This window comes from Oryctolagus cuniculus, unplaced genomic scaffold (genome assembly GCF_964237555.1).
Source record: "Oryctolagus cuniculus unplaced genomic scaffold, mOryCun1.1 SCAFFOLD_98, whole genome shotgun sequence".
NCBI lineage: Eukaryota > Metazoa > Chordata > Mammalia > Lagomorpha > Leporidae > Oryctolagus > Oryctolagus cuniculus.
Genome location: NW_027208267.1, coordinates 153,830 through 298,008, shown reverse-complemented (window position 1 = coordinate 298,008; position 144,179 = coordinate 153,830). Strand labels below are relative to the sequence as shown.

General features: G+C 40.1%; 1 pseudogene; it reads right to left on the bottom strand.

Annotated features, from left to right (window-relative positions):
* Positions 1 to 26,038: 26,038 nt before the first annotated feature.
* On the bottom strand, positions 26,039 to 26,106 carry LOC138848105 (U6 spliceosomal RNA; annotated as a pseudogene).
* Between the last annotated feature and the right edge of the window lie 118,073 nt (positions 26,107 to 144,179).

The window sequence follows — 144,179 nt, the reverse complement described above, 5'->3', positions numbered from 1 at the left end:
CTAAATGTTTTCTGGGTCCGAGTTGGTTTTGCCTTCTTCCTTCCCAAATGTTGTATTCTGACGCAATACAAACAAGAGTTTGGACAGAGTAGCCATTATGAAATAAAAATAACACTACAAATAGGCGTTTGAAGATTATATTCTACAGGTAACACGACCGAGGTGAGTTTTTGTGTTTTGCAAAATAAAATGAAACAGTTTGGCTGAGGTGAAAGATATTAATTGCCTCCAAACTGAGTTTCCCTGCGATTTTCAGGTTAATTCAGTCAGAATTCCACAGGCAGTCAGCTGGAGCAGTGGATGAATCTGGGAACAGCCGGTTTCCTTGCGACTATATCAACTCCGATATCATTATGGATTTTTGCATTTCTTTGGCTTTTTTCTCCTTTTTCTTATTTATCATGGTTTGTAATGAATTTTCTGATGTGAGCTTTGGTTTTGAGGCTGGCAAATTGAGTTCAGGGCACGAGAGGAATGGTCTTTTTCAATCAGGGCACAGCTGTTGGCTTGCTCCAATTCTGGCTTGCTGTCCTTGTTTTGGGTGCCTCAGCCGATTTGTGGTTTCTTGAGCCTCAATTTCCTAAATGTTTTCTGGGTCTGAGTTGCTTTTCCCTTCTTCCTTCCCAAATTTTGTATTCTGACGCCATACAAACAAGACTGTGGGCAGAGTAGCCATTATGAAATAAAACACAAAACAAATAGGCATTTGAAGCTTAGAAATCTACAGGAAACACGACCAAGGTGAGGTTTTGAGTTTTGGAAAATCAAATGGAACACTTTGGCTGAGGTGACAGATGTTAATTGCCTCCAAACTGAGTTTCCCTGCGATTTTCAGGTTAATTCAGTCAGAAATCCACAGGCAGTCAGCTGGAGGGCTGGATGAATCCGGGAACAGCCGGTTTCCTTGCGACTAAATCAAGCCCAATATCATTATGGTTTCTTGTATTTCTTTGGCTTTTTTCTCTTTTCTCTAATTTATCATGGTTTGTAATGAATTTTCTGATGTGAGCTTTGGTTTTGAGGCTGCAATATGGAGTTCAGGGCACAAGAGGAAGGTTCTTTTTCAAAAAGGGTAAAGCTGTTGGCTTGCTCCAATTCTGGCTTGCTGTCATTGTTTTCGGTGCCTCAGCCGATTTGTATTTCTTGAGCGGCAATTTCCTAAATGTTTTCTGGGTCTGAGTTGGTTTTGCCTTCTTCCTTCCCAAATGTTGTATTCTGACGCAATACAAACAAGAGTTTGGACAGAGTAGCCATTATGAATTAAAAAAGACAACAAATAGGCGTTTGAACCTTAGAAATCTACAGGTAACACGACCAAGGTGAGGTTTTGTGTTTTGGAAAATCAAATGGAACACGTTGGCTGAAGTGACAGATATTAATTGCCTCCAAACTGAGTTTCACTGCGATTTTCAGGTTAATTCAGTCAGAATTCCACAGGCAGTCAGCTGGAGGGGTGGATGAACCCGGGAACAGCTGGTTTCCTTGCAACTGAATCAAGAACAATATCATTATGGATTCTTGCATTTTTTTTGGTTTTTTCTCCTTTTTCTTATTTATCATGGTTTGTAATGAATTTTCTGTTGTAAGCTTTGGTTTTGAGGCTGGTATATGGAGTTCAGGGCACAAGAGGAAGGTTCTTTTTCAATCAGGGCACAGCTGTTGGCTTGCTCAAATTCTGGCTTGCTGTCGTAATTTTGAGTTCCTCAGCCGATTTGTGGTTTCTTGAGCGGCAATTTCGTAAATGTTTTCTGGGTCTGAGTTTGTTTTGCCTTCTTCCTTCCCAAATGTTGTATTCTGACGCAATACAAACAAGAGTTTGGACAGAGTAGCCATTATGAAATAAAAATAACACTACAAATAGGCGTTTGAAGATTATATTCTACAGGTAACACGACCGAGGTGAGTTTTTGTGTTTTGCAAAATAAAATGAAACAGTTTGGCTGAGGTGAAAGATATTAATTGCCTCCAAACTGAGTTTCCCTGCGATTTTCAGGTTAATTCAGTCAGAATTCCACAGGCAGTCAGCTGGAGCAGTGGATGAATCTGGGAACAGCCGGTTTCCTTGCGACTATATCAACTCCGATATCATTATGGATTCTTGCATTTCTTTGGCTTTTTTCTCCTTTTTCTTATTTATCATGGTTTGTAATGAATTTTCTGATGTGGGCTTTGGTTTTGAGGCTGGCAAATTGAGTTCAGGGCACGAGAGGAATGGTCTTTTTCAATCAGGGCACAGCTGTTGGCTTGCTCCAATTCTGGCTTGCTGTCCTTGTTTTGGGTGCCTCGGCCATTAGGAAAGAAAAAAAAAAAAACACAGAAAATTGCCCTTTCGTGAGTAGAAATCTACAGGCAGCACGACCAATATGAGTTTCTGTGTTTGGGAAATGACATGGAACCCTTTTCCTGAGGGGACAGATTCTAACTCCCTAAAAAGGGGGTGTGAGTGCGATTTTGTGGTCAATTCACTCAGAATTCCAAAGTCAGTCTGTGGAAGGGGGCAATGAATCTGGAACCAGCCAGTTTCCTTGTGTCTAAATCCAGCCAAATATCACAAAGGACTCTTGCATTTCTTTGGCTTTTTCACATTTCCCTTATTTATCATGGTTTGTAATGAATTTTCTAATGTGAGCTTTGGTTTTGAGGTGGCAATATTGAGTTCAGGGCACAAGAGGAATGGTCTTTTTCAAACAGGGCACAGCTGTTGGCTTGCTCCAATTCTGGCTTCCTGTCATTGTTTTGGGTGCCTCAGCCGATTTGTGGTTTCTTGAGTGGCAATTTCCTACATATTTTCTGGGTCTGAGTCGGTTTTGCCTTCTTATTCCCAAATTTTGTATTCTGATGCAATAGAAGCAAGATTTTGGACAGAGTAGACATTATGAAAGCAAAAAAAAAAAAACACAGCGCATTGTCCTTTTTGGATTAGAAATCTACAGGCAACACGACCAAGATGAGTTTCTGTGTTTTGGAAAATGATATGGAACCCTTCTGCTGAGGGGACAGATACTAATACCCTCCAAATTGAGTGTGAGTGCGATTTTGAGATGAATTCAATCAGATTCCAAAGTCAGTCTGTGGAAGGGGGACGAATCTGGAAACAGCCAGTTTCCTTGTGTCTAAATCCAGTCCAATATTACAAAGGACTCTTGCATTTCTTTGGTTTTTCCACATTTCCCTTATTTATCATGGTTTGTAATGAATTTTCTGATATGAGCTTTGGTTTTGAGGCGGCAATATGGAGTTCAGGGCACAAGAGGAATGGTCTTTTTCAAACAGGGCACAGCTGTTGGCTTGCTCCAATTCTGGCTTGCTGTCATTGTTTTGGGTGCCTCAGCTGACTTTTGGTTTCTTGAGCGGCAATTTCCTAAATGTTTTCTGGGTCTGAGTTGGTTTTGCCTTCTTCCTTCCCAAATTTTGTATTCTGACACCATACAAACAAGAGTTTGGACAGAGTAGCCATTATGAATTAAAAAAGACAACTAATAGGTGTTTGAAGCTTAGAAATTTACAGGCAACATGACCAAGGTGAGTTTTTGTGTTTTGGAAAATCAAATGGAACACTTTGGCTGAGGTGACAGATATTAATTGCCTCCAAACTGAGTTTCACTGTGATTTTCAGGTTAATTCAGTCAGAATTCCACAAGCAGTCAGCTGGAGGGGTGAATGAATCCGGGAACGGCCGGTTTCCCTGCGACTAATTCAAGCCCAATATCATTATGGATTTTTGCATTTCTTTGGCTTTTTTCTCTTTTTTCTTATTTATCATGGTTTGTAATGAATTTTCTGATGTGAGCTTTTGTTTTGAGCCGGCAATATTGAGTTCAGGGCACAAGAGGAATGGTCTTTTTCAATCAGGGCACAGCTGTTGGCTTGCTCCAATTCTGGCTTGCTGTCCTTGTTTTGGGTGCCTCAGCTGACTTTTGGTTTCTTGAGTGGCAGTTTCCTACATGTTTTCTGGGTCTGAGTCAGTTTTGCCTTCTTCCTTCCCAAATTTTGTATTCTGATGCAATACAAGCAAGATTTTGGACAGAGTTAGCTCTCTGTCCATTCTTCTGTCTCTTTACTAGATGAATAAAAAGACAGTGTAAAATGATTTGTAAAGAACTATAAGGGGTCAGCGCTGTGCTGCTGCTGCCAATTGAGGAGTGAAGCAGGAGATGGAAAACACCTCTCTCTCTCTCTCTCTCTCTCTCTGTGCCTCTCCTTCTCTGTTACTCTGACTTCTAAATAAAAAAATGAATCTTAAAAGAAGTATAAACATCAATAAAACACAAATGAAAATTGTATTCTCAAAACTGGATATTAAACCATGCCTTCTACACCTCTGTTAAAAGTTACATTCTATCATAGTCATTTATGATTTCTAGGGCCAAAGTAGTAAATAAGATTTTTCTGGAAGAGACAGAGGTTATGAGGGAGCCAGGATTTGGGGTCAGTTAGCAGAAGTGAGTGTCACTCTTTCAGATTTGATGCAGGAAAGGAACAGCAACTGATCCCTGAGATTTTGGTGTGGGAAGGAAAGGAAGGAGGGACTTAACAAAAGCAAATGCCCTCTGGTTGTGGGCACCCACCCCTGACTGCAGCTTTTCGGAGGAACAGCTGGTGTCTCTAGGGATGCTGCAGCCTGGACTCCATTTCCCAGAGTTCCCAGTAGCTCCGAGGTATTCTGCTTTCCAAATACCTGTGGGCATGCACCTGCCACTGCCAGTCCCTGGGGCTCAGAGTTGGACCAGGGGAGTTCATTCCTTGATCAGTGTCAACCCTGGGGGCTATGCTGCTCCTTCTCTGGCATTTACTGCAACTCCTGCTCTGCACGTGCGATCCCAGGCAGTTTCCGAGTGCTCACCCTGAGCCTGCCTCCTGCTGCTTCTTCCCTCTTCATCCACCAACTGTGGGTCCCACATGCCAGGGACTCTCTTCTCCACACTCCCAATTTCACTCCCCGTGTATCTGGAAGAAAGGGTACCTGCTCCAGGGACTTTCTGCTGCAGGTTTGGCATGCAGGAAGGGGCGGAGACACATGTGGGAGAAGTGTGCCAGCGATCCTGGCAGCTTCTCCCGAGGTCAGGGCTGGGACCCGGGCTGCTCTGTCTCCCACCTCTATTTCCCAGGCTCAAAGTGCCCGGACTCTCTCCTGCAGTACCTCACCTAAACTGTCCCTAATGTGCTTTATTTAGTGGTTACAGGAGAGAGGGGGCAGCGTTCTGGGAACCTGCACTCACAGGGAAGGAAGGCAGAAAGACTCCTGATCTCCACAGTTAAATAAGCCGGGTTCCCACTGTGGGTGGTCTCAGAATGCAGTCTGGCCTGGTCTCTTGATGTTTCCTGGGCTGGTTCCTGCAGGGTGGGGCTGGATGGCCCTCAGGAGGGAGCCTGGGGCAGCAGAGGGGTGGGCAGGAGGATCTGTCTAGGATCTGCCCCACTGCTCTCATCCTGCACCTCATCTTCCTGGTGGGGAGCAGTGTGAAGCGTGAATAGCTGCTTTGTGTGTTGATCCCTCTCAAGTATTAATTATCAAATTTTTCCAATGTGGAATTTGAAGCTGTTCCAGAAACATGGGGTGGGAAATCTCCCTTCTTTCAAACAGGCACAGAGACAGTGGAGGATCCAAGGAGTTTCTATTAATGGCCCTAGGCTCAGCTGGAATGATTTCCTGAGAATTGAGCATCAAATTCAAGTTTCTTAGCTGTTACAGCATTGGTGGGTTTAAATGGCAGCCTACATGATTAGAACCACATTTCCAATGGTCAGTGGGTCCAGTATGTTTGTAAAAGAGATGCCAGGGACAGATTTATTAGGACAGATTTATGACTGGAGTTTACAAAAGCAGAACTTAGGACATCTTCCCTCCCTAGACAAGATTTCAGTGGGCAGCTGTTTCACTCATTAATTGTGAGCATCCACTTTTAAAGGTTTGTGTTGGATGGGGTCCACTTCTCTTTCTTTGATGATGTATTTGGCTGCTTTTCATTTTCTGTCTTCAGCTATCTCTTCTCCTGTTAGCAAGGCTGTCAACTGTTTTGACCTGCCACTGATCCCTTTGCAAAGTGAGAAGGGAACCAAAATTAATGCAAGTCTACTGTGTTGTCAATAACTGGAGCTACTTTTTTAAAGATTTATTTATTCATTTGAAAGAGTTACACAGAGAGGAGAGAGAGAAAGAGAGAAAGAGAGAGAGGTCTTCCATCCGATGGTTCATTCCCCAATTGGCAGCAATAGCTGAAGGTATGCCAATTTGGAGCCAGTAGCCAGGAGCTCCTTCTGAGATGAAGCTGTTTTTTTAAATAATTATTTATTTATTTGAAAGGCAGAACTTTGTCCAGGTCTCATAGGTGGGTGCAGGAGATGAGGGGTTTGGGCCAACTTCTACTGTTTTCCCAGTCCACAGCAGAGAGCTGGATGGGAAGTGCAGCAGCCAGGATCCCAACCGGCACCCATATAGGATGCTGACAAGGCAGCAGTAGCTTTACCCACTATGCAACAGTGCTGCCCACTAACGGGAGCTCTTTTAATCTGAGTTTGCATAAAGAGGAGAATTACAGCATCATAAATACAGATAAGTAACAGTTTTTCTCTGCCCAGCACTTTATATTACCCAGTGCTCCACTGAGAATCTTACATTCCACACTGTGTAATTAAGAAGGCCAGTTACTTATCTTATTTTGGGTTCTGTGTTTAAACCCATGACACTTTTGACATGGGAGGATATTAGTTCTACAATTTCATAGAGACTGGTCTTTGGAAGCATCGATAGAAGTTATAACTGTGAGAGTGGTAAGAAAGAAGAGGGGAAGAAATAAGTGCCCCTTACCTCCCTCAGAGATGTCCACAAGTGCAGTAGACGATATGCCCTTATGGTTGACTTTCTGGGACAAACTGTGTTTGAGTGCTTCACATGTTCTGATAGAAAGGTGTTGCCACCAGGTTTTTAGTATATTTTGTTAGTTTTTAAAGATTTATTTATTTATTTGAAAATCAGAGTTACACAGAGAGAGAAGGAGAGGCAGAGAGAGAGAGAGAGAGAGAGAGAGGTCTTCCATCAGGTTCATTTCCCCAATGGCTTCATCATTGTGAACTTTGCTCAGTTCCTGACCTATACCTTTCCTTTAACCTAGTACTTTGCCATGTAGTAGCCCATGAAAACTGCAGACTGCATAAATTAATGAATACTTGGAGGGTTGTGATTTCTTAGAGGAACATCATGAGATAGGAGGAATAAAACAAAACAAAAGTATCCTCCGTATATAGAAGGTACACTGTTTTTGCAAGCCACAGCGAAGAGGAAGAAGCAGGAAAGTAGTGAGACTGGAAAGTTTGCGGCAAAGGTAATAGGCACTGGTCAAGAATTTAACAAGCCCATTAGGAAAACATTAAGGTTTCCTTACTTCCATGTAGACTCTGCCCTTTTATGGTGAACAGGGTCCTCTAAACCCACTTGTTGCACAAATGAAAACCCAAGCATTGTCTTCTCCCACAGATGGAGTCTGCTATTGGTTTTGATTTACATTTCCCTAATGGCTAGTGATATTGGGCATGTTCATCTATGTCTTGACCATTGAGATTTCTTCTTCTGAGAAACATCTGTTTTGATCCTTGCCCATTTCTTAGCTGTACATTTTGCTTCTTATTTGGAGATTTTCCCAGTTCTATATATGTATGTTCTGGCTATCAATCTTTTGTCATAATCAGAGTTTTCAATGTTTCCTGCCATTCTGTCCATTGTATGTTCACTCTGTTGATTACTTTGTTGTGAAGATGTATCTTAATATGATATGCTCAAATTTCTATATTTTATTTTTGTTACTTGTGCTTTTGGAATCTTACCCAAAACTGTTATCTATGCTTATGTTTTATAGTTTCTCATATGTTTACTTAGTTTCTGGTTTTATATTTAGACTTTTAATTCACCTTGAGTTGCTTTTACATAGTGTATGAGGTTTTGGGTATATTTTCAGGCTTCTACATATGGATAATCACTTTCCTTTAAACCATATGCTAAAGGGGTTCTTCTTTCTCCTGTTTGTTTTCTTTCCTTTGTTAAATAGGAGTTGCCTGTAGAAAAGTCGGTTTATTTCAGCTGCCTATACTTTTACACTGAACTATGAGTCTGTTTTCCAACAGTGCTAACACTGTTTCTATATTTTTAAGATTTATTTATTTATTGGAAAGGCCAGATGCTTCTTCCAAGTCTCTCATGTGGGTGCCAGCACCGTAGAACACGGTCCATCTTCCACCAATTTCCCAGGTGCATTAGTAGGGAGCTGGATTGGAAGTGGAGCACCTGGTCTCCTAGCAGCAACATATGGGATGCATGCACAGCAGGTCAAGGCTTTAATCCACTACACCACAGCACCAAACCCTTCCTTATTTACTTCTGCTGTGATCTTTCATTATTCACTTTTTTCTACTGCCCTGCAACTTGACTCCTTCCTGTTTTTTTTCTGGGTCCTGGACGATGGTAGTAGGTGGCTTCTGGGATCTTTTTGTGTTAGTAGATACTTGGTAATCTAAAATCACAGTTTTTAGTTTCTATATTTCTCTGCTAATCACTAGGACCTTCTGGATGACAATAGAAAATGCTGGCAGAAATGAGGATATATTAATTTGCTAAGAAAATACCACAGAGAATATGATTTAAATCATGGAATTTTACTTCTCAGAGTTGTAGAGCTTGAAAATATCAGATCAAGGTGCTTAAATAGGCTCGATTTTTCCAGAAGCCTTTCTCCGATGTGACAGACACATCTACCATTTGATCTGCTTAAAAGCACTTTCTTCAGGTAGAGTCATGTTGCTGGTTAGCACTTCCGTGTTAGAGTTTTAGGGAGGCACATTTCAGTCCATAACAGCAAAAGGGGCCCTGTGGTCTACTTCAATGACAGCCATCTCTGCGGAGGACAGAAAGTTTGGAATCAGCGTTAGGATTTCTCACAGTATTACTGTCAGTGCTATCTCCATCAAATGTGCATTCATGTACACACAAATCTACCTGTACTCATAAACACATTCAACAGTGGAAATGCCTGATGGTTGTGTATGGGTAACATCAATATAATAATCCATAAGATGGCCTATTAGCAGACATTAAAAAGAGAATTAGAAAGAATGACAACAAAATCTTCAGTTACCTATATTTATGTCTATATGTATGATATTCAGTATTTATAGTTGCTAAAAGATGAATACTGATGTGTGGGAATAAAAGCTAAACCTTACCTTGCTATATTGCAGCCTAGTCTACATGAAAGATGTCTTCCTAAAACCATTCACTGGGCCCACTCTGTGGCATAGTAGATTAAGCATCCACCTGCAGCACCAGCATCCCACATGGGCACCAGTTTGAGTCCCTGCTCCTGCACTTCCAATCCAGCTCTTTACTAATGGCCTAGGAAAGCAGTGCAATATGCCCTGAGTTCTTGGGCCCCTGCACCCATGTGAGAGACCTGGAGGAAGCTGCTGACTCCTGGCTTCTGGCACCTGGCTTCAGATCGGCCCAGCTCCAGCCATTCTGGCCATTTAGGGGTGAACCAGTCGATAGAAGACCTCTCTTTCTCTTCCTCTCTATATCTGTAACTCTGCCTCACAATAAAGAAATACATTTTTTAAAAACCTTTCACATGTTAAATTTCTTAATTGTTTTAAAGATTTATTTATTTATGTACAAGTCGAGTTACAGACAGAGAGGAGAGACAGAGAGAAAGAGAGAGGTCTTCCATCTGGTGTTCACTCCCTAATTGATTGCAACTTCCAGAGCTGTGCTGATCTGAAGCCAGGAGCCAGGAGCTAGTTCCCGGTCTCCCAGATGGGTACAGGGGCCCAAAGACTTGGGCCATCTTCTACTACTTTGCCAGGCCATAGCAGAGAGCAGGATCAGAAGTGGAGCAGCTGAGTATTGAACCGGCCCCCATATGGGATGCTGGCGCTTCAGACCAGGGTGTTAACCTGCTCCACCACAGCACCGGTCCAACATTTTAAATTTCTGATACTCTAAAGTAGTACAGGACTGCATTACATCTAGGAAAGATGCATTTAAAAATTATAAATCAAGTGCATTTTAGCAGAAGTTTTAACAAATACTTCTGATTTTCTCAGCATTATATATAAATAAATGACATAATGAGTCATTGTCAGATTTTTAGCTTTTGACAGCCACTTATAATATTTCACAGCTTTTTGAAATGTATTGCTAGTGTGTTTTTCTCAACACATGCACTGGATTTTACCAGTTTAGTGCACATGGAGTTGCCTCTTATAGGATTTGCATTTTAATGGGTTTTCATGGCACATGTAATCAACATCTGCAAAGCCTCTAAAACACATAAATAATAACATGAATCAGGCTTTTTTCTTAAATATTAATTTATTTATTTGAAAGAGTTGCACAAATAGAGAAGAGGTAGAGAGAGAGAGACAGACAGACAGAGACAGAGAGGTCTTCCATCGGCTGGTTTACTCCCAGTTGGCCGCAATGACTGGTCTGTGTCAATCTGAAGCCAGGAGCTTCTTCAGGGTCTTTCACATGTGTGCAAGGCCCCAAGGACTTGGGCCACCTTCTAATGCTTTCCCAGGACATAGCAGAGAGCTGGTTCAGAAGTGGAGCAGCCGCGACTTGAACTGGCACCCATATGGCTTGCCAACACTGCAGGCAACAACTTTATCTGCTATGCCACAGCGCCAGCCCCACATTGCATCTTTTTAAGATGATATGGATTTAAGTTCATGAGAAATTATTAGCATAGTGGGAACTGATAGATATGCATGAAGCAGGATGGACTTGTTAGGAATGGTGATGTTAATTTTCTTATAAAATAAATAAATAAGAAATTAAATATGGTCAGACATAAATGAAGACTAAATTTTATTAGTGGTAATCCAGAAAGCACTGATCTCAGGTCTTTTTCTTCCAGTGTTAAGTTTATATTTTTAAATGCATATTAAGTGAACAAATTTCATGTAATTTATATATACAGATTGAAGAGCAAACTGATAACATCCTATCCTATCTTCCCTTGTTCTCATATTTCCAACTCCCTCCTTCTTGTTTTATTTTCTTTTAATTTTGACAGCTGCATGCTTTGATTTTATTTTAGAATCACAAGCTTTAACCCTCTACAAAATAAAGAATTCAGCAAGTAGTAGCAGAAATATCAATGAGTATATGTTGTGTACTCTATCAAAGAGTACAGAAAAGTGCTATGAACAATACTCAAATCTCAAAATGTCAATTTAACTCATATGCTGCTTTTTGTTGTCTATATATTAATTACCACCAGTCAGAGAAAACATATGGTATTTGTCTTTTGGGGACTGGCTTCTTTCATGAAGCATACTTGTTTCCAGTTCATCCATTTAGTTACAGAAGATGGGATTTCATTCTCAATTATGGTTGAATAGTATTTTACACTGTATATATAGCTCATATTTTTGTTCCAGTCACCAGTTGATGGACATCTGGGTTGATTCCATGTTAGCTATTGTGAATTGAGCTGTAATAAACATGAGGGTACAGATAACTCATGCCTGTGCATATTCTATTTCATTTCATGCGGATAAATTCCCAGTAGTCAGATGGCAGGATCACATGGTATGTTTGTTTTCAGATTTCTGAGGAACTTTGATACTGCCTTCCATAATGGTTGCACTAGCTTCATTCCCACCAACAGTGGATTAGGGTACCTTTTTCTCTCCCTCTCCACCAGCCTTTATTGTTTGTTGACCTTTTCAAAAGAATTATTTATTTGAAAGATTGAGTTACAGAGATGGAGAGGCAGAGGCAGAGAGACAGAAGTATTTTATCTGCTTGTTTATGCTCCATATGGCCCAACAGGTAGTGCTGGTCCAATCGGAAGCCAGAGTCAGGAGCATCTCCCTGGTCACCCATGCGGGTGCAGGGACCCAGGCACTTGGGCCATCCTCCACTGCCCTCCCAGTCCAGTGCAGAAAGCTGGACTGGAATAGCAGCAACCGGGACCAGAACTGGCACCCATATGGGATGCCGTCTCCACGGGTGGAGGATCAACCCAGTGTGCTATGGCACTGGCCCCCATCAGGGATATTTTTCTATAGTACTCTCTCTCCACTGTATCTTTTTCTAGTTGAAGAATTAAGGTGATGCAGGATTAATAGAAGGAGTTTGAGAGGATTGTCTCTCTTTCAATTGTGTTGAATAGTTTGAGAAGCATTCGTTCTTTAAAAGTCCTGTAGAATTCAATAGTGAGGCTGTCTGATCCTGGACTTTTGCTTGTTGGGAGGGTCTTTATTACTCATCCAATCTCTGTCTTGGTTTTTGATTTGTTTAGCTTTTCTATGTGTCTTCATGACTCAATTTTGGTATATTGTGTATGTCCAGGAATCTGTTGATTTTTACTCTAGGATTTCCAATTTGTTAGCAGTCACAACAGATGCCCACATCCTATATTGCAGTGCTAATCTGAGTTTTGGGTACTACACTTCCTAATCAGCTTCATGTTAATATCCCTGGGAAGCAATGTATAATAGCTCAAATTCTTTCATTCCTGTCGTCAAATTGGAGAACTGTAACCTCAATGGGGACTTGAGAACCTGGTCTTGCACAGTGGTAGCCATATAGAAAGTGAACCAGCAGATGGGAGATCTCTCTGCTTCTCTTTCCTTCTCTCTTTGTCTCTGTGTGTCTCTGCCTTTTTTATCATGTTAAAATATTTAATTACTTACTTGAAAGAGTTACAGAGAGAGGGAGAGACAGAAATCTTCCACCACCTAATTCATTTTTGAGATGACTTTAATAGCCAGAGTGTGGCCAGGTTGAAGCCAGGAGCTTTCCCTCCGATGTGCATGGCAGCAAGGAGCTTTTCCTGCAATGTGCGTGGCAGCATCCCAGGCACTTGGGCCATCTTTCCCTGCTTTTTCAGTCCATTGGTAAGGAGCTGGATCAGAAATGGAATAGCTGGTACTTAAACTGGTGCACATACAGGATGCCAATGTAACAGATAGCAGCTTTGTCCACTGCACCACAACCACCAGCTCCTCTATCTGCCTTTCCAATAAATAAATCTTTTGAAAAAGAACTGAAGGTAGTAAAAGTCATCATGACTGAGCAATGGCAAATTTATTGAAGTGATCTATTTTCTTAAAGATCCTTTTATGAATTTGAAAGGCAGCACTAGATGGAGAGAATGGGAGAGATGAGGTTTCACCTCACCCCAGTTAGAATGGCTCACATGCAGAAATCTACCAACAACAGATGCTGGCGAGGATGTGGGGAAAAAGGGACACTAACCCACTGTTGGTGGGAATGCAAACTGGTCAAGCCACTATGGAAGTCAGTCTGGAGATTCCTCAGAAACCTGAAGATAACCCTACCGTTCGACCCAGCCATCCCACTCCTTGGAATTTACCCAAAGGAATTTAAATTGGCAAACAAAAAGAGGTCTGCACCCTAATGTTTATTGCAGCTCAATTCACAATAGCTAAGACCTGGAACCAACCTAAATGCCCATCAACGATAGACTGGATAAAGAAATTATGGGATATGTACTCTTTAGAATACTATACCGCAGTAAGAAACAACGAAATCCAGTCATTTGCAACAAAATGGAGGAATCTGGAACACATCATGCTGAGTGAAATAAGCCAGTCCCAAAGGGACAAATACCATATGTTCTCCCTGATCGGTGACGACTGACTGAACACCGAGAGGAAAACCTGTTGGAGTGAGGTGGACACTTTGGGAAATGGTGGCTTGATCAGCATAGCCCTGACTGTTAATGAACAACTAAATACATTATCCCTCTTAGTAGTTTTTTTATCTGATCTACTTAATATGACTGGTTTAGATCTGTAATTGATGCACAGTTATTCTTAAGTGTTGAAAATTAACTGAAATGTGATCCCTGTTGAACATGGTGGTGGGAATGGGAGAGGGAAGAGATGTATAATTTGGGACATGCTCAGGCTGACTTGCCCCAAGTGGTGGAGTTGGAAGCATACCAGGGGATTCCAATTCAATCCCATCGAGGTGGCATGTACCAATGCCATCTCACTGTTCCAAGTGATCAGTTTCAGTTCACAGTTGGTCATGGTGAAGGGACTGGGAGGCAAAGGGAGCACATAGACAAGTCTAGTACCTGCTAACGCTAACTGATGGAGTAAATAAAGGGGAGAGTGATCCAACATGGGAAGTGAGATACTCAGCAGACTCATAGAATGGCAGATGTCCTAAATAGCACTCTGGCCTCAGAATCAGCCCTAAAGGCATTCGGAGCTGGCTGAAAAGCTCATGAGAGTATTTCAGGCATGGAAAGCCAAGACACTCTGGCAAAAGATCTCTGCGAGTGAGATGCCAGTGGAAAGAACAGGTCATCAAAGAAGGAGGTACCTTTCTCTGAAGGGAGGAGAGAACCTCCACTTTGACTATGACCTTGTCTAAACAAGATAAGAGTCGGAGAACTCAGAGGGCTTCCATAGCCTTGGAAACTCATGACTGGAGCATAGGGAGATTACTGATGCCATAGACAGGAGTGTCAATTGGTAAAGTCAACAACAGGAGTCACTGTGCACTTACTCCTCATGTAGGATCTCTATCCTTAATGTGCTGTACATTGAGATTTAATGCTATAACGAGTACTCAAACAATATATTTCACTTTGTGTTTCTATGGGGGTGCAAACTGTTGAAATCCTTACTGAATGCATACTAAACTGATCCTCTGTAAAAAAAAAAAAAAAGAAATTATCAATTCCCAACTTGACTCTCACTGGGATTAAACATGACAATAGGTCTGCTCTGATTTCATCATCATGTAAAAAAATCATCTATTATTTTTCACTTTATGTTTCTGTGTGGGAGCAAACTGTTGAAATCCATACTTAATGTATACTAAGCTGATCTTCTGTATATTAAGATAATCGAAAATGAATCTTGATGTGAATGGAAGGGGAGAGGGAGTGGGAAAGGGGAGGGTTGTGGGTGGGAGGGACGGTATGGGGGGGAAGCCATTGTAACCCATGAGTCGTACTTTGGAAATTTATATGCATTAAATAAAAGTTAAAAAAAAAAAAAGAAAAAAAAAAAAAAGAATGGGAGAGATTGATCTTCCTCCTGGTTTGTTCACTCCTCAAATGGCTGCAATGACTGCGGCTAGGCCAGACTGATATCAGGAGCCAGGGGCTTCTTCCAGGTCTCTCACAAGGGTGCAGGAGCCCCAATATTTGAGTCACCCTGTGCTGCTTTTCCAGACACATTAGCAGAGAACTGGATCCGTTTGGAGCATTAATGTCTATGATACTCTCCTTGCAGTTGAAGGATTTAGAATCCATTTTGATTATGGGTGGGCCAAGTACAATGTCTTCCAATTGTCCAAGGTTTGGATTAGATGGGTTCTGAGAAATTTTGTTAAAATAGTTATTAATCTTGTTTAGACAAGGTCATAGTCAAAGTGGAGGTTCTCTCCTCCCTTCAGAGAAAGGTACCTCCTTCTTTGATGACCTGTTCTTTCCACTGGCATCTCACTCGCAGAGATCTTTTGCCAGAGTGTCTTGGCTTTCCATGCCTGAAATACTCTCATGAGCTTTTCAGCCAGCTCCGAATGCCTTTAGGGCTGATTCTGAGGCCAGAGTGCTATTTAGGACATCTGCCATTCTATGAGTCTGCTGAGTATCTCACTTCCCATGTTGGATCACTCTCCCCTTTATTTACTCCATCGGTTAGCGTTAGCAGGTACTAGACTTGTCTATGTGCTCCCTTTGACTCCCAGTCCCTCCACCATGACCAACTGTGAACTGAAACTGATCACCTGGAACAGTGAGATGGCATTGGTACATGCCACCTCAATGGGATTGAATTGGAATCCCCTGGTATGCTTCCAACTCCACCACTTGGGGCAAGTCAGCCTGAGCATGTCCCAAATTATACATCTCTTCCCTCTCCCATTCCCACCACCATGTTCAACAGGGATCACATTTCAGTTAATTTTCAACACTTAAGAATAACTGTGCATCAATTACAGATCTAAACCAGTCATATTAAGTAGAACAGATAAAAAAAACTACTAAGAGGGATAATGTATTAAGTTGTTCATTAACAGTCAGGGCTATGCTGATCAAGCCACCGTTTCCCATAGTGTCCACCTCACTCCAACAGGTTTCCCTCTTGGTGTTCAGTCAGTCGTCACTGATCAGGGAGAACATATGGTATTTGTCCCTTTGGGACTGGCTTATTTCACTCAGCATGATGTGTTCCAGATTCCTCCATTTTGTTGCAAATGACTGGATTTCGTTGTTTCTTACTGCGGTATAGTATTCTAAAGAGTACATATCCCATAATTTCTTTATCCAGTCTATCGTTGATGGGCATTTAGGTTGGTTCCAGGTCTTAGCTATTGTGAATTGTGCTGCAATAAACATTAGGGTGCAGACCTCTTTTTTGTTTGCCAATTTAAATTCCTTTGGGTAAATTCCAAGGAGTGGGATGGCTGGGTCGAACCGTAGGTTATCTACGACCTTGTCTAAACAAGATAAGAGTCGGAGAACTCAGAGGGCTTCCATAGCCTTGGAAACTCATGACTGGAGCATAGGGAGATTACTGATGCCATAGACAGGAGTGTCAATTGGTAAAGTCAACAACAGGAGTCACTGTGCACTTACTCCTCATGTAGGATCTCTATCCTTAATGTGCTGTACATTGAGATTTAATGCTATAACGAGTACTCAAACAATATATTTCACTTTGTGTTTCTATGGGGGTGCAAACTGTTGAAATCCTTACTGAATGCATACTAAACTGATCCTCTGTTAAAAAAAAAAAGAAATTATCAATTCCCAACTTGACTCTCACTGGGATTAAACATGACAATAGGTCTGCTCTGATTTCATCATCATTTAAAAAAAATCATCTATTATTTTTCACTTTATGTTTCTGTGTGGGAGCAAACTGTTGAAATCCATACTTGATGTATACTAAGCTGATCTTCTGTATATTAAGATAATCAAAAATGAATCTTGATGTGAATGGAAGGGGAGAGGGAGTGGGAAAGGGGAGGGTTGTGGGTGGGAGGGACGGTATGGGGGGGAAGCCATTGTAATCCATAAGTCGTACTTTGGAAATTTATATGCATTAAATAAAAATTAAAAAAATAGTTATTAATCATAACTCTCAGTTTAAGCTTTTCTTACCAAATTTTCATGTTTGCTGATGTTTATATCTATGGGAAAATTGGGTCTCTGGATTGCAACCAATGAAAGCATCCAGACTAACAGTAATAAGGTCAACAGTCAGCAGAATGATGTCCAGCTGAACTGAAATAGCTTTTCTTATTTGGTAGAGGGGTTACCTCCTACATTATGCTGACATACTGACATAGACAGTAGATATTGGAGCCTGTCCCTTCTGCCAAATGGAGAATACCATATTTTGGTCCATCATATATATATTTATATATTATAATATATATTATATATTATACTATATATTTCTATACATAATATAGAATTGCATATAATTATTATAAATATATAATTGTATATAATTATTATATATGAATTTGTTATTTATATATAAATAATTATTTCTGATCCAGCTCCTTACCAATGGATTGAAAAAGCAGTGAAAGATGCTCCAAGTACCTGGGTTCCTGGGACACACATCAGAGGAAAAGCTCCTGGTTTCAACCTGGCCACACTCTGGCTATTGAAGTCATCTCAATAATATATATATATATATATAAAATACATATAATAAATTATATAATATTATCTGTTTATAATTATATATTATATAATATATTGTATGATAAATTATAATATATTTTATATATGAATATATTTATATACATAAATATATAAATAAATGTAAATATATATATAAGGAATTTATTTATGTAGTTGACAGGTTTACTTACAGAGAGTGAGAAGAAGAGACACAGAAAGGTCTTCCATATGCTCATTTACTCCCCTAATGACTGCAATGTCTGCAGCTGGGCCAATCTGAGCTAGGAGCTTCCAGGTCTCCCATATTTTGGCAGGGACCAAAGCACTTGGAACAGCTTCTACTGCTTTCCCAGGCTATTGCAGAGAGCTGGATGGGAAAAGGAGAAATGGGGACTAGAACTGGTGCTCATATGGGGTGCCAGCATTGCAGGTAAAGGATTACACCACTGCACCACAGTGCTGGCCCCAGTCTATCCTTTATTAAGGAGATCTCAGTAATCATGTTCAGGTATTGCTGTCCTATATTCATGGCCAAAGTCCTAGCAGGCAACATGGTTTGGAGAATCATAAGCACAAGGTGTGTAGGAGACTTCATTTCTCATACAGCACAGTTAATAACAAGGTTCCAAGAGGGGAAATTACTTGCATCATAGTCTTTGAGAACTAATGGACATCACAGGTGATCTAAAGAATTTAGAAGGTTTGTGAGCCCCTAGAGTGAAAAAGTCACTGGGAGCACAAGGACAGTGCCTAGAGTTTATTTTGATGGATTTTAGCCCCTTTCATTGGAGGGAGGCCCGAAGAAGCTGGACTGATTAGTAAACCTCAGAAGTGTCTTTTCAAGGTGAAGGCAAACTGAGACTGAGGGGTTTTTGGAAAAACGTTGAACAAAAGACATTTCCCACACGTGGTTAAGACACATCATTTATCTACTGATTTTCATCAGATCTGTTAACATTAGGTATAAGGTACAGTGGACATGGTGGATGGCATATAGCAATATGATTTTAGTAATATATCATGAGGTGCTTTTTTTAAATGGATTTAGCAGGTAAAATTGGGCTACCTAATGGGATGTAGCTGGAATAATCACCTTTTTGTTAAATAAATCTGAGGTAATAAATGTTAGTGTATGAAGACATTGAGTTTTCTTTTATTGGGCCTTCTTGGTTATTTTAATCTGGGATCTGCGAATTCTCATTTTCTTTATTTTATTCCTCATCATGTCGGACCAACTCTGCTGCTTTGGGGATTTTTTTAGTACATCTGACATTTGGAAATTTAGACAATAGTATAGTTAAAATGAGATGTACCAAGTAAAGTATTTATTTTTATTCTGATACATATTTTGGAATTCTTCTAAAATTCCTATTGAGTATCCTTGTTAAATTTACTTGCATCCCAGGTTAAGACTTATTGGAGGCAGGCTCCATGGCTCAATAAGCTAATCCTCCACCTGCGGTGCAGGCACACCAAGTTCTAGTCCTGCTGGGAGAGCCAGATTCTGTCCCAGTTGCTCCACTTCCAGTCCAGCTCTCTGCTATGGCCCAGGAGTGCAATGGAGGATGGCCAAAGTGCTTGGGCCCCGTACCTGCATGGGAGACCAGGAGGAAGCACTTGGCTCCTGGCTTTGGATCAGCGCCATGTGCCAGCCGCAGCACACTGGCGGCAGCGGTCACTAGGGGGTAAACCAACAGAAAAAGGAAGACCTTTCTCTCTGTCTCTCTCACTGTCCACTCTGCCTGTCAAAATAAAAAATAATTTTTATAAAAAGACTTATTGGAGCCACTTTAGTGATTATACCCATGAAACTTTGTTAATAAATGCAAATAGAACCTGGGAAAATTGATGTATATCTTATGCTGTAGAGACTTAAGATTGAACATCTTTTTTTAATCTTTTTTAATTATATAATTTAAAAACAAATTTTAGATTTTTTTTTTTTACTTTACTAAGTCACAGCTCTGGCCCCATTAATATGACTTAACAATGTTTTTTCCTCTCAGAATTATCTCTATTGTTTCAGTTAACTGCATGCCTTTTCTTTACATTCAGATTCCCTCAGCTGTCAAAGCTTATCCATCTTAATTCTGTTGTTCCTATTTCCCTCCCTTTTATTCTGTCCCTAGGCTAATTGAGATCATGATTCTCCATTCCTTCTGTGTGGTGTCACAGTAGGCTTGAAGTGTTCTTTTTCTCTTCTGATTTCTAAAGAAAGAAATTATGTATTCCCCCAGTTTAGATATTTTAATAATGCACTCTAAAACAAAGGTTAAATGTTCTTAATTTGACAAGAATTTTCGGGGCCAGTGGTGTGGCATAGTGGGTAGAGCCACCACTTGCAGTGCTGGCAGCTCATATGGATCCAGATCTCTGCTATAGCCTGGGAAAGCAGTAGAAGATGGCCCAAGTCCTGGGCCCCTGCACCCATGTGGGAGACCTGGAAGAAGCTCCTTGCTCCTGGCTTTGGATTGGCACAACTCTGGCCATTGCAGCCAACTGGGGAGAGAACCAGTGGATGGAAGACCCCTCTCTCTTCTCTGCCTCTCTCTGTGCAACTCTGACTTTAAAATAAATAAATAAATCTTTAAAAAAAGATTTCTTTCTAATTTTAGATTTGTTCTACTTCATTGCCACTTCAGGGTGTGTGTAAGGAGTGCATATCCAGTTTTTCTATTTTGGAATTTGGGGATTTTGTATTAGCTCTGCTGTGTATTCATTTTTCTTGAGCATTGGTGATATCTTCTCCTTAGTTGTATTAAGAGAGAGAGCAATAGCCCTCATGTCTTTTTAGGTAAGTAAGACATATTAAAAACAGAGCATTCAGTATACATTCATAGTATTTTGACTTGTTCAATTGATTTTCCTGACCTCCCTTGGATATTCTTGGTCTTTGCTGTACAACTTTCTATACTCATTAATTCTTTGATATTCCCAAATCCAGAAAATGAATGACTCAACAGCTGTGTTCCTGTATTTGCTGGGACTCAGGGTAAGAAGCAAAGTGGAGGTGTTCAGGAATCTAAAGTTACATGCTACATAGCAAAGCACATCATTTCCTATACAAAGTGACTGGGAAATCCAGAATCTTTTGCACACATATTGGATCCTGAACTATTACTGGACTATTCAGTAAGATTTTAATGTATTTATTTTCTGTGTGTGTGTTTGTATTTCTAAATAAACTCTGCTGGGCTACTTAACATTAACATGTATTGCAGAATTCTTTCATCAGTTTTTACTTTTAAAAAGTTTCTCTTTCAGTTTTATGGGAGAGGGTAGAAGTTTCCTGCTATGTAACTGAAAGTTCATTCATTCATTAAAGTTAAAAATATTTGTTGCAAATTGGTAGAATACTATTAATTCTCATGTGATTTACATGAAACTAAATACATTCTCTATTTTGTTTTGCTTAAAATTTCTGCATGTGTGGACTTCTTTTTTCCTTCTTGCCCCAAATCCCTTTGTGTATTGGGATGGCAAATGGGTTTTACACTGGAGAAAACATGTTATTTTGGCAAAGAAGTACTTAGCCTTCCTGCTTCAAGTATTCAAATATTGCATTGGAAATCAGTATATTTGTTTACTGTACAAATGTCCTTCATACAATTTTGTAATCTTCTGGGATGGGAGAGGGAGCAGGAAATAGGAGGATTATGGGTGGGAGGGATGTTTTGGGGGAGGGGAAGCCACTGTAATCCAAAAGCTGTACTTTGGAAATTTATATTTATTAAAAAAATTAAACAATTTTGTAATCTTCATCTTCCTTTTTATTTCATCCTTTTTAAAAAATTCATTTATTTTACTTGAAAATCAGAGTTACACAGAGAAGGAGAGAGAGAGAGAGAGAGAGCAGTCTTCCAACCGCTGGTTCACTCCCCATTTGGCCACAATGGCTGGAGCTCTGCCAATCCAAAGCCAGGAGCCAGCAGCTTCTTTTGGGTCTCCTATGCAGGTGCAGGAGCCCAAGGGCCTGGGCCATCCTCTACTGCTGGATAGTAAGTCTTACTTGCCTAAAAAGATGGATAGTAATTTGAGTAGCCAGGACTTGAACTGGCACCCAATTGGAATGTCAGCACTGCAAGCCACAGCTCTACTTGCTACTCCACAGCATCGGCCCCCTAAATTCTTATGAGTATTGCTACACGATTGGAATTTATAATAGATAATGCTGAACAATTGAAACTGTCTTATTTACAATTGTAGGACTGGATATGGCAGTTCTACTTGAAGTAAAGTATGTAGCCTGCTTATTGTATGATTTTCGGAAAAGCATGTATTTATATATAACAGCAGATCTGTTAATCATTTAAAAGTGAATTGTCATGATTACCCAGATGTAAAGAATGCAATATGTGCTAATGAGTTAGCAGTCACAGACATTTAGAATTAGAGGGATTTTAGAACTTTTTCAATACTGCATTTTTTATGAAAAACTAATATTTTTTTTTATTTGACAGGTAGAGTTATATACAGTGAGAAATCAGAAAGGCCTTCCTTCCATTGGTTCAGTCCCCAGATGGCTGCCACAGTTGGAGCTGTGCCCATCCAAAGCCAGGAGTCAGGTGCTTTCTCCTGGTCTCCCATCCGGGTGCAGGGCCCAAGCACTTGGGCCATCCTCTACTGCCTTCCCGGGCCATAGCAGAAAGCTGGACTGAAAGAGGAGCAACCAGGACTAGAACACTTTGCCCATAAGGGATACCAGCACCACAGGTGGAGAATTAACCAAGTGAGCCACGGCGCTGGCCCCCGATAAATTTACTCTTAACAAAATATCAAAATATCTTATTTAGTATAAAGTTAGTAGTGAAAAGAGACTACCTTGTTGAACACAGAAATTTGAGATTATATTTCTTGGTATTAATTTGCATCTTAAGGCTTATTGCCTAGTTTATTTCAATATTTCAATCTAATATTACTAATAATATCTTGTACTTAGTGGTTCACTGTGTGCCAGACAATATTCTTTTGATTTTTTAAAAGATTTATTTATTTATTTATTTGGAAGTCAGAGTTACACAGATAGTGAACAAGAGGAAGAGAGAGAGAGAGAGAGGTCCTCCATCTGCTGGTTCACTCCCCAGATGGCCTAAAAGGTCAGAGATATGCCAATCTGAAACCAGGAGCCAGGACCTCTTCAGGGTCTCCCATGCAGATTCAGGGGCCCAAGGACTTGGGCCAACTTCCTACTGCTCTCCCAGGCTATAGCAGACAGCTGAATGGAAAGTGGAGCAGCCTGGACTTGAACCGGCCTCCATATGGGATGCCCCCACTGCATGCAGTGGCTTTACTAGCTACACCACAGCACTGGCCTCAAGACAATGCTCTAAAATGATGCATTAATTATTCCCAAATATTGAAAAGTGGCATGGTACACATTTGAATGTGTTGTTTTGTACTAGTTGTAGAAACAGTTTAAAATATATTTATATTTAAAAATGTAAGCTTTGATCTAAATGTTTACTTTCCCTTAAGGTGCCTGTTTGGAAACTGAGAGATCATTGAAGTCTCAAGATAGAGTACAACTGATCTTATCCAAGCCTCCTTTATCACATGAGGATGCTAAATGCCAAGCCCAGAGAAGTAAAGTGAATTGTTCAAGGTCACATAGGTAAGTTGTGGCAGGGATAATTCTGTATTAGCATTAGGTATCCTGATATATAGGCCACTGTTCTGTCAATTTTGTACTCCTTCTGGAGTTAAAGATTCTAAGTTGTGGAAAATTGAATTTGGAAATTTAGTGGTTGCTATGTTGTTATGGTGAGAAATTTCTGTGTATAGCTATGAGTTGCTTAAATTTTATTCAATATATTTTTCTAGTATGTTTGCTATTTATTTGAAATGTATAACAAGTAGCTTCATCTATTTGCCAAAAGAATTTTTAAAGATTTATTTATATTATTTGAAAGTCAGAATTACACAGAGAGAGAAGGACAGGCAGAGAGAGTGGTCTTCCATTCACTGGTTCACTCCACAGTTGGCCTCCATGGCTGGAGCTGTGCTGACTGGAAGGCAGGAGCCAGGAGCCTCTTCCTGGTCTCCTATGCAGGTGCAGGGGCCCAAGGACTTGCACCATTTTATAGTGTTTCCCAGGCCATAGCAGAGAGCTGGATAGGAAGTGGAGCAGCCAGGTCTTGAACTGATGCCCCTATGGAATACCAGCACTGCAGGTGGCAGCCTCACCCACTATGCCACAGTGCCAGCCCTTGCCAAAAGAATTTATAGAAGCTATTCCATATATACACTTAACAATTATTTAGTTACTTGACATGAACTATCCCTGCATATTTGAAAATTTTGAATGGTATCACTTGGGTTTTAAGAATGTTATATTTTAGGTCTCTTAATATTTTTAGTGATGATGTTTTAAAGGCCCTTTCTGTTTTATGAAAAATGATAAGGATTTTGTTTTACAATGGCCATAGTATTACTACTTAAAGCAATAGATTAAATAAAACTTTTAAACAAAGTCATTTAATACTGAATTCTAACACACTGGTATATTTTAAAGTGAGAAGCCGGATTTCTTTCAGATATTCTAAAGAAGAATGATAATCAAAATTGAAGACATCTACAGTTTTTAATCACTTGTTTTAAGTATTGGTCATAATGGTCCAATTTTGAGTTTAATTTTAATTAGCTTTTAAATGATTCAATATGTTTTATAGAAAAAATTCGGAGAACATAATTATATACTCAACCTCCCTCCCTTCTTTTTCCTTCTTTGTCATTTTTTTTAGCTTATGAAATGACATTTTCAGTTTACATTACATTAAAAAGGGTTCTTGAATCAAGGGACAAGTTTAACAGGCAAAAAGCAAAAAGATCGTAATTTAGAGGGAATATAGACAATGGCTCTAAACAATATTTGAATATCACATCTAAACAATATTTGAATAAATTGATAAATATTTTAATTTCTCCTACTAAAATGCTCAAAGTCTTTAATTATTTATCAAATATTAGTGCAAAATTATGGATTTAAATGATCCCAAAAAGTGATGAATTTTTGTGTAATAAAGTCCAATTTTTGTCAAGGCTTTTTGACAGTCTCACAGAAAACTTATGTTTGTGAATGGGAAGAATAATACCAAAATATCCATACTACCAAAAGCAATTTGCAAATTCAATGTAATCCCAATCAACATACCAACGATGTTCTCAGAGCTAGAAAAAATGATGCTAAAATTCACATAGAAACATGAGAGATGCTTAACATCTAAAGCAATATTATAAAGCAAAAAAAAGCTGGAGACATCACACCATATTTTAAGACATATTACAGGGGTCAGCACTATGACAAAGCAGGTAAAGTCACCGTCTGCAGTGCCGGCATCTCATATGGGTGCCAGTATGTTTCCCAGCTGCTCCACTTCTTATACCCCTCTCTGGTATAGCCTGAGAAAAAAGTAGAAAATGGCCAAAGTCTTTGGGCCCCTGCACCTGCATAGAGACCTGGAAGAAGCTCCTGACACTTGGATTCAGATCAACAGAGCTCCGGCCATTGTGACCATTTGGGGAGTAAACCAGTGGATGGAAGACCTCTCTCTCTCTCTGCCTCTACCTCTCTGTAACTCTGCCTTTCAAATAAATATACTGCAAAAAAAAAAGAAGAAGTGTTAGCACTGATATAATAACAGACACATAGTTCAATGGAAAAGACTTGGTAGCATAGAAATAAACCCAAATTTCTACCAGCAACTCATATTTAACAAAGGAACTAAAATGAACTGGAGAAAGAAGAATCTCTTTCACAAGTGGTGCAGAGGAACTTGATGATCCATATGTAGAAGCCTGAAAAGAGACTCCAACATCTCTTACACTATGTGAAAGTGAACTCACAGTGAATTAAAATGTAATCATAAGACCCAAACCCAAGTAAACATAGGGAAACTCTAAATATTGTCAACACACAATAGCTTTTGGGTAAGATTCCAATAGCAATAGTCACAAAAATAAAAACAGAGACATTTGAGTATATCCAACTAAGATACTTCTTCACAACAAAGTAAACATCAGAGTGTAGATACAATGAACAGATGGCAGGAAAAATTAAAACTCTGAATGTTTACAGATTTCCAGAACATTTACATGAATTGGAAAAACTCCAAAAAATACAGTGAAGAAACAGGCAAGGATCTGAATAGACATTTCTCAGAAGAAATGTACATGGTCAAAACATGTGAATATGCCCGATGTCACTAGCCATTATGTAAATATAAATCAGAACACCATATCAGTCTCCAACACCTGTGGGAGAATACAACACTCAGGTGTTTGTGTGTGCAGCAAGTGGGTTTAGAGGACCCTGTTCACCTCTGGAGAGCAGAGCCTACAGGGAGGTAAAGAAACCTTACTGCGCAGGGGCATGCTAATCTTCTCTGTATCATTCCAATTTTAGTATATGTGCTGCCGAAGCGAGCACATGTGCTGCCGAAGCGAGAAAGAGATGAAAAGAATTTATCTCAGCTAGCCACTAATATTCAAGAAACAAGGTCTTCAGGAAAGCCAACTCAACTGACATTTTCATGTCATTGTTAAATAAAGGAAAAATTATCTAGGTTCAGCAATACGTAGTTTATAAGAGAAAGACTACAGAGTAATTTCCTTGGCATAGAAATAACTTTGTCTTTTTTTTTTTTTTTTTTTTTATCCATGAGGGCTTGCTATCACCACCACACACCCACATCCCATATACAAATGCCTGGCTTGAGTGGTAGCTTCTCTGCTTTGAGGCAAGTTTCTGCTAGTGTGCACCCTGGGAGGAGACGGAGGATGGCAGAAGTGCTTGGGTCCCTGCACCCAAATGGGACATCCAGAATGAATTCCCAGTTCCTGGTTTTGGCTTGGTCAAGCTTTGGCTATTGCAAGTGTCTGGGGAGTGAAGCAGTGGTTCCCTCTTCCTGTCACTCTGCCTTTCAAATCAATAACTGTTGTTGGTAATGACTAATAATGATATTCACTGATTGTCAAATTTTGAATCTATTAATTATAGACAATTTCTCTTTGTATTTTTAAACTTTCATAATGTTCTGTAGCCAATTTCATCACTAGAAATAAAAACTTTTCCTCAAAAAAAAAAAAGAAACCTTACTGCTTTCCTAATGTGCTTATTAAGTTCTTGACCAGCGCCTGTTAGTCTTGCCACAAACTTTCTAGTCTTACTACTTTCCTTCTTCTTCTTCTTCTCTGTGACTTGTAAAATAGTATACATTCTATATACTGTGGATACTTTTGATTTATTTTATTCCTTCGGTCTCCTATGAAGTTCCTCCACAAAAGCACAGCCCTCAAAATATTCATTCATTTATGCAGTCTGCAGATTTCATGAGCTACTAAATTCCAAGTAGTATGTTAAAGGCAAGATCTGGGCCTAAGAGAAAAGTGGTCTAAATTCTGTGCCTAGAAGAGGATTTGGGACATAGTAGAACTTCAGTGAAGTGCTATGTGAATGACATGCACTCATTAAATGAGTAATCTAAAGCATACACTTCATTTAAGCAACACAGCAGCCCTACTCACCTCAGGTAGAGCAATTGAGAGGAATAATGTGAACAAAAATAAGACATCAATAAGTTGAATAATAACAGAGAAAAAACAAAATGAGATAGATGCCAACATTACTGAGCTATTTTTGAGGAATTAAATTGATAGAGGGGCTGGCATTGTGGCCAAGTGGGGAAAGCTGCAATCTGTGAGGCCAGCATAACATCTGAGTTCCACTTTGAGTTTAGGAATCTCCACTTCCAATTTAGCTCACTGCTAAACACCTGGGAAACCAGCAGAAGATGGACGAAGGACTCAGGTCCTTGCCACTCATGTGGGAGACTTGGATGAAGCTCCTGACTCCAGCATGCCCCAGGCTCAACTGTTGAAACTCTCTGGGGTGTGAGCCAGCAGATGAAAGCTATCTATGTCTTTCCCTCTCTCTCTAAATCCACCTTTCAAATAATAAAGATTTAATAAACAAATTAACTGATTTCAAAATACACAAAAACATGAACAATACTATATCATTTTTATGCCAAACTGATAAAAAATAACAAATGCTAGAGAGCACATGGGAAAAGAAAACCACCATATATGGTAGGTGAAAACACAAGTTAGTACAGATGTTATGCAGAACAGTATGGTCATTCCTTAAAAAGGATAAAAATTGGGGCTGGCGCTGTTGTGCAGTGAGTTAAAGCCCTGGCCTGAAGGGCCAGCATCCCATTTGGGTGCCAGTTCTAGTTCCAGCTGCTCTTCTTCCAATACTGCTCTCTGCTATCTCCTGGGGTAGCAGTAGAAGATGGCCCAAGTCCTTGGGCCCATGCACCCATGAGGGAGACCCAGAGGAAGCTCCTGTCTCCAGGTTTCAGAATGGCATAACTCTGGCCTTTGTAGTCATCTGTAGAGCGAACCAGCTAATGGAGGACCTCTCTGTGTCTCTACCTCTATTGTAACTCTTTCAAATAAATAACAAAAATTAAACTAAGATAAAAATTGACCTACCATGTGAGAGTTATCTTGCTCTTGGCTATATAGAATAAGGAAATTTTATTAGAAGGAAAGGAGGAGAGCATATCAAAGATACAGCAATTTTCCCATAACACAGCCACTATAACACAGTTCACTGCAGCCAGGATGTGAAACCAATCTAGCTGTCCATCAGTGAAAAACAATGGACAGGGCAACCTCTTTTAGATACAAAAAAAGAACAAAATATTATTAAATTAATTGAAATAAGCCAGAAGCAGGAACACAAATGTCACCTGGTCCTTGTCGCATGTGGAAGTGAAAGAAAATAATGGATCTGAACACAGAACTGTGATTACTAGAGGCTGAGAAGGGAAGCAGCTAGGGATAGAGGGGAATTGGATAATAGGTATCAAAAATCAAAGAGGCAGAAAGAACTTCTGGTGTTCCATAATATAATGAGATGACTACATTCAACCATATTAGGTTCTGTGTAAAGAACTGAAGGAGAGGAGCTGGTAGTCTCAAATCATGGAGAAGAATTAGAAACTGTAGTTGCTTGGGGGCCAGCATTGTGGCACAGTGGGCTAACACCCTGGCCTGAAGCACCAGCATCCCATGTGGGTACCAGTTCTAGTCCTGGCTGCTCCTCTTCTGATCCAACTCTCTGCTATGGCCTGGGAAAGCAGTAGAAGATGGCCCAAGTCCTTGGGCCCATGCACCCATGAGGGAGACCCAGAGGAAGCTCCTGTCTCCAGGTTTCAGAATGGCATAACTCTGGCCTTTGTAGTCATCTGTAGAGCGAACCAGCTAATGGAGGACCTCTCTGTGTCTCTACCTCTATTGTAACTCTTTCAAATAAATAACAAAAATTAAACTAAGATAAAAATTGACCTACCATGTGAGAGTTATCTTGCTCTTGGCTATATAGAATAAGGAAATTTTATTAGAAGGAAAGGAGGAGAGCATATCAAAGATACAGCAATTTTCCCATAACACAGCCACTATAACACAGTTCACTGCAGCCAGGATGTGAAACCAATCTAGCTGTCCATCAATGAAAAACAATGGACAGGGCAACCTCTTTTAGATACAAAAAAAGAACAAAATATTATTAAATTAATTGAAATAAGCCAGAAGCAGGAACACAAATGTCACCTGGTCCTTGTCGCATGTGGAAGTGAAAGAAAATAATGGATCTGAACACAGAACTGTGATTACTAGAGGCTGAGAAGGGAAGCAGCTAGGGATAGAGGGGGATTGGATAATAGGTATCAAAAATCAAAGAGGCAGAAAGAACTTCTGGTGTTCCATAATATAATGAGATGACTACATTCAACCATATTAGGTTCTGTGTAAAGAACTGAAGGAGAGGAGCTGGTAGTCTCAAATCATGGAGAAGAATTAGAAACTGTAGTTGCTTGGGGGCCAGCATTGTGGCACAGTGGGCTAACACCCTGGCCTGAAACACCAGCATCCCCTGTGGGTACCAGTTCTAGTCCTGGCTGCTCCTCTTCTGATCCAACTCTCTGCTATGGCCTGGGAAAGCAGTAGAAGATGGCCCAAGTCCTTGGGTCCCTGCACCCAAGTGGGAGATCTGGAAGAAGCTCCTGGTTCCTGGAATCAGATTGGCAGAGCTCCGGCCATTGTGGCCATCTGGGGAGTGAACCGGCAGAGGAAGACCTCTCTCTCTCTCTGCTGCTACTTCTCTCTGTAACTCTGTCTTTCAAATAAATAACTCTTTAAAAACTTAATAAAACTGTAGTTGCTTAGCTTGATCACTTTTTACTGCATAAATGTGTGCAAATATTGCACTACACCCTGTAATAATGCATGACTAGGACACATTAATCACAAATTATTTCAATGAAATTTTAAAAATTAGAAGCATTTCTTTATATTAACAATGAACTATTTGAAAATGAAATTAGAGAAACATTTCCATGCATAGCAGCATAAGAACCAGGAACCAATGTCTTCAATGTTATCAGTGATGAATCAGATTCACAGCCCCCAGCACTCAGTTTTTGCCATATACTTTACCATGGCAATTGTGGGCATATAGTAGTAAATCAATGGACAGGAATCCTTTGTCTCTAAATCTGCTAAATAAATAAACAAGGAATTCATCAAAGAAAAAGAGATATCAATTTGGATGCCAGGCACAAAAACACATGCACTTGAGCTATCCTCCAGTTTGTGATGCCAACAAATCTTTCAGACATGTTACATTTTCAGAGACTTTTCTGTAATCTTGCTAAGCTTTCTGGAAATCGGCCTTATAGCAAAGGGTTTCCCAATTCCATTACACTCATGATTTTTCTTTTGTGTGATATATTAGTTTACCATCTAGAGATAATTTATGGTACAAAACTTTTCTATGCATGCATGTTTTCTCATTTGTGAGTCTATTCATGGGAATTGAAGACTGATTTATAACAGAAATACATTTTCCAAATTCATTGCATAGACTTTTGTTCCTTATGAATTCTCTGAAGTCTGTTGATGTCTAATTTCTGGCTAAAGGTTTTATTGTATTTACAGCATGCAAAGACTATCACCTTTTGTGAATTCTGTGTCTATACAAGCCTGAAATAAAGAAAATGTTTTTGCACAATCAGTATACGCCTAAGAAACCACCTGTGTCAATTCTCTGATGTACCATTGACTTCTGACTCTAATAATATTTATAAGCTTTCTCCTTTACATGAGTCTCTGTTGGATAGGATGTGATTTCCAGCAAAAGGTTTTGTCACAATACTTACATGAATTTTGGAGAAAAGCTCTTCCACATTCATTATATTGTTAAGGTCTCTCCCTTGTTCAAATTCCATGATGGATTATGAGGCATTACCTATGTGAAATGACTTTCTCACATTTATTTCATTCATTAGATATATATGTTGTGCATTCTGATATAAGGAGAGATTTGGGCAGAGCTTTCCAACACTCATTACACCCATAAGGTTTCTCTCCCACGTGAATTCCCTGTTGTCTTATGAGGTATGGCTTCTAATTAAAGGGATTTTACTTTCAAAGGAGTTTTTCCCTATATGAATTTGATGATGTACAATGAGGGCTGAATTATGGTAAAAGGCTCTGAGTCATTACATTCATAAAATTGCTCCCCATGAGAATTCTTTTATGTTTGATGAGGTCTGATTTGCACCACAAAGGCTATTCACATGTATTATATTCATGCATTTCTCCCCTTGGTGAATTCTCTAATATTTCATGAGATATAACTTGCACAAAAAGGTCAAGTAGAAAATTCCCTGTGTGGATACTCTGATATCTTATGAGTTATGAAGTACAGCAAAGAGGCTTTCCACCATCCTTCCATCCATAAAACCTACCTAAATTGAGCAACAAAGATATAGAAAACCTAAACACACACATAACCAGATGGAAATGATACCAGTAATAAAGACCATCACTACCAAGAAAACCCCAAAACTGGAAGGCTTCACTGCTGAATTCTAACAGACATTTAAAGCACTAACTGCAATTCTTCTCAAGTTATTCAAAACAATTGAGAGAGAGGTGATTCTCCCAAATTCTTTCTATGAAGCCAACATCACCTTCATTCCTAAACTTGAAAAAAGTGCAACAAAGAAAGTAATTATAGACCAATTTCCCTGATGAACATACATGCAAAGATCTGCAACAGAATTCTGGCCAATTGAATCCAACAATGCATCAGAAAGATCATCCACCCAGACCAAGTGGGATTTATCCTTGGTATGCAAGGATGGGACCAAAGGCTTTTCCACAGTCATTTCATTTATAATCTTTCTCCATGGTGTGAAGGCTCTGATACTTTCTGAGGTTTGACTTCTCAGCAAAGGTTTTTCCACAGTCATTGCAATCATAAGGTTTCCCCCAGTACAAATTGTCTGATGCTTTGTGAGCTTTGATTTCTCAGCAAAGGCTTTTCCACAATGATTGCATTCATAAGGTTTCTCCCCTCTGTGAATTCTCTGATGATTTATGAGGTTTGCCTTCTGGCCAAAGGATTTTCCATAGTAATTGCATTCATAAGGTTTCTCACCTGTGTGAATTCTCTGATGATTTATGAGGTTTGCCTTCTGGCCAAAGGATTTTCCACAGTCATTACATTCAAAAGGTTTCTCACCTGTGTGAATTCTCTGATGATTTATGAGGTGTTTCTTCTGGCCAAAGAACTTCCCACAGTCATTAGATTTGTAAGATTTCAACCCTGTGTGAATTCTCTGATGTCTAATGAGATCTGACTTCTGGTGAGTGGTTTCCACACAATCATTACACACATGAGGGTTTTCCACAATATGAGTGCTGTGATGGAGGGTATTTAATACTGAATGAATTCCCACAAGGTTTACATGCATAGGATTTCTTCCCTATATTTGGTCTATGATTCAGTCTAACATGTGATTGGTAAATGACAGGTTCCACAGTCCCAATATACTTATAAATGTTCTCTCTTTTCAGGTGAATACAATCAGAATTCCACAGTCAGTCAGCTGGGAGGGGTGGATGAATCCGGAAACAGCTGGTTTCCTTGTACTAAAACAAGCGCCATATCACGAAGGACTCTTGCATTTCTTTTTCTTTTTTGCATTTTTCACATTTTCTTATTTATCATGGTTTGTAATAAATTTTCTGATGTGGGTTGTGGTTTTGAGGCTGGCTTAAGGAGTTCAGGGAACCAGAGGAATGGTCTTTTTCAATTAGGGCACAGCTGTTGTTTCTCTCCAATTCTGGCTTTCTGTAATTGCTTTGGGTGCCTCAGGCAATTTTTCATTTTGAGCGACTTTTTCCTAAATGCTTTGTTGGTCTGAGTTGGTTTTGCCTTTTTCCTTTTCAAATTGTGTATTCTGATGCAATACAAACAAGGGTTTAGAACGAGGATCCATCAGGAAATTGAAAAACAGAACATATTGGGTTTTCATGATTAGAAATCATAGGCAACATGACCAAGATGAGTTTTTGGGTTTTGGAAAATGACATAGAACCCTTCCACTGAGGGGCAGATATTAATTTCCTCCAAATCGAGAGTGAGTGCGATTTTCAGGTGAATTCAATCAGAATTCCACAGCCAGTCAGCTAGGAGGGGTGGATGAATCCGGGAACAGCTGGTTTCCTTGCAACTAAATCAAGCCCAATATCACAAAGGACTCTTGCATTTCTTTGGCTTCTTTCTCTTTTTTCTTTTTATCATGGTTTGTAATGAATTTTCTGATGTGAGCTTTGGTTTTGAGGCTGCAATATAGAGTTCAGTGCACAGGAGGAATGGTCTTTTTCAAACAGGGCATAGCTGTTGGCCTGATTCAATTCTGGCTTGCTGTCATTGTTTTGGGTGCCTCAGCCAATTTGTGGTTTCTTGTGTGGCAATTTCCTAAATGTTTTCGGGGTCTGAGTTGGCTTTGCCTTCTTCATTCCCAAATTCTGTATTCTGAGGCAACACAAACAAGAGTTTGGACAGAGTAGCCATTATGAAATAAAAAACATTACAAATGGGCATTTGAAGAATATAAATCTACAGGTAACACGACCAAGGTGAGTTTTTGTGTTTTGGAAAATCAAATGGAACACTTTGGCTGAGGTGACAGATATTAATTGCCTGCAAAATGAGTTTCACTGTGATTTTCAGGTTAAATCAGACAGAATTCCACAGGCATCAGCTGGAGGTGTGGATGAATCTGGGAACATTCGGTTTTCTTGAGACTAAATCAAGTCCAATATCATCATGGATTCTTGCATTTTTTTGGCTTTTTTCTCATTTTTCTTATTTATCATGGTTTGTAATGAATTTTCTGATGTGAGCTTTGGTTTTGAGGCTGGCATATTGAGTTCAGGGCACAAGAGGAAGGTTCTTTTTCAACCAGGGCACAGCTGTTGGCTTGCTCCAATTCTGGCTTGCTGTCATTGTTTTGGGTGCCTCAGCCGATTTGTGGTTTCTTGAGTGCCAATTTCCTAAATGTTTTCTGGGTCTGAGTCGGTTTTGCCTTCCTATTCCCAAATTTTGTATTCTGATGCAATACAAGCATGTTTTGGAGAGTAGCCATTATGAAAGAAAAAAAAAAAAAAAACACAGCGCATTCCCCTTTCAGGATTAGAAATCTACAGGCAACGCAACCAAGATGAGTTTCTGTGTTTTCGAAAATGACATAGAACGCTTCTGCTGAGGGGACAGATTCTAATTCCCTCCAAAATGAGTGTGAGAGCGATTTTGAGGTGAATTCAATCAGAATTCCAAAGTCAGTCTGTGGAAGGGGGGGATGAATCTGGAAACAGCCAGTTTCTTTGTGTCTAAATCCAGCCAAATATCACAAAGGACTCTTGCATTTCTTTGGCTTTTTCACATTTCCCTTATTTATCATGGTTTGTAATGAATTTTCTGATGTGAGCTTTGGTTTTGAGGCTGCAATATAGAGTTCAGGGCACCTGAGGAATGGTCTTTTTCAAACAGGGCACAGCTGTTGGTGTGCTCCAATTCTGGCTATTGTCTTTGTTTTGGGTGCCTCAGCTGAAATTTAGTTTCTTGAGTTTCACTGGGATTGTCAGGTTAATTCAGTCAGAATTCCACAGGCAGTCAGCTTTAGTGGTGGATAAATCTGGGAACAGCCGGTTTCCTTGCAACTAAATCAAACCCAATATCATTATGGATTCTTGCATTTCTTTGGCTTTTTCACTTTTTTCTTATTTATCATGGTTTGTAATGAATTTTCTGATGTGAGCTTTGGTTGAGGCTGCAATATGGAGTTCAGGGCACAAGAGGATGGTTCTTTTTCAATCAGGGCACAGCTGTTGGCTTGCTCCACTTCTGGCTTGCTGTCATTGTTTTGAGTGCCTCAGCCGATTTGTGGTTTCTTGTGTGGCAATTTCCCAAATGTTTTCAGGGTCTGAGTTGGCTTTGCCTTCTTCCTTTCCAAATTTTGTATTCTGATGCAATTTAAAGAAGACTTTGTACAGAATAGCCATTATGAAAGAAAAAACACAACAAATAGGCATTTGAAGCTTAGAAATCTACAGGTAACATGACCAAGGTGAGTTTTTGTGTTTATGAAAATAAAATGGAACACTTTGGCTGAGGTGACAGATATTAATTGCCTCCAAACTGAGTTTCACTGTGATTTTCAGGTAAATTCAGTCAGAATTCCACAGGCAGTCAGCTGGAGGGGTGGATGAATCCGGGAACAGCCGGTTTCCTAGTGACTAAATCAAGCCCTATATCATTATGGATTCTTGCATTTTTTTGGCTTTTTTCTCTTTTTTCTTATTTATCATGGTTTGTAATGAATTTTCTGATGTGAGCTTTGGTTTTGAGGCTGGCATATTGAGTTCAGGGCACAAGAGGAAGGTTCTTTTTCAATCAGGGCACAGCTGTTGGCTTGCTCCACTTCTGGCTTGCTGTCATTGTTTTGGGTGCCTCAGCCGATTTCTGGTTTCTTGAGTGGCAATTTCCTAAATGTTTTCTGGGTCTGAGTCGGCTTTGCCTTCTTATTCCCAAATTTTGTATTCTGATGCAATTCAAAGAAGAGTTTGTAAAGAATAGCCATTATGAAATAAAAAACACAAAAAATAGGTGTTTGAAGCTTAGAAATCTACAGGTAACATGACCAAGGTGAGTTTTTGTGTTTATGAAAATAAAATGGAAGACTTTGGCTGAGGTGACAGATATTAATTGCCTCCAAACTGAGTTTCACTGTGATTTTCAGGTTAATTCAGTCAGAATTCCACAGGCAGTCAGCTGGAGGGGTGGATGAATCCGGGAACAGCCGGTTTCCTAGCGACTAAATCAAGCCCTATATCATTATGGATTCTTGCATTTTTTTGGCTTTTTTCTCTTTTTTCTTATTTATCATGGTTTGTAATGAATTTTCTGATGTGAGCTTTGGTTTTGAGGCTGGCATATTGAGTTCAGGGCACAAGAGGAAGGTTCTTTTTCAATCAGGGCACAGCTGTTGGCTTGCTCCACTTCTGGCTTGCTGTCATTGTTTTGGGTGCCTCAGCTGATTTGTGGTTTCTTGTGTGGCAATTTCCTAAATGTTTTCGGGGTCTGAGTTGGTTTTGCCTTCTTATTCCCAAATTTTGTATTCTGATGCAATACAAGCAAGCTTTTGGACAGAGTAGCCATTATGAAAGAAAAAAAAAAAACACAGCAAATTGACCTTTCAGGATTAGAAATCCATAGGCAACACAACCAAGATGAGATTCTGTGTTTTGGAAAATGCCATGGAACGCTTCTGCTGAGGGGACGGATTCTAATTCCCTCCAAATGGAGTGTGAGTGCGATTTTGAGGTGAATTCAATCAGAATTCCAGAGTCAGTCTGTGGAAGGGGGGGATGAATCTGGAAACAGCCAGTTTCTTTGTGTCTAAATCCTGCCAAATATCACAAAGGACTCTTGCATTTCTTTGGCTTTTTCACATTTCCCTTATTTATCATGGTTTGTAATGAATTTTCTGATGTGAGCTTTGGTTTTGAGGCTGGCATATTGAGTTCAGGGCACAAGAGGAAGGTTCTTTTTCAAACAGGGCACAGCTGTTGGCTTGCTCCACTTCTGGCTTGCTGTCATTGTTTTGGGTGCCTCAGCCGATTTGTGGTTTCTTGAGTGGCAATTTCCTAAATGTTTTCTGGGTCTGAGTCGGTTTTGCCTTCTTATTCCCAAATTTTGTATTCTGATGCAATACAAGCAAGATTTTGGAGAGTAGCCATTATGAAAGAAAAAAAAAAAAAAAAAAAAAAAACACAGCGCATTGCCCTTTCAGGATTAGAAATCTACAGGCAACTCGACCAAGATGAGTTTCTGTGTTTTGGAAAATGACATGGAACGCTTCTGCTGTGGGGACAGATTCTAATTCCCTCCAAATGGAGTGTGAGAGCGATTTTGAGGTGAATTCAATCAGAATTCCAAAGTCAGTCTGTGGAAGGGGGGGATGAATCTGGGAACAGCCAGTTTCTTTGTGTCTAAATCCAGCCAAATATCACAAAGGACTGTTGCATTTGTTTGGCTTTTTCACATTTCCCTTATTTATCATGGTTTGTAATGAATTTTCTGATGTGAGCTTTGGTTTTGAGGCTGCAATATAGAGTTCAGGGCACCGGAGGAATGGTCTTTTTCAAACAGGGCACAGCTGTTGGTGTGCTCCAATTCTGGCTATTGTCTTTGTTTTGGGTGCCTCAGCTGAAATTTGGTTTCTTGAGTTTCACTGGGATTGTCAGGTTAATTCAGTCAGAATTCCACAGGCAGTCAGCTTTAGTGGTGGATGAATCTGGGAATAGCCGGTTTCCTTGCAACTAAATCAAATCAATATCATTATGGATTCTTAGATTTCTTTGGCTTTTTTCTCTTTTTTCTTATTTATCATGGTTTGTGATGAATTTTCTGATGTGAGCTTTGGTTGAGGCTGCAATATGGAGTTCAGGGCACAAGAGGATGGTTCTTTTTCAATCAGGGCACAGCTGTTGGCTTGCTCCACTTCTGGCTTGCTGTCATTGTTTTGAGTGCCTCAGCCGATTTGTGGTTTCTTGTGTGGCAATTTCCCAAATGTTTTCAGGGTCTGAGTTGGCTTTGCCTTCTTCCTTCCCAAATTTTGTATTCTGATGCAATTTAAAGAAGACTTTGTACAGAATAGCCATTATGAAAGAAAAAACACAGCAAATAGGCGTTTGAAGCTTAGAAATCTACAGGTAACATGACCAAGGTGAGTTTTTGTGTTTATGAAAATAAAATGGAACACTTTGGCTGAGGTGACAGATATTAATTGCCTCCAAACTGAGTTTCACTGTGATTTTCAGGTTAATTCAGTCAGAATTCCACAGGCTGTCAGCTGGAGGGGTGGATGTATCTGGGAACAGCCGGTTTCCTAGCGACTAAATCAAGCCCTGTATCATTATGAATTCTTGCATTTTTTTGGCTTTTTTCTCTTTTTTCTTATTTATCATGGTTTGTAATGAATTTTCTGATGTGAGCTTTGGTTTTGAGACTGCAATATAGAGTTCAGGGCATTGGAGGAATGGTCTTTTTCAAACAGGGCACAGCTGTTGGTGTGCTCCAATTCTGGCTATTGTCTTTGTTTTGGGTGCCTCAGATGAAATTTGGTTTCTTGAGTTTCACTGGGATTGTCAGGTTAATTCAGTCAGAATTCCACAGGCAGTCAGCTTTAGTGGTGGATGAATCTGGGAACAGCCGGTTTCCTTGCAACTAAATCAAACCCAATATCATTATGGATTCTTGCATTTCTTTGGCTTTTTTCTCTTTTTTCTTATTTATCATGGTTTGTAATGAATTTTCTGATGTGAGCTTTGGTTTTGAGGCTGGCATATTGAGTTCAGGGCACAAGAGGATGGTTCTTTTTCAATCAGGGCACAGCTGTTGGCTTGCTCCAATTCTGGCTTGCTGTCATTGTTTTGAGTGCCTCAGCCGATTTGTGGTTTCTTGTGTGGCAATTTCCCAAATGTTTTCAGGTCTGTGTTGGCTTTGCCTTCTTCCTTCCTAAATTTTGTATTCTGATGCAATGCAAAGAAGAGTTTGTACAGAATAGCCATTATGAAATAAAAAAAACACAACAAATAGGCGTTTGAAACTTAGAAATCTACAGGTAACATGACCAAGGTGAGTTTTTGTGTTTATGAAAATAAAATGGAACACTTTGGCTGAGGTGACAGATATTAATTGCCTCCAAACTGAGTTTCACTGTGATTTTCAGGTAAATTCAGTCAGAATTCCACAGGCAGTCAGCTGGAGGGGTGGATGAATCCGGGAACAGCCGGTTTCCTAGTGACTAAATCAAGCCCTATATCATTATGGATTCTTGCATTTTTTTGGCTTTTTTCTCTTTTTTCTTATTTATCATGGTTTGTAATGAATTTTCTGATGTGAGCTTTGGTTTTGAGGCTGGCATATTGAGTTCAGGGCACAAGAGGAAGGTTCTTTTTCAATCAGGGCACAGCTGTTGGCTTGCTCCACTTCTGGCTTGCTGTCATTGTTTTGGGTGCCTCAGCCGATTTCTGGTTTCTTGAGTGGCAATTTCCTAAATGTTTTCTGGGTCTGAGTCGGCTTTGCCTTCTTATTCCCAAATTTTGTATTCTGATGCAATTCAAAGAAGAGTTTGTAAAGAATAGCCATTATGAAATAAAAAACACAAAAAATAGGTGTTTGAAGCTTAGAAATCTACAGGTAACATGACCAAGGTGAGTTTTTGTGTTTATGAAAATAAAATGGAAGACTTTGGCTGAGGTGACAGATATTAATTGCCTCCAAACTGAGTTTCACTGTGATTTTCAGGTTAATTCAGTCAGAATTCCACAGGCAGTCAGCTGGAGGGGTGGATGAATCCGGGAACAGCCGGTTTCCTAGCGACTAAATCAAGCCCTATATCATTATGGATTCTTGCATTTTTTTGGCTTTTTTCTCTTTTTTCTTATTTATCATGGTTTGTAATGAATTTTCTGATGTGAGCTTTGGTTTTGAGGCTGGCATATTGAGTTCAGGGCACAAGAGGAAGGTTCTTTTTCAATCAGGGCACAGCTGTTGGCTTGCTCCACTTCTGGCTTGCTGTCATTGTTTTGGGTGCCTCAGCTGATTTGTGGTTTCTTGTGTGGCAATTTCCTAAATGTTTTCGGGGTCTGAGTTGGTTTTGCCTTCTTATTCCCAAATTTTGTATTCTGATGCAATACAAGCAAGCTTTTGGACAGAGTAGCCATTATGAAAGAAAAAAAAAAAAACACAGCAAATTGACCTTTCAGGATTAGAAATCCATAGGCAACACAACCAAGATGAGATTCTGTGTTTTGGAAAATGCCATGGAACGCTTCTGCTGAGGGGACGGATTCTAATTCCCTCCAAATGGAGTGTGAGTGCGATTTTGAGGTGAATTCAATCAGAATTCCAGAGTCAGTCTGTGGAAGGGGGGGATGAATCTGGAAACAGCCAGTTTCTTTGTGTCTAAATCCTGCCAAATATCACAAAGGACTCTTGCATTTCTTTGGCTTTTTCACATTTCCCTTATTTATCATGGTTTGTAATGAATTTTCTGATGTGAGCTTTGGTTTTGAGGCTGGCATATTGAGTTCAGGGCACAAGAGGAAGGTTCTTTTTCAAACAGGGCACAGCTGTTGGCTTGCTCCACTTCTGGCTTGCTGTCATTGTTTTGGGTGCCTCAGCCGATTTGTGGTTTCTTGAGTGGCAATTTCCTAAATGTTTTCTGGGTCTGAGTCGGTTTTGCCTTCTTATTCCCAAATTTTGTATTCTGATGCAATACAAGCAAGATTTTGGAGAGTAGCCATTATGAAAGAAAAAAAAAAAAAAAAAAAAACACAGCGCATTGCCCTTTCAGGATTAGAAATCTACAGGCAACTCGACCAAGATGAGTTTCTGTGTTTTGGAAAATGACATGGAACGCTTCTGCTGTGGGGACAGATTCTAATTCCCTCCAAATGGAGTGTGAGAGCGATTTTGAGGTGAATTCAATCAGAATTCCAAAGTCAGTCTGTGGAAGGGGGGGATGAATCTGGGAACAGCCAGTTTCTTTGTGTCTAAATCCAGCCAAATATCACAAAGGACTGTTGCATTTCTTTGGCTTTTTCACATTTCCCTTATTTATCATGGTTTGTAATGAATTTTCTGATGTGACCTTTGGTTTTGAGGCTGCAATATAGAGTTCAGGGCACCGGAGGAATGGTCTTTTTCAAACAGGGCACAGCTGTTGGTGTGCTCCAATTCTGGCTATTGTCTTTGTTTTGGGTGCCTCAGCTGAAATTTGGTTTCTTGAGTTTCACTGGGATTGTCAGGTTAATTCAGTCAGAATTCCACAGGCAGTCAGCTTTAGTGGTGGATGAATCTGGGAACAGCCGGTTTCCTTGCAACTAAATCAAATCAATATCATTATGGATTCTTGCATTTCTTTGGCTTTTTTCTCTTTTTTCTTATTTATCATGGTTTGTGATGAATTTTCTGATGTGAGCTTTGGTTGAGGCTGCAATATGGAGTTCAGGGCACAAGAGGATGGTTCTTTTTCAATCAGGGCACAGCTGTTGGCTTGCTCCACTTCTGGCTTGCTGTCATTGTTTTGGGTGCCTCAGCCGATTTGTGGTTTCTTGTGTGGCAATTTCCCAAATGCTTTCAGGGTCTGAGTTGGCTTTGCCTTCTTCCTTCCCAAATTTTGTATTCTGATGCAATTTAAAGAAGACTTTGTACAGAATAGCCATTATGAAAGAAAAAACACAGCAAATAGGCGTTTGAAGCTTAGAAATCTACAGGTAACATGACCAAGGTGAGTTTTTGTGTTTATGAAAATAAAATGGAACACTTTGGCTGAGGTGACAGATATTAATTGCCTCCAAACTGAGTTTCACTGTGATTTTCAGGTTAATTCAGTCAGAATTCCACAGGCTGTCAGCTGGAGGGGTGGATGTATCTGGGAACAGCCGGTTTCCTAGCGACTAAATCAAGCCCTATATCATTATGAATTCTTGCATTTTTTTGGCTTTTTTCTCTTTTTTCTTATTTATCATGGTTTGTAATGAATTTTCTGATGTGAGCTTTGGTTTTGAGACTGCAATATAGAGTTCAGGGCATTGGAGGAATGGTCTTTTTCAAACAGGGCACAGCTGTTGGTGTGCTCCAATTCTGGCTATTGTCTTTGTTTTGGGTGCCTCAGATGAAATTTGGTTTCTTGAGTTTCACTGGGATTGTCAGGTTAATTCAGTCAGAATTCCACAGGCAGTCAGCTTTAGTGGTGGATGAATCTGGGAACAGCCGGTTTCCTTGCAACTAAATCAAACCCAATATCATTATGGATTCTTGCATTTCTTTGGCTTTTTTCTCTTTTTTCTTATTTATCATGGTTTGTAATGAATTTTCTGATGTGAGCTTTGGTTTTGAGGCTGGCATATTGAGTTCAGGGCACAAGAGGATGGTTCTTTTTCAATCAGGGCACAGCTGTTGGCTTGCTCCAATTCTGGCTTGCTGTCATTGTTTTGAGTGCCTCAGCCGATTTGTGGTTTCTTGTGTGGCAATTTCCCAAATGTTTTCAGGTCTGTGTTGGCTTTGCCTTCTTCCTTCCTAAATTTTGTATTCTGATGCAATGCAAAGAAGAGTTTGTACAGAATAGCCATTATGAAATAAAAAAAACACAACAAATAGGCGTTTGAAACTTAGAAATCTACAGGTAACATGACCAAGGTGAGTTTTTGTGTTTATGAAAATAAAATGGAACACTTTGGCTGAGGTGACAGATATTAATTGCCTCCAAACTGAGTTTCACTGTGATTTTCAGGTAAATTCAGTCAGAATTCCACAGGCAGTCAGCTGGAGGGGTGGATGAATCCGGGAACAGCCGGTTTCCTAGTGACTAAATCAAGCCCTATATCATTATGGATTCTTGCATTTTTTTGGCTTTTTTCTCTTTTTTCTTATTTATCATGGTTTGTAATGAATTTTCTGATGTGAGCTTTGGTTTTGAGGCTGGCATATTGAGTTCAGGGCACAAGAGGAAGGTTCTTTTTCAATCAGGGCACAGCTGTTGGCTTGCTCCACTTCTGGCTTGCTGTCATTGTTTTGGGTGCCTCAGCCGATTTCTGGTTTCTTGAGTGGCAATTTCCTAAATGTTTTCTGGGTCTGAGTCGGCTTTGCCTTCTTATTCCCAAATTTTGTATTCTGATGCAATTCAAAGAAGAGTTTGTAAAGAATAGCCATTATGAAATAAAAAACACAAAAAATAGGTGTTTGAAGCTTAGAAATCTACAGGTAACATGACCAAGGTGAGTTTTTGTGTTTATGAAAATAAAATGGAAGACTTTGGCTGAGGTGACAGATATTAATTGCCTCCAAACTGAGTTTCACTGTGATTTTCAGGTTAATTCAGTCAGAATTCCACAGGCAGTCAGCTGGAGGGGTGGATGAATCCGGGAACAGCCGGTTTCCTAGCGACTAAATCAAGCCCTATATATTATGGATTCTTGCATTTTTTTGGCTTTTTTCTCTTTTTTCTTATTTATCATGGTTTGTAATGAATTTTCTGATGTGAGCTTTGGTTTTGAGGCTGGCATATTGAGTTCAGGGCACAAGAGGAAGGTTCTTTTTCAATCAGGGCACAGCTGTTGGCTTGCTCCACTTCTGGCTTGCTGTCATTGTTTTGGGTGCCTCAGCTGATTTGTGGTTTCTTGTGTGGCAATTTCCTAAATGTTTTCGGGGTCTGAGTTGGTTTTGCCTTCTTATTCCCAAATTTTGTATTCTGATGCAATACAAGCAAGCTTTTGGACAGAGTAGCCATTATGAAAGAAAAAAAAAAAACACAGCAAATTGACCTTTCAGGATTAGAAATCCATAGGCAACACAACCAAGATGAGATTCTGTGTTTTGGAAAATGCCATGGAACGCTTCTGCTGAGGGGACGGATTCTAATTCCCTCCAAATGGAGTGTGAGTGCGATTTTGAGGTGAATTCAATCAGAATTCCAGAGTCAGTCTGTGGAAGGGGGGGATGAATCTGGAAACAGCCAGTTTCTTTGTATCTAAATCCTGCCAAATATCACAAAGGACTCTTGCATTTCTTTGGCTTTTTCACATTTCCCTTATTTATCATGGTTTGTAATGAATTTTCTGATGTGAGCTTTGGTTTTGAGGCTGGCATATTGAGTTCAGGGCACAAGAGGAAGGTTCTTTTTCAAACAGGGCACAGCTGTTGGCTTGCTCCACTTCTGGCTTGCTGTCATTGTTTTGGGTGCCTCAGCCGATTTGTGGTTTCTTGAGTGGCAATTTCCTAAATGTTTTCTGGGTCTGAGTCGGTTTTGCCTTCTTATTCCCAAATTTTGTATTCTGATGCAATACAAGCAAGATTTTGGAGAGTAGCCATTATGAAAGAAAAAAAAAAAAAAACACAGCGCATTGCCCTTTCAGGATTAGAAATCTACAGGCAACTCGAGCAAGATGAGTTTCTGTGTTTTGGAAAATGACATGGAACGCTTCTGCTGTGGGGACAGATTCTAATTCCCTCCAAATGGAGTGTGAGAGCGATTTTGAGGTGAATTCAATCAGAATTCCAGAGTCAGTCTGTGGAAGGGGGGGATGAATCTGGAAACAGCCAGTTTCTTTGTGTCTAAATCCTGCCAAATATCACAAAGGACTCTTGCATTTCTTTGGCTTTTTCACATTTCCCTTATTTATCATGGTTTGTAATGAATTTTCTGATGTGAGCTTTGGTTTTGAGTCTGGCATATTGAGTTCAGGGCACAAGAGGAAGGTTCTTTTTCAATGAGGGCACAGCTGTTGGCTTGCTCCAATTCTGGCTTGCTGTCATTGTTTTGGATGCCTCAGCCGATTTCTGGTTTCTTGAGTGGAAATTTCCTAAATGTTTTCTGGGTCTGAGTCGGTTTTGCCTTCTTATTCCCAAATTTTGTATTCTGATGCAATGCAAAGAAGAGTTTGTAAAGAATAGCCATTATGAAATCAAAAAACACAAAAAATAGGTGTTTGAAGCTTAGAAATCTACAGGTAACATGACCAAGGTGAGTTTTTGTGTTTATGAAAATAAAATGGAATACTTTGGCTGAGGTGACAGATATTAATTGCCTGCAAACTGAGTTTCACTGTGATTTTCAGGTTAATTCAGTCAGAATTCCACAGGCAGTCAGCTGGAGGGGTGGATGAATCCGGGAACAGCCGGTTTCCTAGCGACTAAATCAAGCCCTATATCATTATGGATTCTTGCATTTTTTTGGCTTTTTTCTCTTTTTTCTTATTTATCATGGTTTGTAATGAATTTTCTGATGTGAGCTTTGGTTTTGAGGCTGGCATATTGAGTTCAGGGCACAAGAGGAATGTTCTTTTTCAATCAGGGCACAGCTGTTGGCTTGCTCCAATTCTGGCTTGCTGTCATTGTTTTGGGTGCCTCAGCTGATTTGTGGTTTCTTGTGTGGCAATTTCCTAAATGTTTTCAGGGTCTGAGTTGGTTTTGCCTTCTTCCTTCCCAAATTTTGTATTCTGATGCAATACAAGCAAGATTTTGGACAGAGTAGCCATTATGAAAGAAAAAAAAAAAAAAACACAGCAAATTGACCTTTCAGGATTAGAAATCCATAGGCAACACAACCAAGATGAGATTCTGTGTTTTGGAAAATGACATGGAACGCTTCTGCTGAGGGGACAGATTCTAATTCCCTCCAAATGGAGTGTGAGAGCGATTTTGAGGTGAATTCAATCAGAATTCCAGAGTCAGTCTGTGGAAGGGGGGGATGAATCTGGAAACAGCCAGTTTCTTTGTGTCTAAATCCTGCCAAATATCACAAAGGACTCTTGCATTTCTTTGGCATTTTCACATTTCCCTTATTTATCATGGTTTGTAATGAATTTTCTGATGTGAGCTTTGGTTTTGAGGCTGGCATATTGAGTTCAGGGCACAAGAGGAAGGTTCTTTTTCAATCAGGGCACAGCTGTTGGCTTGCTCCAATTCTGGCTTGCTGTCATTGTTTTGGATGCCTCAGCCGATTTCTGGTTTCTTGAGTGGAAATTTCCTAAATGTTTTCTGGGTCTGAGTCGGTTTTGCCTTCTTATTCCCAAATTTTGTATTCTGATGCAATGCAAAGAAGAGTTTGTAAAGAATAGCCATTATGAAATAAAAAACACAAAAAATAGGTGTTTGAAGCTTAGAAATCTACAGGTAACATGACCAAGGTGAGTTTTTGTGTTTATGAAAATAAAATGGAATACTTTGGCTGAGGTGACAGATATTAATTGCCTGCAAACTGAGTTTCACTGTGATTTTCAGGTTAATTCAGTCAGAATTCCACAGGCAGTCAGCTGGAGGGGTGGATGAATCCGGGAACAGCCGGTTTCCTAGCGACTAAATCAAGCCCTATATCATTATGGATTCTTGCATTTTTTTGGCTTTTTTCTCTTTTTTCTTATTTATCATGGTTTGTAATGAATTTTCTGATGTGAGCTTTGGTTTTGAGGCTGGCATATTGAGTTCAGGGCACAAGAGGAAGGTTCTTTTTCAATCAGGGCACAGCTGTTGGCTTGCTCCACTTCTGGCTTGCTGTCATTGTTTTGGGTGCCTCAGCTGATTTGTGGTTTCTTGAGTGCCAATTTCCTAAATGTTTTCTGGGTCTGAGTCGGTTTTGCCTTCTTATTCCCAAATTTTGTATTCTGATGCAATACAAGCAAGATTTTGGAGAGTAGCCATTATGAAAGAAAAAAAAAAAAACGCATTGCCCTTTCAGGATTAGAAATCTACAGGCAACACAACCAAGATGAGTTTCTGTGTTTTGGAAAATAACATAGAACGCTTCTGCTGAGGGGACAGATTCTAATTCCCTCCCAAATGAGTGTGAGAGCGATTTTGAGGTGAATTCAATCAGAATTCCAAAGTCAGTCTGTGGAAGGGGGGGATGAATCTGGAAACAGCCAGTTTCTTTGTGTCTAAATCCAGCCAAATATCACAAAGGACTCTTGCATTTCTTTGGCTTTTTCACATTTCCCTTATTTATCATGGTTTGTAATGAATTTTCTGATGTGACCTTTGGTTTTGAGGCTGCAATATAGAGTTCAGGGCACCTGAGGAATGGTCTTTTTGAAACAGGGCACAGCTGTTGGCGTGCTCCAATTCTGGCTATTGTCTTTGTTTTGGGTGCCTCAGCTGAAATTTGGTTTCTTGAGTTTCACTGTGATTGTCAGGTTAATTCAGTCAGAATTCCACAGGCAGTCAGCTTTAGTGGTGGATGAATCTGGGAACAGCCGGTTTCCTTGCAACTAAATCAAACCCAATATCATTATGGATTCTTGCATTTCTTTGGCTTTTTTCTCTTTTTTCTTATTTATCATGGTTTGTAATGAATTTTCTGATGTGAGCTTTGGTTTTGAGGCTGGCATATTGAGTTCAGGGCACAAGAGGATGGTTCTTTTTCAATCAGGGCACAGCTGTTGGCTTGCTCCACTTCTGGCTTGCTGTCATTGTTTTGGATGCCTCAGCCAATTTCTGGTTTCTTGAGTGGAAATTTCCCAAATGTTTTCAGGTCTGTGTTGGCTTTGCCTTCTTCCTTCCCAAATTTTGTATTCTGATGCAATGCAAAGAAGAGTTTGTACAGAATAGCCATTATGAAATAAAAAAAACACAACAAATAGGCGTTTGAAACTTAGAAATCTACAGGTAACATGACCAAGGTGAGTTTTTGTGTTTATGAAAATAAAATGGAACACTTTGGCTGAGGTGACAGATATTAATTGCCTCCAAACTGAGTTTCACTGTGATTTTCAGGTTAATTCAGTCAGAATTCCACAGGCAGTCAGCTGGAGGGGTGGATGAATCCGGGAACAGCCGGTTTCCTAGCGACTAAATCAAGCCCTATATCATTATGGATTCTTGCATTTTTTGGCTTTTTTCCATTTTTCTTATTTATCATGGTTTGTAATGAATTTTCTGATGTGAGCTTTGGTTTTGAGGCTGGCATATTGAGTTCAGGGCACAAGAGGAAGGTTCTTTTTCAATCAGGGCACAGCTGTTGGCTTGCTCCAATTCTGGCTTGCTGTCATTGTTTTGGGTGCCTCAGCTGATTTGTGGTTTCTTGTGTGGCAGTTTCCTAAATGTTTTCGGGGTCTGAGTTGGTTTTGTCTTCTTCCTTCCCAAATTTTGTATTCGGATGCAATACAACCAAGATTTTGGACAGAGTAGCCATTATGAAAGAAAAAAAAAAACACAGCAAATTGACCTTTCAGGATTAGAAATCCATAGGCAACACAACCAAGATGAGATTCTGTGTTTTGGAAAATGACATGGAACGCTTCTGCTGAGGTGACAGATTCTAATTCCCTCCAAATGGAGTGTGAGAGCGATTTTGAGGTGAATTCAATCAGAATTCCAAAGTCAGTCTGTGGAAGGGGGGGATGAATCTGGAAACAGCCAGTTTCTTTGTGTCTAAATCCTGCCAAATATCACAAAGGACTCTTGCATTTCTTTGGCTTTTTCACATTTCCCTTATTTATCATGGTTTGTAATGAATTTTCTGATGTGAGCTTTGGTTTTGAGGCTGCAATATAGAGTTCAGGGCACCTGAGGAATGGTCTTTTTCAAACAGGGCACAGCTGTTGGCGTGCTCCAATTCTGGCTATTGTCTTTGTTTTGGGTGCCTCAGCTGAAATTTGGTTTCTTGAGTTTCACTGTGATTGTCAGGTTAATTCAGTCAGAATTCCACAGGCAGTCAGCTTTAGTGGTGGATGAATCTGGGAACAGCCGGTTTCCTTGCAACTAAATCAAGCCCTATATCATTATGGATTCTTGCATTTTTTTGGCTTTTTTCTCTTTTTTCTTATTTATCATGGTTTGTAATGAATTTTCTGATGTGAGCTTTGGTTTTGAGGCTGGCATATTGAGTTCAGGGCACAAGAGGATGGTTCTTTTTAATCAGGGCACAGCTGTTGGCTTGCTCCACTTCTGGCTTGCTGTCATTGTTTTGAGTGCCTCAGCCGATTTGTGGTTTCTTGTGTGGCAATTTCCCAAATGTTTTCAGGGTCTGAGTTGGCTTTGCCTTCTTCCTTCCCAAATTTTGTATTCTGATGCAATGCAAAGAAGAGTTTGTAAAGAATAGCCATTATGAAATAAAAAACACAACAAATAGGCGTTTGAAGCTTAGAAATCTACAGGTAACATGACCAAGGTGAGTTTTTGTGTTTATGAAAATAAGATGGAACACTTTGGCTGAGGTGACAGATATTAATTGCCTGCAAACTGAGTTTCACTGTGATTTTCAGGTTAATTCAGTCAGAATTCCACAGGCAGTCAGCTGGAGGGGTGGATGAATCCGGGAACAGCCGGTTTCCTAGCGACTAAATCAAGCCCTATATCATTATGGATTCTTGCATTTTTTTGGCTTTTTTCTCTTTTTTCTTATTTATCATGGTTTGTAATGAATTTTCTGATGTGAGCTTTGGTTTTGAGGCTGGCATATTGAGTTCAGGGCACAAGAGGAAGGTTCTTTTTCAATCAGGGCACAGCTGTTGGCTTGCTCCACTTCTGGCTTGCTGTCATTGTTTTGGGTGCCTCAGCTGATTTGTGGTTTCTTGTGTGGCAATTTCCTAAATGTTTTCGGGGTCTGAGTTGGTTTTGCCTTCTGCCTTCCCAAATTTTGTATTCTGATGCAATACAAGCAAGATTTTGGACAGAGTAGCCATTATGAAAGAAAAAAAAAAAACACAGCATATTGACCTTTCAGGATTAGAAATCCATAGGCAACACAACCAAGATGAGATTCTGTGTTTTGGAAAATGACATGGAACGCTTCTGCTGAGGGGACAGATTCTAATGCCCTCCAAATGGAGTGTGAGAGCGATCTTGAGGTGAATTCAATCAGAATTCCAGAGTCAGTCTGTGGAAGGGGGGGATGAATCTGGAAACAGCCAGTTTCTTTGTGTCTAAATCCTGCCAAATATCACAAAGGACTCTTGCATTTCTTTGGCTTTTTCACATTTCCCTTATTTATCATGGTTTGTAATGAATTTTCTGATGTGAGCTTTGGTTTTGAGGCTGGCATATTGAGTTCAGGGCACAAGAGGAAGGTTCTTTTTCAATCAGGGCACAGCTGTTGGCTTGCTCCACTTCTGGCTTGCTGTCATTGTTTTGGGTGCCTCAGCCGATTTGTGGTTTCTTGAGTGGCAATTTCCTAAATGCTTTCTGGGTCTGAGTCGGTTTTGCCTTCTTATTCCCAAATTTTGTATTCTGATGCAATACAAGCAAGATTTTGGAGAGTAGCCATTATGAAAGAAAAAAAAAAAAAAACACAGCGCATTGCCCTTTCAGGATTAGAAAACTACAGGCAACACAACCGAGATGAGTTTCTGTGTTTTGGAAAATGACATAGAATGCTTCTGCTGAGGGGACAGATTCTAATTCCCTCCCAAATGAGTGTGAGTGCGATTTTGAGGTGAATTCAATCAGAATTCCAAAGTCAGTCTGTGGAAGGGGGGGATGTATCTGGAAACAGCCAGTTTCTTTGTGTCTAAATCCAGCCAAATATCACAAAGGACTCTTGCATTTCTTTGGCTTTTTCACATTTCCCTTATTTATCATGGTTTGTAATGAATTTTCTGATGTGAGCTTTGGTTTTGAGGCTGCAATATAGAGTTCAGGGCACCTGAGGAATGGTCTTTTTCAAACAGGGCACAGCTGTTGGCGTGCTCCAATTCTGGCTATTGTCTTTGTTTTGGGTGCCTCAGCTGAAATTTGGTTTCTTGAGTTTCACTGTGATTGTCAGGTTAATTCAGTCAGAATTCCACAGGCAGTCAGCTTTAGTGGTGGATGAATCTGGGAACAGCCGGTTTCCTTGCAACTAAATCAAGCCCTATATCATTATGGATTCTTGCATTTTTTTGGCTTTTTTCTCTTTTTTCTTATTTATCATGGTTTGTAATGAATTTTCTGATGTGAGCTTTGGTTTTGAGGCTGGCATATTGAGTTCAGGGCACAAGAGGATGGTTCTTTTTAATCAGGGCACAGCTGTTGGCTTGCTCCACTTCTGGCTTGCTGTCATTGTTTTGAGTGCCTCAGCCTATTTGTGGTTTCTTGTGTGGCAATTTCCCAAATGTTTTCAGGGTCTGAGTTGGCTTTGCCTTCTTCCTTCCCAAATTTTGTATTCTGATGCAATACAAGCAAGATATTGGACAGAGTAGCCATTATGAAAAAAAAAAAAAACACAGCACATTTACCATTCAGGATTAGAAATCCATAGGCAACACAACCAAGACGAGATTCTGTGTTTTGGAAAATGACATGGAACGCTTCTGCTGAGGTGACAGATTCTAACTCCCTCCAAATGGAGTGTGAGAGCGATCTTGTGGTGAATTCAATCAGAATTCCAAAGTCAGTCTGTGGAAGGGGGGGATGAATCTGGAAACAGCCAGTTTCTTTGTGTCTAAATCCTGCCAAATATCACAAAGGACTCTTGCATTTCTTTGGCTTTTTCACATTTCCCTTATTTATCATGGTTTGTAATGAATTTTCTGATGTGAGCTTTGGTTTTGAGGCTGGCATATTGAGTTCAGGGCACAAGAGGAAGGTTCTTTTTCAATCAGGGCACAGCTGTTGGCTTGCTCCACTTCTGGCTTGCTGTCATTGTTTTGGGTGCCTCAGCCGATTTGTGGTTTCTTGAGTGCCAATTTCCTAAATGTTTTCTGGGTCTGAGTCGGTTTTGCCTTCTTATTCCCAAATTTTGTATTCTGATGCAATACAAGCAAGATTTTGGAGAGTAGAGATTATGAAAGAAAGAAAAAAAAAAAAAAAAGCTCAGCGCATTGCCCTTTCCGGATTAGAAATCTACAGGCAACACGACCAAGATGAGTTTCTGTGTTTTGGAAAATGACATAGAACGCTTCTGCTGAGGGGACAGATTCTAATTCCCTCCCAAATGAGTGTGAGTGCGATTTTGAGGTGAATTCAATCAGAATTCCAAAGTCAGTCTGTGGAAGGGGGGGATGAATCTGGAAACAGCCAGTTTCTTTGTGTCTAAATCCAGCCAAATATCACAAAGGACTCTTGCATTTCTTTGGCTTTTTCACATTTCCCTAATTTATCATGGTTTGTAATGAATTTTCTGATGTGAGCTTTGGTTTTGAGGCTGCAATATAGAGTTCAGGGCACCTGAGGAATGGTCTTTTTCAAACAGGGCACAGCTGTTGGTGTGCTCCAATTCTGGCTATTGTCTTTGTTTTGGGTGCCTCAGCTGAAATTTGTTTTTTTTGCCTTTTTTCTCTTTTTTCTTATTTATCATGGTTTGTAATGAATTTTCTGATGTGAGCTTTGGTTTTGAGGCTGGCATATTGAGTTCAGGGCACCGGAGGAATGGTCTTTTTCAAACAGGGCACAGCTGTTGGCCTGCTCCAATTCTGGCTATTGTCTTTGTTTTGGGTGCCTCAGCTGATATTTGGTTTCTTGAGTTTCACTGACATTGTCAGGTTAATTCAGTCAGAATTCCACAGGCAGTCAGCTTTAGTGGTGGATGAATCTGGGAACAGCCGGTTTCCTTGCAACTAAATGAAACCCAATATCATTATGGATTCTTGCATTTCTTTGGCTTTTTTCTCTTTTTTCTTATTTATCATGGTTTGTAATGAATTTTCTGATGTGAGCTTTGGTTTTGAGTCTGCAATATGGAGTTCAGGGCACCGGAGGAATGGCCATATTCAATCAGGGCACAGCTGTTGGCTTGCTCCACTTCTGGCTTGCTGTCATTGTTTTGGGTGCCTCAGCCGATTTGTGGTTTCTTGTGTGGCAATTTCCCAAATGCTTTCAGGGTCTGAGTTGGCTTTGCCTTCTTCCTTCCCAAATTTAGTATTCTGATGCAATGCAAAGAAGAGTTTGTACATAATAGCCATTACGAAAGAAAAAACACAACTAATAGGCGTTTGAAGCTTAGAAATCTACAAGTAACACTACCAAGGTGAGTTTTTGTGTTTTGGAAAATCAAATGGAACACTTTGGCTGAGGTGACAGATATTAATTGCCTCCAAACTGAGTTTCACTGTGATTTTCAGGTTAATTCAGTCAGAATTCCACAGGCAGTCAGCTGGAGGGGTAGATGAATCCAGGAACAGCCGGTTTCCTAGCGACTAAATCAAGCCCTATATCATTATGGATTCTTGCATTTCTTTGGCTTTTTTCTCTTTTTTCTTATTTATCATGGCTTGTAATGAATTTTCTGATGTGAGCTTTGGTTTTGAGGCTGGCATATTGAGTTCAGGGCACAAGAGGAAGGTTCTTTTTCAATCAGGGCACAGCTGTTGGCTTGCTCCACTTCTGGCTTGCTGTCATTGTTTTGTTTGCCTCAGTGACTTTTGGCTTCTTGAGCGGCAATTTCCTAAATGTTTTCTGGGTCTGAGTTGGCTTTGCCTTCTTCCTTCCCAAATTTTGTATTCTGATGCAATACAAACAAGAGTTTGGACAGAGTAGCCATTATGAAATAAAACACACAAGAAATAGGATGTTGAAACTTAGACATCTACAGGTAAAACAACCAAGGTGAGTTTTTCTGTTTATGAAAATCAAATGGAACACTTTGGCTGAGGTGACAGATTTAATTGCCTCCAAACTGAGTTTCACTGCGATTTTCAGGTTAATTCAGTCAGAATTCCACAGGCCGTCAGCTTGAGGGGCGAATGAATCCGGGAACAGCCGGTTTCCTTGCAACTAAATCAAGCCCAATATAATTAGGGATTCTTGCATTTCTTTGGCTTTTTTCTCATTTTTCTTATGTATCATGGTTTTTAATGAATTTCCTGATGTCAGCTTTGGTTTTGAGGCTGGCATATTGAGTTCAGGGCACAAGAGGAAGGTTCTTTTTCAATCAGGGCACAGCTGTTGGCATGCTCCAATTCTGGCTTGCTGTCATTGTTTTGGGTGCCTCAGCTGACTTTTGGTTTCTTGAGTGAAAATTTCCTAAATGTTTTCTGGGTCAGAGTTGCTTTTGCCTTCTCCCTTTTGAAATTTTGCATTCTGACACAATACAAACAAGAGTTTGGGCACAGTAGCCATTATGAAATAAACAACACAACAAATTGTGTTTGAAGCTGAGAAATCTGCAGGTAGCATGACCAAGGTGAGTTTTTGTGTATTGGAAAGTAAAGTGGAACACTTTGGCTGAGGTGACAGATACTAATTGCCTCCAAACCGAGTTTCACTGCGATTTTCATGTTAATTCAGTCAGAAACCACAGACACTCAGCTGGGAGTTGTTGATGAATCTGCAACCAGCCAGCAATAAGAGAATAAATCAAGCCCAATATCACTAAGAACTCCTGCATTTCTTTGGCTTTTTTCTGATTTTTCTTATTTATCATGGTTTGTAATGAATTTTCTGATGTGAGCTTTGGTTTTGAGGCTGGCATATTGAGTTCAGGGCACAAGAGGAAGGTTCTTTTTCAATCAGGGCACAGCTGTTGGCGTGTTCTAATTCTGGCATCCTGACATTTTTTTGGGTGCCTCAGCTGATTTGTGATTTCTTGAGCGGCAATTTCCTAAATGTTTTCTGTGTCTGAGTTGGTTTTGCCTTCTTCCTTCCCAAATTTTGTATTCTGACACAATACAAACAAGAGTTTGGCCAGTGCAGCCATTATGAAATAAAAAACACTACACATAGGTTTTTGAAGCTTAGAAATCTACAGATAACACACCAAGGTGAGTTTTTGTGTTATGGAAAATAAAATGGAACACTTTGGCTGAGGTGACAGATATTAATTGCCTCCAAACTGAGTTTCACTGCGATTTTCAGGTTAATTCAGTCAGAATTCCACAGGCAGTCAGCTGGAGGGGTGGATGAATCCGGGAACAGCCCGTTTCCTTGCGACTAAATCCAGCTCAATATCATTATGGATTCTTGCATTTCTTGGCTTTTTTCTCATTTTTCTTATGTATCATGGTTTGTAATGAATTTCCTGATGTCAGCTTTGGTTTTGAGGCTGGAATATGGAGTTCAGGGTCCCGGAAGAATGGCCTTTTTCAATCAGGACTCAGCTGATTGCCTCCTCCAATTCTGGCTTGCTGTCATGGTTTTGGGTGCCTCAGCTGACTTTTGGTTTCTTGAGTGGCAATTTCCTAAATGTTTTCTGTGTCTGAGTTGGCTTTGCCTTTTTCCTTCCCAAATTTTGTATGTGATGCAATACAAGGAAGATTTTGGACAGAGTAGCCATTATGCAATAAAAAACACAACAAATAGGCGTTTGAAGCTTGGAAATCTATAGGTAACATGACCAAAGTGAGTTTTTTTGTTTTGGAAAATAAAATGGAACACTTTGGCTGAGGTGACAGATATTAATTGTCTCCAAACCGAATTTCACTGCCATTTTGAGGTGAATTCAGTCAGAATCCCTATTCACTCAGCTGGGAGTTGTGGATGAATCTGGAAACAGCTGTTTACTTAGGAATAAATCAAGCCCAATATCACTAAGAAAACTTGCATTTCTTTGGCTTTTTTCTGATTTTTCCTATTTATCATGGTTTGAAAAGAATTTTTTGATGTGAGCTTTGGTTTTGTGGCTGGCATATTGAGTTTAGGGCACAAGAGGAAGGTTCTTTTTCAATCAGGGCACAGCTGTTGGCGTGCTCCCATTCTGCTTGCTGTCATTGTTTTGGGTGCCTCAGCTGATATGTGGATTCTTTTTCTGCAGTTTCCTAAATGTTTTCTGGTTCTGATCGGATTTGCCTTCTTATTCCCAAATTTTGTATTCTGACGCAATACAAGCAAGATTTTGGACAGAGTAGCCATTATGAAAGAAAAAAAAAACACAGTAAATTGCCCTTTCAGGATTAGAAATCTACAGGCAACACGACCAAGATGAGTTTCTGTGTCTTGGAAATTCACATGGAACACTTCTGCTGAGGGGACGGATTCTAATTCCCTCCAAATTGAGTGTGAGTGCGATTTTGAGGTGAATTCAATCAGAATTCCAAAGTCTGTCTGTGGAAGGGGGTATGAATCTAGGAACAGCCAGTTTCCTTGTGTCTGAATCCAGCCAAATATCACAAAGGACTCCTGCATTTCTTTGGCTTTTTCACATTTCCCTTATTTATCATGGTTTGTAATGAATTTTCTGCTGTGAGCTTTGGTTTTGAGGCTGGAATATGGAGTTCAGGGCACAGGAGGAATGGTCTTTTTCAAACAGGGCACAGTTGTCGCCTTGCTCCCATTTTGCCTTGCTGTCATTGTTTTGGGTGCCTCAGCTGACTTTTGGTTTCTTGAGCGGCAATTTCCTAAATGTTTTATGGGTCTGAGTTGGTTTTGGCTTCTTCCTTCCCAAATTTTGTATTCTGCCACAATACAAACAAGAGTTTGGGCACGGTAGCCATTATGAAATAAAAAACACAACAAATAGGTGTTTGAAGCTTAGAAATCTACAGGTAACACGACCAAGGTGAGTTTTTGTGTTTTGGAAAATAAAATGGAAACTTTGGCTGAGGTGACAGATATTAATTGCCTCCAAACTGAGTTTCACTGTGATTTTCAGGTGAATTCAGTCAGAATTCCACAGGCAGTCAGCTGGAGGGGTGGATGAATCCGGGAACAGCCGGTTTCCTTGAAACTAAATCAAGCCCAATATCACAAAGGACTCTTGCATTTCTTTGGCTTTTTTCTCATTTTTCTTATTTATCATGGTTTGTAATGAATTTTCTGATGTGAGCTTTGGTTTTGAGGCTGCAATATGGAGTTCAGGCACTGGATTAATGGTCTTTTTCAATCAGGGCACAGCTGTTGGCTTGCTCAAGTTCTGGATTGCTGTCATTTTTTTGGTGCCTCAGCTGACTTTAGGTTTCTTGAGCGGCAATTTCCTAAATGTTTTCTGAGTCTCAGTTGGATTTGCATTCTTCCTTCCCAAATTTTGTATTCTGACGCAATATAAACAAGAGTTTGGACAGAGTAGCCATTATGAAATAAACAACACAACAAATATGCATTTGAAGCTTAGAAATCTACAGGTAACACGACCAAGGTGAGTTTTTGTGTTTTGGAAAATCAAATGGAACACTTTGGCTGAGGTGACAGATAGTAATTGCCTCCAAACCGAGTTTCACTGCGATTTTCATGTTAATTCAGTCAGAAACCACAGACACTCAGCTGGGAGGTATGGATGAATCTGGAAACAGCCATTAACAAGGGAATGATTCAAGCCCAATATCACTAAGAACTCCTGAATTTCTTTGGAATTTTTAGGATTTTTCTTATTTTTCATGGTTTGTAATGAATTTTCTGATGTGAGCTTTGGTTTTGAACCTGCAAGATGGAGTTCAGGGCACCGGAGGAATGGTCTTTTTCAATCAGGTAACAGCTGTTGGCTTACTCCAATTCTGTCTTCCTTTCAAGGTTTTGGGTGCCTCAGTGTCCTTCAGTTTCTTGAGTGGCAATTTCCTAAATGTTTTCTGAATCTCAGTTGGTTTTGCCTTCTTCCTTCCCAAATTTTGTATTCTGACGCAATACAAACAAGATTTTGGGGAGAGCAGCCATTATGAAATAAAAAACACAACAAATAGGCTTGTGAAGCTTAGAAATCTACAGGTAACATGACCAAGGTGAGGTTTTGTGTTTTGCAAAATACAATGGAACACTTTGGCTGAGGTGACAAATATTAATTGCCTCCAAACTGAGTTTCACTGCGATTTTCAGGATAATACAGTCAGAATTCCACAGGCAGTCAGCTGAGGGTTGATGAATCCGGAAACAGCCGGTTTCCTTGCGACTCAATGAAGCCCAATATCATTATGGATTCTTGCATTTCTTTGGCTTTTTTCTCATTTTCCTTATTTTTCATGGTTTGTAATGAATTTTCTGATGTGAGCTTTGGTTTTGAGGCTGGCATATTGAGTTCAGGGCACAAGAGGAAGGTTCTTTTTCAATCAGGGTACAGCTGTTGGCTTGCTCCAATTCTGGCTTGCTGTCATTGTTTTGGATGCCTCAGCTGACTTTTGCTTTTTGAGCCTCAATTTCCTAAAAGTTTTCTGGGTCTGAGTTGGTTTTGCCTTCTTCCTTCCCAAATTTTGTATTCTGACACAATACAAACAAGATTTTGGGGAGAGCAGCCATTATGAAATAAAAAACACAACAAATAGGCTTGTGAAGCTTAGAAATCTACAGGTAACAAGAGCAAGGTGAGGTTTTGTGTTTTGGAAAATCAAATGGAACACTTTGGCTGAGGTGACAGATATTAATTGCCTCCAAACTGAGTTTCACTGCGATTTTCAGGTTAGTTAGGTCAGAATTCCACAGGCCATCACCTGGAGGGGTGGATGCATCTGGGAACAGCCGGTTTCCTTGCGACTAAATCCAGCCAAATACCACAAAGCTTCTTGTATTTCTTCGGCTTTTTTCTCATTTTTCTTATTTATCAAGGTTTGTAAGATTTTGGATAGAGTAGCCATTATGAAAGAAAAAAAAAAAAACACAGCAAATTGCCCTTTCAGGATTAGAAATCTACAGGCAACATGATCAAGATGAGTTTCTTTGTTTTGGAAAGTGACATGGAACCCTTCTGCTGAGGCGACAGATTCTAATTCCCTCCAAATTGAGTGTGAGTGCGATTTTGAGGTAAATTCAATCAGAATTCCAAAGTCAGTCTGTGGAAGGGGGGGACAAATCTGGAAACAGTCAGTTTCCTTGTGTCTAATCCAGCCAAATATCACAAAGAACTCTTGCATTTCTTTGGCTTTTTCACATTTCCCTTATTTATCATGGTTTGTAATGAATTTTCTGATGTGAGCTTTAGTTTTGAGGCTGCAATATGGAGTTCAGGGCACAAGAGGAAGGTTCTTTTTCAATCAGGGCACAGCTGTTGGCTTGCTCCAATTTTGGCTTGCTGTCATTGCTTTGGGTGCCTCAGCTGACTTTTGGTTTCTTAAGCGGCAATTTCATAAATGTTTTCTGGGTCTGAGTTGGTTTTGTCTTCTTCCTTTCCACATTTTGTATTCTGACACAATGCAAACAAGAGTTTGGGCACAGTAGCCAGTATGAAATAAAAAACACAACAAAAACAAACGGTTTCTTTGCGACTAAATCAAGCCCAATATCATTATGGATTCTTGCATTTCTTGGCTTTTTTTGCATTTTTCTTATTTATCATGGTTTGTAATGAGTTTTCTGATGTGAGCTTTGGTTTTGAGGCTGGCATGTTGAGTTCAGGGCACTGGATTAATGGTCTTTTTCAAACATGGCACAGCTGTTGGCTAGCTCCAATTCTATCTTTCTTTCATGGTTTTGGGTGCCTCAGCAGATGTGTGGTTTATTGAGCGGAAATTTCCTAAATGTTTTCTGGGTCTGAGTTGGTTTTGCCTTCTTCCTTCCCAAATTTTGTATTCTGAGGTAATACAAACAAGAGTTTGGACAGAGTAGCCATCATGAAATAAAAAAGAAAACAAATAGGCATTTGAAGCTAAGAAATCTACAGGTAACACGAGCAAGGTGAGTTTTTGTGTTTGGGAAAATCAAATGGAACACTTTGGCTGAGGTGACAGATTTCAATAGACTCTAAACTGAGTTTCACTGCGAATATCAGGTTAATTCAGTCAGAATTCCACAGGCAGTCACCTGGAGGGTTCGATGAATCCGGGAACAGCCGGTTTCCTTGTTACTAAATCCTACCCAATATCACTAAGAACTGGCGCATTTCTTTGCTCATTTCTCATTTTTCTTATTTATCCTGGTTTGTAATGAATTTTCTGATGTGAGCATCGATTTTGAGGCTGGCATATTGAGTTCAGGACACAAGAGGAAGGTTCTTTTTCAAACAGGGCACAGCTGTTGGCTTGCTCCAATTCTTTCTTGCTATCATTGTTTTGGGTGCCTCAGCCAATTTGTGGTTTCTTGAGTGGCAATTTCCTAAATGTTTTCTGGGTCTGAGTTGCTTTTGCCGTCTTCCTTCCCAAATTTTGTATTCTGACGCAATACGAACAAGAGTTTGGACAGAGTAGCCATTATGAAAAAAAAAAAAAAAACAGCATATTGCCCTTTCAGGATTAGAATTCTACAGGCAACACGACCAATATGAGTTTCTGTGTTTTGGAAAATGACATGGAACCGTTCTGCTGACGTGACAGATTCTAATTCCCTCCAAATACAGTGTGAGTGAGATTTTGAGGTGAATTCAATCAGAATTCCAAAGTCAGTCTATGGAAGGGGGGATGAATGTTGAAACAGGCAGTTTCCTTTTCTCTAAATCCAGCCAAATATCACAAAGGACTCTTGCATTTCCTTGGCTCTTTCACATTTCCCTTATTTATCAAGGTTTGAAATGAAATTTCTGATGTGAGCTTTGGTTTTAAGGCTGCAATATGGAGTTCAGGGCACCGGAGGAATGGTCTTTTTCAAACAGTATACAGCTGTTGGCTTGCTCCAATTCTGGCTTGCTGTCATTGTTTTGGGTGCCTCAGCTGACTTCAGGTTTCCTGAGTGGCAATTTCCTAAATGTTTTCTGGGTCTGAATTGGTTTTGCCTTCTTCCTTCCCAAATTTTGCATTCTGACACAATGCAAACAAGAGTTTCGACAGAGTAGCCATTATGAAATAAAAAACACAACAAAAGGTGTTCGAAGCATATAAATCTACAGATAACACGACCAAGGTGAGTTTTTGTGTTTTGGAAAATCAAATGGATCACTTTGGCTGAGGTGACAGGTATTAATTGCCTCCAAACTGAGTTTCACTGCGATTTTCGGGTTAATTCACTCAGAATTCCACAGGCAGTCAGCTGGAGGGGTGGATGCATCTGGGAACAGCCGGTTTCCTTGTGACTGAATCAAGCCCAATATCATTATGGATTCTTGCATTTCTTTGGCTTTTTTCTGATTTTCCTTATTTATCATGGTTTGTAATGAATTTTCTGATGTGAGCTGTGGTTTTGAGGCTGGCATATTGAGTTCAGGGCACAAGAGGATGTTCTTTTTCAATCAGGGCACAGCTGTTGGCTTGCTCCAATTCTGACTTGCTATCATTGGTTTTGTTGCCTCAGCCAATTTGTGGTTTCTTGTGTGGCAATTTCCTAAATGTTTTCTGGGTCTGAGTTGGTTTTGCCTTCTTCCTTCCCAAATTTTGTATTCTGCCACAATACAAACAAGAGTTTAGGCACAGTAGCCATTATGAAATAAAAAACACAACAGATAGGTGTTTGTAGCTTAGAAATCTACAGGTAACACGACCAAGGTGAGTTTTTCTGTTTTGGAAAATACAATGGAAACTTTGGCTGAGGTGACAGATATTAATTGCCTCCAAACTGAGTTTCACTGCGATTTTCAGGATAATTCAGTCAGAACTCCACAGGCAGTCAGCTGGAGGGGTGGATGAATCCGAGAACAGCCGGTTGCCTTGCGACTAAATCCAGCACAATATCACTAAAAACTCGTGCATTTCTTTGGCTTTTTTTCTCATTTTTCTTATTAATTATGGTTTGTAATGAATTTTCAGATGTGAGCTTTGGTTTTCAGGCTGGCATATTGAGTTCAGGGTGCAAGAGGACAGTTCTTTTTTAATCAGGGAACAGCTGTTGCCTTGCTCCAATTCTGGCCTTCTGTCATTGGTTTGGGTGCCTCAGCCGATTTCTGGTTTCTTCAGTGGCAAGTTCCTAAATGTTTACTGGTTCAGAGTTGGTTTTGCCTTCTTATTCCCAAATTTTTTATTCTGACACAATGCAAACAATAGTTTGGAAGAGTAGCCATAATGAAATAAAAAAGAAAACAAATAGGCATTTGAAGCTACAGGTAACATGACCAAGTTGAGTTTTAGTGTTTTGGAAAATCAAATGGAACACTTTGGCTGAGGTGATAGATATTAATAGTCTCCAAACTGAGTTTCACTGCGATTTTCAGGATAATTCAGTCAGAAGTCCACAGGCAGTCAGCTGGAGGGGTGGATGAATCCGGGAACAGCCGGTTTCCTTGCGACTAAATGAAGTCCAATATCATTATGGATTCTTGCATTTCTTTGGCTTTTTTCTGATTTTTCTTATTTATCATAGTTTGTAATGAATTTTCTGATGTGACCTTTGGTTTTGAGGCTGGCATGTTGATGTCAAGGCACCAGAGGAATGGTATTTTTCAATGAGGGCACAGCTGTTGGTTTACTTCAATTCTGCTTTGCTGTCATTTTTTTGTGTCCCTCTGGCGATTTGTGGATTCTTGTGTGGTAATTTCCTAAATGTTTTCTGGGTCTCAGTTGGTTTTGCCTTCTTATTCCCTAATTTTGTATTCTGATGCAATTCAAGCAGATTTTGGACAGAGTAGCCATTATGAAAGAAAAAAAAAACACAGCAAATTACCCTTTCAGGATTAGAAATCTACAGGCAACATGAGCAAGATGAGTTTCTGTGTTTTGGAAAATGACATGGAACCCTTCTGCTGAGGGGACAGATTCTAATTCCCTCCAAATTGAGTGTGAGTGCGATTTTGAGGTGAATTCAATCAGAATTGCAAAGTCAGTCTGTGGAAGGGGGGGATGAATCTGGAAATAGCCAGTTTTCTATTGTGTAATTCCAGATAATTATCACAAAGGACTCTTGCATTTCTTTGGCTTTTTCACATTTCCCTGATTTATCATGGTTTGTAATGAATTTTCTGGTTTGAGCTTTGGTTTTGAGGCTGGCATATTGAGTTCAGGGCACAAGAGGAAGGTTCTTTTTCAATCAGGGCACAGCTGTTGGCTTGCTCCACTTCTGGCTTGCTGTCATTGTTTTGGGTGCCTCAGCCGATTTGTGGTTTCTTGTGTAGCAATTTCCTAAATGTTTTCTGATTCTCAGTTGGTTTTTCCTTCTTCCTTCCCAAATTTTGTATTCTTACGCAATAGAAACAAGAGTTTGGGCACAGTAGCCATTATGAAGTAAAAAACACAACAAATATGTGTTTGAAGCTTAGAAATCTACAGGTAACATGACCAAGGTGAGTTTTTGTGTTTTGGAAAATCAAATGAAACACTTTGGCTGAGGTGACAGATATTAATTGCCTCCAAACTGAGTTTCACTGCGATTTTCAGGTTAATTCAGTCAGAATTCCACAGGCAGTCAGCTGGAGTGGTGGATGAATCCGGGAACAGCCGGTTTCCTTGTGTCTAAATCCAGCCAAATATCACAAAGGACTCTTGCATTTCTTTGTTTTTTTTCAAATTTCCCTTATTTATCCTGGTTTGTAATGAATTTTCTGATGTGAGCTTTGCTTTTGAGGCGGCAATATGGAGTTCAGGGCACCGGAGGAATGGTCTTTTTCAAACAGGGCAGAGCTGTTGGCTTGCTCCACTTCTGGCTTGCTGTCATTGTTTTGGGTGTCTCAGCTGACTTTTGGTTTCTTGAACGGCATTTTCCTAAATGATTACTGGGTCTGAGTTGATTTTGCCTTCTTTCTTCCCAAATTTTGTATTCTCACGCAATACAAACAAGGGTTTGTTTACAGTAGCATTATGAAATAAGCAACAAAACAAATAGGCGTTTGAAGCTTATACATCTACAGGTAACACGACCAAGGTGAGTTTTTGTGTTTTGGAAAATACAATGGAACACTTTGGCTGAGGTGACAGGTATTAATTGCCTCCAAACTGAGTTTCACTGTGATTTTCAGGTTAATTCAGTCAGAAATCCACAGGCAGTCAGCTGGAGGGGTGGATGAATCCGGGAACAGCCGGTTTCCTTACGACTAAATCAAGCCCAATATCATTATGGATTTTTGCAATTCTTTGGCTTTTTTCTCATTTTTCTTATTTATCATGGTTTGTAATGAATTTTCTGATGTGAGCTTTGGTTTTGAGACTGCAATATGGAGTTCAGGGCACTGGATTAATGGTCTTTTTCAATCAGGGCACAGCTGTTGGCTTGCTCAAGTTCTGGCTTGCTTTCATTGTTTTCGGTGCCTCAGCTGACTTTTGGTTTCTTGAGCGGCAATTTCCTAAATGTTTTCTGAGTCTCAGTTGGTTTTGCCTGCTTTCTTCCCAAATTTTGTATTCTGACACAATATAAGCAAGAGTTTGGACAGAGTAGCCATTATGAAATAAAAAACACAACAAATAGGCGTTTGAAGCTTAGAAATCTACAGGCAACATGACCAAGGTGAGATTTTGTGTTTTGGAAAATAAAATGGAACACTTTGGCTGTGGTGACAGATATTAACTGCCTCCATTCAGCTTAATTCAGTCAGAATTCCACAGTCAGTCAGCTGGATGGGTGGATGAATCCGGTAATAGCCGGTTTCCTTGTGACTAAATGAAGTCCAATATCATTATGGATTCTTGCATTTCTTTGGCTTTTTTCTCATTTTTCTTATCTATCATGGTTTGTAATGAATTTTCTGATGTGAGCTTTGGTTTTGAGGCTGCAATATGGAGTTGAGGTCACAAAAGGAAGGAACTTTTTCAATCAGGGCACAGCTGTTGGGTTGCTCCAATTCTGGCTTGCTGTCATTGTTTTGGGTGCCTCAGCCGATTTGTGGTTTCTTGAGCGGCAATTTCCTAAATGTTTTCTGGGTCTCAGTTGGTTTTGCCTTCTTCCTTCCCAAATTTTGTATTCTGACGCAATACAAACAAGAATTTGGACAGAGTAGCCATTATGAAATAAAAAACACAACAAATAGGCATTTGAAGCTACAGGTAACACGACCAAGGTGAGATTTTGTGTTTTGGAAAATCAAATGGAACACTTTGGCTGAGGTGACAGATAGTAATTGCCTCCAAACTGAGTTTCACTGTGATTTTCAGGTTAATTCAGTCAGAAATCCACAGGCAGTCAGCTGGCGGGGTGGATGCATCCGGGAACATCTGGTTTCCTTGTGACTAAATCAAGCCCAATATCATTATGGATTCTTGCATTGCTTTGGATTTTTCTCATTTTTCTTTTGTATCATGGTTTGTAATGAATTTTCTGATGTGAGCTTTGGTTTTGAGGCTGGCATATTGAGTTCAGGGCACAAGAGGATGGTTCTATTTCAATCAGGGCACAGCTGTTGGCTTGCTCCAATTCTGGCTTGCTGTCATTGTTTTGGGTGCCTCAGCTGATTTTGGTTTCTTGAGCGGCAATTTCCTAAATGTTTTATGGGTCTGAGTTGGTTTTGCCTTCTTCCTTCCCAAATTTTGTATTCTGACACAATACAAACAAGAGTTTTGACATAGTAGCCATTATGAAATAAAAAACACAACAAATAGGCGTTTGAAGCTTATACATCTACAGGTAACAAAACCAAGTGAGTTTTTGTGTTTTGGAAAATAAAGTGGAACACTTTGGCTGAGGTGACAGATAGTAATTGCCTCCAAACTGATTGTCACTGCGATTTTAGGGTAATTCAGTCAGAATTCCACAGGCAGTCAGCTGGAGGGGGGGATGAATCTTGGACGAGCCGATTTCCTTGTGACTAAATCAAGCCCAATATCATTATGGATTCTTGCATTTCTTTGGCTTTTTCTCATTTTTCTTATTTATCATGGTTTGTAATGAATTTTCTGATGTGAGCTTTGGTTTTAAGCTGGCATATTGAGTTCAGGGCACAAGAGGAGGGTTGTTTTTCAATCAGGGCACAGCTGTTGGGTTGCTCCAATTCTGGCTTGCTGTCATTGTTTTGGGTGCCTCAGCTGATTTGTGGATTCTTGAGTGGCAATATCCTAAATGTTTTCTGGGTCTGAGTTACTTTTGCCTTCTTATTCCCAAATTTTGTATTCTGATGCAATACAAGCAAGATTTTTACAGAGTAGCCATTATGAAAGAAAAAAAAAAAACACAGCAAATTGGCCTTTCAGGATTAGAACTGTACAGGCAAGACAATCAAGATGAGTTTCTGTGTTTTGGAAAATGACTTGGACTCCTTCTGCCGAGGGGACAGATACTAATTTCCTCCAAATTGAGTGTGAGTGCAATTTTGAGGTGAATTCAATCAGAATTCCAAAGTCAGTCTGTTTAAGGGTGGGATGAATCCTGAAACAGCCAGTTTCCTTGTGTCTAAATCCAGCCAAATACCACAAAGGACTCTTGAATTTCTTTGGCTTTCTCAGATTTCCCTTATTTATCGTGGTTTGTAATGAATTTTCTGATGTGAGCTTTGGTTTTGAGGCTGGCATATTGAGTTCAGTGCACAAGAGGAAGGTTCTTTTTCAATCAGGGCACAGCTGTTGGCTTGCTCCAATTCTGTCTTGCTGTCATTGTTCTGCATGCCTCAGCTTACTTTTGGTTTCTTGAGCAGTAATTTCCTAAATATTTTCTGGGTCTGAGTTGGTTTTGCCTTCTTCCTTCCCAAATTTTGTATTCTGATGCAATACAAACAAGAGTTTGGACAGAGTAGCTATTATGAAATAAAACGTACAACAAATAGGCGTTTGAAGCTCAGAAATCTACAGGTAACACGACCAAGGTGAGTTTTTGTGGTTTGGAAAAGAAAATGGAACACTTTGGCTGAGGTGACAGATATTAATTGCCTCCAAACTGAGTTTCCCTGCGATTTTCAGGTTAATTCCATCAGAATTCCACAGGCATTCAGCTGCAGGGGTGGATGAATCCAGGAACAGCCGGTTTCCTTGCGACTAAATCAAGCCCAATATCATTATGGATTCTTGCATTTCTTTGGCTTTTTCTCATTTCTCTTATGTATCATGGTTTGTAATAAATTTTCTGATGTGAGCTCTGGTTTTAAGGCTGGCATATTGGGTTCAGGGAACAAGAGGATGGTTCTTTTCAATCAGGGCACAGCTGTTGGCCTCCTCCAATTCTGGCTTGCTGTCAGTGTTTTGAGTGCTTCAGCAAATTGTGGATTCTAGTGTGTCAATTTACTAGATGTTTTTTGGGTCTGTGTTGGTTTTGCCTTCTTCCTTCCCAAAGTTTGTATTCTGATGCAATACAAACAAGAGTTTGGACAGAGTAGGTATTATGAAATAAAAAACACAACAAATAGCCGTTTGAAGCTTAGAAATCTACAGGTAACACGACCAAGGTGAGTTTTTGTGTTTTGGAAAATCAAATGGAACACTTTGGCTGAGGTGACAGATAATAATTGCCTCCAAACTGAGTTTCACTGTGATTTTCAGGTTAATTCAGTCAGAATACCACAGGCAGTCAGCTGCAGGGGTGGATGAATCCTGGAACAGCCTGTTTCCTTCGAGTGAATCAAGCCCAATATCATAATGGATTCTTGCATTTCTTTGGCCTTTTTCTTATTTTTCTTATTTATCATGGTTTGTAATGAATTTTCTGAGGTGAGCTTTGGTTTTGAAGCTGCAATATGGAGTTCAGGATCTGGGGGAATGGTCTTTTTCCTTTTTTTTTTTTTCTTGACAGGCAGAGTGGACAGTGAGAGAGAGAGACAGGGAGAAATTTCTTCCTTTGCCGTTGGTTCACCCTCCAATGGCCGCCGCGGCCAGTGTGCTGCGGCGGGCGCATCGCGCTGATCCGATTGCAGGAACCAGGAGCCAGGTGCTTTTCCTGGTCTCCCATGGGGTGCAGTGCCCCAGCACTTGGGCCATCCTCCACTGCACTCCCTGGCCACAGCAGAGGGCTGGCCTGGAAGAGGGGCAACCGGGACAGAATCCGCACCCAGACCGGGACTAGAACCTAGTGTGCTGGGGCCGCTAGGTGGAGGATTAGCTTAATGAGCCGCGGAGCCGGCTGGGAATGGTCTTTTTCAAACAGGGCACAGCTCTTGGCCTGCTCCAATTCTGGCTTGCTGTCATTGTTTTGGGAGCCTCAGACGATTTGTGGTTTCTTGAGCGGCGATATCTTAATGTTTTCTGCGTCTGAGTTGGTTTTGCCTTCTTCCTTCCCAAATTTTGTATTCTGCCACAATACAAACAAGAGTTTGGGCAGAGTAGTCATTTTGTAATGAAAAAGACAGCAAATAGGCGTTTGAAGCTTAGAAATCTACAGGTAACACGACCAAGGTGAGTTTTTGTGTTTTGGAAAATCAAATGGAACATTTTGCCTGAGGAGACAGATATTAATTGCCTCCAAACTGAGTTTCACTGCGATTTTCCGGTGAATTCAGTCAGAATTCCACAGGCAATCAGCAGGAGCGGTGGATGAATCTGGGAATAGCCGGTTTCCTGGCGACTAAATCCAGCCCAATATCATTATGGATTCTTGCATTTCTTTCGCTTTTTTCTCATTTTTCTTATTTATCATGGTTTTTAATGAATTTTTTGATGTGAGCTTTGGTTTTGAGGCTGGCATATTGAGTTCAGGTCACCAGAGGAAGGTTCTTTTTCAATCAGGGCACAGCTGTTGGCATGCTCCAATTCTGGCTTGCTGTCATTGTTTTGGGTGCCTCAGCTGACTTTTGGTTTCTTGAGTGGCAATTTACTAAATGTTTTCTGGATCTTAGTTGGTTTTCCCTTCTTCCTTCCCAAATATTGTATTCTGACACGATACAACCAATAGTTTGGACAGAGTTGCCATTATGAATTAAAAAACACTACAAATAGGCCTTTGAAGCTTAGAAATCTACAGGTAACATAACCAAGGTGAGTTTTTATGTTTTGGAAAATCAAATGGAATACTTTGGCTGAGGTCACAGATATATATTGCCTCCAAAGTGAGTTTCACTGCGATTTTCAGGTGAATTCAGTCAGAATTCCACAGGCAGTCAGCAGGAGTGGTGGATGAATCTGGGAACAGCCGGTTTCCTTGTGACTCAATCAAGCCCAATATCATTATGGATTCTTGCATTTCTTTGGCTTTTTTCTCATTTTACTTATTTATCATGGTTTGTAATGAATTTTCTGATGTGAGCTTTGGTTTTGAGGCTGGCATATGGAGTTCAGGGTACCGGAGGAATACTCTTTTTCAAACAGGGCATAGCTGTTGGCCTGCTCCAAATCTGGCTTGCTGTCATTTCTTTGGGTGCCTCAGCTGACTTTTGGTTTCTTGAGCGGCAATTTCCTAAATGTTTGCTGGGTCTGAGTTGGTTTTGCCTTCTTCCTTCCCAAATTTTCTTTTCTGATGGCATGCAAACAAGAGTTTGGGCAGAGTAGCAATTATGAAATAAAAAACACTACAAATATGCGTTTAAAGCTTAGAAATCTACAGGTAATACGACCAAGGTGAGTTTTTGTGTTTTAGAAAATCAAATGGAACACTTTGGCTGAGGTGACAGATAGTAATTGCCTCCAAACTGAGTTTCACTGCGATTTTCAGGTGAATTCCGTCAGAATTCCACAGGCAGTCCGCTGGAGGGGTGGATGAATCCGGGAACAGCCGGTTTCCTTGTGACGAAATCAAGCTGAATATCATTATGGATTCTTGCATTTCTTTGGCTTTTTTCTCCTTTTTCTTATTTATCATGGTTCGTGATGAATTTTCTGATGTGAGCTTTGGTTTTGAGGCTGGCATATGGAGTTCAGGGCACAAGAGGAATGGTCTTTTTCAAACAGGGCACAGCTGTTGGCCTGCTCCAGTTCTTGCTTCCCGTCATTGTTTTGGGTGCCGCGGCTGACTTCAGGTGAATTCAGTCACAATTCCACAGGCAGTCAGCTGTAGGGGTGGATGAATCTGGGCACAGCCGGTATCCTTGCGAATAAATCCAGCCCAATATCATTATGGGTTTTCTGGGTCTGAGTTGGTTTTGCTGTCTGCCTTCCCAAATTATCTTTTCTGATGCCATACAAACAAGAGTTTGGGCAGAGTAGCCATTATGAAATAAAAACCACAAGAAATAGGATTTTGAAGCTTAGAAATCTACAGGTAGCACGACCATGGTGAGTTTTTGTGTTTTGGAACATAAAATGGAACGCTTTGGCTAGGTGACAGATATTAATTGCCTCCAAACTGAGTTTCACTGCGATTTTCAGGTTAATTCAGTCAGAATTCCACAGGCAGTCAGCTGGAGGGGTGGATGAATCTGGGAACAGCCGGTTTCCATGCGAATAAAACAAGCCTAATATCATTATGGATTCTTGCATTTCTTTGGCTTTTTTCTCATTTTTTATTTATCAAGGTTTGTAATGAATTTTCTGATGTGAGAATAGGTTTTGAGGCTGCAATATGCAGTTCAGGGAACCGGAGGAATGGCCTTTTTCAAACAGGGCACAGCTGTTGGCCTGCTTCAATTCTGGCTTGCTGTCATTGTTTTGATTGCCTCAGCTGACTTTTGGTTTCTTGAGCAGCAATTTCCTGCATGTTTTCAGGGTCTGAGTTGGTTTTGCCTTCTTACTTCCCAAATTTTGTATTCTGACGCCATACAAACAAGAGTTTGGGCAGAGCAGCCATTTTGTAATGAAAAACACAGCAAATAGGCATTTGAAGCTTAGAAATCTACAGGTAACATGACCAAGTTGAGGTTTTGTGTTTTGGAAAATCAAATGGAACACGTTGGCTGAGGTGACAGATATAAATTGCCTCCAAACTGAGTTTCACTGCGATTTTCAGGTGAATTCAGTCACAATTCCACAGGCAGTCAGCTGGAGGGGTGGATGAACTGTGAACAGCCGGTATCCTTGCGAATAAATCCAGCCCAATATCATTATGGATTCTTGCATTTCTTTGTCTTTTTTCTCATTTGTCTTATTTATCATGGTTTGTAATGAATTTTCTGATGTCAGCTTTGGTTTTGAAGCTGCAATATGGAGTTCAGGGCACCGGAGGAATGGCCTTTTTCCATCAGGGCACAGCTGTTGGCTTGCTCCAATTCTGGCTTGCTGTCATTATTTTGGGAGCCTCAGCTGACTTTTGGTTTCTTGAGTGGAAATTTCCTAAATGTTTTCTGGGTCTGAGTTGGTTTTGCCTTCTTCCTTCCCAAATTTTGTATTCTGACGGCATACAAACAAGAGTTTGGACAGAGTAGCCATTATGGAATGAAAAACACAACCAATAGGCGTTTGAAGCTTAGAAATCTACAGGTAACACGACCAAGGTGAGTTTTTGTGTTTTGGAAAGTCAAATGGAACACTTTGGCTAGGTGACAGATATTAATTGCCTCCAAACTGAGTTTCACTGCGATATTCAGGTTAATTCAGTCAGAATTCCACAGGCAGTCACCTGGAGGGGTAGATGAATCCGGGAACAGCCGGTTTCCTTGCGACTAAATCAAGCCCAATATCATTATGGATTCTTGCATTTCTTTGGCTCTTATTTTTCTTATTTATCATGGTTTGTAATGAATTTTCTGATGTGCGCTTTGGTTTTTAGGCTGGCATATGGAGTTCAGGGCACAAGAGGAATGGTCATTTTCAATCAGGGCATAGCTGTTGGCTTGCTCCAATTCTGGCTTGCTGTCATTGTTTTGGGTGCCTCAGCCGATTTGTGGTTTCTTGAGCGGCATTTTCCTAAATGTTTTCTGGGTCTGAGTTGGTTTTTCCTTCTTCCTTCCCAAATTTTGTATTCTGATGCAATACAAACAAGAGTTTCGGCAGAGTAGCCATTATGAAATAAAAAACACAACAAACAAGCATTTCAAGGTTATACATGTATAGAAAACACGACCAAGGTGAGTTTTTGTGTTTTGGAAAATCTAATGGAACACTTTGACTGAGGTGACAGATATTAATTGCCTCCAAAGTGAGTTTCACTGCGATTTTCAGGTTAATTCAGTCAGAATTCCACAGGCAGTCAGCTGGAGGGGTGGATGAATCTGGGAACAGCCGGTTTCCTTGCGACTGAATCAAGCCCAATATCATTATGGATTCTTGCATTTCTTTGGCTTTTTTCTCATTTTTCTTATTTATGATGGTTTGTAATGAATTTTCTGATGTGAGCTTTGGTTTTGAGTCTGCAAGATGGAGTTCAGGGCACCGGAGGAATGGCCATATTCAATCAGGGCACAGACCTTTGCTTGCTCCAATTCTGGCTTACTGTCATTGGTTTGGGGGCCTCAGCTGAGTTTGCTTTCTTGAGCGGCAAGTTCCTAAATGTTTTCTGGGTCTGAGTTGGTTTTGCCTTCTTCCTTCAAATGTTGCTTCTGACGCAATACAAACAAGAGTTTAGACAGAGTAGCCACTATGAAATAAAAAACACAACAAATAGGCGTTTGAAGCTTAGACATCTACTGGTAACATGACCAAGGTGAGTTTTTGTGTTTTGGAATATAAAATGGAACACTTTGGCTGTGGTGACAGATATTAATTGCCTCCAAACTGAGTTTCACTGTGATTTTCAGGTTAATTCAGTCAGAATTCCACAGGCAGTCAGCTGGAGGGGTGGATGAATCTGGGAACAACCGGTTTCCTTGCGACTAAATCAAACCTAATATCATTATGGAATCTTGCATTTCTTTGGATTTATTCTCATTTTTCTTATTTATCATGGTTTGTAATGAATTTTCTGATGTGAGCTTTGGTTTTGAGTTGGAAGATGGAGTTCAGGGCAGAAGAGGATGGTTCTTTTTCAATCAGGGCACAGCTCTTTGCTTGCTCCAATTCTGGTTTAATGTAATTGGTTTGGGTACCTCTGCTGAATTTTGGTTTATTGAGCGGCAATTTCCTAAATGTTTTCTGGGTCTGAGTTGGTTTTGCCTTCTTCCTTGTCAAATTCTGTATTCTGACGCAATACAAAAAAGAGTTTGGTTAAAGTAGCCATTATGAAATAAAAACCACAACAAATATGCTTTTGAAGCTTAGAAATCTACAGGTAACTCGACCATGGTGAGTTTTTGTGTTTTGGAAAATCAAATGGAACACTTTGGCTGAGGTGACAGATATTAATTGCTTCCAAACTGAGTTTCACTGTGATTTTCAGGTTAATTCAGTCAGAATTCCACAGGTAGTCAGCTGGAGGGGGGGATGAATCTGGGAAGAGCTGATTTCCTTGAGACTAAATCAAGCCCAATATCATTATGGATTCTTGCATTTCTTTGGCTTTTTTCTCATTTTTCTTATGTATCATGGTTTGTAGTGAATTTTCTGATGTGAGCTTTGGTTTTGAGTCTGCAATATGGAGTTCAGGGCACAAGAGGAAGGTTCTTTTTCAAACAGGGCACAGCCATTTGCTTGCTCCAGTTCTGGCTTGCTGTCATTGTTTTGGGTGCCTCAGCTGATTTTTGGTGTGTTGAGTGGCAATTTCCTAAATGTTTTCTGGGTCTGAGTTGGTTTTGCCTTCTTCCTTCCCAAATTTTGTATTCTGAAGCCATACAAACAAGAGGTTGGACAGAGTAGCCATTATGAAATAAAAAAAAACACAAGAAATAGGAGTTTGAAGCTTAGAAATCTACAGGTAACACGACCAAGGTGAGATTTTGTGTTTTGGAAAATCAAATGGAACACTTTGGCTGAGGTGACACATATTAATTGCCTCCAAACTGAGTTTCACTGCGATTTTCAGGTTAATTCAGTCAGAATTCCACAGGCAGTCAGCTGGAGGGGTGGATGAATCCGGGAAAGATGGTTTCCTTGCGACTAAATCAAGCCCAATATCATTGTGGATTCTTGCATTTCTTTGGCTTTTTTCTCATCTTTCTTATTTATCATGGTTTGTAATGAATTTTCGGATGTGAGCTTTGGTTTTGAGGCTGGCATTTTGAGTTCAGGGCACCGGAGGAATGTTCCTTTTCAAACAGGGCACAGCTGTTGGCCTGCTCCAATTCTGGCTTGCTGTCATTTTATTTTGGGTGCCTCAGCTTATTTGTGGTTTCTTGAGCGGCAATTTCCTACATGTTTTCTGGGTCTGAGTTGCTTTTTCCTTCTTCCTTGTCAAATTTTGTATTCTGACGCAATACAAACAAGAGTTTCAGCAGAGTAGCCATTATGAAATAAAAAACATAACAAATAGGCATTTGAAGCTTAGAAATCTACAGGTAACACGACCAAGGTGAGTTTTTGTGTTTTGGAAAATCAAATGGAACACTTTGGCTGAGGTGACAGATATTAATTGCCTCCAAAAAGAGTTTCAATGCGATTTTCAGGTTAATTCAGTCAGAATTCCACAGGCTGTCAGCTGGAGGGGTGGATGAATCCGGGAACAACCAGTTTCTTTGCGACTCAATCAAGCCCAATAGCATTATGGATTCTTGCATTTCTTTGGCTTTTTTCTTCGTTTTCATATTTATCATCGTTTCTAATGAATTTTCTGATGTGAGTTTTGGTTTTGAGGCTGCAATATGGAGTTCAGAGTAACGGAGGAGTGGTCTTTTTCAAACAGGGCACAGCTGTTGGCCTGCTCCAATTCTGGTTTGCTGTCATTGTTTTGAGTGCCTCAGCCGATTTGTGGATTCTTGAGCGGCAATTTCCTACATGTTTTCTGGGTCTGAGTTGGTTTTGCCCCCTTCCTTCCCAAATTTTGTATTCTGACGCCACAGAAAGAAGAGTTTGGGTAGAGTAGCCATTATGAAATAAAAAACACAACACATAGGCGTTTGAAGCTTAGAAATCTACAGGTAACACGACCAAGGTGAGTTTTTGTGTTTTGGAAAATCAAATGGAACACTTTGGCTGAGGTGACAGATATTAATTGCCTCCAAACTGAGTTTCACTGCGATTTTCAGGTTAATTCAGTCAGAATTGCACAGGCAGTCAGCTGGAGGGGTGGATGAATCCGGGAACAGCCGGTTTCCTTGCGACTGAATCAAGCCCAATATCATTATGAATTCTTGCATTTCTTTGGCTTTTTTCTCATCTTTCTTATTTATCATGGTTTAAATGAATTTTCTGATGTGAGCTTCGGTTTTGAGGCTGCAGTATGGAGTTCACGGCACTGGAAGTATGGTCATTTTAAACAGGGTACAGCTGTTAGTCTGCTCTAATTCTGGCTTGCTGTCATTGCTTTGGATTCTTGCATTTCTTTGGATTTTTCGCATTTTTCTTATTTATCATGGTTTGTAATGAATTTTGTGATGTCAGCTTTGGTTATGAGGCTGCAATATGGAGTTCAGGGCACCGGGGGAATGGTCTTTTTCAATCAGGGCACAGCTGTTAGTCTGCTCTAATTCTGGCTTGCTGTCATTGTTTTGAGTGCCTCAGCCGATTAGTGGTTTCTTGAGCGGCAATTTCCTACATGTTTTCTGGGTCTGAGTTGATTTTGCCTTCTTCCTTCCCAAAGTTTGTATTCTGACGCAATACAAACAAGAGTTTTTGCAGAGTAGCCATTTTGTAATGAAAAACATAGCATATAGGCATTTGAAGCTTTGAAATCTACAGGTAACACGACCAAGGTGAGGTTATGTGTTTTGGATAATAAAATGGTCTGAGGTGACAGATATTAATTGCCTCCAAACTGAGTTTCACTGCGATTTTCAGGTGAATTCAGTCAGAATTCCACAGGCAGTCAGCTGCAGTGGTCGATGAATCCAGGAACAGCCGGTTTCCTTGAGACTAAATCAAGCCCAATATCATTATGCATTCTTGGAATTCTTTGGCTTTTTTCTCATTTTCCTTATTTTTCATGGTTTGTAATGAATTTTCTGATGTGAGCTTTGGTTTTGAAGCTGCAATATGGAGTTCAGGGCACCGGAGGAATGGTCTTTTTCAAACACGGCACAGCTGTTGGCCTGCTCCAATTCTGCCTTGCTGTCATTGTTTTGAGTGCCTCAGCCAATTTGTGGTTTTTTGAGCGGCAATTTCTTAAATGTTTTCTGGGTCTGAGTTGGTTTTGCCTTCTTCCTTCCCAAATTTTGTATTCTGACGCAATACAAACAAGAGTTTGTTTAAAGTAGCCATTATGAAATAAAAAACACTACAAATAGGCGTTTTAAGCTTAGAAATCTACAGGTAACACGACCAAGGGGAGTTTTTGTGTTTTGGAAAATACAATGGAACACTTTGGCTAGGTGACAGATATTAATTGCCTCCAAACTGAGTTTCACTGCGATATTCAGGTTAATTCAGTCAGAATTCCACAGGCAGTCCGCTGAAGGGGTGGATGAATCCGGGAACAGCCGGTTTCCTTGCGACTAACTCAAGCCCAATATCATTATGGATTCTTGCATTTCTTTGGCTTTTTTCTCATTTTTCTTATTTATCATGGTTTGTAATGAATTTTCTGATGTGAGCTTTGGTTTTGAGGCTGCAATATGGAGTTCAGGGCACCGGAGGAATGGTCTTTTTCAAAAAGGGCACAGCTGTTGGCCTGCTCCAATTCTGGCTTGCTGTCATTGTTTTAAGTACCTCAGCCGATTTGTGGCTTCTTGAGCGGAAATTTTAAATGTTTTCTGGACAGAGTAGCCATTATGAAATAAAAAATACAACTAATAGGTGTTTGAATCTTAGAAATCTACAGGTAACACGAGCAAGGTGAGTTTTTGTGTTTTGGATAATAAAATGGTCTGAGGTGACAGATATTAATTGCCCCCAAACTGAGTTTCACTGCGATTTTCAGGTTAATTCAGTCAGAATTCCACAGGCAGTCAGCTGGAGGGGTGGATGAATCCAGGAACAGCCGGTTTCCTTGCGACTAAATCAAGCCAAATATCATTATGGATTCTTGCATTTCTTTGGCTTTTTTCTCATTTTTCTTATTTATCATGGTTTGTAATGAATTTTCTGATGTGAGCTTTGGTTTTGAGGCTGCAATATGGAGTTCAGGGCACCGGGGCAATGGTCTTTTTCAAACACGGCACAGCTGTCGGCCTGCTCCAATTCTGGCTTGCTGTCATCGTTTTGAGTGCCTCAGCCGATTAGTGGTTTCTTGAGCGGCAATTTCCAAAATGTTTTAAGGGTCTGAGTTGGTTTTGCCTTCTTCCTTCCCAAATGTTGTATTCTGACAAAATACAAACAAGAGTTTGGGCAGAGTAGCTATTATGAAATAAAAAACACAACCAGTAGGCTTTTGAAGCTTAGAAATCTACAGGTAACACGACCAAGGGGAGTTTTTGTGTTTTGGAAAATACAATGGAACACTTTGGCTAGGTGACAGATAGTAATTGCCTCCAAACTGAGTTTCACTGCGATATTCAGGTTAATTCAGTCAGAATTCCACAGGCAGTCCGCTGAAGGGGTGGATGAATCCGGGAACAGCCGGTTTCCTTGCGACTAACTCAAGCCCAATATCATTATGGATTCTTGCATTATTTGGCTTTTTTCTCTGTTTTCTTATTTATCATGGTTTGTAATGAATTTTCTGATGTGAGCTTTGGTTTTGAGGCTGGCATATTGAGTTCAGGGCACCAGAGGAATGGTCTTTTTCAAACAGGGCACAGCTGTTGGCCTGCTCCAATTCTGGCTTGCTGTCATTGTTTTAAGTACCTCAGCCGATTTGTAGCTTCTTGAGCGGAAATTTTAAATGTTTTCTGGACAGAGTAGCCATTATGAAATAAAAAATACAACTAATAGGCGTTTGAATCTTAGAAATCTACAGGTAACACGAGCAAGGTGAGTTTTTGTGTTTTGGATAATAAAATGGTCTGAGGTGACAGATATTAATTGCCCCCAAACTGAGTTTCACTGCGATATTCAGGTTAATTCAGTCAGAATTCCACAGGCAGTCAGCTGGAGGGGTGGATGAATCCAGGAACAGCCGGTTTCCTTGCGACTAAATCAAGCCCAATATCATTATGGATTCTTGCATTTGTTTGGCTTTTTTCTCATTTTTCTTATTTATCATGGTTTGTAATGCATTTTCTGATGTCAGCTTTGGTTTTCAGGCTGCAATATGGAGTTCATGGCACCGGGGCAATGGTCTTTTTCAAACATGGCACAGCTGTTGGCCTGCTCCAATTCTGGCTTGCTGTCATTGTTTTGAGTGCCTCAGCCGATTAGTGGTTTCTTGAGCGGCAATTTCCAAAATGTTTTCTGGGTCTGAGATGGTTTTGCCTTCTTCCTTCCCAAATGTTGTATTCTGACACAATACAAACAAGAGTTTGGGCAGAGTAGCTATTATGAAATAAAAAACACAACAAATAGGCTTTTGAAGCTTAGAAATCTACAGGTAACACGACCAAGGGGAGTTTTTGTGTTTTGGAAAATCAAATGGAACACTTTGGCTGAGGTGACAGTTATTTACTGCCTCCAAATGGAGTTTCACTGCGATATTCAGGTGAATTCAGTCAGAATTCCACAGGCAGTCAGCTGGAGGGGTGGATGAATCCGGGAACAGCCGGTTTCCTTTGCGACTGAACCAAGCCCAATATCATTATGGATTCTTGCATTTCTTTGGCTTTTTTCTCATTTTTCTTATTTATCCTGGTTTGTAATGAATTTTCTGATGTCAGCTTTGGTTTTGAGGCTGCAATATGGAGTTCAGGGCACCGGAGGAATAGTCTTTTTCAAACAGGGCACAGCTGTTGGCCTGCTCCAATTCTGGCTTGCTGTCATTGTTTTGAGTGCCTCAGCCGATTTGTGGTTTCTTGAGCGGCGATTTCTTAAATGTTTTCTGGGTCTGAGTTGGTTTTGCCTTCTTCCTTCCCAAATTTTGTATTCTGACGCAATACAAACAAGAGTTTGGGCAGAGTAGCCATTATGAAATAAAAAACACTACAAATAGGCGTTCGAAGCTCAGAAATCTACAGGTAACAGGACAAGATGAGGTTTTGTGTTTTGGCAAATAAAATGGAACACTTTGGCTGAGGTGACAGATATTAATGGCCTCCAAACCGAGTTTCACTGCGATTTTCAGGTTAATTCAGTCAGAATTGCACAGGCAGTCAGCTGGAGGTGTGGATGAATCTGGGTACAGCCAATTTCCTTGCGACTAAATCAAGCCCAATATCATTATGGATTCTAGCATTTCTTTGGCTTTTTTCTCATTTTTCTTATTTATCATGGTGTGTAATGAATTTTCTGATGTCAGCTTTGGTTTTGAGGCTGCAATATGGAGTTCAGGGCACAAGAGGAAGGTTATTTTTCAAAAAGGGCACAGCTGTTGACTTGCTCCAATTCTGCCTTGCTGTCATTGTTTTGGGTGCCTTAGCTGACTTTTGTTTTCTTGAGCGGCAATTTCGTAAATGTTTTCTGTGTCTGAGAGGTTTTTGCCTTCTTCCTTCCCAAATTTTGTATTCTGACGCCATACAAACAAGAGTTTGGGCAGAGCAGCCATTTTGTAATGAAAAACACAGCAAATAGGCATTTGAAGCTTAGAAATCTACAGGTAACATGACCAAGGTGAGGTTTTGTGTTTTGGAAAATCAAATGGAACACGTTGGCTGAGGTGACAGATATAAATTGCCTCCAAACTGAGTTTCACTGCGATTTTCAGGTGAATTCAGTCACAATTCCACAGGCAGTCAGCTGGAGGGGTGGATGAACTGGGAACAGCCGGTATCCTTGCGAATAAATCCAGCCCAATATCATTATGGATTCTTGCATTTCTTTGTCTTTTTTCTCATTTGTCTTATTTATCATGGTTTGTAATGAATTTTCTGATGTCAGCTTTGGTTTTGAAGCTGCAATATTGAGTTCAGGGCACCAGAGGAATGGCCTTTTTCCATCAGGGCACAGCTGTTGGCTTGCTCCAATTCTGGCTTGCTGTCATGGTTTTGGGAGCCTCAGCTGACTTTTGGTTTCTTGAGCGGCAATTTCCTAAACGTTTTCTGAGTCTCATTTGGTTTTGCCTTCTACCTTCCGAAATTTTGTATGTTGATGCAATACAAGCAAGATTTTGGACAGAGTAGCCATTATGAAATAAAAAACACAACAAATAGGCATTTGACGCTTTGAAATCTATAGGAAACATGACCAAAGTGAGTTTTTTTGTTTTGGAAAATAAAATGGAACACTTTGGCTGAGGTGACAGATATTAATTGTCTCCAAACCGAATTTCACTGCCATTTTGAGGTTAATTCAGTTAGAATCCCTATTCACTCAGCTGGGAGTTGTGGATGAATCTGGAAACAGCTGTTTACTTAGGAATAAATCAAGCCCAATATCACTAAGAAAACTTGCATTTCTTTGGCTTTTTTCTGATTTTTCCTATTTATCATGGTTTGAAATGAATTTTCTGATGTGAACTTTGGTTTTGTGCCTGGCATATTGAGTTTAGGGCACAAGAGGAAGGTTCTTTTTCAATCAGGGCACAGCTGTTGGCGTGCTCCAGTTCTGCTTGCTGTCATTGTTTTGGATTTCTTAGCTGATTTGTGGATTCTTTTTCTGCAGTTTCCTAAATGTTTTCTGGTTCTGATCGGATTTGCCTTCTTATTCCCAAATTTTGTATTCTGACGCAATACAAGCAAGATTTTGGACAGAGTAGCCATTATGAAAGAAAAAAAAAAAAACACAGTAAATTGCCCTTTCAGGATTAGAAGTCTACAGGCAACACGACTAAGATGAGTGTTTGTGTTTTGGAAAATGACATGGAACACTTCTGCTGAGGGGACAGATACTAATTCCCTCCAAATTGAGTGTGAGTGCGATTTTGAGGTGAATTGAGTCAGAATTCCAAAGTCTGTCTGTGGAAGGGGGGGATGAATCCGGAAACAGCCAGTTTCCTTCTGTCTAAATCCAGCCAAATACCACAAAGGACTCTTGAATTACTTTGGCTTTCTCAGATTTCCCTTATTTATCATTGTTTGTAATGATTTTTTTTTTGTGAGCTTTGGTTTTGAGGCTGGAATATGGAGTTCAGGGCACTGGATTAATGGTCTAGTTCAATCAGGGCACAGCTGTTGGCTTGCTCCAATTCTGGCTTGCTTTCAAGGTTTTGGGTGCCTCAGCCGATTTGTGGTTTCTTGAGTGGCAATTTCCTACATGTTTTCTGGCTCTGAGTAGGTTTTGCCTTCTTCCTTCCCAAATTTTGTATTCTGGCGTAATACAAACAAGAGTTTGGACAGAGTAGCCATTATGAAATAAAAAACACAACAAATATGCGTTTGAAGCTTATATAAGTACTGGTCACAAGACCAAGGTATGATTTTTTGTTTTCGAAATTAAAATTGAACACTCTGGCTGAGGTGACAGATATTAATTGCCTCCAAAACCGAGTTTCACTGCGATTTTCAGATTAATTCAGTTAATTCAGTTAGGATTTCACAGGCTTGCATTTCTTTGGCTTTTTCTCATTTCCCTTATTTATCATGGTTTGTAATGAATTTTCTGATGTGAGCTTTGGTTTTGAGGCTGGAATATGGACTTCAGGGTACTGGAGGGATTGTCTTTTTCAAACAGGGCACAGCTGTTGGCTTGCTCCAATTCTGGCTTGCTGTCATTGTTTTGGGTGCCTCAGCTCAATTTTGGTTTGTTGAGTGGCAATTTCCTAAATGTTTTCTTGGTCTGATTTGGTTTTGCCTTCCTCCTTCCCAAATTTTGTATTCTGACGCCATACAAACATGAGTTTGGGCAGAGTACCGATTATGAAATACAAAACACAACAAATGGGCATTTGAAGCTTAAAAATCTACAGGTTACATGACCAAGGTGAGTTTTTGTGTTTTGGAAAAAAAAATGTTACACTTTGGCTGAGGTCACAGATATTAATTGACTCCAAACTGAGTTTCACTGCGATTTTCAGGGTAATTCAGTCAGAATTCCACAGGCAGACAGCTGGAGGTATGGATGAATCTGGGGACAGCCGGTTTCCTTGTGACTAAATCAAGCCCAATATCATTAAGGATTCTTGCATTTCTTTGGCTTTTTTCTCATTTTTCTTCTTTATCATGGTTTGTAATGAATTTTCTGATGTGAGCTTTGGTTTTGAGGCTGGTATATTGAGCTCAGGGCACAAGAGGAAGGTTCTTTTTCAATCAGGGCACAGCTGTTGGCTTGCTCCACTTCTGGCTTGCTGTCATTGTTTTGGGTGCCTCAGCCGATTTGTGGTTTCTTGAGCGGCAATTTCCTAAATGTTTTCTGGGTCTGAGTCGGTTTGGCCTTCTTATTCCCAAATTTTGTATTCTGAATCAATACAAGCAAGATTTTGGCAGAGTAGCCATTACGAAAGAAAAAAAAATACACAGGAAATTGCCCTTTCAGGATTAGAAATCTACAGGCAACTCGACCAAGATGAGTTTCTGTGTTTTGGAAAATGACATGGAACCCTTCTGCTGAGGGGACAGATTCTAATTCCCTCCAAATTGAGTGTGAGTGCGATTTTGAGGTGAATTCAATCAGAATTCCAAGGTCTGTCTGTGGAAGGGGGGGATGAATCTGGAAACAGCCAGTTTCCTTCTGTCTAAATCCAGCCAAATACCACAAAGGACTCTTGAATTTCTTTGGCTTTCTCAGATTTCCCTTATTTATCGTGGTTTGTAATGAATTTTCTGATGGGAGCTTTGGTTTTTAGGCTGCAATATGGAGTTCAGGGCACCGCAGGAATGGTCTTTTTAAAACAGGGCACAGCTGTTGGCTTGCTCCAATTCTGTCTTGCTTTCAAGGTTTTGGGTGCCTCAGCTGATTTGTGGTTTCTTGAGCGGCAATTTCCTAAATGTTTTCTGGGTCTGAGTTGGTTTTGCCTTGTTCCTTTCCAAATTTTGTATTCTGACGTAATACAAACAAGAGTTTGGACAGAGTAGCCATTATGAAATAAAAAACACAACAAATATGCGTTTGAAGCTTATATATGTATAGGTAACACGAGCAAGGTAAGTTTTTGTGTTTTCGAAAGTAAAATTGAACACTCTGGCTGAGGTGACAGATATTAATTGCCTCCAAAACCGAGTTTCACTGCGATTTTTTTGTTAATTCATTCAGAAACGAAAGACACTCAGTTGGGAGGTGTGGATGAATCTGGAAACAGCCGTTTACATGGCCATAATTCATGCCCAATATCCCTAAGAACTCCTGCATTTCTTTGGCTTTTTTCTCATTTTTCTTCTTTATCATGGTTTGTAATGAATTTTCTGATGTGAGCTTTGGTTTTGAGGCTGGTATATTGAGTTCAGGGCACAAGAGGAAGGTTCTTTTTCAATCAGGGCACAGCTGTTGGCTTTCTCCAATTCTGGCTTGCTGTCATTGTTGTGGGTTCTTCAGCTGACTTTTGGTTTCTGGAGTGGCAATTTCCTAAATGTTTTCTGAGTCTGAGTTGGTTTTGCCTTCTTCCTTCCCAAATTTTGTATTCTGACGCAATACAAACAAGAGTTTGGACAGAGTAGCAATTATGAAAAAAAAAAAACAAAACAAATAGGCATTTGAAGTTTTGAAATCTACAGGTAAGAAGACTAAGGTGAGTTTTTGAGTTTTGGAAGATAAAATGGAACACTTTGGCTGAGGTGACAGATATTAATTGCCTCCAAACCGAGTTTCACTGCGATTTTCAGGTTAATTCAGTCAGAAACCACAGACATTCAGCTGGGAGGTGTGGATGAATCTGGAAACAGCCGTTTACATGGCCATAATTCAAGCCCAATATCCCTAAGAACTCCTGCATTTCTTTGGCTTTTTTCTCATTTTTCTTCTTTATCATGGTTTGTAATGAATTTTCTGATGTGAGCTTTGGTTTTGAGGCTGGTATATTGAGTTCAGGGCACAAGAGGAAGGTTCTTTTTCAATCAGGGCACAGCTGTTGGCTTGCTCCAATTCTGGCTTGCTGTCATTGTTTTGGGTGCCTCAGCCGATTTGTGGTTTCTTGAGTGGCAATTTCCTAAATGTTTTCTGGGTCTGAGTCGGTTTTGCCTTCTTATTCCCAAATTTTGTATTCTGATGCAATACAAGCAAGATTTTGGCAGAGTAGCCATTATAAAAGAAAAAAAAAAACACAGCAAATTGCCCTTTCAGGATTAGAAATCTACAGGCAACGCAACCAAGATGAGTTTCTGTGTTTTGGAAAATGACATGGAACACTTCTGCTGAGGGGACAGATTCTAATTCCCTCCAAATTGAGTGTGAGTGCGATTTTGAGGTGAAATCAATCAGAATTCCAAGGTCTGTCTGTGGAAGGGGGGGATGAATCTGGAAACAGCCAGTTTCCTTCTGTCTAAATCCAGCCAAATACCACAAAGGACTCTTGAATTTCTTTGGCTTTTGTCTCATTTTTCTGATTTATCATGGTTTGTAATGAATTTTCTGATGGGAGCTTTGGTTTTGAGGCTGCAATATGGAGTTCTGGGCACTGGATTAATGGTCTTGTTCAATCAGGGCATAGCTGTTGGCTTGCTCCAATTCTGTCTTGCTTTCAAGGTTTTGGGTGCCTCAGCTGATTTGTGGTTTCTTGAGCGGCAATTTCCTAAATGTTTTCTGGTTCTGAGTTGGTTTTGCCTTCTTCCTTCCCAAATTTAGTATTCTGATGCAATGCAAAGAAGAGTTTGTACAGAGTAGCCATTATGAAATAAACAACACAACAAATAGGCGTTTCAAGATTTTAAATCTGCAGGAAACACGACCAAAGTGAGTTTTTTTGTTTTGGAAAATAAAATGGAAAACTTTGGCTGAGGTGACAGATATTAATTGCCTGCAAACGGAGTTTCACTGTGATTTTCGGGTTCATTCTGTGAGAATTCCACAGGCAGTCAGCTTTAGGCGTGGATGAATCTGGGAACTGCTGGCTTCCTTGCGACTAAATCAAGCCCAATATCATTATGGATTCTTGCATTTCTTTGGCTTTTTTTCTGATTTTTCTTATTTATCATTGTTTGTAATGAATTTTCTGATGTGAGCTTTGGTTTTGAGGCTGCAATATGGAGTTCAGGGCACAAGAGGAAGGTTCTTTTTCAATCAGGGCACAGCTGTTGTCTTGCTGCAATTCTGCTTGCTGTCATTGTTTTGGGTGCCTCAGCTGATTTGTGGATTCTTGTGTTGCAGTTTCCTAAATGTTTTCTGGGTCTGAGTCGGATTTGCCTTCTTATTCCCAAATTTTGTATTCTGATGCAACATAAGCAAGATTTTGGACAGGGTAGCCATTATGAAAGAAAAAAAAAAAAACAGCAAATTGCCCTTTCAGGATTAGAAATCTATAGGCAACACGACCAAGATGAGTTTCTGTGTTTTGGAAAATGACATGGAACCCTTCTGCTTAGGGGACAGATTCTAATTCCCTCCAAATTGAGTGTGAGTGCGATTTTTAGGTGAAATCAATCAGAATTCCAAGGTCTGTCTGTGGAAGGGGGGGGATGAATCCGGAAACAGCCAGTTTCCTTCTGTCTAAATCCAGCCAAATACCACAAAGGACTCTTGAATTTCTTTGGCTTTCTCAGATTTCCCTTATTTATCATGGTTTCTAATGAATTTTCTGATATGAGCTTTGGTTTTGAGGATGGAATATGGAGTTCAGGGCACTGGATTAATGGTCTTGTTCAATCAGGGCACAGCTGTTGGCTTGCTCCAATTCTGTCTTGCTTTCCAGGTTTTGGGTGCCTCAGCCGATTTGTGGTTTCTTGAGCGGCAATTTCCTAAATGTTTTCTGGGTCTGAGTTGGTTTTCCCTTCTTCCTTCCCACATTTTGTATTCTGACGCAATACAAACAAGAGTTTTGACAGAGTAGCCATTATGAAATAAAAAAAAAAAATTAGCGTTTGAAGCTTATAAATCTAAGGGTAACATGACCAAGGTGAGTTTTTGTGATTTGGAAAATAAAATGGAACACTTTGGCTGAGGTGACTGATATTATTGCCTCCAAACTGAGTCTTACTGTGATTTTCAGGTTAATTCAGTCGGAATTCCACAGGCAGTCAGCTGGAACTGTGGATGAATCTGGGAACAGCCGGTTTCCTTGCAACTAAATCAAGCCCACTATCATATGGATTCTTGCATTTCTTTGGCTTTTTCTCCGTTTTCTTATTTATCATGGTTTGTAATGAATTTTCTGATGTGAGCTTTGGTTTGGAGACTGCAATATTGAGTTCAGGGCACAAGAGGGAGGTTCTTTTTCAATCAGGGCACAGCTGTTGGCTTGCTCCAATTCTGGCTTGCTGTCATTTTTTTGGGTGCCTCAGCCGATTTGTGGTTTCTTGAGCGGCAATTTCCTTAATGTTTTCTGGGTCTGAGTCGGTTTTGCCTTCTTATTCCCATATTTTGTATTCTGATGCAATACAAGCAAGATTTGGACAGAGTAGCCATTATGAAAGAAAAAAAAAACACAGAAATTGCCCTTTCAGGATTAGAAATCTGCTGGCAACATGATCAAGATTAGTTTCTGTGTTTTGGAAAATGACATGGAACCCTTCTGCTGAGGGGACAGATTCTAATTCCCCCCAAATTGAGTGTGAGTGCAATTTTGAGGTGAAATCAATCAGAATTCCAAAGTCAGTCAGTGGAAGGGGGGGATGAATCTTTAAACAGCCAGTTTCCTTGTGTCTAAATCCAGCCAAATATCACTAAGAACTCGTGCATTTCTTTGGCTTTTGTCTCATTTTTCTGATTTATCATGGTTTGTAATGAATTTTCTGATGTGAGCTTTGGTTTTGAGGCTGGCATATTGAGTTCAGGGCACCGGATCAATGGTCTTTTTCAAACAGGACACAGCTGTTGGCTTGTTGCAATTCTGGCTTGCTGTCATTGTTTTGCGTGCCTCAGCTGTTTTTGGTTTCTTTAGTGGCAATTTCCGACATGTTTTCTGGGTCTGAGTTGGTTTTGCCTTGTTCCTTTCCAAATTTTCTATTCTGACGTAATACAAACAAGAGTTTGGACAGAGTAGCCATTATGAAATAAAAAACACAACAAATAGGCATTTGAAGCTTATATATGTACAGGTAACACGAGCAAGGTAAGTTTTTGTGTTTTCGAAAGTAAAATTGAACACTCTGGCTGAGGTGACAGATATTAATTGCCTCCAAAACCGAGTTTCACTGCGATTTTTTTGTTAATTCATTCAGAAACCAAAGACACTCAGTTGGGAGGTGTGGATGAATCTGGAAACAGCCGTTTACATGGCCATAATTCAAGCCCAATATCCCTAAGAACTCCTGCATTTCTTTGGCTTTTTTCTCATTTTTCTTATTTATCATGGTTTGTAATGAATTTTCTGATGTGAGCTTTGGTTTTGAGGCTGGCATATGGAGTTCAGGGCACAAGAGGAAGGTTCTTTTTCAATCAGGGCACAGCTGTTGGCTTTCTCCAATTCTGGCTTGCTGTCATTGTTGTGGGTTCCTCAGCTGACTTTTGGTTTCTTGAGTGGCAATTTCCTAAATGTTTTCTGGGTCTGACACGGTTTTTCCTTCTTAATCCCAAATTTTCTATTCTGACGCAATACAAACAAGAGTTTGGACAGAGTAGCAATGATGAAATAAAAAACACAACAAATAGGCATTTGAAGCTTAGAAATCTACAGGTAAGAAGACTAAGGTGAGTTTTTGAGTTTTGGAAAATAAAATGGAACACTTTGGCTGAGGTGACAGATATTAATTGCCTCCAAACCGAGTTTCACTGCGATTTTCAGGTTAATTCAGTCAGAAACCACAGACACTCAGCTGGGAGGTGTGGATGAATCTGGAAACAGCCGTTTACATGGCAATAAATCAAGCCCAATATTACTAAGAACTCCTGCATTTCTTTGGCTTTTTTCTCATTTTTCTTCTTTATCATGGTTTGTAATGAATTTTCTGATGTGAGCTTTGGTTTTGAGGCTGGTATATTGAGCTCAGGTCACAAGAGGAAGGTTCTTTTTCAATCAGGGCACAGCTGTTGGCTTGCTCCAATTCTGGCTTGCTGCCATTGTTGTAGGTTCCTCAGCTGACTTTTGGATTCTTGAGTGGCAATTTCCTAAATGTTTTCTGGGTCTCAGTTGGTTTTGCCTTCTTCCTTGCCAAATTTTGTATTCTGACGCAATACAAACAAGAGCTTGGGCAGAGTAGCCATTATGAAATAAAAAACAAAGCAAATAGGCATTTGAAGTTTTGAAATCTACAGGTAAGAAGACTAAGGTGAGTTTTTGAGTTTTGGAAGATAAAATGGAACACTTTGGCTGAGGTGACAGATATTAATTGCCTCCAAACCGAGTTTCACTGCGATATTCAGGTTAATTCAGTCAGAAACCACAGATACTCAGCTGGGAGGTGTGGATGAATCTGGAAACAGCCGTTTACATGGCAATAAATCAAGCCCAATATTACTAAGAACTCCTGCATTTCTTTGGCTTTTTTCTCATTTTTCTTATTTATCATGGTTTGTAATGAATTTTCTGATGTGAGCTTTGGTTTTGAGGCTGGTATATTGAGCTCAGGGCACAAGAGGAAGGTTCTTTTTCAATCAGGGCACAGATGTTGGCTTGCTGCAATTCTGGCTTGCTGTCATTGTTTTGGGTGCCTCAGCCGATTTGTGGTTTCTTGAGCGGCAATTTCCTAAATGTTTTCTGGGTCTGAGTCGGTTTTGCCTTCTTCCTTCCCAAATTTTGTATTCTGATGCAATACAAGCAAGATTTTGGCAGAGTAGCCATTTTGAAAGAAAAAAAAAAAAACACAGCAAATTGCCCTTTCAGGATTAGAAATCTACAGGCAACTCGACCAAGATGAGTTTCTGTGTTTTATAAAATGACATGGAACACTTCTGCTGAGGGGACAGATTCTAATTCCCTCCAAATTGAGTGTGAATGCGATTTTGAGGTGAATTCAATCAGAATTCCAAAGTCTGTCTGTGGAAGGGGGGGATGAATCCGGAAACAGCCAGTTTCTTTGTGTCTAAATCCAGCCAAATACCACAAAGGACTCTTGAATATCTTTGGCTTTCTCAGATTTCCCTTATTTATCATGGTTTGTAATGAATTTTCTGATGTGAGCTTTGGTTTTGAGGCTGGCATATTGAGTTCAGGGCACAAGAGGAAGGTTCTTTTTCAATCAGGGCACAGCTGTTGGCTTGCTGCAATTCTGCTTGCTGTCATTGTTTTGGGTGCCTCAGCTGATTTGTGGATTCTTGTGTTGCAGTTTCCTAAATGTTTTCTAGGTCTGAGTCGGATTTGCCTTCTTATTCCCAAATTTTGTATTCTGATGCAACATAAGCAAGATTTGGACAGAGTAGCCATTATGAAAGAAAAAAAAAACACAGCAAATTGCCCTTTCAAGATTAGAAATCTATAGGCAACACGACCAAGATGAGTTTCTGTGTTTTGGAAAATGACATGGAACGCTTCTGCTGAGGGGACAGATTCTAATTCCCTCCAAATTGAGTGTGAGTGCGATTTTGAGGTGAATTCAATCAGAATTCCAGGGTCTGTCTGTGGAAGGGGGGGATGAATCCGGAAACAGCCAGTTTCTTTGTGTCTAAATCCAGCCAAATACCAAAAAGGACTCTTGAATTTCTTTGGCTTTCTCAGATTTCCCTTATTTATCATGGTTTCTAATGAATTTTCTGATGTGAGCTTTGGTTTTGAGGATGGAATATGGAGTTCAGGGCACTGGATTAATGGTCTTGTTCAATCAGGGCACAGCTGTTGGCTTGCTCCAATTCTGTCTTGCTTTCAAGGTTTTGGGTGCCTCAGCCGATTTGTGGTTTCTTGAGCGGCAATTTCCTAAATGTTTTCTGGGTCTGAGTTGGTTTTCCCTTCTTCCTTCCCAAATTTTGTATTCTGATGCAATACAAACAAGAGTTTGGACAGAGTAGCCATCATGAAATAAAAAAAAAAAAAAAAAAATTAGCGTTTGAAGCTTATGAATCTAAGGGCAACACGACCAAGGTGAGTTTTTGTGATTTGGAAAATCAAATGGAACACTTTGGCTGAGGTGACTGATATTATTGCCTCCAAACTGAGTCTTACTGCGATTTTCAGGTTAATTCAGTCAGAATTCCACAGGCAGTCAGCTGGAGGGGTGGATGAATCCGGGAACAGCCGGTTTCCTTGCAACTAATTCAAGCCACTATGATTATGGATTCTTGCATTTCTTTGGCTTTTTTCTCTTTTTTCTTATTTATGATGATTTGTAATGAATTTTCTGATGTGAGCTTTGGTTTTGAGGCTGGCATATTGAGTTCAGGGCACAAGAGGAAGGTTCTTTTTCAATCAGGGCACAGCTGTTGGCTTGCTCCAATTCTGGCTTGCTGTCATTGTTTTGGGAACCTCAGCCGATTTGTGGTTTCTTGAGCGGCAATTTCCTTAATGTTTTCTGGGTCTGAGTCGGTTTTGCCTTCTTATTCCCATATTTTGTATTCTGATGCAATACAAGCAAGATTTGGACAGAGTAGCCATAATGAAAGAAAAAAAAAAAACACAGAAATTGCCCTTTCAGGATTAGAAATCTACTGGCAACATGATCAAGATTAGTTTCTGTGTTTTGGAAAATGACATGGAACCCTTCTGCTGAGGGGACAGATTCTAATTCCCTCCAAATTGAGTGTGAGTGCAATTTTGAGGTGAAATCAATCAGAATTCCAAAGTCAGTCAGTGGAAGGGGGGGATGAATCTTTAAACAGCCAGTTTCCTTGTGTCTAAATCCAGCCAAATATCACTAAGAACTCGTGCATTTCTTTGGCTTTTGTCTCATTTTTCTGATTTATCATGGTTTGTAATGAATTTTCTGATGTGAGCTTTGGTTTTGAGGCTGGCATATTGAGTTCAGGGCACCGGATCAATGGTCTTTTTCAAACAGGACACAGCTGTTGGCTTGTTGCAATTCTGGCTTGCTGTCATTGTTTTGCGTGCCTCAGCTGTTTTTGGTTTCTTTAGCGGCAATTTCCTACATGTTTTCTGGGTCTGAGTTGGTTTTGCCTTGTTCCTTTCCAAATTTTCTATTCTGACGTAATACAAACAAGAGTTTGGACAGAGTAGCCATTATGAAATAAAAAACACAACAAATAGGCGTTTGAAGCTTATATATGTACAGGTAACACGAGCAAGGTAAGTTTTTGTGTTTATGAAAATAAAATTGAACACTCTGGCTGAGGTGACAGATATTAATTGCCTCCAAAACCGAGTTTCACTGCGATTTTTTTGTTAATTCATTCAGAAACCAAAGACACTCAGTTGGGAGGTGTGGATGAATCTGGAAACAGCCGTTTACATGGCCATAATTCAAGCCCAATATCCCTAAGAACTCCTGCATTTCTTTGGCTTTTTTCTCATTTTTCTTATTTATCATGGTTTGTAATGAATTTTCTGATGTGAGCTTTGCTTTTGAGGCTGGCATATTGAGGTCAGGGCACAAGAGGAAGGTTCTCTTTCAATCAGGGCACAGCTGTTGGCTTTCTCCAATTCTGGCTTGCTGTCATTGTTGTGGGTTCCTCAGCTGACTTTTGGTTTCTTGAGTGGCAATTTCCTAAATGTTTTCTGGGTCTGACACGGTTTTGCCTTCTTATTCCCAAATTTTGTATTCTGACGCAATACAAACAAGAGTTTGGACAGAGTAGCAATGATGAAATAAAAAACACAACAAATAGGCATTTGAAGCTTAGAAATCTACAGGTAAGAAGACTAAGGTGAGTTTTTGAGTTTTGGAAAATAAAATGGAACACTTTGGCTGAGGTGACAGATATTAATTGCCTCCAAACCGAGTTTCACTGCGATTTTCAGGTTAATTCAGTCAGAAACCACAGACACTCAGCTGGGAGGTGTGGATGAATCTGGAAACAGCCGTTTACATGGCAATAAATCAAGCCCAATATTACTAAGAACTCCTGCATTTCTTTGGCTTTTTTCTCATTTTTCTTATTTATAATGGTTTGTAATGAATTTTCTGATGTGAGCTTTCGTTTTGAATCTGCTATATTGAGCTCAGGGCACAAGAGGAAGGTTCTTTTTCAATCAGGGCACAGCTGTTGGCTTGCTCCAATTCTGGCTTGCTGTCATTGTTGTAGGTTCCTCTGCTGACTTTTGGATTCTTGAGTGGCAATTTCCTAAATGTTTTCTGGGTCTGAGTCGGTTTTGCCTTCTTCCTTGCCAAATTTTGTATTCTGACGCCATACAAACAAGAGTTTGGGCAGAGTAGCCATTATGAAATAAAAAACAAAACAAATAGGCATTTGAAGTTTTGAAATCTACAGGTAAGAAGACTAAGGTGAGTTTTTGAGTTTTGGAAGATAAAATGGAACACTTTGGCTGAGGTGACAGATATTAATTGCCTGCAAACCGAGTTTCACTGCGATTTTCAGGTTAATTCAGTCAGAAACCACAGACATTCAGCTGGGAGATGTGGATGAATCTGGAAACAGCCGTTTACATTGCAATAAATCAAGCCCAATATTACTAAGAACTCCTGCATTTCTTTGCCTTTTTTCTCTTTTTTCTTATTTATCATGGTTTGTAATGAATTTGCTGATGTGTTCTTTGGTTTTGAGTCTGGCATATTGAGTTCAGGGCACAAGAGGAAGGTTCTTTTTTAATCAGGGCACAGCTGTTGGCTTGTTCCAATTCTGTCTTGTTTTAAGTTTTTGGGTGCCTCAGCGGTGTTTGGTTTCTTGAGAGGCAATTTTCTAAATGTTTTCTGGGTCTGAGTTGGTTTTGCCTTCTTCCTTCCCAAATTTTGTATTCTGACGCAATACAAACAAGAGTTTGGACAGAATAATGAATTTTCTGATGTGAGCTTTGGTTTTGAGGCTGCAATATGGAGTTCAGTGCACAAGAGAATGGTTCTTTTTCAATCAGGGCACAGCTGTTGGCTTGCTGCAATTCTGCTTGCTGTCATTGTTTTGGGTGCCTCAGCTGATTTGTGGATTCTTGTGTTGCAGTTTCCTAAATGTTTTCTAGGTCTGAGTCGGATTTGCCTTCTTATTCCCAAATTTTGTATTCTGATGCAACATAAGCAAGATTTGGACAGAGTAGCCATTATGAAAGAAAAAAAAAACACAGCAAATTGCCCTTTCAAGATTAGAAATCTATAGGCAACACGACCAAGATGAGTTTCTGTGTTTTGGAAAATGACATGGAACGCTTCTGCTGAGGGGACAGATTCTAATTCCCTCCAAATTGAGTGTGAGTGCGATTTTGAGGTGAATTCAATCAGAATTCCAGGGTCTGTCTGTGGAAGGGGGGGATGAATCCGGAAACAGCCAGTTTCTTTGTGTCTAAATCCAGCCAAATACCAAAAAGGACTCTTGAATTTCTTTGGCTTTCTCAGATTTCCCTTATTTATCATGGTTTCTAATGAATTTTCTGATGTGAGCTTTGGTTTTGAGGATGGAATATGGAGTTCAGGGCACTGGATTAATGGTCTTGTTCAATCAGGGCACAGCTGTTGGCTTGCTCCAATTCTGTCTTGCTTTCAAGGTTTTGGGTGCCTCAGCCGATTTGTGGTTTCTTGAGCGGCAATTTCCTAAATGTTTTCTGGGTCTGAGTTGGTTTTCCCTTCTTCCTTCCCAAATTTTGTATTCTGATGCAATACAAACAAGAGTTTGGACAGAGTAGCCATCATGAAATAAAAAAAAAAAAAAAAAAATTAGCGTTTGAAGCTTATGAATCTAAGGGCAACACGACCAAGGTGAGTTTTTGTGATTTGGAAAATCAAATGGAACACTTTGGCTGAGGTGACTGATATTATTGCCTCCAAACTGAGTCTTACTGCGATTTTCAGGTTAATTCAGTCAGAATTCCACAGGCAGTCAGCTGGAGGGGTGGATGAATCCGGGAACAGCCGGTTTCCTTGCAACTAATTCAAGCCACTATGATTATGGATTCTTGCATTTCTTTGGCTTTTTTCTCTTTTTTCTTATTTATGATGATTTGTAATGAATTTTCTGATGTGAGCTTTGGTTTTGAGGCTGGCATATTGAGTTCAGGGCACAAGAGGAAGGTTCTTTTTCAATCAGGGCACAGCTGTTGGCTTGCTCCAATTCTGGCTTGCTGTCATTGTTTTGGGAACCTCAGCCGATTTGTGGTTTCTTGAGCGGCAATTTCCTTAATGTTTTCTGGGTCTGAGTCGGTTTTGCCTTCTTATTCCCATATTTTGTATTCTGATGCAATACAAGCAAGATTTGGACAGAGTAGCCATAATGAAAGAAAAAAAAAAAACACAGAAATTGCCCTTTCAGGATTAGAAATCTACTGGCAACATGATCAAGATTAGTTTCTGTGTTTTGGAAAATGACATGGAACCCTTCTGCTGAGGGGACAGATTCTAATTCCCTCCAAATTGAGTGTGAGTGCAATTTTGAGGTGAAATCAATCAGAATTCCAAAGTCAGTCAGTGGAAGGGGGGGATGAATCTTTAAACAGCCAGTTTCCTTGTGTCTAAATCCAGCCAAATATCACTAAGAACTCGTGCATTTCTTTGGCTTTTGTCTCATTTTTCTGATTTATCATGGTTTGTAATGAATTTTCTGATGTGAGCTTTGGTTTTGAGGCTGGCATATTGAGTTCAGGGCACCGGATCAATGGTCTTTTTCAAACAGGACACAGCTGTTGGCTTGTTGCAATTCTGGCTTGCTGTCATTGTTTTGCGTGCCTCAGCTGTTTTTGGTTTCTTTAGCGGCAATTTCCTACATGTTTTCTGGGTCTGAGTTGGTTTTGCCTTGTTCCTTTCCAAATTTTCTATTCTGACGTAATACAAACAAGAGTTTGGACAGAGTAGCCATTATGAAATAAAAAACACAACAAATAGGCGTTTGAAGCTTATATATGTACAGGTAACACGAGCAAGGTAAGTTTTTGTGTTTATGAAAATAAAATTGAACACTCTGGCTGAGGTGACAGATATTAATTGCCTCCAAAACCGAGTTTCACTGCGATTTTTTTGTTAATTCATTCAGAAACCAAAGACACTCAGTTGGGAGGTGTGGATGAATCTGGAAACAGCCGTTTACATGGCCATAATTCAAGCCCAATATCCCTAAGAACTCCTGCATTTCTTTGGCTTTTTTCTCATTTTTCTTATTTATCATGGTTTGTAATGAATTTTCTGATGTGAGCTTTGCTTTTGAGGCTGGCATATTGAGGTCAGGGCACAAGAGGAAGGTTCTCTTTCAATCAGGGCACAGCTGTTGGCTTTCTCCAATTCTGGCTTGCTGTCATTGTTGTGGGTTCCTCAGCTGACTTTTGGTTTCTTGAGTGGCAATTTCCTAAATGTTTTCTGGGTCTGACACGGTTTTGCCTTCTTATTCCCAAATTTTGTATTCTGACGCAATACAAACAAGAGTTTGGACAGAGTAGCAATGATGAAATAAAAAACACAACAAATAGGCATTTGAAGCTTAGAAATCTACAGGTAAGAAGACTAAGGTGAGTTTTTGAGTTTTGGAAAATAAAATGGAACACTTTGGCTGAGGTGACAGATATTAATTGCCTCCAAACCGAGTTTCACTGCGATTTTCAGGTTAATTCAGTCAGAAACCACAGACACTCAGCTGGGAGGTGTGGATGAATCTGGAAACAGCCGTTTACATGGCAATAAATCAAGCCCAATATTACTAAGAACTCCTGCATTTCTTTGGCTTTTTTCTCATTTTTCTTATTTATAATGGTTTGTAATGAATTTTCTGATGTGAGCTTTCGTTTTGAATCTGCTATATTGAGCTCAGGGCACAAGAGGAAGGTTCTTTTTCAATCAGGGCACAGCTGTTGGCTTGCTCCAATTCTGGCTTGCTGTCATTGTTGTAGGTTCCTCTGCTGACTTTTGGATTCTTGAGTGGCAATTTCCTAAATGTTTTCTGGGTCTGAGTCGGTTTTGCCTTCTTCCTTGCCAAATTTTGTATTCTGACGCCATACAAACAAGAGTTTGGGCAGAGTAGCCATTATGAAATAAAAAACAAAACAAATAGGCATTTGAAGTTTTGAAATCTACAGGTAAGAAGACTAAGGTGAGTTTTTGAGTTTTGGAAGATAAAATGGAACACTTTGGCTGAGGTGACAGATATTAATTGCCTGCAAACCGAGTTTCACTGCGATTTTCAGGTTAATTCAGTCAGAAACCACAGACATTCAGCTGGGAGATGTGGATGAATCTGGAAACAGCCGTTTACATTGCAATAAATCAAGCCCAATATTACTAAGAACTCCTGCATTTCTTTGCCTTTTTTCTCTTTTTTCTTATTTATCATGGTTTGTAATGAATTTGCTGATGTGTTCTTTGGTTTTGAGTCTGGCATATTGAGTTCAGGGCACAAGAGGAAGGTTCTTTTTTAATCAGGGCACAGCTGTTGGCTTGTTCCAATTCTGTCTTGTTTTAAGTTTTTGGGTGCCTCAGCGGTGTTTGGTTTCTTGAGAGGCAATTTTCTAAATGTTTTCTGGGTCTGAGTTGGTTTTGCCTTCTTCCTTCCCAAATTTTGTATTCTGACGCAATACAAACAAGAGTTTGGACAGAATAATGAATTTTCTGATGTGAGCTTTGGTTTTGAGGCTGCAATATGGAGTTCAGTGCACAAGAGAATGGTTCTTTTTCAATCAGGGCACAGCTGTTGGCTTGCTGCAATTCTGCTTGCTGTCATTGTTTTGGGTGCCTCAGCTGATTTGTGGATTCTTGTGTTGCAGTTTCCTAAATGTTTTCTAGGTCTGAGTCGGATTTGCCTTCTTATTCCCAAATTTTGTATTCTGATGCAACATAAGCAAGATTTGGACAGAGTAGCCATTATGAAAGAAAAAAAAAACACAGCAAATTGCCCTTTCAAGATTAGAAATCTATAGGCAACACGACCAAGATGAGTTTCTGTGTTTTGGAAAATGACATGGAACGCTTCTGCTGAGGGGACAGATTCTAATTCCCTCCAAATTGAGTGTGAGTGCGATTTTGAGGTGAATTCAATCAGAATTCCAGGGTCTGTCTGTGGAAGGGGGGGATGAATCCGGAAACAGCCAGTTTCTTTGTGTCTAAATCCAGCCAAATACCAAAAAGGACTCTTGAATTTCTTTGGCTTTCTCAGATTTCCCTTATTTATCATGGTTTCTAATGAATTTTCTGATGTGAGCTTTGGTTTTGAGGATGGAATATGGAGTTCAGGGCACTGGATTAATGGTCTTGTTCAATCAGGGCACAGCTGTTGGCTTGCTCCAATTCTGTCTTGCTTTCAAGGTTTTGGGTGCCTCAGCCGATTTGTGGTTTCTTGAGCGGCAATTTCCTAAATGTTTTCTGGGTCTGAGTTGGTTTTCCCTTCTTCCTTCCCAAATTTTGTATTCTGATGCAATACAAACAAGAGTTTGGACAGAGTAGCCATCATGAAATAAAAAAAAAAAAAAAACAAATTAGCGTTTGAAGCTTATGAATCTAAGGGCAACACGACCAAGGTGAGTTTTTGTGATTTGGAAAATCAAATGGAACACTTTGGCTGAGGTGACTGATATTATTGCCTCCAAACTGAGTCTTACTGCGATTTTCAGGTTAATTCAGTCAGAATTCCACAGGCAGTCAGCTGGAGGGGTGGATGAATCCGGGAACAGCCGGTTTCCTTGCAACTAATTCAAGCCACTATGATTATGGATTCTTGCATTTCTTTGGCTTTTTTCTCTTTTTTCTTATTTATGATGATTTGTAATGAATTTTCTGATGTGAGCTTTGGTTTTGAGGCTGGCATATTGAGTTCAGGGCACAAGAGGAAGGTTCTTTTTCAATCAGGGCACAGCTGTTGGCTTGCTCCAATTCTGGCTTGCTGTCATTGTTTTGGGAACCTCAGCCGATTTGTGGTTTCTTGAGCGGCAATTTCCTTAATGTTTTCTGGGTCTGAGTCGGTTTTGCCTTCTTATTCCCATATTTTGTATTCTGATGCAATACAAGCAAGATTTGGACAGAGTAGCCATAATGAAAGAAAAAAAAAAAACACAGAAATTGCCCTTTCAGGATTAGAAATCTACTGGCAACATGATCAAGATTAGTTTCTGTGTTTTGGAAAATGACATGGAACCCTTCTGCTGAGGGGACAGATTCTAATTCCCTCCAAATTGAGTGTGAGTGCAATTTTGAGGTGAAATCAATCAGAATTCCAAAGTCAGTCAGTGGAAGGGGGGGATGAATCTTTAAACAGCCAGTTTCCTTGTGTCTAAATCCAGCCAAATATCACTAAGAACTCGTGCATTTCTTTGGCTTTTGTCTCATTTTTCTGATTTATCATGGTTTGTAATGAATTTTCTGATGTGAGCTTTGGTTTTGAGGCTGGCATATTGAGTTCAGGGCACCGGATCAATGGTCTTTTTCAAACAGGACACAGCTGTTGGCTTGTTGCAATTCTGGCTTGCTGTCATTGTTTTGCGTGCCTCAGCTGTTTTTGGTTTCTTTAGCGGCAATTTCCTACATGTTTTCTGGGTCTGAGTTGGTTTTGCCTTGTTCCTTTCCAAATTTTCTATTCTGACGTAATACAAACAAGAGTTTGGACAGAGTAGCCATTATGAAATAAAAAACACAACAAATAGGCGTTTGAAGCTTATATATGTACAGGTAACACGAGCAAGGTAAGTTTTTGTGTTTATGAAAATAAAATTGAACACTCTGGCTGAGGTGACAGATATTAATTGCCTCCAAAACCGAGTTTCACTGCGATTTTTTTGTTAATTCATTCAGAAACCAAAGACACTCAGTTGGGAGGTGTGGATGAATCTGGAAACAGCCGTTTACATGGCCATAATTGAAGCCCAATATCCCTAAGAACTCCTGCATTTCTTTGGCTTTTTTCTCATTTTTCTTATTTATCATGGTTTGTAATGAATTTTCTGATGTGAGCTTTGCTTTTGAGGCTGGCATATTGAGGTCAGGGCACAAGAGGAAGGTTCTCTTTCAATCAGGGCACAGCTGTTGGCTTTCTCCAATTCTGGCTTGCTGTCATTGTTGTGGGTTCCTCAGCTGACTTTTGGTTTCTTGAGTGGCAATTTCCTAAATGTTTTCTGGGTCTGACACGGTTTTGCCTTCTTATTCCCAAATTTTGTATTCTGACGCAATACAAACAAGAGTTTGGACAGAGTAGCAATGATGAAATAAAAAACACAACAAATAGGCATTTGAAGCTTAGAAATCTACAGGTAAGAAGACTAAGGTGAGTTTTTGAGTTTTGGAAAATAAAATGGAACACTTTGGCTGAGGTGACAGATATTAATTGCCTCCAAACCGAGTTTCACTGCGATTTTCAGGTTAATTCAGTCAGAAACCACAGACACTCAGCTGGGAGGTGTGGATGAATCTGGAAACAGCCGTTTACATGGCAATAAATCAAGCCCAATATTACTAAGAACTCCTGCATTTCTTTGGCTTTTTTCTCATTTTTCTTATTTATAATGGTTTGTAATGAATTTTCTGATGTGAGCTTTCGTTTTGAATCTGCTATATTGAGCTCAGGGCACAAGAGGAAGGTTCTTTTTCAATCAGGGCACAGCTGTTGGCTTGCTCCAATTCTGGCTTGCTGTCATTGTTGTAGGTTCCTCTGCTGACTTTTGGATTCTTGAGTGGCAATTTCCTAAATGTTTTCTGGGTCTGAGTCGGTTTTGCCTTCTTCCTTGCCAAATTTTGTATTCTGACGCCATACAAACAAGAGTTTGGGCAGAGTAGCCATTATGAAATAAAAAACAAAACAAATAGGCATTTGAAGTTTTGAAATCTACAGGTAAGAAGACTAAGGTGAGTTTTTGAGTTTTGGAAGATAAAATGGAACACTTTGGCTGAGGTGACAGATATTAATTGCCTGCAAACCGAGTTTCACTGCGATTTTCAGGTTAATTCAGTCAGAAACCACAGACATTCAGCTGGGAGATGTGGATGAATCTGGAAACAGCCGTTTACATTGCAATAAATCAAGCCCAATATTACTAAGAACTCCTGCATTTCTTTGCCTTTTTTCTCTTTTTTCTTATTTATCATGGTTTGTAATGAATTTGCTGATGTGTTCTTTGGTTTTGAGTCTGGCATATTGAGTTCAGGGCACAAGAGGAAGGTTCTTTTTTAATCAGGGCACAGCTGTTGGCTTGTTCCAATTCTGTCTTGTTTTAAGTTTTTGGGTGCCTCAGCGGTGTTTGGTTTCTTGAGAGGCAATTTTCTAAATGTTTTCTGGGTCTGAGTTGGTTTTGCCTTCTTCCTTCCCAAATTTTGTATTCTGACGCAATACAAACAAGAGTTTGGACAGAATAATGAATTTTCTGATGTGAGCTTTGGTTTTGAGGCTGCAATATGGAGTTCAGTGCACAAGAGAATGGTTCTTTTTCAATCAGGGCACAGCTGTTGGCTTGCTGCAATTCTGCTTGCTGTCATTGTTTTGGGTGCCTCAGCTGATTTGTGGATTCTTGTGTTGCAGTTTCCTAAATGTTTTCTAGGTCTGAGTCGGATTTGCCTTCTTATTCCCAAATTTTGTATTCTGATGCAACATAAGCAAGATTTGGACAGAGTAGCCATTATGAAAGAAAAAAAAAACACAGCAAATTGCCCTTTCAAGATTAGAAATCTATAGGCAACACGACCAAGATGAGTTTCTGTGTTTTGGAAAATGACATGGAACGCTTCTGCTGAGGGGACAGATTCTAATTCCCTCCAAATTGAGTGTGAGTGCGATTTTGAGGTGAATTCAATCAGAATTCCAGGGTCTGTCTGTGGAAGGGGGGGATGAATCCGGAAACAGCCAGTTTCTTTGTGTCTAAATCCAGCCAAATACCAAAAAGGACTCTTGAATTTCTTTGGCTTTCTCAGATTTCCCTTATTTATCATGGTTTCTAATGAATTTTCTGATGTGAGCTTTGGTTTTGAGGATGGAATATGGAGTTCAGGGCACTGGATTAATGGTCTTGTTCAATCAGGGCACAGCTGTTGGCTTGCTCCAATTCTGTCTTGCTTTCAAGGTTTTGGGTGCCTCAGCCGATTTGTGGTTTCTTGAGCGGCAATTTCCTAAATGTTTTCTGGGTCTGAGTTGGTTTTCCCTTCTTCCTTCCCAAATTTTGTATTCTGATGCAATACAAACAAGAGTTTGGACAGAGTAGCCATCATGAAATAAAAAAAAAAAAAAACAAATTAGCGTTTGAAGCTTATGAATCTAAGGGCAACACGACCAAGGTGAGTTTTTATGATTTGGAAAATCAAATGGAACACTTTGGCTGAGGTGACTGATATTATTGCCTCCAAACTGAGTCTTACTGCGATTTTCAGGTTAATTCAGTCAGAATTCCACAGGCAGTCAGCTGGAGGGGTGGATGAATCCGGGAACAGCCGGTTTCCTTGCAACTAATTCAAGCCACTATGATTATGGATTCTTGCATTTCTTTGGCTTTTTTCTCTTTTTTCTTATTTATGATGATTTGTAATGAATTTTCTGATGTGAGCTTTGGTTTTGAGGCTGGCATATTGAGTTCAGGGCACAAGAGGAAGGTTCTTTTTCAATCAGGGCACAGCTGTTGGCTTGCTCCAATTCTGGCTTGCTGTCATTGTTTTGGGAACCTCAGCCGATTTGTGGTTTCTTGAGCGGCAATTTCCTTAATGTTTTCTGGGTCTGAGTCGGTTTTGCCTTCTTATTCCCATATTTTGTATTCTGATGCAATACAAGCAAGATTTGGACAGAGTAGCCATAATGAAAGAAAAAAAAAACACAGAAATTGCCCTTTCAGGATTAGAAATCTACTGGCAACATGATCAAGATTAGTTTCTGTGTTTTGGAAAATGACATGGAACGCTTCTGCTGAGGGGACAGATTCTAATTCCCTCCAAATTGAGTGTGAGTGCAATTTTGAGGTGAAATCAATCAGAATTCCAAAGTCAGTCAGTGGAAGGGGGGGATGAATCTTTAAACAGCCAGTTTCCTTGTGTCTAAATCCAGCCAAATATCACAAAGGACTCTTGCATTTCTTTGGCTTTTGTCTCATTTTTCTGATTTATCATGGTTTGTAATGAATTTTCTGATGTGAGCTTTGGTTTTGAGGCTGGCATATTGAGTTCAGGGCACCGGATCAATGGTCTTTTTCAAACAGGACACAGCTGTTGGCTTGTTGCAATTCTGGCTTGCTGTCATTGTTTTGCGTGCCTCAGCTGTTTTTGGTTTCTTTAGCGGCAATTTCCTACATGTTTTCTGGGTCTGAGTTGGTTTTGCCTTGTTCCTTTCCAAATTTTCTATTCTGACGTAATACAAACAAGAGTTTGGACAGAGTAGCCATTATGAAATAAAAAACACAACAAATAGGCGTTTGAAGCTTATATATGTACAGGTAACACGAGCAAGGTAAGTTTTTGTGTTTATGAAAATAAAATTGAACACTCTGGCTGAGGTGACAGATATTAATTGCCTCCAAAACCGAGTTTCACTGCGATTTTTTTGTTAATTCATTCAGAAACCAAAGACACTCAGTTGGGAGGTGTGGATGAATCTGGAAACAGCCGTTTACATGGCCATAATTGAAGCCCAATATCCCTAAGAACTCCTGCATTTCTTTGGCTTTTTTCTCATTTTTCTTATTTATCATGGTTTGTAATGAATTTTCTGATGTGAGCTTTGCTTTTGAGGCTGGCATATTGAGGTCAGGGCACAAGAGGAAGGTTCTCTTTCAATCAGGGCACAGCTGTTGGCTTTCTCCAATTCTGGCTTGCTGTCATTGTTGTGGGTTCCTCAGCTGACTTTTGGTTTCTTGAGTGGCAATTTCCTAAATGTTTTCTGGGTCTGACACGGTTTTGCCTTCTTATTCCCAAATTTTGTATTCTGACGCAATACAAACAAGAGTTTGGACAGAGTAGCAATGATGAAATAAAAAACACAACAAATATGCATTTGAAGCTTAGAAATCTACAGGTAAGAAGACTAAGGTGAGTTTTTGAGTTTTGGAAAATAAAATGGAACACTTTGGCTGAGGTGACAGATATTAATTGCCTCCAAACCGAGTTTCACTGCGATTTTCAGGTTAATTCAGTCAGAAACCACAGACACTCAGCTGGGAGGTGTGGATGAATCTGGAAACAGCCGTTTACATGGCAATAAATCAAGCCCAATATTACTAAGAACTCCTGCATTTCTTTGGCTTTTTTCTCATTTTTCTTATTTATAATGGTTTGTAATGAATTTTCTGATGTGAGCTTTCGTTTTGAATCTGCTATATTGAGCTCAGGGCACAAGAGGAAGGTTCTTTTTCAATCAGGGCACAGCTGTTGGCTTGCTCCAATTCTGGCTTGCTGTCATTGTTGTAGGTTCCTCTGCTGACTTTTGGATTCTTGAGTGGCAATTTCCTAAATGTTTTCTGGGTCTGAGTCGGTTTTGCCTTCTTCCTTGCCAAATTTTGTATTCTGACGCCATACAAACAAGAGTTTGGGCAGAGTAGCCATTATGAAATAAAAAACAAAACAAATAGGCATTTGAAGTTTTGAAATCTACAGGTAAGAAGACTAAGGTGAGTTTTTGAGTTTTGGAAGATAAAATGGAACACTTTGGCTGAGGTGACAGATATTAATTGCCTGCAAACCGAGTTTCACTGCGATTTTCAGGTTAATTCAGTCAGAAACCACAGACATTCAGCTGGGAGATGTGGATGAATCTGGAAACAGCCGTTTACATTGCAATAAATCAAGCCCAATATTACTAAGAACTCCTGCATTTCTTTGCCTTTTTTCTCTTTTTTCTTATTTATCATGGTTTGTAATGAATTTGCTGATGTGTTCTTTGGTTTTGAGTCTGGCATATTGAGTTCAGGGCACAAGAGGAAGGTTCTTTTTTAATCAGGGCACAGCTGTTGGCTTGTTCCAATTCTGTCTTGTTTTAAGTTTTTGGGTGCCTCAGCGGTGTTTGGTTTCTTGAGAGGCAATTTTCTAAATGTTTTCTGGGTCTGAGTTGGTTTTGCCTTCTTCCTTCCCAAATTTTGTATTCTGACGCAATACAAACAAGAGTTTGGACAGAATAATGAATTTTCTGATGTGAGCTTTGGTTTTGAGGCTGCAATATGGAGTTCAGTGCACAAGAGAATGGTTCTTTTTCAATCAGGGCACAGCTGTTGGCTTGCTGCAATTCTGCTTGCTGTCATTGTTTTGGGTGCCTCAGCTGATTTGTGGATTCTTGTGTTGCAGTTTCCTAAATGTTTTCTAGGTCTGAGTCGGATTTGCCTTCTTATTCCCAAATTTTGTATTCTGATGCAACATAAGCAAGATTTGGACAGAGTAGCCATTATGAAAGAAAAAAAAAACACAGCAAATTGCCCTTTCAAGATTAGAAATCTATAGGCAACACGACCAAGATGAGTTTCTGTGTTTTGGAAAATGACATGGAACGCTTCTGCTGAGGGGACAGATTCTAATTCCCTCCAAATTGAGTGTGAGTGCGATTTTGAGGTGAATTCAATCAGAATTCCAGGGTCTGTCTGTGGAAGGGGGGGATGAATCCGGAAACAGCCAGTTTCTTTGTGTCTAAATCCAGCCAAATACCAAAAAGGACTCTTGAATTTCTTTGGCTTTCTCAGATTTCCCTTATTTATCATGGTTTCTAATGAATTTTCTGATGTGAGCTTTGGTTTTGAGGATGGAATATGGAGTTCAGGGCACTGGATTAATGGTCTTGTTCAATCAGGGCACAGCTGTTGGCTTGCTCCAATTCTGTCTTGCTTTCAAGGTTTTGGGTGCCTCAGCCGATTTGTGGTTTCTTGAGCGGCAATTTCCTAAATGTTTTCTGGGTCTGAGTTGGTTTTCCCTTCTTCCTTCCCAAATTTTGTATTCTGATGCAATACAAACAAGAGTTTGGACAGAGTAGCCATCATGAAATAAAAAAAAAAAAAAAACAAATTAGCGTTTGAAGCTTATGAATCTAAGGGCAACACGACCAAGGTGAGTTTTTGTGATTTGGAAAATCAAATGGAACACTTTGGCTGAGGTGACTGATATTATTGCCTCCAAACTGAGTCTTACTGCGATTTTCAGGTTAATTCAGTCAGAATTCCACAGGCAGTCAGCTGGAGGGGTGGATGAATCCGGGAACAGCCGGTTTCCTTGCAACTAATTCAAGCCACTATGATTATGGATTCTTGCATTTCTTTGGCTTTTTTCTCTTTTTTCTTATTTATGATGATTTGTAATGAATTTTCTGATGTGAGCTTTGGTTTTGAGGCTGGCATATTGAGTTCAGGGCACAAGAGGAAGGTTCTTTTTCAATCAGGGCACAGCTGTTGGCTTGCTCCAATTCTGGCTTGCTGTCATTGTTTTGGGAACCTCAGCCGATTTGTGGTTTCTTGAGCGGCAATTTCCTTAATGTTTTCTGGGTCTGAGTCGGTTTTGCCTTCTTATTCCCATATTTTGTATTCTGATGCAATACAAGCAAGATTTGGACAGAGTAGCCATAATGAAAGAAAAAAAAAAACACAGAAATTGCCCTTTCAGGATTAGAAATCTACTGGCAACATGATCAAGATTAGTTTCTGTGTTTTGGAAAATGACATGGAACCCTTCTGCTGAGGGGACAGATTCTAATTCCCTCCAAATTGAGTGTGAGTGCAATTTTGAGGTGAAATCAATCAGAATTCCAAAGTCAGTCAGTGGAAGGGGGGGATGAATCTTTAAACAGCCAGTTTCCTTGTGTCTAAATCCAGCCAAATATCACTAAGAACTCGTGCATTTCTTTGGCTTTTGTCTCATTTTTCTGATTTATCATGGTTTGTAATGAATTTTCTGATGTGAGCTTTGGTTTTGAGGCTGGCATATTGAGTTCAGGGCACCGGATCAATGGTCTTTTTCAAACAGGACACAGCTGTTGGCTTGTTGCAATTCTGGCTTGCTGTCATTGTTTTGCGTGCCTCAGCTGTTTTTGGTTTCTTTAGCGGCAATTTCCTACATGTTTTCTGGGTCTGAGTTGGTTTTGCCTTGTTCCTTTCCAAATTTTCTATTCTGACGTAATACAAACAAGAGTTTGGACAGAGTAGCCATTATGAAATAAAAAACACAACAAATAGGCGTTTGAAGCTTATATATGTACAGGTAACACGAGCAAGGTAAGTTTTTGTGTTTATGAAAATAAAATTGAACACTCTGGCTGAGGTGACAGATATTAATTGCCTCCAAAACCGAGTTTCACTGCGATTTTTTTGTTAATTCATTCAGAAACCAAAGACACTCAGTTGGGAGGTGTGGATGAATCTGGAAACAGCCGTTTACATGGCCATAATTGAAGCCCAATATCCCTAAGAACTCCTGCATTTCTTTGGCTTTTTTCTCATTTTTCTTATTTATCATGGTTTGTAATGAATTTTCTGATGTGAGCTTTGCTTTTGAGGCTGGCATATTGAGGTCAGGGCACAAGAGGAAGGTTCTCTTTCAATCAGGGCACAGCTGTTGGCTTTCTCCAATTCTGGCTTGCTGTCATTGTTGTGGGTTCCTCAGCTGACTTTTGGTTTCTTGAGTGGCAATTTCCTAAATGTTTTCTGGGTCTGACACGGTTTTGCCTTCTTATTCCCAAATTTTGTATTCTGACGCAATACAAACAAGAGTTTGGACAGAGTAGCAATGATGAAATAAAAAACACAACAAATAGGCATTTGAAGCTTAGAAATCTACAGGTAAGAAGACTAAGGTGAGTTTTTGAGTTTTGGAAAATAAAATGGAACACTTTGGCTGAGGTGACAGATATTAATTGCCTCCAAACCGAGTTTCACTGCGATTTTCAGGTTAATTCAGTCAGAAACCACAGACACTCAGCTGGGAGGTGTGGATGAATCTGGAAACAGCCGTTTACATGGCAATAAATCAAGCCCAATATTACTAAGAACTCCTGCATTTCTTTGGCTTTTTTCTCATTTTTCTTATTTATAATGGTTTGTAATGAATTTTCTGATGTGAGCTTTCGTTTTGAATCTGCTATATTGAGCTCAGGGCACAAGAGGAAGGTTCTTTTTCAATCAGGGCACAGCTGTTGGCTTGCTCCAATTCTGGCTTGCTGTCATTGTTGTAGGTTCCTCTGCTGACTTTTGGATTCTTGAGTGGCAATTTCCTAAATGTTTTCTGGGTCTGAGTCGGTTTTGCCTTCTTCCTTGCCAAATTTTGTATTCTGACGCCATACAAACAAGAGTTTGGGCAGAGTAGCCATTATGAAATAAAAAACAAAACAAATAGGCATTTGAAGTTTTGAAATCTACAGGTAAGAAGACTAAGGTGAGTTTTTGAGTTTTGGAAGATAAAATGGAACACTTTGGCTGAGGTGACAGATATTAATTGCCTGCAAACCGAGTTTCACTGCGATTTTCAGGTTAATTCAGTCAGAAACCACAGACATTCAGCTGGGAGATGTGGATGAATCTGGAAACAGCCGTTTACATTGCAATAAATCAAGCCCAATATTACTAAGAACTCCTGCATTTCTTTGCCTTTTTTCTCTTTTTTCTTATTTATCATGGTTTGTAATGAATTTGCTGATGTGTTCTTTGGTTTTGAGTCTGGCATATTGAGTTCAGGGCACAAGAGGAAGGTTCTTTTTTAATCAGGGCACAGCTGTTGGCTTGTTCCAATTCTGTCTTGTTTTAAGTTTTTGGGTGCCTCAGCGGTGTTTGGTTTCTTGAGAGGCAATTTTCTAAATGTTTTCTGGGTCTGAGTTGGTTTTGCCTTCTTCCTTCCCAAATTTTGTATTCTGACGCAATACAAACAAGAGTTTGGACAGAATAATGAATTTTCTGATGTGAGCTTTGGTTTTGAGGCTGCAATATGGAGTTCAGTGCACAAGAGAATGGTTCTTTTTCAATCAGGGCACAGCTGTTGGCTTGCTCCAATTCTGGCTTGCTGTCATTGGTTTAGGTGCCCCAGCCGATTTGAGGTTTCTTGAGTGGCAATTTCCTAAATGTTTTCTGGGTCTGAGTTGGTTTTGCCTTCTTCCTCCCCAAATTTTGTATTCTGACGCAATACAAACAAGATTTTGGACAGAGTAGCCATTATGAAATAAAAAACACAACACATAGGCATTTGAATCTTATAAATCTACAGGTAACACGAACAAGGTGAGTTTTTGTGTTTTGGAAAATAAAATGGAACACTTTGGCTGAGGTGACAGTTATATATTGCCTCCAAACTGAGTTTCACTGCGAATTTCAGGTTAATTTAGTCAGAAGTCTACAGGCAGTCAGCTTTAGGGTTGGATGAATCCGGGAACAGCCGGTTTCCTTGAGACTAAATCAAGCCCAATATCATTATGGATTCTTGCATTTCTTCGGCTTTTTTCTCATTTTTCTTATTCATCATGGTTTGTAATGAATTTTCTTGTGTGATCTTTGGTTTTGAGGCTGGCATATTGAGTTCAGGGCACCAGAGGAATGGTCTTTTTCAAACAGGGCTCAGCTGTTGGATTGCTCCACTTCTGGCTTGCTGTCATTTTTTTGTGTCCCTCAGCCAATTTGTGGATTCTTGAGTGGTAATTTCCTAAATGTTTTCTGGGTCTGAGTTGGTTTTGCCTTCTTATTCCCAAATTTTGTATTCTGATGCAATACAAGCAAGATTTTGGACAGAGTAGCCATTATGAAAGAAAAAAAAAAAACACACCAAATTACCCTTTCAGGATTAGAAATCTACAGGCAACATGAGCAAGATGAGTTTCTGTGTTTTGGAAAATGACATGGAACACTTCTGCTGAGGGGACAGATTCTAATTCCCTCCAAATTGAGTGTGAATGCGATTTTGAGGTGAATTCAATCAGAATTCCAAACTCAGTCTGTGGAAGGGGGGGATGAATCTTTAAACAGCCAGTTTCCTTCTGTCTAAATCCAGCCAAATATCACAAAGGACTCTTGCATTTCTTTGGCTTTTTCACATTTCCCTTATTTATCATGGTTTGTAATGAAATTTCTGATGTGAGCTTTAGTTTTGAGGCTGGCATATTGAGTTCAGGGCACAAGAGGAAGGTTCTTTTTCAATCAGGGCACAGCTGTTGGCTTGCTCCAATTCTGGCTTGCTGTCCTTGTTTTGGGTGCCTCAGCTGACTTTTGGTTACTTGAGCGGCAATTTCCTAAATGTTTTCTGGGTCTGAGTTCGTTTTGCCTTCTTCCCAAATTTTGTATTCTGACGCCATACAAACAAGAGTTTGGGCAGAGTAGCCATTATGAAATAAAAAACACAACAAATAGGCGTTGGAAGCTTAGAAATCTACAGGTAACTCAACCAAGGTGAGGTTTTGTGTTTTGGAAAATGAAATGGAAGACTTTGGCTGAGGTGACAGATATTAATTGCCTCCAAACTGAGTTTCACTGTGATTTTCAGGTGAATTCAGTGAGAATTGCACAGGCAGTCACCTGGAGGGGTGGATGAATCCGGGAACAGCCGGTTTCCTTGCGACTAAATCTAGCCCAATATCATTATGGATTCTTGCATGTCTTTGTCTATTTTCTCATTTTCTTATTTATCATGGTTTGTAATGAATTTGCTGATGTGTTCTTTGGTTTTGAGGCTGCAATATGGAGTTCAGGGAACCTGAGGAATGGTCTTTTTTAATCAGGGCACAGCTGTTGCCTTGCTCCAATTCTGGCTTGCTGTCATTGGTTTGGGTGCTTCGGCCAATTTGTCGTTTCCTCAGTGGCAATTTCCTAAATGTTTACTGGTTCTCAGTTGGTTTTGCCTTCTTCCTTCCCAAATTTTGTATTCTGAAGAAATATAAACAAGAGTTTAGACAGAGTAGCCATTATGAAATTAAAAGCACAACAAATAGGCTTTTGAAGCTTAGAAATCTACAGGTAAAATGACTAAGGTTAGTTTTTGTGTTTTGGAAAATAAAATGGAACACTTTGGCTGAGGTGACAGATATTAATAGTCTCCAAACTGAGTTTCACTGCGATTTTCAGGTTAATTCATTCAGAAGTCCACAGGCAGTCAGCTGGAAGGGTGGATGGATCTGGGAACAGCCGGTTTCGTTGTGACTGAATCAAGCCCAATATCATTATGGATTCTTGCATTTCCTTGGCTATTTTCTCATTTTTCTTTTTATCATGGTTTGTAATGAATTTTCTGATGTGAGCTTTGGTTTTGAGGCTGGCATATTGGGTTCAGGGCACAAGAGGAAGGTTCTTTTTCAATCAGGGCACAGCCATTGGTTTGCTACAATTCTGTCTTGCTTTAAAGGTTTTGGGTGCCTCAGCGTTGTTGTTTTTTGATACACATTTTCTGAAGGTTTTCTGGGTCTGAGTTGGTTTTGCCTTCTTCCTTCCCAAATTTTCTATTCTGACGCAATACAAACAAGAGTTTGGACAGAGTAGCCATTATGAAATTAAAAACACAACATTACGCATTTGAAGCTTAGAAATCGATAGGTAACACGACCAAGGTGAGTTTTTGTGTTTTAGAAAGTGTCATGGAACACTTCTGCTGAGGGGACAATTTCTAATTCCCTCCAAAGTGAGTTTCACTGCGATTTCCAGGTTAATTCAGTCAGAATACACATTCACTCAGCTGGGAGGTGTGGAAGAATCTGGAAACAGCAGTTTACATGGGAATAAATGAAGCCCAATATCACTAAGAACTCCTGCATTTCTTTGGCTTTTTTCTCATTTTTCTTATTTATCATGGTTTGTAATGAATTTTCTGATGTGAGCTTTGGTTTTGAGGCTGGCATATTGAGTTCAGGGCACAAGAGGAAGGTTCTTTTTCAATCAGGGCACAGCTGTTGGCTTGCTCCAATTCTGGCTTGCTGTCCTTGTTTTGGGTGCCTCAGCTGACATTTGGTTTCTTGAGCGGCAATTTGCGAAATGTTTTCTGGGTCTGAGTTGGTTTTGCCTTCTTCCTTCCCAAATTTTGTATTCTGACGCAATATAAACTAGAGTTTGGACAGAGTAGCCATTATGAAATAAAAAACACAACACATAGGCGTTTGAAGCTTAGAAATCTACAGGTAACACAACCAAGGTGCGTTTTTCTGTTTTGGAAAATCAAATGGAACACTTTGGCTGAGGTGACAGATATTAATTGCCTCCAAACTGAGTTTCACTGTGATTTTCAGGTTAATTCAGTGAGAATTGCACAGGCAGTCACCTGGAGGGGTGGATGAATCCAGGACTAGCCGGATTTCTTACGACTAAATCAAGCCTAATATCATTATGGATTCTTGCATTTCTTTGGCTTTTTTCTCTTTTTTCTTATTTATCATGGTTGGTAATGAATTTTTGATGTGAGCTTTGGATTTGAGGCTACAATAGAACTTCCGGGCACAAGAGAAATGTTCTTTTTCAATCAGGGCACAGCTGTTGGCTTGCTCTAATTGTGGCTTGCTGTCATTGTTTTGGGTGCCTCAGCAAATTTGAGGTTTCTTGAGTGGCAATTTCCTAAATGTTTTCTGGGTCTGACACGGTTTTTTCTTCTTATTCCCAAATTTTTTATTCTGACTCAATACAAACAAGAGTTTGGACAGAGTAGCCATTATGAAATAAAAAACACAACAAATAGGCGTTTGAAGCTTAGAAATCTACAGGTAAGACGACCAAGGTGAGTTTTTGTGTTTTGGAAAATAAAATGGAACACTTTGGCTCAGGTGACATATATTAATTGCCTCCAAACTGAGTTTCCCTGTGATTTTCAGGTTAATTCAGTGAGAATTGCACAGGCAGTCACCTCGAGGGGTGGACGAATCCAGGAATAGCCGGATTCCTTACGACTAAATCAATCCCAATATCATTATGGATTCTTGCATTTCTTTGGCTTTTTTCTCATTTTTGTTATGTATGATGGTTTGTAATGAATTTTCTGATGTGCGCTTTGTTTTTGAGGTTGGCATATTGAGTTCAGGGCACAAGAGGATGGTTCTTTTTCAATCAGGGCACAGCTGTTGGCTTGCTCCAATTCTGGCTTGCTGTCATTGTTTTGGGTGCTTCAGCCGATTTGTGGTTACTTGAGTGGTAATTTACTAAATGCTTTCTGGGTCTGAGTTGGTTTTGCCTTGTTATTCCCAAATTTTGTATTCTGATGCAATACAAGCAAGATTTTGGACAGAGTAGCCATTATGAAAAAAAAGAAAATACGGCAAATTGCCCTTTCAGGATTCAAAAGCTACAGGGAACAAGACCAAGATGAGTTTCTGTGTTTTGGATAATGACTTGGAACACTTCTGCTGAGGGGACAGATTCTAATTACCTTCCAATTGAGTGTGAATGCGATTTTGAGGTGAATTCCATCAGAATTCCAAAGTCAGTCTGTGGAAGGGGTTGATGAATCTGGAAACAGCCAGTTTCCGTGTGTCTAAATCCAGCCAAATATCACAAAGGACTCTTGCATTTATTTGACTTTTTCACATTTCCCTTATTATCAAGGTTTGTAATGAATATTCTGATGTGAGCTTTGGTTTTGAGACGGCAATATGGAGTTTTGGGCACCGGAAGAATGGTCTTTTTAAAACAGGGCACAGCTGTTAGCTTGCTCCAATTCTGGGTTGCTGTCATTGGTTTTGGGGTTTCAGCTGACTTTTGGTTTCTTGAGCGGCAATTTTCTAAATTTTTTCTGGGTCTGAGTTAGTTTTGCCTTATTCCTTCCCAAATTTTGTATTCTGACACAATGCAACAAATAGACATTTACAGATTATAAATCTGCTGGTAACACGCCAATATGATTTTTTTTGTTTTGGAAAATAAAATGGAACACTTTGGCTGAGGTGACAGATATTAATTGCCTCCAAACTGAGTTTCACTGCGATTTTCTGATAAATTCAGTCGGAATTCCACAGGCAGTCAGCTGGAGCTGTGGATGAATCTGGGAATAGCCGATTTCCTTGCGACTAAATCAAGCCCAATATCATTATGGATTCTTGTATTTCTTTGGCTTTTTTCTCATCTTTCTTATTTATCATGGTTTGTAATGAATTTTCTGATGTGAGCTTTGGTTTTGAGGCTGGCATATGGAGTTCAGGGCACAAGAGGAAGGTTCTTATTCAATCAGGTCACAGCTGTTGGCCTGCTCCAATTCTGGCTTGCTGTCATTGTTTGGGTGCCTCAGGAGATTTGTGGTTTCTTGAGTGCCAATTTCCTAAATGTTTTCTGGGTCTGAGTCGGTTTTGCCTTCTTATTCCCAAATTTTGTATTCTGATGCAATACAAGCAAGATTTTGGACAGAGTAGCCATTATGAAAGAAAAAAAAAAAAAACACATCAAATTGCCCTTTCAGAATGAGAAATGTAGGCAATATGAAAAAGATGTGTTTCTGTGTTTTGGAAAATGACATGGAACCCTTTTGCTGAGGGGACAGATTCTAATTCCCTCCAAATTTGGTTTCTTGTGTGGCATTTTCCTGAAAGTTTTCTGGGTCTGTGTTGGTTTTGCCTTTTTCCTTCCCAAATTTTGTATTCTGCCGCAGTAGAAACAAGAGTTTGGACAGAGTAGCCATTTTGTAATGAAAAACACAACAAATAGGCATTTGTAGCTTAGAAATCTACAGGTAACACGACCAAGGTGAGCTTTTGTGTTTTGGAAAATAAAATGGAACACTTTGGCTGAGGTGACAGATATTAATTGCCTCCAAACAGAGTTTCACTGCGATTTTCAGGTTAATTCAGTCAGAATTCCACAGGCAGTCAGATGGAGGGGTGGATGAATCCGGGAACAGCCAGTTTCCTTGCAACTGAATCAAGCCCAATATCATTCTGGATTCTTGCATTTCTTTGCCTTTTTTCCCATTTTTGTTATTTATCATGATTTGTAATGAATTTTCTGATGTGAGCTTTGGTTTTGAGGCTGCAATATGGAGTTCAGGCCACCGGGGGAATGGTCTTTTCCAAACAGGGCACAGCTGTTGGCCTGCTCCAATTCTGGCTTGCTGTCATTGTTTTGGGTGCCTCAGCTGAATTTGGATTTTTGAATGGCAATTTCCTAAACGTTTTCTGGGTCTGAGTTGGTTTTGCCTTCTTCCTTCCCAAATTTTGTATTCTGACGCAATACAAACAAGAGTTTGGACAGAGTAGCCATTATGAAATAAACACATCAAATAGGTGTTTTAAGCTACAGATAACACGACCAAGGTGAGATTTTGTGTTTTGAAAAAATAAAATGGAACACTTAGGCTGTGGTGACAGATATTAACTGCCTTCGTTCAGGTTAATTCAGTCAGAATTCCACAGGCTGTCAGCTGGAGGGGTGGATGAATCTGGGAACAGCCGGTTTCCTTGCGACAGTGTCAAGGCCATTATCATTCTGGATTCTTGCATTTCTTTGACTTTTTTTCTCATTTTTCTTATTTATCATGGTTTGTAATGAATTTTCTGATGTGAGCTTTGGTTTTGAGGCTGGCATATTGAGTTCAGGGCACAAGAGGAAGGTTCTTTTTCAATCAGGGCACAGCTGTTGGCTTGCTCCAATTCTGGCTTGCTGTCATTGTTTTGGGTGCCTCAGCCGATTTGTGGTTTCTTGAGTGGCAATTTCCTAAATGTTTTCTGGGTCTGAGTTGGTTTTCCTTCTTCCTTCCCAAATTTTGTATTCTGACACAATACAAACAAGAGTTTGGACAGAGTAGCCATTAGGAAATAAAAAAACACAACAAATAGGCTTTTGAAGATACAGGTAACACGACCAAGGTGAGATTTTGTGTTTTGGAAAATAAAATGGAACACTTTGGCTGTGGTGACAGATATTAACTGCCTCCGTTCAGGTTAATTCAGTCAGAATTCCACAGGCAGTCAGCTGGATGGGTGGATGAATCCGGGAACAGCCGGTTTCCTTGCAACTAAATCCAGCCCAATATCATTCTTGATTCTTGCATTTCTTTGTCTATATTCTCATTTTTCTTATTTATCCTGGTTTGTAATGAATTTTCTGATGTGAGCTTTGGTTTTGAGGCTGCAGTATGGAGTTCAGGGCACCGGAGGAATGGTCTTTTTCAATCAGGGCACAGCTGTTGGCCTGCTCCAATTCTGGCTTGCTGTCATTGTTTTGGGTGCCTCCGCCGATTTGAGGTTTCTTGAGTGGCAATTTCCTAAACGGTTTCTGAGTCTCAGTTGGTTTTGTCCTCTTCCTTCCCAAATTTTGTATTCTGACGCAACAGAAACAAGAGTTTGGACAGAATAGCCATTATGAAATAAAAAAACACATCAAATTGGCTTTTGAAAGCTACAGGTAACACGACCAAGGTGAGATTTTGTTTTGGAAAATGAAATGGAACACTTTGGCTGAGGTGACAGATATTAACTGCCTCCGTTCAGGTTAATTCAGTCAATATTCCTCAGGCATCACCTGGAGAGGTGGATGAATCTGGGAATATACGGTTTCCTTGCGACTAAATCAAGCGCAATATCATTATGAATTCAAGAATTTCTTTGGCATTTTTCTCATTTTTCTTAATTTTAGTGGTTTGTAATGAATTTTCTGATGTGAGCTTTGGTTTTGAGGCTGGCATATGGAGTTCAGGGCACAAGAGGAAGGTTCTTATTCAATCAGGTCACAGCTGTTGGCTTGCTCCAATTCTGGCTTGCTGTCATTGTTTTGGGTGCCTCCGCCGATTTGAAGTTTCTTGAGCATCAATATCCTAAATGTTTTCTTGGTCTGAGTTGGTTTTCCTTCTTCCTTCCCAAATTTTGTATTCTGACACAATAAAACAAGAGTTTGGACAGAGTAGCCATTATGAAATAAAAAACACAACAAATAGGCGTTGGAAGCTTAGAAATCTACAGGTAACTCAACCAAGGTGAGGTTTTGTGTTTTGGAAAATGAAATGGAAGACTTTGGCTGAGGTGACAGATATTAATTGCCTCCAAACTGAGTTTCACTGTGATTTTCAGGTTAATTCAGTGAGAATTCCACAGGCAGTCAGCTGGAGGGGTGGATGAATCCGGGAACAGCCGGTTTCCTTGCGACTAAATCCAGCCCAATATCATTATAGATTCTTGCATGTCTTTGTCTATTTTCTCATTTTTCTTATTTATCATGGTTTGTAATGAATTTGCTGATGTGTTCTTTGGTTTTGAGGCTGCAATATGGAGTTCAGGGAACCTGAGGAATGGTCTTTTTTAATCAGGGCACAGCTGTTGCCTTGCTCCAATTCTGGCTTGCTGTCATTGGTTTGGGTGCCTCAGCCAATTTGTCGTTTCCTCAGTGGCAATTTCCTAAATGTTTACTGGTTCTGAGTTGGTTTTGCCTTCTTCCTTCCCAAATTTTGTATTCTGAAGAAATATAAACAAGAGTTTAGACAGAGTAGCCATTATGAAATTAAAAGCACAACAAATAGGTGTTTGAAGCTTAGAAATCTACAGGTAACACGACTAAGGTGAGTTTTTGTGTTTTGGAAAATAAAATGGAACACTTTGGCTGAGGTGACAGATATTAATAGTCTCCAAACTGAGTTTCACTGCGATTTTCAGGTTAATTCAGTCAGAAGTCCACAGGCAGTCAGCTGGAAGGGTGGATGGATCTGGGAACAGCCGGTTTCGTTGTGACTGAATCAAGCCCAATATCATTATGGATTCTTGCATTTCCTTGGCTATTTTCTCATTTTTCTTTTTATCATGGTTTGTAATGAATTTTCTGATGTGAGCTTTGGTTTTGAGGCTGGCATATTGGGTTCAGGGCACAAGAGGAAGGTTCTTTTTCAATCAGGGCACAGCTATTGGTTTGCTACAATTCTGTCTTGCTTTAAAGGTTTTGGGTGCCTCAGCGTTGTTGTTTTTTGATCCACATTTTCTGAAGGTTTTCTGGGTCTGAGTTGGTTTTGCCTTCTTCCTTCCCAAATTTTCTATTCTGACGCAATACAAACAAGAGTTTGGACAGAGTAGCCATTATGAAATTAAAAACACAACATTACGCGTTTGAAGCTTAGAAATCGATAGGTAACACGACCAAGGTGAGTTTTTGTGTTTTAGAAAGTGTCATGGAACACTTCTGCTGAGGGGACAATTTCTAATTCCCTCCAAAGTGAGTTTCACTGCGATTTGCAGGTTAATTCAGTCAGAATACACATTCACTCAGCTGGGAGGTGTGGAAGAATCTGGAAACAGCAGTTTACATGGGAATACATGAAGCCCAATATCACTAAGAACTCCTGCATTTCTTTGGCTTTTTTCTCATTTTTCTTATTTATCATGGTTTGTAATGAATTTTCTGATGTGAGCTTTGGTTTTGAGGCTGCAATATGGAGTTCAGGGCACAAGAGGAAGGTTCTTTTTCAATCAGGGCACAGCTGTTGGCTTGCTCCAATTCTGGCTTGCTGTCCTTGTTTTGGGTGCCTCAGCTGACTTTTGGTTTCTTGAGCGGCAATTTCCTAAATGTTTTCTTGGTCGGAGTTGGTTTTGCCTTCTTCCTTCCCAAATTTTGTATTCTGACGCAATATAAACTAGAGTTTGGACAGAGTAGCCATTATGAAATAAAAAACACAACACATAGGCGTTTGAAGCTTAGAAATCTACAGGTAACACGACCAAGGTGAGTTTTTGTGTTTTGGAAAATCAAATGGAACACTTTGGCTGAGGTGACAGATATTAATTGCCTCCAAACTGAGTTTCACTGTGATTTTCAGGTTAATTCAGTGAGAATTGCACAGGCAGTCACCTGGAGGGGTGGATGAATCCAGGACTAGCCAGATTTCTTACGACTAAATCAAGCCCAATATCATTATGGATTCTTGCATTTCTTTGGCTTTTTTCTCTTTTTTCTTATTTATCATGGTTGGTAATGAATTTTTGATGTGAGCTTTAGATTTGAGGCTGCAATAAGAACTTCCGGGCACAAGAGAAATGTTCTTTTTCAATCAGGGCACAGCTGTTGGCTTGCTCTAATTGTGGCTTGCTGTCATTGTTTTGGGTGCCTCAGCAAATTTGAGGTTTCTTGAGTGGCAATTTCCTAAATGTTTTCTGGGTCTGACACGGTTTTTTCTTCTTATTCCCAAATTTTTTATTCTGACTCAATACAAACAAGAGTTTGGACAGAGTAGCCATTATGAAATAAAAAACACAACAAATAGGCGTTTGAAGCTTAGAAATCTACCGGTAACACGACCAAGGTGAGTTTTTGTGTTTTGGAAAATAAAATGGAACACTTTGGCTCAGGTGACATATATTAATTGCCTCCAAACTGAGTTTCCCTGTGATTTTCAGGTTAATTCAGTGAGAATTGCACAGGCAGTCACCTCGAGGGGTGGACGAATCCAGGAATAGCCGGATTCCTTACGACTAAATCAATCCCAATATCATTATGGATTCTTGCATTTCTTTGGCTTTTTTCTCATTTTTGTTATGTATGATGGTTTATAATGAATTTTCTGATGTGCGCTTTGTTTTTGAGGTTGGCATATTGAGTTCAGGGCACAAGAGGATGGTTCTTTTTCAATCAGGGCACAGCTGTTGGCTTGCTCCAATTCTGGCTTTCTGTCATTGTTTTGGGTGCTTCAGCCGATTTGTGGTTACTTGAGTGGTAATTTACTAAATGCTTTCTGGGTCTGAGTTGGTTTTGCCTTGTTATTCCCAAATTTTGTATTCTGATGCAATACAAGCAAGATTTTGGACAGAGTAGCCATTATGAAAAAAAAGAAAATACGGCAAATTGCCCTTTCAGGATTCAAAAGCTACAGGGAACAAGACCAAGATGAGTTTCTGTGTTTTGGATAATGACTTGGAACACTTCTGCTGAGGGGACAGATTCTAATTACCTTCCAATTGAGTGTGAGTGCGATTTTGAGGTGAATTCCATCAGAATTCCAAAGTCAGTCTGTGGAAGGGGTTGATGAATCTGGAAACAGCCAGTTTCCTTGTGTCTAAATCCAGCCAAATATCACAAAGGACTCTTGCATTTATTTGACTTTTTCACATTTCCCTTATTATCAAGGTTTGTAATGAATATTCTGATGTGAGCTTTGGTTTTGAGACGGCAATATGGAGTTTTGGGCACCGGAAGAATGGTCTTTTTAAAACAGGGCACAGCTGTTAGCTTGCTCCAATTCTGGGTTGCTGTCATTGGTTTTGGGGTTTCAGCTGACTTTTGGTTTCTTGAGCGGCAATTTTCTAAATTTTTTCTGGGTCTGAGTTAGTTTTGCCTTATTCCTTCCCAAATTTTGTATTCTGACACAATGCAACAAATAGACATTTACAGATTATAAATCTGCTGGTAACACGCCAATATGATTTTTTTTTGTTTTGGAAAATAAAATGGAACACTTTGGCTGAGGTGACAGATATTAATTGCCTCCAAACTGAGTTTCACTGCGATTTTCTGATAAATTCAGTCGGAATTCCACAGGCAGTCAGCTGGAGGGGTGGATGAATCCGGGAACAGCCGGTTTCCTTGCGACTAAATCAAGCCCAATATCATTATGGATTCTTGCATTTCTTTGGCTTTTTTCTCATCTTTCTTATTTATCATGGTTTGTAATGAATTTTCTGGTGTGAGCTTTGGTTTTGAGGCTGGCATATTGAGTTCAGGGCACAAGTGGAAGGTTCTTTTTCAATCAGGTCACAGCTGTTGGCCTGCTCCAATTCTGGCTTGCTGTCATTGTTTGGGTGCCTCAGGAGATTTGTGGTTTCTTGAGTGCCAATTTCCTAAATGTTTTCTGGGTCTGAGTCGGTTTTGCCTTCTTATTCCCAAATTTTGTATTCTGATGCAATACAAGCAAGATTTTGGACAGAGTAGCCATTATGAAAGAAAAAAAAAAACACATCAAATTGCCCTTTCAGAATGAGAAATGTAGGCAATATGAACAAGATGTGTTTCTGTGTTTTGGAAAATGACATGGAACCCTTTTGCTGAGGGGACAGATTCTAATTCCCTCCAAATTTGGTTTCTTGTGTGGCATTTTCCTGAAAGTTTTCTGGGTCTGTGTTGGTTTTGCCTTTTTCCTTCCCAAATTTTGTATTCTGCCGCAGTAGAAACAAGAGTTTGGACAGAGTAGCCATTTTGTAATGAAAAACACAACAAATAGGCATTTGTAGCTTAGAAATCTACAGGTAACACGACCAAGGTGAGCTTTTGTGTTTTGGAAAATAAAATGGAACACTTTGGCTGAGGTGACAGATATTAATTGCCTCCAAACAGAGTTTCACTGCAATTTTCAGGTTAATTCAATCAGAATTCCACAGGCAGTCAGATGGAGGGGTGGATGAATCCGGGAACAGCCAGTTTCCTTGCAACTGAATCAAGCCCAATATCATTCTGGATTCTTGCATTTCTTTGCCTTTTTTCTCATTTTTGTTATTTATCATGATTTGTAATGAATTTTCTGATGTGAGCTTTGGTTTTGAGGCTGCAATATGGAGTTCAGGCCACCGGGGGAATGGTCTTTTCCAAACAGGGCACAGCTGTTGGCCTGCTCCAATTCTGGCTTGCTGTCATTGTTTTGGGTGCCTCAGCTGAATTTGGATTTTTGAATGGCAATTTCCTAAACGTTTTCTGGGTCTGAGTTGGTTTTGCCTTCTTCCTTCCCAAATTTTGTATTCTGATGCAATACAAACAAGAGTTTGGACAGAGTAGCCATTATGAAATAAAAAACACATCAAATAGGTGTTTTAAGCTACAGGTAACACGACCAAGGTGAGATTTTGTGTTTTGAAAAAATAAAATGGAACACTTAGGCTGTGGTGACAGATATTAACTGCCTTCGTTCAGGTTAATTCAGTCAGAATTCCACAGGCTGTCAGCTGGAGGGGTGGATGAATCTGGGAACAGCCGGTTTCCTTGCGACAGTATCAAGGCCAATATCATTCTGGATTCTTGCATTTCTTTGGCTTTTTTTCTCATTTTTCTTATTTATCATGGTTTGTAATGAATTTTCTGATGTGAGCTTTGGTTTTGAGGCTGCAGGATGGAGTTCAGGGCACCGGAGGAATGGTCTTTTTCAATCAGGGTACAGCTGTTGGCCTGCTCCAATTCTGGCTTGCTGTCATTGTTTTGGGTGCCTCCGCCGATTTGAGGTTTCTTGAGTGGCAATTTCCTAAACGGTTTCTGAGTCTCAGTTGGTTTTGTCCTCTTCCTTCCCAAATTTTGTATTCTGACGCAACAGAAACAAGAGTTTGGACAGAATAGCCATTATGAAATAAAAAACACATCAAATAGGCTTTTGAAAGCTACAGGTAACACGACCAAGGTGAGATTTTGTTTTGGAAAATGAAATGGAACACTTTGGCTGTGGGGACAGATATTAACTGCCTCCGTTCAGGTTAATTCAGTCAATATTCCTCAGGCATCAGCTGGAGAGGTGGATGAATCTGGGAATATACGGTTTCCTTGCGGCAAAATCAAGCCCAATATCATTATGAATTCTTGAATTTCTTTGGCCTTTTTCTCATTTTTCTTAATTTTAGTGGTTTGTAATGAATTTTCTGATGTGAGCTTTGGTTTTGAGGCTGGCATATGGAGTTCAGGGCACAAGAGGAAGGTTCTTATTCAATCAGGTCACAGCTGTTGGCTTGCTCCAATTCTGGCTTGCTGTCATTGTTTTGGGTGCCTCCGCCGATTTGAAGTTTCTTGAGCATCAATATCCTAAATGTTTTCTTGGTCTGAGTTGGTTTTCCTTCTTCCTTCCCAAATTTTGTATTCTGACACAATACAAACAAGAGTTTGGACAGAGTAGCCATTAGGAAATAAAAAACACAACAAATAGGCTTTTGAAGATACAGGTAACACGACCAAGGTGAGATTTTGTGTTTTGGAAAATAAAATGGCACACTTTGGCTGTGGTGACAGATATTAACTGCCTCCATTCAGGTTAATTCAGTCAGAATTCCACAGGCAGTCAGCTGGAAGGGTGGATGAATCCGGGAACAGCCGGTTTCCTTGCAACTAAATCCAGCCCAATATCATTCTTGATTCTTGCATTTCTTTGTCTATTTTCTCATTTTTCTTATTTATCATGGTTTGTAATGAATTTTCTGATGTGAGCTTTGGTTTTGAGGCTGCAGTATGGAGTTCAGGGCACCGGAGGAATGGTCTTTTTCAATCAGGGTACAGCTGTTGGCCTGCTCCAATTCTGGCTTGCTGTCATTGTTTTGGGTGCCTCCGCCGATTTGAGGTTTCTTGAGTGGCAATTTCCTAAACGGTTTCTGAGTCTCAGTTGGTTTTGTCCTCTTCCTTCCCAAATTTTGTATTCTGATGCAACAGAAACAAGAGTTTGGACAGAATAGCCATTATGAAATAAAAAACACATCAAATAGGCTTTTGAAAGCTACAGGTAACACGACCAAGGTGAGATTTTGTTTTGGAAAATGAAATGGAACACTTTGGCTGTGGGGACAGATATTAACTGCCTCCGTTCAGGTTAATTCAGTCAATATTCCTCAGGCATCAGCTGAAGAGGTGGATGAATCTGGGAATATACGGTTTCCTTGCGACAAAATCAAGCCCAATATCATTATGAATTCTTGAATTTCTTTGGCCTTTTTCTCATTTTTCTTAATTTTAGTGGTTTGTAATGAATTTTCTGATGTGAGCTTTGGTTTTGAGGCTGGCATATGGAGTTCAGGGCACAAGAGGAAGGTTCTTATTCAATCAGGTCACAGCTGTTGGCTTGCTCCAATTCTGGCTTGCTGTCATTGTTTTGGGTGCCTCCGCCGATTTGAAGTTTCTTGAGCATCAATATCCTAAATGTTTTCTTGGTCTGAGTTGGTTTTCCTTCTTCCTTCCCAAATTTTGTATTCTGACACAATACAAACAAGAGTTTGGACAGAGTAGCCATTAGGAAATAAAAAACACAACAAATAGGCTTTTGAAGCTACAGGTAACACGACCAAGGTTAGATTTTGTGTTTTGGAAAATCAAATGGAACAAGTTGGCTGTGGTGACAGATATTAACTGCCTCCGTTCAGGTTAATTCAGTCAGAATTCCACAGGCAGTCAGCTGGAGGGGTGGATGAATCCGGGAATAGCCGGTTTCCTTGAAACTAAATGAAGCCCAATATCATTATGGATTCTTGCATTTCTTTGGCTTTATTCTGATATTTCTTATTTATCATGGTTTGTAATGAATTTTCTGATGTGAGCTTTGGTTTTGAGGCTGCAATATGGAGTTCAGGGCACCGGAGGAATGGTCTTTTTCAATCAGGGCACAGCTGCTGGCTTGCTCCAATTCTGGCTTGCTGTCATTGTTTTGGGTGCCTCCGCCGATTTGAGGTTTCTTGAGTGGCAATTTCCTAAACGGTTTCTGAGTCTCAGTTGGTTTTGTCCTCTTCCTTCCCAAATTTTGTATTCTGACGTAATACAAGCAAGATTTTGGACAGAATAGACATTATGAAATAAAAAACACATCAAATAGGCTTTTGAAAGCTACAGGTAACACGACCAAGGTGAGATTTTGTGTTTTGGAAAAAGACATGGAACACTTTTGCTGAGGTGACAGATATTAATTGCCTCCAAACCGAGTTTCACAGCGAATTTCATTTTAATTCAGCAGAAACCACAGACACTCAGTTGGGAGGTATAGAAGAATCTGGAAACAGCCATTAACAAGGGAATAAATCAAGCCCAATATCACTAAGAACTCCTGCATTTCTTTGGATTTTTTCTGATTTTTCTTATTTATCATGGTTTGTAATGAATTTTCTGATGTGAGCTTTGGTTTTGAGTTGGAAGATGGAGTTCAGGGCAGAAGAGGATGGTTCTTTTTCAATCAGGGCACAGCTCTTTGCTTGCTCCAATTCTGGTTTAATGTAATTGGTTTGGGTACCTCTGCTGAATTTTGGTTTATTGAGCGGCAATTTCCTAAATGTTTTCTGGGTCTGAGTTGGTTTTGCCTTCTTCCTTGTCAAATTCTGTATTCTGACGCAATACAAAAAAGAGTTTGGTTAAAGTAGCCATTATGAAATAAAAACCACAACAAATATGCTTTTGAAGCTTAGAAATCTACAGGTAACTCGACCATGGTGAGTTTTTGTGTTTTGGAAAATCAAATGGAACACTTTTGCTGAGGTGACAGATATTAATTGCCTCCAAACCGAGTTTCACAGCGAATTTCATTTTAATTCAGTCAGAAACCACAGACACTCAGCTGGGAGGTATAGAAGAATCTGGAAACAGCCATTAACAAGGGAATAAATCAAGCCCAATATCACTAAGAACTCCTGCATTTCTTTGGATTTTTTCTGATTTTTCTTATTTATCATGGTTTGTAATGAATTTTCTGATGTGAGCTTTGGTTTTGAGGCTGCAATATCGAGTTCAGGACACCGGAGGAATGGTCTTTTTCAATCAGGGCACAGCTGTTGGCTTGCTCCAATTCTGTCTTGCTTTCAAGGTTTTGGCTTCCTCAGCGGCCCTTTGTTTCTTGAGCGGCAATTTCCTAAATGTTTTCTGGGTCTGAGTTGGTTTTGCCTTCTTCCTTCCCAAATTTTGTAATCTGACGCAATACAAAGAAGAGTTTGGGCAGAGTAGCCATTATGAAATAAAAAAACACGACAAATATGCGTTTGAAGCTTAGAAATCTACAGGTAACACAACCAAGGTGAGTTTTTGTGTTTTGGAAAATCAAATGGAACACTTTGGCTGAGGTGACAGATATTAATTGCCTCCAAACTGAGTTTCCCTGCGATTTTCAGGTTAATTCAGTCAGAATTCCACAGGCAGTCAGCTGGAGGGGTGGATGAATCCGGGAACAGCCGGTTTCCTTGCAACTAAATCAAGCCGAATATCATTCTGGATTCTTGCATTTATTTGGCTTTTTTCTCATTTTTGTTATTTATCATGGTTTGTAATGAATTTTCTGATGTGAGTTTTGGTTTTGAGGCTGCAATATGGAGTTCAGGCCACCGGGGGAATGATCTTTTTCAAACAGGGCACAGCTGTTGACCTGCTCCAATTCTGGCTTGCTGTCATTGTTTTGGGTTCCTCAGCGGCCGTTTGTTTCTTGAGCGGCAATTTCCTAAATGTTTTCTGGGTCTGAGTTGGTTTTGCCTTCTTCCTTCCCAAATTTTGTAATCTTACGCAATAGAAACAAAAGTTTGGGCAGAGTAGCCATTATGAAATAAAAAACACAACAAATAGGCGTTTTAAGCTTAGAAATCTACAGGTAACACAACCAAGGTGAGCTTTTGTGTTTTGGAAAATCAAATGGAACACTTTGGCTGAGGTGAAAGATGTTAATTGCCTCCAAATTGAGTTTCACTGCGATTTTCAGGTTAATTCAGTCAGAATTCCACAAGTTGTCAGCTGGAGGGGTGGATGAATCCGGGAACAGCCGGTTTCCTTGCGACTAAATCAAGCCCAATATCATTATGGATTCTTGCATTTCTTTGGCTTTTTTCTCATTTTTCTTATTTATCATGGTTTGTAATGAATTTTCTGATGTGATCTTTGGTTTTGAGGCTGCAATATGGAGTTCAGGGCACCGGAGGAATGGTCTTTTTCAATCAGTGCACAGCTGTTGGCCTGCTCCAATTCTGGCTTGCTGCCATTTATTTGGGTGCCTCAGCTGACTTTCGGTTTCTTGAGTGGCAATTTCCTAAATGTTTTCTGGGTCTGAGTTAGTTTTGCCGTCTTCCTTCCCAAATTTTCTTTTCTGATGGCATACAAACAAGACTTTGGACAGAGTAGACATTATGAAATAAAAAACACATCAAATAGGCTTTTGAAAGCTACAGGTAACACGACCAAGGTGAGATTTTGTGTTTTGTAAAAAGAGATGGAACACTTTTGCTGAGGTGACAGATATTAATTGCCTCCAAACCGAGTTTCACAGCGAATTTCATTTTAATTCAGTCAGAAACCACAGACACTCAGCTGGGAGGTGTAGAAGAATCTGGAAACAGCCATTAACAAGGGAATAAATCAAGCCCAATATCACTAAGAACTCCTGCATTTCTTTGGATTTTTTCTGATTTTTCTTTTTTATCATGGTTTGTAATGAATTTTCTGATCTGAGGTTTGGTTTTGAGGTTGCAATATCGAGTTCAGGACACCGGAGGAATGGTCTTTTTCAATCAGGGCAAAGCTGTTGGCTTGCTCCAATTCTGTCTTGCTTTCAAAGATTTGGGTTCCTCAGCGGCCCTTTGTTGCTTGAGCGGCAATTTCCTAAATGTTTTCTGGGTCTGAGTTGGTTTTGCTTTATTCCTTCCCAATATTTGTATTCTGCCCACATACAAACAAGAGTTTGGGCAGTGTAGCCATTATGAAACAAAAAACACAACAAATAGGCGTTTGAAGCTTAGAAATCTACAGGTAACACGACCGAGGTGAGTTTTTGTGTTTTAGAAAATAAAGTGGAACACTTTAGCTGAGGTGACAGTTATTAATTGCTTCCAAACTGAGTTTCACTGCGATTTTCCGGTTAATTCAGTCAGAATTCCACAGGCAGTCAGCTGCAGGGTTGGATGAATCCGGGAACAGCCGGTTTCCTTGCTAACAAATCCAGCCCAATATCATTCTGGATTCTTGCATTTTTGGGTATTTTCTCATTTTTCTTATGTATGAAGGTTTGTAATGAATTTTCTGATGTGAGCTTTGGTTTTGAGGCTGCAATATGGAGATCAGGGCACCGGAGGAATGGTCTTTTTCAATCAGGGCAGAGCTGCTGGCTTGCTCCAATTCTGGCTTGCTGTCATTGTTTTGGGTGCCTCCGCCGATTTGAGGTTTCTTGAGTGGCAATTTCCTAAACGTTTTCTGAGTCTCAGATGGTTTTCTCCTCTTACTTCCCAAATTTTGTATTCTGACGTAATACAAGCAAGATTTTGGACAGAATAGACATTATGAAATAAAAAACACATCAAATAGGCTTTTGAAAGCTACAGGTAACACGACCAAGGTGAGATTTTGTGTTTTGTAAAAAGACATGGAACACTTTTGCTGAGGTGACAGATACTAATTGCCTCCAAACCGAGTTTCACAGCGAATTTCATTTTAATTCAGCAGAAACCACAGACACTCAGTTGGGAGGTATAGAAGAATCTGGAAACAGCCATTAACAAGGGAATAAATCAAGCCCAATATCACTAAGAACTCCTGCATTTCTTTGGATTTTTTCTGATTTTTCTTATTTATCATGGTTTGTAATGAATTTTCTGATGTGAGCTTTGGTTTTGAGGTTGCAATATCGAGTTCAGGACACCGGAGGAATGGTCTTTTTCAATCAGGGCAAAGCTGTTGGCTTGATCCAATTCTGTCTTGCTTTCAAAGTTTTGGGTTCCTCAGCGGCCCTTTGTTGCTTGAGCGGCAATTTCCTAAATGTTTTCTGGGTCTGAGTTGGTTTTGCCTTCTTCCTTCCCAAATTTTGTATTCTGACGCCATGCAAACAAGAGTTTCGGCAGGGTAGCCATTATGAAATAAAAAACACCACAAATAGGCTTTTGAAGCTTAGAAATCTACAGGTAACACAACAAAGGTGAGTTTTTGTGTTTTGGAAAATCAAATGGAACACTTTGGCTGAGGTGACAGATATTAATTGCCTCCAAACTGAGTTTCACTGCAATTTTCAGGTGAATTCAGTCAGAATTCCACAGGCAGTCAGCAGGAGGGGTGGTTGAATCCGGGAACAGCCCGTTTTCTTGCGACTAAATGAAGCCCAATATCATTATGGATTCTTGATTTCTTTGGCTTTTTTCTCATTTTTCTTATTTATCATGGTTTGTAATGAATTTTCTGATGTGAGCTTTGGTTTTGAGGCTGTAATATGGAGTTCAGGGCACCGGGGGAACGGTCTTTTTCAAACAGAGCACAGCTGTTGGCCTGCTCCAATTCTGGCTTGCTGTCATTGTTTTGGGTGCCTCCGCCAATTTGAGGTTTTTTGAGCAGCAATTTCCTAAAAGTTTTCTGGGTCTGAGTTGGTTTTGCCTTCTTCCTTCCCAAATTTTGTATTCTGACGCAATACAAACAAGAGTTTGGGCAGAGTGGCCATTATGAAATAAAAAACGCAACAAATAGGTTTTGAAGCTTAGAAATCCAGAGGCAACATGACCAAGGTGAGTTTTTGTGTTTTGGAAAATCAAATGGAACAGTTTGGCTGAGGTGACATATATTAATTGCCTCCAAACTGAGTTTCACTGCGATTTTCCGGTTAATTCAGTCAGAATTCCACAGGCAGTCAGCTGGAGGGGTGGATGAATCTGGGAACAGCCGGTTTCCTTGAAACTAAATCCAGCCCAACATCATTATGGATTCTTGCATTTCTTTGGCTTTTGTCTCATTTTTCTGATTTATCATGGTTTGTAATGAATTTTCTGATGTGAGCTTCGGTTTTGAGGCTGGCATATGGAGTTCAGGGCACAAGAGGAAGGTTCTTATTCAATCAGGGCACAGCTGCTGGGTTACTCCAATTCTGGTTTACTGTCATTGTTTTGGTTGCCTCCGCCGATTTGAGATTTCTTGAGCATCAATTTCCTAAATGTTTTGTTCGTCTGAGTTGGTTTTCCTTCTTCCTCCAAAATTTTGTATTCTGACCCAATACAAACAAGAGTTTGGACAGACTTGCCATTTTGCCATAAAATAAACACAATAAATAGGCGTTTGAAGCTTAGAAATCCACAGGTAATATGACCAAGGTGAGTTTTTGTGTTTTGGAAAATAAAATGGGACACTTTGGCTGAGGTGACAGATATTAATTGCCTCCAAACTGAGTTTCCCTGCGATTTTCCGGATAATTCCATCAGAATTCCACAGGCAGTCAGCTGGAGGGGTGGATGAATCTGGGAATACCCGGTTTCCTTTTGACTAAATCAAGCCCAATATCATTATGGATTCTTGCGTTTCTTTGGCTTTTTTCTCATTTTTCTTATGTATCATGGTGTAATGAGTTTTCTGATGTGAGCTTTGGTTTTAAGCTGGCATATTCAGTTCAGGGCACCAGAGGAAGGTTGTTTTTCAATCAGGACACAGCTGTTGGCCTGCTCCAATTCTGGCTTGCTGTCATTGTTTTGGGTGCCTCAGCTGATTTGTGGATTCTTGAGTGGCAATAACCTAAATGTTTTCTGGGTCTGAGTTAGTTTTGCATTCTTATTCCCAAATTTTGTATTCTGATGCAATACAAGCAAGATTTTGACAGAGTAGCCATTATGAAAGAAAAAAAAAAAAACAAAGCAAATTGGCCTTTCATGTTTAGAACTGTACAGGCAACACAATCAAGATGAGTTTCTGTGTTTTGGAAAATGACTTGGACTCCTTCTGCCGAGGGGACAGATACTAATTTCCTCCAAATTGAGTGTGAGTGCAATTTTGAGGTGAATTCAATCAGAATTCCAAAGTCAGTCTGTTTAAGGGTGGGATGAATCCTGAAACAGCCAGTTTCCTTGTGTCTAAATCCAGCCAAATATCACAAAGAACTCTTGCATTTCTTTGGCTTTTTCACATTTCCCTTATTTATCATGGTTTGTAATGAATTTTCTGATGTGAGCTTTGGTTTTGAGGCTGCAATATGGAGTTCATGGCACAAGAGAATGGTTCTTTTTCAATTGGGGCACAGTTGTTGGCTTGCTCCAATTCTGGCTTGCTGTCATTGTTGGGTGCCTCAGCTGACTTTTGGTTTCTTGAGGGTCAGTTTGCTGAATATTTTCTGGGTCTGAGTTGGTTTTCCCTTCTTCATACCCAAATTGTGTATTCTCATGCAATACAAGCAAGATTGTGGACAGAGTAGCCATTATGAAAGAAAACAAAAAACACAGCAAATTGGCCTTTCAGGATTAGAAATCTACAGGCAACATGGCCAAGATGAGTTTCTGTGGTTTGGAAAATGATATGGAATCCTTCTGCTGAGGGGAGAGATACTAATTCATCCAAATTGAATGTGAGTGGGATTTTGAGGTGAATTCAATCAGAAGTCCAAAGTCAGTCTGTGGATGGGGGGATGAATCTGGAAACAGCCAGGTTCCTTTTGTCTAATCCCGCCAAGTATCACAAAGGACTCTTGCATTTCTTTGGCTTTTTCACATTTCCATTATTTATCATGGTTTGTAATGAATTTTCTGATGTGAGCTTTGGTTTTGAGGCTGCAATATGGAGTTCAGGGTAACGCAGGAATGGTCTTTTTCAAACAGGGCACAGCTGTTGGCTTGCTCCAATTCTGGCTTGCTGTCATTGTTTTGGGTGCCTCAGCTGACTTTTAGTTTCTTGAGCGGCAATTTCCTAAATGTTTTCTGGGTCTGAATTGGGTTTGCCTTCTTCCTTCCCAAATGTTGTATTCTGATGCCATACAACCAAGAGTTTGGGGAGAGTAGCCATTATGAAATAAAAACACAACAAATAGGCATTTGAAGCTTTGAAATCTACAGGTAACACGACCAAGGTGAGGTTTTGTGTTTTGGAAAATCAAATGGAACACTTTGGCTGAGGTGACAGATATTAATTGCCTCCAAACTGAGTTTCACTGTGTTTCTCCGGTTAATTCACTCAGAATTCCACAGCAGTCAGCAGGAGGGGTGGATGAATCCGGGAACAGCCGGTTTCCTTGCGACTAAATCAAGCCCAATATCATTATGGATTCTTCCATTTCTTTGGCTTTTTTATCATTTTTCTTATTTTTTATGGTTTGTAATGAATTTTCTGATGTGAGCTTTGGTTTTGAGGCTGCAATATGGAGTTCATGGCACAAGAGGAAGGTTCTATTTCAATCAGGGCACAGCTGTTGTCTTGCTCCAATTCTGGCTTGCTGTCATTGTTTTCGATACCTCAGCTAATTTGTGGTTTCTTGAGCGGCAATTTCCTAAATGTATTGTGCATCTGAGTTGGTTTTTCCTTCTTCCTTCCCTAATTTTGTATTCTGAGGCAACACAAACAAGAGTTTGTACAGAGTAGCAATTATGAAATAAAAACCACAACAAATAGGCATTTGAAGCTTAGAAATCTACAGGTAACATTACCAAGGTGAGTTTTTGTGTTTTGGAAAAAAAAATGGAACACTTTGGCTGAGGTGACAGATATTAATTGCCTCCAAACTGAGTTTCACTGCGATATTCAGGTGAATTCAGTCAGAATTCCACAGGCAGTCAGCTGGAGGGGTGGATGAATCCGGGAACAGCCAATTTCCTTGCAACTAAATCAAGCCCAATATCATTATTGATTCTTGCATTTCTTTGGCTTTTTTCTCCTTTTTCTTATTTATCATGGGTTGTAATGAATTTTCTGATGTCAGCTTTGGTTTTGAGGCTGCAATATGGAGTTCAGGGCACCGGGGGAATGGACCTTTTAAACAGGGCAAAGCTGTTGGCCTGCTCCAATTCTGGCTTGCTGTCATTGTTTTGAGCCTCAGCCGATTTCTGGTTTCCTGAGCTGCAATTTCCTACATGTGTTCTGCGTCTGAGTTGGTTTTGCCTTCTACCTTCCCAAATTTTGTATTCTGATTTCTACAAACAAGAGTTTGGGGAGAGTAGCCATTATGACATAAAAAACACAGCAAATAGGATTTTGAAGCTTATAAATCTACAGGTAACATGACCAAGGGGAGTTTTTGTGTTTTGGAAAATCAAATGGAACACTTTGGCTGAGGTGACAGATATTAATTGCCTCCAAACTGAGTTTCACTGCGATTTTCAGGTTAACTCAGTCAGAATTGCACAGGCAGTCAGCTGGAGGGGTGGATGAATCTGGGAATAGCCGGTTTCCTTGCGACTGAATCAAGCCCAATATTATGGATTCTTGCATTTCCTTGTCTTTTTTCTCATTTTTCTTATTTTTTATGGTTTGTAATGAATTTTCTGATGTGAGCTTTGGTTTTGAGGCTGCAATATGGAGTTCAGGGCACAAGAGGAAGGTTCTTTTTCAATCAGGGTACAGCTGTTGGCTTGCTCCAATTCTGGCTTGCTATCATTGTTTTGGGTGCCTCAGCTAACTTTTGGTTTCTTGAGCGGCAATTTCCTAAATGTTTTCGGGGTCTGAGTTGGTTTTGCCTTCTTCCTTCCCAAATTATGTATTCTGATGGCACACAAACAAGAGTTTGGGCAGATTAGCCATTATGAAATAAAAAAACACAAGAAATAGGCGTTTAAACCTACAAAATCTACTGGTAACTTGAACAAAGAGAGCTTTTGTGTTTTGGAAAAACAAATGTAACACTTTGGCTGAGGTGACAGATAGTAATTGGCTCCAAACTGAGTTTCACTGCAATTTTCAGGTAAATTCAGTCAGAATTCCACAGGCAGTGAGCTGGAGCAGAGGATGAATCCGGGAACAGCCGGTTTCCTTGTGACTAATAAGGCCAAATGTCACTATGGATTCTTGCATTTCTTTGGCTTTTTTCTCTGTTTTCTTATTTATCATGGTTTGTAATGAATTTTCTGATGTGAGCTTTGGTTTGTGGCTGAATATGTAGTTCAGGGCACCAGAGGAATGGTCTTTTTCAAACAGGGCACAGCTGTTGGCCTGCTCCAATTCTGGCTTCCTGTCATTGTTTTGAGTACCTCAGCCGATTTGTGGATTCTGAGCGGCAATTTCATAAATGTTTTCTGGGTCTGAGTTGGTTTTGCCTTCTTCCTTCCCAAATTTTGTATTCTGACGGCATACAAACAAGAGTTTGGGGAGAGTAGCCATTATGAAATGAAACACACAACAAATAGGCATTTGAAGCTTAGAAATCTACAGGTAACACGACCAAGGTGAGTTTTTGTGTTTTGGAAAATCAAATGGAACACTTTGGCTGAGGTGACAGATATTAATTGCCTCCAAACTGAGTTTCACTGTGATTTTCAAGTTAATTCAGTCAGAATTCCACAGGCAGTCAGCTGGACGGGTGGATGAATCCGGGAACAGCCGGTTTCCTTTTGACTGAATCAAGCCCAATATCATTATGGATTCTTGCATTTCTTTGGCTTTTTTCTCTGATTTCCTATTTATCATGGTTTGTAATGAATTTTCTGATGTGAGCTTTGGTTTTGTGGCTGCAATATGGAGTTTAGGGCACCGGGGGAATGGTCTTTTTCAAACAGGGCACAGCTGTTGACCTGCTCCATTTCTGGCTTGCTGTCATTGTTTTGGGTGCCTCAGCCGATATGTATTTTGTGAGCGGCAATTTCCTAAATGTTTTCTGGGTCTGAGTTGGTTTTGCCTTCTTCCTACCCAAATTTTGTATTCTGACGCCATACAAACAAGAGTTTCGGCAGAGTAGCCATTATGAAATAGAAAAACACAACAAATAGGCATTTGAAGCTTGGAAATCTACAGGTAACACAACCAAGGTGAGTTTTTGTGTTTTGGAAAATCAAATGGAACACTTTGGCTGAGGTGACAGATATTAATTGCCTCCAAAGTGAGTTTCACTGCGATTTTCAGGTTAATTCAGTCAGAATTACACATGCAGTCAGTTGGAGGGGTGGATGATTCCGGGAACAGCCGGTTTCCTTGCGACTGAATCAAGCCCAATATCATTATGGATTATTGCTTTTCTTTTCTTTTTTCTACTTTTTCTTATTTATCATGGTTTGTAATGAATTTTCTGATGTGAGCTTTGGTTCTGAGGCTGGCATATTGAGTTCAGGGCAGAAGAGGAAGGTTCTTTTTCAAAGAGGGCACAGCTGTTGGCTTGCTCTAATTCTCGCTTGCTGTCATTTCTTTGGGTGCCTCAGCTAACTTTTGGTTTCTTGAGCGGCAATTTCCTGAATATTTTCTGGGTCTGAGTTGGTTTTGCCTTCTTCCTTCTGAAATTTTGTATTCTGACGCCAAACAAACAAGAGTTTGGGCAGAGTAGCCATTATGAAATAAAAAACACAACAAATAGGCGTTTGAAGCTTAGAAATTTACAGGTAACATGACCAAGGTGATTTTTTGTGTTTTGGAAAATAAAATGGAACACTTTGGCTTAGGTGACAGATATTAATTGCCTCCAAACTGAGTTTCACTGCGATTTTCAGGTGAATTCCGTCAGAATTCCACAGGCAGTCAACTGGAGGGGTGAATGAATCCGCAAACAGCCGGCTTCCATGTGACTAAATCAAGCCCAATAACATTACGGATTCTTGCATTTCTTTGGCTTTTTTCTCCTTTTTCTTATTTATCATGGTTTGTAATGAATTTTCTGATATGAGCTTTGGTTTTGAGGCTGCAAAATGGAGTTCAGGGAGCAAGAGGAATGTTCTGTTTCAAACAGGGCACAGCTATTGGCCTACCTCAATTCTGGCTTGCTTTCATTGTTTGGGATCCTCAGCTGATTTGTGGTTTCTTGAGTGGCAATTTGCGAAATATTTTCTGGGTCTGAGTTGTTTTTCCCGTCTTCCTTCCCAAATTTTGTATTCTGACGCCATACAAACAAGAGTTTGGGTAGAATAGCCATTAGGAAATAAAAAACACAACAAATAGGCATTTGAAGTTTAGAAATCTACAGGTAACACGACCAAGGTGAGTTTTTGTGTTTTCCAAAATAAAATGGAACACTTTAGCTGAGGTGACAAATATTAATTGTCTCCAAAATGAGTTTCACTGCTATTTTGAGGTTAATTCAGTAAGAATTCCATAGGCAGTCAGCTGGAGGGGTGGATGAATCCGGGAGCAGCCGGTTTCCTTGCGACTATATCAAGCCCGATATCATTACGGATTCTTGCATTTCTTTGTCTTTTTTCTCCTTTTTCTTATTTATCATGGTTTGTAATGAATTTTCCGATGTGAGCTTTGGTTTTGAGGCTGCAGTATGGACTTCAGGGCACTGGATTAATGGTCTTTTTCAATCAGGGTACAGCTGTTGGCTTGCTCCAATTCTGGCTTGCTGTCATTGTTGTGGGTGCCTCAGCTGACTTGGTTTCTTGAGTGGCAATTTCCTAAATGTTTTCTGGGCCTGAGTTGGTTTTGCCTTCTTCCTTCCCAAATTTTGTATTCTGACGCCATACAAACAAGAGTTTGGGCAGAGTAGCCATTATGAAATAAAAAACACAACAAATAGGCATTTGAAGCTTAGAAATCTACAGGTAACACGACCAAGGTGAGTTTTTGTGTTTTGGAAAATCAAATGGAACACTTTGGCTGAGGTGACAGATATTAATTGCCTACAAACTGAGTTTCACTGCGATTTTCAGGTTAATTCAGTCAGAATTCCACAGGCAGTGAGCTGGAGCAGAGGATGAATCCAGCGACAGCCGGTTTCCTTGTGACTAATAAGGCCAAATGTCATTATGGATTCTTGCATTTCTTTGGCTTTTTTCTCATTTTTCTTATTTATCATGGTTTGTAACGAATTTTCTGATGTGAGCTTTGGTTTTATGGCGGCAATATGGAGTTCAGGGCACCGGGGGAATGGTCTTTTTCAAACAGGGCACAGCTGTTGGCCTGCTCCAATTCTGGCTTGCTGTCATTGTTTTGGGTACCTCAGCCGATATGTGGTTTGTGAGCGGCAATTTCCTAAATGTTTTCTGGGTCTGAGTTGGTTTTCCCTTCTTCCTTCCGAAATTTTCTATTCTGACGCCATACAAACAAGACTGTGGGCATAGTAGCCATTATGAAATAAAAAACACAACACATAGGCGTTTGAAGCTTAGAAATCTACAGGTAACACGACCAAGGTGAGTTTTTGTGTTTTGGAAAATCAAATGGAACACTTTGGCTGAGGTGACAGATATTAATTGCCTACAAACTGAGTTTCACTGCGATTTTCAGGTTAATTCAGTCAGAATTACACAGGCAGCCAGCTGGAGGGGTGGATGATTCCGGGAACAGCCGGTTTCCTTGCGACTGAATCAAGCCCAATATCATTATGGATTCTTGCTTTTCTTTTGGTTTTTTCTCCTTTTTCTTATTTATCATGGTTTGTAATGAATTTTCTGATGTGAGCTTTGGTTCTGACGCTGGCATATTTAGTTCAGGGCAGAAGAGGAAGGTTCTTTTTCAAATAGGGCACAGCTGTTGGCTTGCTCTAATTCTGGCTTGCTGTCATTGCTTTGGGTGGCTCAGCTGAATTTTGGTTTCTTGAGCGGCAATTTCCTAAATGTTTTCTGGGTCTGAGTTGGTTTTGCCTTATTCCTTCCGAAATTTTGTATTCTGACGCCAAACAAACCAGAGTTTGGGCAGAGTAGCCATTATGAAATAAAAAACACAACTAATAGGCGTTTGAAGCTTAGAAATCTACAGGTAACACGACCAAGGTGAGTTTTTGTGTTTTAGAAAATGAAATGGAACAGTTTGGCTGAAGTGACAGATATTAATTGCCTCCAAACTGAGTTTCACTGCGATTTTCTGGTTAATTCAGTCAGAATTCCACAGGCAGTCAGCTGGAGCAGTGGATGAATCCGGGAACAGCCGGTTTCCTTGCGACTATATCAACTCTGATTTCATTATGGATTCTTCCATTTCTTTGGCTTTTTTCTCCTTTTTCCTATTTATCATGGTTTGTAATGAATTTTCCGATGTGAGCTTTTGTTTTGAGGCTGCAATATGGACTTCAGGGCACCGGAGGAATGGTCTTTTTCAAACAGGGCACAGCTGTTGGCCTGCTTCAATTCTGGCTTGCTGTCATTGTTTTGGGTGCCTCAGCCGATTTGTGGTTTCTTGAGCGGTAATTTGCTAAATATTTTCTGGGTCTGAGTCGGTTTTAATTTCTTCCTTCCGAAATTTTGTATTCTGACCCCATACAAACAAGACTGTGGGCAGAGTAGCCATTATGAAATAAAACACAAAACAAATAGGCGTTTGAAGCTTTGAAATCTACAGGTAACACAACCAAGGTGAGTTTTTGTGTTTTGGAAAATCAAATGGAACACTTTGGCTGAGGTGACAGATATTAATTGCCTCCAAACTGAGTTTCCCTGCGATTTTTAGGTTAATTCAGTCAGAAATCCACAGGCCGTCAGCTGGAGGGGTGGATGAATCCGGAAACAGCCGGTTTCCTTGCGACTAAATCAAGCCCAATATCATTATGGTTTCTTGTATTTCTTTGGCTTTTTTCTCTTTTCTCTAATTTATCATGGTTTGTAATGAATTTTCTGATGTGAGCTTTGGTTTTGAGGCTGCAATATGGAGTTCAGGGCACAAGAGGAAGGTTCTTTTTCAAAAAGGGTAAAGCTGTTGGCTTGCTCCAATTCTGGCTTGCTGTCATTGTTTTGGGTGCCTCAGTGACTTTTGGCTTCTTGAGCGGCAATTTCCTAAATGTTTTGGGTGCCTCTTGCTGTCGTAGTTTTGAGTGCCTCAGCCGATTTGTGGTTTCTTGAGCGGCAATTTCCTAAATGTTTTCTGGGTCTCAGTTTGTTTTGCCTTCTTCCTTCCCAAATGTTGTATTCTGACGCAATACAAACAAGAGTTTGGACAGAGTAGCCATTATGAATTAAAAAAGACAGCTAATAGGTATTTGAAGCTTAGAAATTTACAGGCAACATGACCAAGGTGAGTTTTTGTGTTTTGGAAAATCAAATGGAACACTTTGGCTGAGGTGACAGATATTAATTGCCTCCAAACTGAGTTTCACTGTGATTTTCAGGTTAATTCAGTCAGAATTCCACAAGCAGTCAGCTGGAGGGGTGAATGAATCCGGGAACGGCCGGTTTCCCTGCGACTAAATCAAGCCCAATATCATTATGGATTCTTGCATTTCTTTGGCTTTTTTCTCTTTTTTCTTATGTATCATGGTTTGTAATGAATTTTTTGATGTGAGCTTTTGTTTTGAGGCGGCAATATTGAGTTCAGGGCACAAGAGGAATGGTCTTTTTCAATCAGGGCACAGCTGTTGGCTTGCTCCAATTCTGGCTTGCTGTCCTTGTTTTGGGTGCCTCAGCTGACTTTTGGTTTCTTGAGTGGCAATTTCCTACATGTTTTCTGGGTCTGAGTCAGTTTTGCCTTCTTCCTTCCCAAATTTTGTATTCTGATGCAATACAAGCAAGATTTTGGATAGAGTTAGCTCTGTGTCCATTCTTCTGTCTCTTTACTAGATGAATAAAAAGACAGTGTAAAATGATTTGTAAAGAACTATAAGGGGTCAGCGCTGTGCTGCTGCTGCCAATTGAGGAGTGAAGCAGGAGATGGAAAACACCTCTCTCTCTCTCTCTCTCTCTGTGCCTCTCCTTCTCTGTTACTCTGACTTCTAAATAAAAAAAATGAATCTTAAAAGAAGTATAAACATCAATAAAACACAAATGAAAATTGTATTCTCAAAACTGGATATTAAACCATGCCTTCTACACCTCTGTTAAAAGTTACATTCTATCATAGTCATTTATGATTTCTAGGGCCAAAGTAGTAAATAAGATTTTTCTGGAAGAGACAGAGGTTATGAGGGAGCCAGGATTTGGGGTCAGTTAGCAGAAGTGAGTGTCACTCTTTCAGATTTGATGCAGGAAAGGAACAGCAACTGATCCCTGAGATTTTGGTGTGGGAAGGAAAGGAAGGAGGGACTTAACAAAAGCAAATGCCCTCTGGTTGTGGGCACCCACCCCTGACTGCAGCTTTTTGGAGGAACAGCTGGTGTCTCTAGGGATGCTGCAGCCTGGACTCCATTTCCCAGAGTTCCCAGTAGCTCCGAGGTATTCTGCTTTCCAAATACCTGTGGGCATGCACCTGCCACTGCCAGTCCCTGGGGCTCAGAGTTGGACCAGGGGAGTTCATTCCTTGATCAGTGTCAACCCTGGGGGCTATGCTGCTCCTTCTCTGGCATTTACTGCAACTCCTGCTCTGCACGTGCGATCCCAGGCAGTTTCCGAGTGCTCACCCTGAGCCTGCCTCCTGCTGCTTCTTCCCTCTTCATCCACCAACTGTGGGTCCCACATGCCAGGGACTCTCTTCTCCACACTCCCAATTTCACTCCCCGTATATCTGGAAGAAAGGGTACCTGCTCCAGGGACTTTCTGCTGCAGGTTTGGCATGCAGGAAGGGGCGGAGACACATGTGGGAGAAGTGTGCCAGTGATCCTGGCAGCTTCTCCCGAGGTCAGGGCTGGGACCCGGGCTGCTCTGTCTCCCACCTCTATTTCCCAGGCTCAAAGTGCCCGGACTCTCTCCTGCAGTACCTCACCTAAACTGTCCCTAATGTGCTTTATTTAGTGGTTACAGGAGAGAGGGGGCAGTGTTCTGGGAACCTGCACTCACAGGGAAGGAAGGCAGAAAGACTCCTGATCTCCACAGTTAAATAAGCCGGGTTCCCACTGTGGGTGGTCTCAGAATGCAGTCTGGCCTGGTCTCTTGATGTTTCCTGGGCTGGTTCCTGCAGGGTGGGGCTGGATGGCCCTCAGGAGGGAGCCTGGGGCAGCAGAGGGGTGGGCAGGAGGATCTGTCTAGGATCTGCCCCACTGCTCTCATCCTGCACCTCATCTTCCTGGTGGGGAGCAGTGTGAAGCGTGAATAGCTGCTTTGTGTGTTGATCCCTCTCAAGTATTAATTATCAAATTTTTCCAATGTGGAATTTGAAGCTGTTCCAGAAACATGGGGTGGGAAATCTCCCTTCTTTCAAACAGGCACAGAGACAGTGGAGGATCCAAGGAGTTTCTATTAATGTCCCTAGGCTCAGCTGGAATGATTTCCTGAGAATTGAGCATCAAATTCAAGTTTCTTAGCTGTTACAGCATTGGTGGGTTTAAATGGCAGCCTACATGATTAGAACCACATTTCCAATGGTCAGTGGGTCCAGTATGTTTGTAAAAGAGATGCCAGGGACAGATTTATTAGGACAGATTTATGACTGGAGTTTACAAAAGCAGAACTTAGGACATCTTCCCTCCCTAGACAAGATTTCAGTGGGCAGCTGTTTCACTCATTAATTGTGAGCATCCACATTTAAAGGTTTGTGTTGGATGGGGTCCACTTCTCTTTCTTTGATGATGTATTTGGCTGCTTTTCATTTTCTGTCTTCAGCTATCTCTTCTCCTGTTAGCAAGGCTGTCAACTGTTTTGACCTGCCACTGATCCCTTTGCAAAGTGAGAAGGGAACCAAAATTAATGCAAGTCTACTGTGTTGTCAATAACTGGAGCTACTTTTTTAAAGATTTATTTATTCATTTGAAAGAGTTACACAGAGAGGAGAGAGAGAGAGAGAGAGAAAGAGAGAGAGGTCTTCCATCCGATGGTTCATTCCCCAATTGGCAGCAATAGCTGGAGGTATGCCAATTTGGAGCCAGTAGCCAGGAGCTCCTTCTGAGATGAAGCTGTTTTTTTAAATAATTATTTATTTATTTGAAAGGCAGAACTTTGTCCAGGTCTCATAGGTGGGTGCAGGAGATGAGGGGTTTGGGCCAACTTCTACTGTTTTCCCAGTCCACAGCAGAGAGCTGGATGGGAAGTGCAGCAGCCAGGATCCCAACCGGCACCCATATAGGATGCTGACAAGGCAGCAGTAGCTTTACCCACTATGCAACAGTGCTGCCCACTAACGGGAGCTCTTTTAATCTGAGTTTGCATAAAGAGGAGAATTACAGCATCATAAATACAGATAAGTAACAGTTTTTCTCTGCCCAGCACTTTATATTACCCAGTGCTCCACTGAGAATCTTACATTCCACACTGTGTAATTAAGAAGGCCAGTTACTTATCTTATTTTGGGTTCTGTGTTTAAACCCATGACACTTTTGACATGGGAGGATATTAGTTCTACAATTTCATAGAGACTGGTCTTTGGAAGCATCGATAGAAGTTATAACTGTGAGAGTGGTAAGAAAGAAGAGGGGAAGAAATAAGTGCCCCTTACCTCCCTCAGAGATGTCCACAAGTGCAGTAGACGATATGCCCTTATGGTTGACTTTCTGGGACAAACTGTGTTTGAGTGCTTCACATGTTCTGATAGAAAGGTGTTGCCACCAGGTTTTTAGTATATTTTGTTAGTTTTTAAAGATTTATTTATTTATTTGAAAATCAGAGTTACACAGAGAGAGAAGGAGAGGCAGAGAGAGAGAGAGAGAGAGAGAGAGGTCTTCCATCAGGTTCATTTCCCCAATGGCTTCATCATTGTGAACTTTGCTCAGTTCCTGACCTATACCTTTCCTTTAACCTAGTACTTTGCCATGTAGTAGCCCATGAAAACTGCAGACTGCATAAATTAATGAATACTTGGAGGGTTGTGATTTCTTAGAGGAACATCATGAGATAGGAGGAATAAAACAAAACAAAAGTATCCTCCGTATATAGAAGGTACACTGTTTTTGCAAGCCACAGCGAAGAGGAAGAAGCAGGAAAGTAGTGAGACTGGAAAGTTTGCGGCAAAGGTAATAGGCACTGGTCAAGAATTTAACAAGCCCATTAGGAAAACATTAAGGTTTCCTTACTTCCATGTAGACTCTGCCCTCTTATGGTGAACAGGGTCCTCTAAACCCACTTGTTGCACAAATGAAAACCCAAGCATTGTCTTCTCCCACAGATGGAGTCTGCTATTGGTTTTGATTTACATTTCCCTAATGGCTAGTGATATTGGGCATGTTCATCTATGTCTTGACCATTGAGATTTCTTCTTCTGAGAAACATCTGTTTTGATCCTTGCCCATTTCTTAGCTGTACATTTTGCTTCTTATTTGGAGATTTTCCCAGTTCTATATATGTATGTTCTGGCTATCAATCTTTTGTCATAATCAGAGTTTTCAATGTTTCCTGCCATTCTGTCCATTGTATGTTCACTCTGTTGATTACTTTGTTGTGAAGATGTATCTTAATATGATATGCTCAAATTTCTATATTTTATTTTTGTTACTTGTGCTTTTGGAATCTTACCCAAAACTGTTATCTATGCTTATGTTTTATAGTTTCTCATATGTTTACTTAGTTTCTGGTTTTATATTTAGACTTTTAATTCACCTTGAGTTGCTTTTACATAGTGTATGAGGTTTTGGGTATATTTTCAGGCTTCTACATATGGATAATCACTTTCCTTTAAACCATATGCTAAAGGGGTTCTTCTTTCTCCTGTTTGTTTTCTTTCCTTTGTTAAATAGGAGTTGCCTGTAGAAAAGTCGGTTTATTTCAGCTGCCTATACTTTTACACTGAACTATGAGTCTGTTTTCCAACAGTGCTAACACTGTTTCTATATTTTTAAGATTTATTTATTTATTGGAAAGGCCAGATGCTTCTTCCAAGTCTCTCATGTGGGTGCCAGCACCGTAGAACACGGTCCATCTTCCACCAATTTCCCAGGTGCATTAGTAGGGAGCTGGATTGGAAGTGGAGCACCTGGTCTCCTAGCAGCAACATATGGGATGCATGCACAGCAGGTCAAGGCTTTAATCCACTACACCACAGCACCAAACACTTCCTTATTTACTTCTGCTGTGATCTTTCATTATTCACTTTTTTCTACTGCCCTGCAACTTGACTCCTTCCTGTTTTTTTTCTGGGTCCTGGACGATGGTAGTAGGTGGCTTCTGGGATCTTTTTGTGTTAGTAGATACTTGGTAATCTAAAATCACAGTTTTTAGTTTCTATATTTCTCTGCTAATCACTAGGACCTTCTGGATGACAATAGAAAAGGCTGGCATCGGGGCGCCGGATTCTATCCCGGTTGCCCCTCTTCCAGGCCAGCCCTCTGCTGTGGCCAGGCAGTGCAGTGGAGGATGGCCCAGGTGCTTGGGCCCTGCACCCCATGGGAGACCAGGAAAAGCACCTGGCTCCTGGCTCCTGCCATCGGATCAGCGCGGTGCGCCGGCTGCAGCGCGCCGGCCGCGGCGGCCATTGGAGGGTGAACCAACGGCAAAGGAAGACCTTTATCTCTGTCTCTCTCTCTCACTGTCCACTCTGCCTGTCAAAAAATAAAAAAAAAAATGCTGGCAGAAATGAGGATATATTAATTTGCTAAGAAAATACCACAGAGAATATGATTTAAATCATGGAATTTTACTTCTCAGAGTTGTAGAGCTTGAAAATATCAGATCAAGGTGCTTAAATAGGCTCGATTTTTCCAGAAGCCTTTCTCCGATGTGACAGACACATCTACCATTTGATCTGCTTAAAAGCACTTTCTTCAGGTAGAGTCATGTTGCTGGTTAGCACTTCCGTGTTAGAGTTTTAGGGAGGCACATTTCAGTCCATAACAGCAAAAGGGGCCCTGTGGTCTACTTCAATGACAGCCATCTCTGCGGAGGACAGAAAGTTTGGAATCAGCGTTAGGATTTCTCACAGTATTACTGTCAGTGCTATCTCCATCAAATGTGCATTCATGTACACACAAATCTACCTGTACTCATAAACACATTCAACAGTGGAAATGCCTGATGCTTGTGTATGGGTAACATCAATATAATAATCCATAAGATGGCCTATTAGCAGACATTAAAAAGAGAATTAGAAAGAATGACAACAAAATCTTCAGTTACCTATATTTATGTCTATATGTATGATATTCAGTATTTATAGTTGCTAAAAGATGAATACTGATGTGTGGGAATAAAAGCTAAACCTTACCTTGCAATATTGCAGCCTAGTCTACATGAAAGATGTCTTCCTAAAACCATTCACTGGGCCCACTCTGTGGCATAGTAGATTAAGCATCCACCTGCAGCACCAGCATCCCACATGGGCACCAGTTTGAGTCCCTGCTCCTGCACTTCCAATCCAGCTCTTTACTAATGGCCTAGGAAAGCAGTGCAATATGCCCTGAGTTCTTGGGCCCCTGCACCCATGTGAGAGACCTGGAGGAAGCTGCTGACTCCTGGCTTCTGGCACCTGGCTTCAGATCAGCACAGGAGCCAGGAGCTAGTTCCCGGTCTCCCAGATGGGTACAGGGGCCCAAAGACTTGGGCCATCTTCTACTACTTTGCCAGGCCATAGCAGAGAGCAGGATCAGAAGTGGAGCAGCTGAGTATTGAACCGGCCCCCATATGGGATGCTGGCGCTTCAGACCAGGGTGTTAACCTGCTCCACCACAGCACCAGTCCAACATTTTAAATTTCTGATACTCTAAAGTAGTACAGGACTGCATTACATCTAGGAAAGATGCATTTAAAAATTATAAATCTAGTGCATTTTAGCAGAAGTTTTAACAAATACTTCTGATTTTCTCAGCATTATATATAAATAAATGACATAATGAGTCATTGTCAGATTTTTAGCTTTTGACAGCCACTTATAATATTTCACAGCTTTTTGAAATGTATTGCTAGTGTGTTTTTCTCAACACATGCACTGGATTTTACCAGTTTAGTGCACATGGAGTTGCCTCTTATAGGATTTGCATTTTAATGGGTTTTCATGGCACATGTAATCAACATCTGCAAAGCCTCTAAAACACATAAATAATAACATGAATCAGGCTTTTTTCTTAAATATTAATTTATTTATTTGAAAGAGTTGCACAAATAGAGAAGAGGTAGAGAGAGAGAGACAGACAGACAGAGACAGAGAGGTCTTCCATCGGCTGGTTTACTCCCAGTTGGCCGCAATGACTGGTCTGTGTCAATCTGAAGCCAGGAGCTTCTTCAGGGTCTTTCACATGTGTGCAAGGCCCCAAGGACTTGGGCCACCTTCTAATGCTTTCCCAGGACATAGCAGAGAGCTGGTTCAGAAGTGGAGCAGCCGCGACTTGAACTGGCACCCATATGGCTTGCCAACACTGCAGGCAACAACTTTATCTGCTATGCCACAGCGCCAGCCCCACATTGCATCTTTTTAAGATGATATGGATTTAAGTTCATGAGAAATTATTAGCATAGTGGGAACTGATAGATATGCATGAAGCAGGATGGACTTGTTAGGAATGGTGATGTTAATTTTCTTATAAAATAAATAAATAAGAAATTAAATATGGTCAGACATAAATGAAGACTAAATTTTATTAGTGGTAATCCAGAAAGCACTGATCTCAGGTCTTTTTCTTCCAGTGTTAAGTTTATATTTTTAAATGCATATTAAGTGAACAAATTTCATGTAATTTATATATACAGATTGAAGAGCAAACTGATAACATCCTATCCTATCTTCCCTTGTTCTCATATTTCCAACTCCCTCCTTCTTGTTTTATTTTCTTTTAATTTTGACAGCTGCATGCTTTGATTTTATTTTAGAATCACAAGCTTTAACCCTCTACAAAATAAAGAATTCAGCAAGTAGTAGCAGAAATATCAATGAGTATATGTTGTGTACTCTATCAAAGAGTACAGAAAAGTGCTATGAACAATACTCAAATCTCAAAATGTCAATTTAACTCATATGCTGCTTTTTGTTGTCTATATATTAATTACCACCAGTCAGAGAAAACATATGGTATTTGTCTTTTGGGGACTGGCTTCTTTCATGAAGCATACTTGTTTCCAGTTCATCCATTTAGTTACAGAAGATGGGATTTCATTCTCAATTATGGTTGAATAGTATTTTACACTGTATATATAGCTCATATTTTTGTTCCAGTCACCAGTTGATGGACATCTGGGTTGATTCCATGTTAGCTATTGTGAATTGAGCTGTAATAAACATGAGGGTACAGATAACTCATGCCTGTGCATATTCTATTTCATTTCATGCGGATAAATTCCCAG